Below are 144,179 nucleotides of genomic sequence, written 5' to 3'. Positions count from 1 at the left end.
GGGGAGGTTGTGGTAGGTCATACAAAGAGATGAAGAATTTTTTTAGTCGAAAAGAAAGTGGTGAAAAAGTATTCTGGAGGTCGTGGGTTCGGATCCCACCCGGCGGGCATTTTTTCACCACTTTCTTTTTCAACTAAAAAAATTCTTCATCTCTTTCTATGACCCACCACAACCTCCCCTTTGCTTTCCGAGGTTCTTGACTGCCAACCCTTATTTTCTGTCTTATTTTCACGGAGCCCCTCATTTCCCATTTTCTGATTCGCTATATATATATATATATATATATATATATATATATATATATATATATATATATATATATATATATATATATATATATATATATATATATATATATATATATATTGTCACGTCCGGGACAGATTTATATGCAGAACATTGGCTCTTGAGGAGGAGGGAAAACTGGTGCGCCGATTGTCCAAACCGTTGAGAGGTCCCAGCTTCTTTCTTCTCTTCCTCGAACGTACCCGTTCTTCTTCTTAAGCTTGGAGGATGGAGTTACTAGATTAGCTTAACTACATTCCACATGCGTGACACTTCCCCAGTCGCAGACGAAGCCCTCTGGGCGAGTCACTGTGCAGTACGGGAGTTATAGCGTTTCAAGCCTGCCACGCGCACAACCTGTGTTTTCTTGCATGGTCGTCCACTTGTGGCTACACGTGATACCAGGTACGCAACTTCACTCACGCGTTTCAGGGCAATGAAGGGACCAACGTAATGGGGAAGGAGTTTTTTTGAACAGTCCACGTTTACGCTGGGGGGTCCAGAGGCACACAAAGTCACCAGGGGCGTAAGCGTTTTTTATCAAGAATGTGCTTTCAAGAATGTTTTTATCAAGAATGTGCTTTCATTCCCCCTCCCCACCTTTCCCACCCGTACTTTGTCACCCTTTCTATATGTTTTGATTTCTCACTCCTAATAAATCAGTTGTTAGTTTGCGCTCGTGCTGTCCACGTCGTCCGTTTGTATTCCTTTCAAGTGTGTCCCTAGTAACCTCAAGCGCAGTTTTCAAACATGCAGAACCAACTTGCCCTATTCATCACCTTACTGACGTTTATTTCTTGTACAACGGGCTTTTACGTTCCTCCTATTCCTCCACTCAACCGGATATGTTTCTGTATCGATGCCATCGTGGCAGCAAGACAACGTACTAGGCTCTGCACCTGCGGCTTGGCGAACGGCTTGACGTCACCGGTAATCTCAGCAATCTTTGGAGGAATTACGCCAACAGAGAGCACCGCACGGAGACTCTCCAAAATTCTTCGCCAAGAAAGCTGGAGGCAAGTGCGCCTTTTTAAAGACCACAAAGCCACTACTTGTGCGAGCTCATTAAACACAGGAGCGTGCATGGGTATGACCAAGTATTTTGCAGAGCTAGCTGAAGATAAGGCTGAACGACTATGGAAGACAACCTTTGCCCGTTTGCCTCGCAAGCACAGGAGTGCAGGAACCTCGAACATCGAAGCAAAGAAAACCGAAGCGCCCATAAACCTCTCTGGTCATCGGATACCACCTGGAATTGAAGTGACTCTTAACAAGGGTCCTAAATTTGCCTTACAACCAAGACTGAATGCAGCGGAGTATGTAGGACTGGTGCGCACCGTCACCAATAGAATTCCGGAAGAAGCTATGTTGGCAGGCATCATGGAAGGACTCAAAGGCATTGACGCAAAAAGAAGGTCGCCAAAAATACGAAAAACAGCCGAAATGAAATCAGTGGTCACCTACTGCAGGAAGCACGACCTAAACTTACTTCTCTAAGACAAAACGGGGGTGTTTGTAATCACTAGTAAGGGCATGTACAACGAAAACGCAATAGAGGCCCTCAATAAGCACTTCGTGGAAGATAAGCAGATGAGCCGGAAGGTCCTGAAGAAGCATCGCTCCGAGGCGGAACGACTGTGCAACAAAATAGGACTCGAGAGATTGGCGACGAGTATTAAGAAGAGTGACCGAGACAGCTTGCGCCCGTTTTTCAGTGTAAAGACCCACAAGGAAGGTACCCCGTTCAGGCTTATTGTGGAAGGCCGTTCGACATGGCAGAACAACTTGGCGAGCTTCATCCAGGCCCATCTAAAAACGCTTCCCATTAACGACCCTTTCATCATCACAAACTCTGACAGTGTCGTTGAATTCCTCAAAACGGACTGCTGCTCTTCATTTTTTTCAGTGGATGTCAGGGACCTTTACTACAATATTCCACAAAAACTGGCTCTCAGAGCTGTTGAGGACTGCATCGATATATGTGGAACTGTAAAATTCCAAAGTCAGTGCGGAATTAGCGTGGCGAACTTCATGAAGCTTTTGGAAGTGTACCTCCGTTCACTGTATGTAGACTACCAAGGCGCAGTCTACAGAAAAGTCGATGGGATATGCATCGAGTCGTGCTTGGCGCCTACACTATTAGATATGTTCTTGGCAGTAGGAAATAGGAGCCTTGAACAGAAGTTCCGAGGGACTACCGTAGTGAAATGCTTTAGGCATGTAGATGACTATCTGGTATGTTTAGCACAGCAGCATGACAGTGCTGAAGTAGATAAGATATTTAGGGACGCGCACGAGGTAGATGTTTCAGATGTTTAGGGACGCTCACGAAGGTCTAGAATTCACTCATGAAGTCCCGAACGAGGGCACAATACAGTACCTGGACCTAAGCATCAAGGCAGAGAAAAGCCATACTTGCTACATGTACCGAACCAGAGGCGAGAAGTAGTAGTAGTAAAGTTTTTATTTGGGGAAGGGAGGGCTAAAGCCACTTGGTGGGGAAAATGGGATATGAAGGAGGGGATTACACAGGTTTCTTCAGTTCCAAGCACTTTTTCTTCTATTCACTGACTGTTCGGAGGCTTCGCCGGGGTCGTCCTTCGTCAGACTACTCGCGACAGACCACTTTTGGTTGCAAATTTGCCTATTTCGTGTAATAAAGACTTATCTAGTGCGGTATGTGCTTCTTGGTGTATGGTGTTTAGATCAATGTGTCGAATGTTGTCTGAACGATGTGCATCGAAGAATGGGCATACACATACTAAGTGGTGAAGGTCTGCTTTGGTGTTCGTGTTACAGTAGGGACAATGTGGGGGTGAGGGTGTTGTGGGGCCCTTTGTCCACTTCTGAATGATATGTGGGGTGTAAGCTGCATTGGCGCAAATCTTGTTGATGAATACTTCTTCGGCTCTTGTTAATGAGGGCATGTTAGCAAGGTAACCAGATGGTGTCACTTGTTCGTACTGACATTTCTTGCGCCTCTTGAGTCGCTGGATGAGTAGGGCAGGTGAAGTAGCCGAGGTATAAACCAGCGGAGGGGTAACGTTAAGACTCTCCTGCGCCGCTGCGTGAGCGGCCTGGTTTCCTGGGCTGGCCTCTTCATGACCCGGTGTCCAGTCGATTCGGATGTTCACTTTCTGGCTCTTTAGTAGTTCCTTAAGCAGTAATATGGAGTTAACAAGTGGGTTGAGTGAAAGGGGTTTTCGTAGTTCTCGGATTGCTGCGAATGAATCTGTCAAAATGCGCACGTTGTGCGGTGGTTTAAAGTCGATTTCGTAGCAGATGTGGTTAATCGCGCTGTTTATGGCGTGTAGTTCTCCTTTTAATGCGGTTCCATCGTTTTGGTTGAAAGATATCTGCCCGTTAAAAGATGAATTTTCGGGGCATGTCCATGCTGCACCGATATGTGTGGGAGTCACGCTTGCATCCGTGAAGATATCAATTTCATTTGGCAGTTTAGACGCCATCAGGTAGTGAATACGTTGAGATCGGGTTGCTGGAAGAGCCCGTGGGATTGGCTTGCTGAGGTGGCTTTCGATGTTGTTTGATATCGACCAGGGTGCAAGGGGGATGGGTAGCTCAATTGGTGGTGCGGGTTTTTGTTCGTCCCATGCCGTGAGGAGCAATCCTTGGCGGGTGAGACCTCGTTTGCGGTCTGCTTGGTCTTTTGTTTCTTTCATCACAAAAGACCAAGCAAGGACTGCTTCGTTACGAGTCGGCACACACCAAGTTAGTGAAGAGAGGCATCGCAAATGCGTGCATGATGCAAGCGCTCAAACGGTCCTGTGCGCACAGGTGCGAGGAAAGCTTTAAACTCCAGGTAGAACGTCTACAAGCAAGCGGCTACCCAGACAGCACGCTAGTATCAGTTGCAGAAAAAATTTTGAACAACATGAAAAGAAAGAAACAGCCAGAACCCAGGAGCCATGAAAGAAAAACGTTGTTGTTCCGTATGTACACAGGGCCTCACATAAATTAAAGAAGATAGGCGCGCGCCATGATGTCAATGTGGGGTTTTCCGCAGCAGTCAAACTTAAAGGGATGGGCCCAAAAGTAAATGCTTTACCGGATGCCACCAAAAAAGCCAGAAAACCAAGAATGAAAATAAGTTCGTCGACTGTCAAGTAGGGGTAGTGTGCAACATTCCGCTAGACTGCGGCAGAGCATACGTGGGCCAGACCGGGAGAGGTCTCAATGAGAGGCTTAGAGAGCACCGGTACGCATGTGAGCAAACGGCCCCCTCAGGCAATTTGGCGACCCACTGCAAAAAATGTGAGTGCAGCTGCGGAAGCTGTCCCGCGTAACACGACAGCTTGATTCGTGGTGGTTCAAGGCGCGGCCAGTGTGCGTGGTGTCGATCGTACACTTGGCGCGATACGACGCAGACCGGGGAACCAGTATCGACTTCCATGGCCAGTTCTACGTCGCCCCATCGAAACGTGCGGCGTATGAGTGGTTCCAAACCGTTTTTTTCTTCCCGAAATCAACGTCCAAACGTGTGCGCTATCCATGTCGTCGTTGCTAGATGCGCTTTCAACTGTCAGTGCCTTTACACTCGCTGCCCGCCTTCCAACCTTTGCATCAGTTGCAGCACTGCAGCATTTCTTTGCCAAATGACCGTGTCGCCCACAGCGATAGCAGCGTGCGTTAGCCGCAGCGGCAGGCGTTATTGTCGGGCTTCGTGCTTCCACATCGGCTGCAGTCATGTGACGCGCCTCGTTTACCTCGAGAGGGTGAGCGATGATGGGCTTGCATTTTTAGCACAGTCAGCGGTTCTGCACTCATATCTTTCGCATCGCTGTCGGTTGCCTCGGCTGCAATGGCCATTGTTTCAGCCTCCTCGAGGGTTAAATCTTTCTTTGCCAGTAACTGCTTGCGCAAGTTAGTTGAGCGTACGCCGCAAACAATCCGGTCCCTCAACATCCGGTCTAGCGCACTTCCAAAGTTGCAATTGTCTGCTATGCGCCGTATTTCGACTAGGAACGCGTGCACCGACTCCCCTTCTTGTTGGCACCGGGTGAAAAACTTGTAGCTTTCTGCTATCTCGCGACGCTTGGGATCGTAGTAGTCATTTAAGGCTGCGACCGCTTCGGCGTAAGTAAGGGAATTCGGCGTCCGAGGTGCAATTAGCCCCGCTAGCACTTGCACAGTCTGCGTGTTGAGTGCTGCCACCAGAAGTGCTCTCTGCCTTTTGGAGTCAGTAATAGCATTTGCTTCAGAATACGCTTCAGCCCGAATAAGGTACGGTTTCTACTTATCTCTTGTGTCGTCGAAGACCGGGAGCTGGAGGCTGGTTACGGTCGTCGGTACTTGTTGCGGCAGGCCGTCGGTTTCAACTTTCAGGGCAGCATGGGCGGTTTCTGGACTCGTCGCCACTGTATACATAGTAACACAGGCGCGCGCAGCGCAGCAGCATGGATGACGGTCGGGCAGTCAACGACAGCGTTTATTGTCAGAAGCGTGATTATATGCGTTGGCATCAAGAGAGGGTAAGGGAGGGGGAGAGAGGGAGAATGAATGAGAGGGAGAAAGGAGCGTCATTTCCCCAGCAGATGACGAACACCTCGGCCCATGCAGCGAAGCGGAGGCATGCACCGAGGTGACACCGGGGGTGGAAGCAACGAAAGGCAACAGCTACTCCCACGTGTTGCAAGATAGGACACCAAACCCAGTCGATAACCCGGGTACCAGTAAAGACCGGCAAGTGGCAGATGGTAGCGTGGTAATCATTGCGGGTGACTCTAACATGAAGAGGAGCAGCGCTGCCATAGTGGAAAGGGTAAAGGGGGATAAGCGTGTGAAGGTGGGGTGTTTCCCAGGTCAAACGATGCAGACGGTGATGACTGCAGCGAAGGGGCAGCTGGCCTTGTCTAGTAAAGCCAGAAACCTTGTGGTGATTGCCGCGCGGCTTAACGATGTTCTAAAGGGAGAGGAGGAAAAACTTGGCCAGGAGATAGCGAAGGGGGTAAAGGACCTGCGGGCGACGGCCCCAAATGTGCGCATTGCAGTCTGCACCGTGCCGGAGGTGATGAAGCAGGGCGTGCACACCGAACGGGTAGTACTCGCTGCTAACAGCGAGATCGTGAGGTGCGGCAGGGAACTTGGGCTGGAAGTGATATACGTGAACAGGGTAGTGGGCAGCATCGGACATAGGCAAGCTTTTCAGTGGGACGGGATTCACTTCAGCCGTAGGCTAGGAAACAAGGTGGGGTGGCGCTTAGGTGGGAGAGCGGTAGCTTTTTTAGGGGGTCCCGAGCAGCTAAGGAAGGCAAACTAGGAGACAAAGGGGAAGCAAGAGACACATGCACACTCAACGCTGGGAGGCAGCCAGGCCTAGAGCTAAACGGAGAACGACGTAACTGAGAGCGTTGAGAGAACCCATTTAAGTGGAAACAATGGAGCAAACAATTTGTAAAAGACAAAAACAGACCCCATAAGCGGAAAAGGAAAAACAAATGCAATAAATATTTAATCAGCTACATAAATATGCAGGGAGGCAGAAAGCCAGATAAGTGGGTGGAAATTCAAAAGCAACTTGAACGGGAAGGAATAGACGTGTACGCGTTAGCCGAAACTCACCTCAGGGACCTAGAAGCCCCACCTATCATAGACAATTATGTCTGGGAAGGTTGCAACAGGACCACAGGCATGAAGAAAGGGGGAGGTTTTGGCATGCTTATTAAACAAGGAACCGACTGGCAGAGAGTGCATCAAAACTGTACAGAGCATCTATGGGTTAGAGGCACCATAGAGTGGAAAAATACATGGTTAGGAGTAGTGTAACTGTGAACCGGAAGTAGTGCTAGGGAGGAAAATGAGGAAATGGTAAACTGTTTGAGAAGATATATGAACGAGTTCAAATATTCTGGCGAAATAATCATAGTTGGGGATATGAATGCCCATATATAGAAGGTTTGGATGGATACACAGACAACAACGGTTCTCTAGTGATAGATCTATGTCAAGAAAACCGGCTTGTAATAGTAAACACGGAAAGCAAGTGTGACGGACAAATAACGTGGGAAAGCGGTAACATACAGTCCAGCATAGACTACAGTTTAGTATCCGAGACAGTATACGGAAGGCTGCGGGAAATGAGGATAGATGAAAATGGAACAGACAGCTTAGGAAGCGACCACAAGCGCTTTAGCTTGCACTTTGGAGGCGCAAGCAGGACAAATGTAGAAATAGGAACAATAGGAGGAACTAATTTGAATAATGAGCACTTGATAATCGCTGATGAATTGGAAAATGAAATCAATAAATACCCAGGCAAAATTGGGATTACGACGAAATGATTGCGTTCATAAAGGGTAAGATGAATGAAGCAAAGCAACGAAACCGATGGAAAGGGAAGAGAAAGCCGAGAAGCTGGTGGAATAAGGAAATAAAAGAGGCTATTGACCAGCGAAGAAAGGCGTCGAGAGAACATAGAGAAGCAAAAAGAACTGGTATGGAACCGGAGGTAGTGAAGGAGAAGTGGGAGGTCTACCGTGAGAAAAAACTAGAAGTGCAGAAAATGGTGCAAACAAAGATCAAGCAGAAAAGCGAACAATGGATGGCAGAAATACGGAAAAAGGACAAAAGCGCATCCAAGAAGTTTTGGAACCATGTAAAATCACTAAGCTCAAAAAACGATAACCATCAAAAATTCCTGATTGATGAAGAGGGGGAACATTTAGAAGGAGAGCACGCGTTGGCGCATATTCATCGAGTGATTAGTGAGAAGTTTAGGACAATAGTGGTAGGGAAACCTGCACCGATGACACCAGCGCCACAAAAGACTGCGGAAAAGGAAATAAGTTTGAGCAACCTTGATTGGAAAAAAGCAGAGCAAAAGGTTTCCCCCCAGACAGCAGTGGGCCCGGACGGAATACCAATGCAACTGATAAACCTACTTGGACCTAAAAGTAAGGATTCGTTTATGAGGGCAATAGATAAGGTGATAGAAACCAAACAAATACCAGAGGACTGGTTAGAAAGTAGGATGAATTTAGTATATAAAGGCAGAGGAGACAAAGCCAGTATTGAAGACCACTCACAGTAACGTCAGTAGTGTATAGATTCGTAATGCAGGCGATAAAATCAGAAATTCAAGCATGGATGGAAGAAAATGAAATACTTGGGGAACTGCAGAATGGATTTAGACAAGACAGGCGACTGGATGACAATCTGTTCGTGATAACGCAGTGCATTGAAATTGCGAAAGCACAGAATAGACCACTATGGATTACGTTCTTGGACATTAAAGGGGCATATGACAACGTAAACAGAGAACGGCTGTGGAGGATGCTGAAACTCCAGGGATTAGATGACGAGCTAGTACAGTTCCTTATAGCAATCTATAAAGACAATAGAGAGCACCTTACTTGGGAAGGACAGAAATGCGCCCAGCAGGTCAACATCCATCGGGGACTGAAACAGGGATGCCCTTTGAGCCCAATACTGTTCATGCTTTACATGGCAGGATTAGAAAAGAAAATGGAAGAAAGTCAAGTAGGGTTTAGCCTAACCCATATGCTGCAAGGCGAAGTGGTACAACAGCATATTCCGGGAATGTTATACGCAGACGACATTGTTCTTTTAGCTGATAACCAAACCGATATGCAGCGGCTAATAAATATTTGCGGCCAGGAAGCCCCTGACCTCGGATTAAATTTCAGTGCAGAAAAATCAGGAATAATGGTTTTCAATGACGCTACCACCGACGTAGTGTCTATCCAGCAAGGCGAATTACCTAGAGTGAAGGAATATAAATATTTGGGAGTGTGGATAAACGAAGGGGATAACTACTTAAGTACTCACGAGGAGCAACTTAAGTTTAAGGGAAAGCGAAACGCAGCTATAATGAATCATAGAGCTCTGTGGGGGTATAAAAAATATGAAGTAGTAAGAGGAATGTGGAAAGGAGTAATGGTTCCGGGTCTCACGTTTGCGAATGCTGTACTCTGCTTAAAATCAGACGTTCTATCAGGCCTTGAAGTAAACCAGAGAACGGTAGGACGTTTGGCCTTAGGCGCGCATGGAAAAACAACTAACGAAGCAGTTCAGGGAGATATGGGCTGGGCGTCGTTTGAAGTTAGAGAAGCTCAGAGTAAAATATGCTTTGAGATGAGGTTGAGGGCAATGGATCAACGAAGGTGGGCAACTAAGGTTTTTAGGTACCTATACTTGAAAAGCGTGGACACGCAGTGGTTAAGAAAGACTAGAAGGCTAACGATGAAATACGGAAAGAACAGTGGGGAATCCAAAACAGCCAAGGTAACCAAAAAAGAGGCAAGGCAGATTGAAACGAATGAATGGAGGGAAAAAATGGAAGCTAAAACGTCGTTAGAGATGTACAGGGCTGAGAAGATGAACATCAGAAAGGAAAATTTCTACGATAATTCCCAGGGCAGTGCTTTGCTTTTTTAGGCTAGAGCAGGTTGCCTGCGAACTAAGAGTTTTGTGGGGAAGTATTCACAAAATGATGGGGTATGCGTGGTCTGCGGAAAAGAAACAGAAACTATGCGGCACATCGTGTTAGAATGTGAGGGTATCCATCCAAATCTACATGAAGGGAATATTGGGCTTTCAGAAGCCCTAGGATTTAAGGGTATCACAGAGGAAGTTACCTTCAAGGCTGTCGAGGGGACGAAAAGAAGATTAGAATGCTGGTGGACGAAAAGCAGAGAGGGGAATATTGCCTAGGACAGTTACCACCTGTAACAGGAAAAAAAATTGTGTCATAAGCTTTTTGTGCCTGCCCTAAGCAGCGCTAGTATTAAACCAAAAGTGTAAAACATATGTGTATTAGTCCTTTTTGGTAAGATGACATGTCATCACCCCGATACAAAGGGGAAACCAATAGAAATCATCATCATCATCATCATCAACAGGGCCATAAAGAAAAGGTGCGCGCGCAGCTGGTTTTGCTGGCCGGTACAAAACGAACGAATACACCATTGTGTTATTTGGAAGATGGCTACTGCCGAAGCTTTCCACATCAGCAAACCACGACGAGGATGTCACCAGGGAGGCAGAAATCATTGTCACATCCAAAGCACTCGATGTTCTTCCACGGACGAATGTGGCGCTGCGTGTTTAGGATGCGTAATCCGGCATCGCTAGCGATGTTGAGAAGACGGCTCCCCCGAGGTGTGGTTTTTCTGCTGCCCCAAGCCGGGTGATGTGCATTGAAATCACACGTAAGAACATGTGCTGATAACGTGTTGACCAATTTGGAGTGCAGACGCTTGGCGTCAAAGTTCGCTCGTGGTGGTATACGTAGCCTGTGATGACCGTAAATTTCACGTCATTGGGTTTCACCGTGGCCGCGACGTACTCATTAGAAGAGTCCGAGGGCACACTGTTGTTATATATGTATCATCACTAGCGCCCCCTGGGTACCGGTTCTTTTGTCAATAAAGACAGGCCTATTGTCGGCAGAGACACACACGATGGCGGCCTGTTAAAACCCAACTTTTGAGCTGTCCGGTGTCCCTCATTCAATCAGCAACAATCAGTATATAACATGGTGTCAGAAGTTAAAATTTCGCAACGCAGCAACTCTACAAAGCAACTACAGTAGAGCAACGAGGAAATCGTGATGGCATTTCCCCTGATCCAACCGCCGCAGCCGTTCTAGCCGGGCAGCAATCCCGCCGAAACGTGGTCGGAATGGAAGACGGCTTACGAACTCTACGAAGCAGCGTGTGAGTACACAACAAAGCCACCAGCAACAAGGAGAGCACTACTACTACACGTTATCGGCCCCGCTGCACGGAAAATCGTCGACACCTTCAGCTTTACAGCCCCAGCAAGCGGTGAGCCAATTACCGACATCGTCGCTGCCATTTTTGCGAAGTTTGATGAAAAGTACCTGCCGTACAAAAACGTTACGCAGGCGGCAGCTGTTTTCAACTGCATGTACCAAAAGGAAAATCAGCCAGTTGACGACTTCATAGCTGAGCTGCAGTGCTAGTCGAGAAAGTGCGATTTTGGCGACCAGCACGACCGCCTTCTAGGCGACAGGATTATCATCGGAATCCGCGACGCAGCTCTGCGAGAACGCCTGTTTCGGGAGAGGGACTTGACTCTAGAGAAGATCATCACGACATGCAGAGTGGCTGAGATCTCGAAACAGCACGTGTCTTCCCTGGCGACGACTCTTGACAAACAAGAAGTGGTGGTCGACAACCTGAACTGCGGAAGGCAGCCACATCGACAGCAGAACATGCAACAGCCGAAAAGACAGCCCCGGTTTCAACAAAGAAGCAACCAGCCTCAACATTCAGAAGCCAAGCCCCAGAAACGTTGTGGTAGGTGTGGAACCACCCACCGGCCCCGACAGTGCCCTGCATATGGCACAACCTGCTACCCTGTGGGAAGTTCGGGCATTTTCAAAACGTTTGCCGACAGAAACAGCGAGCAGCACCGCGGCACGTCCGAATGTTAGATATGGAAGAAGATGTAGCTGTTCAAGATTTTGGACTGGGCAGCCTGACTGTAAACGACATCACAGAAGAGTCGCACTCGGACTGGCTTGAGACTGTCAACGTCAGCGGCAACCCAGTGACGTTCAAGCTGGACACGGGATCCGATGTCAACATTCTCCCAGAGCAACTTGTGTCCAAATGGAAGCCCCATCCAGCGGTCAAGAAAACTAAAGCAAAGGTCACGACCTACCTGGGAGAGCAACTCGACATCGAGAATGAGTGCCAGTTCCTTTGCACTGTGAAGAACACCCAATCCAACCTCAAGTTTTTGCTTGTAAAAGGAAATTTCAAGCCTATACTTGGAGCATCTGCGTGTACAGCCTTAGACCTGTTGCATCGAGTGAGGCTCGTCGAGGCAACGAAGAAGGCCCCTCACCCTGCATCAGATTTTGAAGACGTCCTTCAAGAATTTCCAGATGTATTCAAGGGCATCGGTAGACTACCAGGAGAATACAGCATTCACCTCAAGCCTGACGTAAAGCCTACAGTGACTGCCCCTCGCCGAGTGCCAAGTGTTCTTGAAGAGACTGTTAAGGCTGAGCTTGCACAAATGGAACACAATGGCATCATCATGGCTGTGACAGAACCAACAGATTGGGTCCATCCCATCGTCATCATCACAAAGAAGGATGGAACTGTGCGAATCTGTCCGGATGAAAGAAACTTGAACGCAGCAGTCAAGCGGCACCACTACCGCATCCCAGTTCCAGAAGAACTCTTTGCACAACTATCTGGGTGCACTGTGTTCTCGGTGCTTGATGCAAAGAGCGCCTTTTGGCAGATAGCTCTTGATGAAGAGAGTTCGTACCTGTGCACATTCGCCACGCCTTGGGGTCGCTACAGATTCCTGAGAGTACCTTTTGGCCTCAGCACAGCCCCAGAGCTTTTTCAACAAGCCATCGACAGAGTCTTTGAGCGTCAAACAATCGTGATGCCGTACTTCGACGACATCTTGGTAGCTTCCAGAACATCGAGTGAGCACACAACCCATCTGCGAAAGGTGCTTATGACAGCACGCAACAACAACCTCAAGCTGAACAAAGACAAGCTCAAGCTGGGATTGTCTTCAGTAACCTACCTTAGACACCAGCTTACCCAAGACGGCATTGCCCCTGACCCCGAGAAGGTAAAGGCAATCAATGCCATACAACCACCAACTGAAAAGGCAGAGCTCCTTCGATTCCTTGGGATGGCAACATACCTAATGAAGTTCGTTCCAAACTTTTCATCAAAGACGCAACCTTTGCGTGAGCTCCTGAAGTCTGACGTCGCGTGGCATTGGACCCGTGAGATGTCAGATGCATTCAACGAAATCAAAGGCAGCCTGACAACTGCACCAGTGCTGCACTACTTCGATCCAGCTCAACCAATTGTCATATCGACCGATGCTAGCTCGTATGGAATTGGCAGCGTCCTTCTCCAGAACGGATACCCAGTGGCATACGCATAAGCAGCACTGACGCCAGCACAGCAGCGCTATGCGCAAATTGAAAAGGAACTGTTGGCCGTAGTGTTTGCTTGTGAACAGTTTTACTACTACATCTGTGGTCGCAGCATCGTTGTTGAGACAGACCACAAACCCCTCATTGGATTACACAAAAAAGACTTACACAAGGTTTCCCCCAGACTTCAGAGATTGCTTCTTCGCATTCAGCGTTTCACTCTGAAGTTGGTTCATATACCTGGAAAACTTTTGGCAGTTGCCGACGCACTCTCTCGCACGCCTGACCCAGCACAGAACATCAGCACAGCTGATGAAGAACATGGTGTCCTGGTCTGCACCTTGGTTCGAGCATCCACGGCAAAGCTGGCTGAAATCCAAGCTAGCACGGCAGCAGATGACGTCCTGAAGCGTGTAATGACCTACATCGAGCACGGTTGGCCAAACAAGATCTCGAAGGTTCACCCGTCGGTCAAGCCCTTCTACTCAAGAAGAAGTGAACTCTACGTAACAGATGGCTTCGTCTGTTATGGTGAACGACTAGTAGTTCCACAAGCATGCCAGAAGGATGTCCTCCCAAGACTCCACATGACCCATCGTGGCATCGTTGCATGCAAGAACCTGGCCTCTCAAAGTGTCTTCTGGCCCAAGTTAAACCAAGACATCGAGGAGCTGATCAGCGGCTGTGAAGTTTGCCAACGTCATCAAAGAGCAAATCAGAAAGAACCACTTCTTGACCGAGACCTACCAACACGTCCATGGGAGAAAGTGGCCATGGATTTCTTCCACCACAGCGGCACCACTTATTTGCTTGTAGTCGATTACTACTCAAAGTTTGTGGAAGTTGAGAAAATGCCGACTACAACAGCATCTGCTCTTATAGCTGTGCTCAAGGATCTGTATGCACGTCACAGCATACCAAATGAAGTCGTGAGTGATCAAGGCCCTCCATTTGACTCTGCGGAGTACAGAAGTTTCAACAAGGAATGGGACATTGTCCACAATCCAAGTTCACCACTCTTTCCAGGGTCCAATGGACAGGCAGAGAGGACAATACAAACCATCAAGGCCACAATGACCAAGGCACTCTCTGAAGGAAAGGACTTGGCACTAGTACTGATGACCTATAGAGCAACCCCAAGTAACGGCCTTCCATCCCCAGCAGAAATGCTGATGGGAAGAAGGATAAGGACTCTAATACCAGCCTCCCCAAGCCCCTTGCTACCACACTATCCACACAAGTCATTCTCCAAGCAGCTTCAAGCTAGGCAGCGTGCACAACATAAGCATGGGGATCAGCATGCGCAAGAGCTGCCTCCTATGCACAAGAAACAGCCAGTATGGCTCTGGCATGGGAAAAGTTGGAGACAAGCAGTTGTGACCCAAGTGGGTCCAGCACCACGGAGATACAAGGTGACATCATCTGATGGCCAGAGCTACGCACGCAACCGCCATCACCTCCGGATAAGAACAAGCTCAGGAGAGCCCAAGGCCGAGCGGAACCAGGAAGTAGACTCGAGAAACCCCCAACTGACGGCCGAGGACTACTATCCTCTAGACTTTTCGCTCATTTCCAGTGACTCCCCCAGTCAGTCAAACCCAAGAGACTTGCCACTGCAAGCACAGCAGCGCCAGACTCGTTCAGGAAGATCTGTGAGAGTTCAGTCAAGATTTTTGTACTAAGATCCTGTCAGTCATTAACTGTTTATGTTTTTATTACTTGTGTGGTGGCATGTTATATATGTATCATCACTAGCGCCCTCTGGGTGCCGGTTCTTTTGTCAATAAAGACAGGCCTAGCGTCGGCAGAGACACACACGATGGCGGCCTGTTAAAACCCAACTTTTGAGCTGTCCGGTGTCCCTCATTCAATCAGCAACAATCAGTATATAACAACTGTGAACAACAAATGTCAGATCATTTCGAATTGCCAACAGGACTCTGCTTCGGTCCCTGACACTCACGGATTCCAAGAGCGAATAGGCATAAATCCGAATCTGAGCGCGCAGGTTAGATTCAGATATTGCAATTACTGGGAAACGGTGCTTGTTGAGAAATTGCCGGAGATCAGATAGTCATGAATTTAGTCCGCAGGCACTCCATTGAAATATGGTAGCCTGATTCCGGATACTTTGTAGCCGCATTGTAGTGCCAGTGCTCAATGCCATTGCTGCATGAAAGGAGCAACTCATCAAGTAATGTTAAGATGGCACGCACCACTGGAGACGTGAAAGGAGCCAAGAGAGACCGTACAGCATTCAATAGCACTTGCCATGAGGAGCTTGAGGAGCATGAGGCTTGAGGTGCCGGCTTGTTGGTGTTCGACGAGGACCGTTGCACGCCAGCCGTAGTGGTGCTGAAGTCTGCGGAGCAGAATCCACGCAAGGAGCAGATGAGGTGATTAAGGCTCCACTATTGTCTGAACGCTGAGACGGAAGCGGTGGGAAGTCGGCGAAATCATCGACTGCAGCCACCTTGGGTTGTTGATCACGTTCACGGATAGAAATAATCACTGCAAGAAGGCGGGAATGCCTTCGGCGATGTGCGTTTGTTTTGGCGATAAGCTCGTTCTTTGTAAGCTGGCTTTCCCACATTGCTATTGACCGAGCGCGCGCGGGCGCAATAAAATCTCGGTTCCTAGCCATAGCTGCTACTACAATAATAATAATCAATCAATCAATCAATCAATCAATGTTTATTATAGTGCCCAGGAACAGCGGAGGCCTTCGTGCTGGAGCACTCAGAGGGGAAAATCCAGCACTGTAGTACATCAACAATTTGCTAATAAACACTCAGTGAGCAAAAAAAAAGAAAGAAAGACCTACAAAAAACGGCAAAGAAGATTAGAAATAAAACAGTGCAATCCAACCGACTTTACACAATCAAGTCGGGCTGGCGCACAGAAAAGGTATAAGACAGCAATGAAATGCATCAACAGCTGGCAAAAGAACAGTGAGTGAGAGAAAATTAAAAGGAAACTACAACTTCAAAGAAGAATAAAAATACCATAGTGTAATTTTAGGCAACATTACACAATCAATAGAAACTGTAATGTCTGGTCAATTGCAAGAAGACATCTTACAATAAGCGTAACTATACGGAAGGGTGAGTGAAAAGAAGAAAGTTTTTACAACATTCGGGAAGCGTACATTTTCAGTTTCAAATGGACGCATGGAGTGAATATGGCAACTTTTAATGATAAAAACGGCAGAAAAAGAAAAATTCTACGATAATTACAGTCGCAGTATCAGCACAATACACGAATAACCAGAAACAAGAACAAGCTCGGTGAAGTAAATGCACACGTCAGGACGATAAGTGAAGAAAAAGAGCACTGCCAAGATGAACCTAGTGTGTCAGAGCTGACAACCCGGCCAAAAACTCCCGAAGAGGACGCTGAAAGATATCGAGCTTCTCGGAGTGAACATTATGCAGATGCTGCATCCTTTGAAGAGGAGAACGTGTGCTGAGAGCTCCAGCTGCTTTAAAAGGGTGGGCGAGCCTTGTAGCTTTTTGTGGAACGCGAAAACTGATTTATTCAAGTAGTTCCGGGCATAAAATAATACCATGAAGCAATTTGTACATGAAAAGAAGGTCTGAGTGGGTCCGCCGGGAACTTAGAGAAACAGTTATAGGGATAGGCTCCGAAGGAAAACGATGCCTAAATATTGATGAAAATTTGGTTTGTACACGCTCTATACGTTGACAGTTGGAGCTACAGGTTCCATTCCAAACGACAGAAGCATATTCTAGTTGCGGAATACAAAGCGTTCTGAATAGTTTTAGGAATGAAGAAGGAAACCGGAATTCTCGAGAAAACCTGCATACAGCCCCGAGAGAGCGTAGCGCCCGCCTAGTAAGTTGAGTGACATGAGGTGAGAAAGTTAAGGCACTGTCGAAAAGCACGCCGAGGTCTCTGAGCTCTTCAACTCTAGACAAGTAACCGCCGTTAATACTGTAGCAAAATAAAGTGCAGTTCGTTTTCCTGCTATAAGACATGACCTTTGTTTTTCTAGAGTTAAGATTTAATCTATTGTCTGAGCACCACTTGGAAAATTAGGATATATCTTGCTCCAGGGCAATGCAGTCATTAATGGACTCAATCCGTCTGAATATTTTAATGTCGTCAGGGTAAAGAAGGAAAGAAGACATCTTAATGGCGGCTGACGCATCATTAACAAAAATGGAGAACAGGAGAGGCCCCAACACGGAGCCTTGAGGCACACCGCTTGTTGATCTGTACAGAGCAGACGTCTGCCCGTTCACGCTAACGAAACTGAACCGGTTATCTAGATAACTACCCAACAATGCCACGAGTGGTGTATCAATTCCTACCTGTAAAAGCTTTTTAAGTAACAGCGTGTGGCAGACAACGTCAAATGCTTTGCTCAGATCACAGTAGACAACGTCGAGCTGGCCCCTCTCAGAAATGGCTGCCGAGGCCTGCTCCATGAAGCAGGAGAGATCAGTTGTTGTCGACCTTCCTGATATAAAGCCGTGCTGTTTACTTACAAGAAGATTCTGTACAGAACTTGACAGTAATTTGTACAGCGCTGTCTCAAACAGCTTGGAACAAGCACAAAGGAGAGAAACTGCTCTGTAGTTTGTTGCATCCGATTTGGAGCCTGACTTGAAAATAGGACGCACTCGAGAAATTTTCCACGCGAGAGGGAACACGTTTGTGTTTAGACATTGGTTAAATATCACCGTCAAAACAGGTACAAAAATGCTGCCGTATGTTTTGAGAATAGCTGGAGGTATTCCGTCAGCTCCACACGACAATGACGGTTTCATGCGCTTTAGGCTCTCCAAAACCAACTGCTCGTCCAAAAGCACTAAGCTAGAGCCTTGTACGCGATTTAACAATATGTTCAATAATAATAATAATAATAATAATAATAATAATAATAATAATAATAATAATAATAATAATAATAGTAATAATCAATCAATCATGTTTATTTACGTGCCCAGGAACAGCCAGAGGCCTGGGTGCTGGCGCACGGATAGTTACATGAAAACAAAATACACGAAACATATTGCAAGAAACAAACAAGCGACAAGACACGCACAAATTGAAGTAGTGAAAATGACAGAAATAAAGCACAGGCGGAGCCTGGGTACAGGTAAAAAGAAAAAAGAAGATACCTTTGTGGCTCAGCTTATTGTAAAGACCACACAACAAGCGGAGAACTAAGTTTGACAGTAAAACAACAAAAACAATGACAAGAGTATAGAGACAAATGATAAGGTCAAGCATGATAAGTAACCAGTTTCAAAAACAGGCAACTATCAATTGGTTAAACAGAACCGCAGAGAAATCAAATTCCAGCAATGAAAAAAAACAAAAACGAACGACAGAGATATCATATATATTTAACATACTGTATTCAACAGCGCAGTACGGTAAATTGTAAAGGAACTTTGAAAGATGTCAAGGCATTCAGAGAAGCGGTTGTAACAATTCTGTATTCTGCGCACAGGAGAATGATTGGAGTTGCGCCGTAGCGGTCAAGAAAGGGCAATGCGACCTGGGGCGGTATTCTCGTAACTGTCCCTTTTGAAAACGTCCCTTTTGCGTCCCTTTCATCGTGACGTACTTCCGGTTAAGCAGTAGGCCTTTGATTCGAATACCGTAACTGTTCTTGCAAACGCATATTAAAGAACTGAAACCGTATCTGAGTATCTTTTATGTGTTTATTGTTCCGCGAGCGAACCAACAATAAGGCGACGAAAAATCGCCTGCCCCAAATCGTCTGCTCCGAGTAGCCACGGCTCATAGCTCCGCCGTGCTTGCACGGCGTCACGTCCGGGTGTTCGCTTTTAGCCAATCAGGGCTCGCTCAAAAGGGACACTTTTGAAAGGGACACAAAAGGGACAAAACCCGGGAATACCGCCCCTGGTGGGCCTTTGTGGAACACTAAACTCTAAACAGTTAAGCAGGTCTGCGCAAGAAAGGTCACCATGACCAATTTTGTGAAGAAATGTAAGATCTGCACGCATACGTCTGCAGTTCAACGGCGTAGCCAGGGGGGTGGGGGGGCTAACCGTGCTCAAGCCCCCCCCCCAGAAATTTTTCGTACGTCGCCTGTGAACAAAGGGGCATAACCTTCGGACGTGCTACTATTAAAAACATTCGCGACTGAATGCCTGTCCTGTCGCATTGGTGCTTACACAAAACGAAGCGCCCAGGTCAGGATAATGCGCAGGGGTGCAGCTACAAAAGTGATGGCGCCTTCGGGTAAGCTCAACCCACGGGACGCCAAAGGAGTGCGTTGTGTCTTTTTGTGTGTGGCATGTCACCACACAGAGACTGAGCCGTTCTCAGCAGAGTAGATTGACTCGTCACAGTATGGCCGGGGAAGCATGGAGTGCGCAAAAGAAAAGGGACCGCCGGTCATTGATGGGTGAAGACTGGTGATGAAGGCCCGAAAGGGAGAAGACGATCTTTGTATGCGTACGCAGAACCACGTGTAAGCGGTGGTGGTTCTGAAGAAGACGATGGTTCTGCGTATTGGGCGAAACGTCTGCTTTAGCTGGATGACTGTCGGAGGAGGGAGGGGGGGGGGGGGGGGGGGGCTTTGTGGGTGAGGCGCACAGCAAAGTATGCTTCTGCACGTCACCCCTTCATTCTTTTTTCACGTTTCTGTGGAGCCCGGGAGGGTGTTGGCGTGGGATAATTGTATGGTCTCAGCTTGCGCGCACTGCATGTCCTGTCCTGAAAGCGGTGTTCCAGACAGACATTTTCTCCTCCGCGATTAGGCAGATTCGTTCGGCGGTATTTTTCGCTAACCTAGGAAACTGGGGAACGCCCACTTGACAAAAAGGGCGCGCTGCCCCCAAAGCGGGTTTACATGAATGCGAAAGCAGCGTATCGCATTGGTTCGGCGAATCCGGCGCGGCTTTATTGTAAGCGCGAAGGCGCGACAGTCACCAGCCCTACCACGGGCAGACGGCGATCGCAACAGTAACCAATACCCGGTGGCCATCTTCGACCTCGGTCACAACTAAAGCCCCTCCATTGCGTCCACGGCCGCTTTTAAATTTCTTAGGCTCGCGATGTCACTCGTCGATGTTGTCGGCGCCGTCCACACGCTCTCTGCGCATGCGCGTCTCTCCCCCGTACCCTCCTCCCTCTCAACAACAGGTGCGGCGATGCGGGAGGAGCGCGTGTACCCCGTGCGCTCCGTCGCTCTCAACAACAGCTGCGGCGGTGCGGGGGGAGCGCGTCTGTGCGCGCACGCGTCGTAGCTACCCGTGCGCTGCGTCGCGCTCAACAGTAACGGCGGCAGGGCGTGTACACGTGATAACGGCGTGGTGGGTGCGTGGAAAGTTCGCGCGCTTGTGTACGGAAGTGTGCGCATGCGCGTCTCTCCCCCATACTCCTCTCCCTCGAACGCGGGTGGTGTGTATATAAGCGGCGGAGCGCGCGTTCGGAATTCAGTCAAGGGCGTCTTTGCTTGGCTTTCGCTTGACTTGACGCTTTGCTTGACGGCACCAAGCAATAAAGACAGACTTTAACTTTACACTCCTTGCCTTCGCTTCTCCTTCATTCAATAAATAAGAATAAAGACGAAATAACAATTAAGCATTCCTAAACCATACCCAATTACGCAACATTCACGCGATACCCCCACCACTCTGCGACGCATTTACTCGAGTTCCCCCCGTGGGAAGATGCGGGCGGGTTTTTTTTTTGCCAGGGCGGTGGCTGCCCAGAGCTGTGTATATTCAGGGGCCTGAGTCACAACAACGCCGACGTGAGAGAACGGTGCAAGGGCAGAAGCGACCTGGCTTTGAGAAGCTCACACTCGAAGTGCCATGCAACACACAAAAGAGGCCGCAATTGTAAGTCATTTTCTTCCCTTGACCCCTGAGTTATGCTTGCGTGATCACTGTATCTTTTAATATTTAAATAATTGTTTCCTAATATTTACATGACGTCACAGTACCTTTATGTCTGCGAGCCGAAGAAAATTATATCTCCTTTTATGTCTAATGCAATTTTTGCGTTTGAATTGGTTGTTGAAGGAGCGCCAGCTATGAACCGGGTAGGTACCTTTGAAAGAGGGAAAACGTAAATTCTACTCATATAAATACTTAACTATCCTATGATGCACGAAGTTGACGAGGGTTACTCAAAGCGTATCGGGACAGCGTTAAGTTCATTAAGAGTTACCGCTGTCCATGAAGTACATGAGGAGGAGGAGGAAGTAACTTTATTGTGTCCAGAGGAAAGGCCTAGTTATGGCCGGTGTGCTTCAGACGACGGCCAGGATGCCTTGGCTCCTAGCGGCGTCTTCGGCCCTCTGGACGGCCCAACGCTGGATGACAGGGTCCTCGCTAAGCAGCACGGTCTCCCACTGCTCCTTGGTGTGAATAATAAATGTTCCCTCTGTATTGCTGAAGTCTTTTCTTTGTATAGCAGGGCATTCCCAAAGCATGTGTGCCAAACTTGCAAGCTGAGGGCAGTGCTTACATTTACCGTCACGAATTTCTGGGTGGAAGTGCCTGTAGAGGCCTGGGCTGGGATATGTATTGGTCTGAAGACGCCTCCATGCAACTTCTTGTTTTTTGGTCAGCGAGGGGTTGGCTGCAGGGTACTTCCGTCTTTCGCCTCTGTATTGGTCGAGCACGTCCCGGTAGGTGCACAGGCGATCCTTGGTGTTGTCGGCAGGGTGTAGGGCTGATTGCAGGGGCTCTCGGTAGGTGAATGCTCGAGCAGCCTCGTTGGCCCGTTCGTTGCCCTCCAGGCCCGCGTGTGCGGGCGTCCATATTAAAGTGGTTCGGGTGTCTACGTTCTTGTCCTGCTGGGCAAGGACTCGCAGTGCCGCACTGGAGATTCTCCCCTTTGTGAAGTTGCGGATTGCAGGTTGAGAGTCGCTGACAATTTTCTTCGCTCGGGTTGTGGCTAGGGCTAACGCTATGGCTAGTTCTTCACCTTCTTCGGGGTGTCGTGTTCGGATGGAGCAGGCGGTGAGAACCTTTCCTTCCTGGTCGGTGACAACTGAGACCATAGCCCTTCGCTGTTCGTATGAGGCAGTGTCCGTGTAGACGACTTGAGGTTCTCCTTGAAGCTGTCTCCCTAGCGCTAGGGCTCGCATATCTCTTCGCTTTTCGTTGTAGACTGGATGCATGTTCTTGGGGAGGAGAGGAATGTAGATGCCTTTGCGTAGTTCGGCTGGAACAGTGTGTTTTTCTCCGAAAGATCTCTCGTACATGAAGAATTAAAAATATATTTCTGTTCGCTGCAGCTTTAGTAGTTTGCTTCATCTACATTTACGCAACTCAATATGAGGTAGCCGCTGTCGCATGGTGTGCCCGTTATCGGAACGTTGCCGCGTTTTATACCGACGGGCGCATTCACTGCTACACCCAATTTTAAAATCATCATAGCAGTGTGCGCAAGTGAAGGACCCTCGTACTGGTGGCGAAGAAACCAACGTGCCTTTCTAGTAGAATTTTCCTTCAGCTCTTTCTGGCCTTTTTTTTTAAGTTTTGTGGGCTCAAGAGTATCGTTCTTTCAATGCTCATTCGATTTGGCATGATCAACGAATGTAGTAATTTAAAAAAAAATAGGCTTCAGACCACAGGCCCTCTCAAGAACACCAGTACACTTCCGCCCCCCGCCCCACATACGGGTGCGCGCTGAAGTGATTTGGCCCGGATCCACTACTGTTATACGTCCTAAAATATCGCATGAAGTAAATTTCGAGCATTACTTAAGTAACCGAAATGACCGAGGAATTATCACTGTAAACAACTTTGCAATTTTTTGCCAATGCATTGTGTCGTAGCCTGAAACCATGCTTCAAATTAAAATCAAATCAAATCAAATGAAATCAAATCATTTTTGTGAACATCATGGTCGCTGTATCACCTTAACTGTGGCAATACTGTCCGTTTCATGCTGAAATACGGTAGTCTGTGGCATTTATGCACGAGGGACCATGCCATTACGCATGTTTTCTTGGTGCTGCGGGCAACAAAATGCTGACTTGTGTCGAGCATCGACCCAAGCCTGAAGGTCATGTGCAGCTTCCCACTGCACCCTGTTTTCTGGTGGACCAAGGATCGTCCCAAGATAATAATATATTTCAATTTTCCGAGTCGCTAACAAAACCGCAAAATTCCTGTGCGTCCTCCAATGCTGTTTTATCGTTTACCTTTAAAACCGGTGTGTGCTCGGCTCAACCATGGCAGCGCATGCGTCCACTAAACAGTATGCCCTTTCATTAACGTTTGAAACCAGAATGGTAGGACCTCATTATAATTCTTTCCTGAGATCTCACGACAAAATTCCAAATGCAGCAAGGTTTTGCTCGACTTGCATGCCTAACCGCAAGAGTATGGTCAAACAACGCCGTCTTCGCGTTATTGTTTGTTCTTGATAAATTTAAAGTTCGTTATTTCATTGAACTTTGCAGTGATTTGCTCTACCTCACCCAGGAGTGGTACTTACACCTAAAGGAGATTGCCGCCCCACAAAAGTTATTCAATAGTACACTACTTCAGGCAGACTGTAGGGCATTTACGCACGAAGCATTCAAAACTTGACAGAGAATAATGCAAGTATTTCAGAACACCAAGGCCGAGCTTTTTACAGCAGAGTCGACATTTGGGCGTACCGAAACGTTAACCAGATTGGCGATGTTACAAAGCACCAGCTTCTCACATCTGCCTGGCGTCCTTAGAAGCTATGAGGTGCATTGCGTCACAGAATCAAAACAGAAGCCGAAATTTCAACTGACATGGCTTGACAGTACCGATGGCTGAATCCGCCTCTTTCACAAACTCACTGCGCATGCGCAATCCCCTAGCGGCCAAGTCCCTAAGCAGTCCGGTAGGGGCAGCAGACGACATTCCCCACAGCTCCCGCACAAGCGGGAAGGGGTCGTGGTTGTATTTACATCGTTTGATTTTTCGTGTGTGCTCGTTGTGCGCGGAACAATGCCCACAACTTGTGCTGCGTTCCGCTGTAACTCGGAGTGCCCGAAAAGGGAACGGTGTCGGCTTCTATCGCTTCCCGTCGGCCGCACGCGATCGGCTACGGCGGCTTGCGTCGCTCGCGTCGGCTCGGGTGATGGGAACTTTGGGCTTAGCATCCTGGAGGATATTTGATCGCCGCAATATGTGCAACTGCGAATGACAATCCGCAACACAACTTTTCACTGCACTATCATCCCCTTTCTCGCATGAGGAACTCTATTTAAGCTATAACTGCCGTTTGAGCGATCGGTGACCGAGACATCTGCGTAGCCTGTTTCGATGCTTCCGCGCAGGTATCGCCATCTCTGGGCCGCTCGGCGCACCGCGCGCCGCGGCGACCGGTCAGCGTAGGCTTGCATCGCGGCAGATGTCTGATCGCCGCTTTTAAAATAAGCCCTGACAACAATCCTTAGCACAATTTTTCACCACACTAACACCTACTTTCTCGCATGTGGAACTTCTTTTTAGCAATCAGATTGATTCAGAAGAGCAGCGACAAGCGCGGTTGCTACCGTGGTCTGCGCCGGTTCGAGCCGCTGAGTGTGCCGAGCTGTCAGGCGCGGCCGGCATGTGCGCGGACTGTTTCCGAAGGCAGAAAACGCTTCACCATTGCTTGCAAGGCATTTTGCGAACTGCCGGCCTTTGTTGAGCTGGCGATCGCACTTCATGCCAGACGACTCCAAGTACTGCTCGCTCTGCCACTCGGACGGCACACGGATCTGTCCGAGATTTCTCTGCCAGCCCTCATTCAGTGATAAGAAGCCGCCTGGTATTATGTGATGACCAGGGGCTGTCATCTTAAGGCGTTATAACACGAACACAGAATAAAAACTTCGGCTGCTCCTCGCCGTAATGTGGGATTGCCGTGCATACAACGAGAACGCAGCCGGAGGAAACGCCGGCAAGCCCTACCGCCTCAACTTCCGCTAGGCACGCTAGGTGGCAGCACACCGCAATGAAAAAGGCGGATTATTCCGCTTTGCGTGAGGGCTAATCCTACCATGTTCGTGTAATTTTCGCCGTTAACAGCGCAGTTCTCGCGCGTGATGTCTGTGTAACGCTTCTTGTATGCATAATTCATAGCCTGTCGTTTGTTTTCTTAAGATAAAACCTGCGCTACATATAACGTAAGTGCATAGACTCGGTGTATTCTGCACAAACGTTTTCTCATTGGCCTTACACTGGAAGATTCTGTACGGGCGCAGAAGGTTTATAGGCAAAACAATTTCTGCATTTAAACATCAACTAAATAAAAAGATCTCATTTTTACGGCCTACGTAATTTTATTGCGGATGTCGCAGACACCATACTGCACATGTTAAAATAAAGCAAGTAATCACGTGAAACTGTGACCATTTAGTGCAATGCCTGCCCAATGTGCCCGTGCGTGCAATGTACGTCCCGTATCACGGGCGCAGATTTGCACCACGCGGTCTGCGGATTTTCGCCCAGTTTACAACTTCACCTGGCACAAATACAATCAAAATCAACACCAATACCATCAGAGAACCTTAAAGGGCCTAGCTATTTGAAGACAAAATACAACCTAGTTCAATTTGGTAGAACTAGCCTTTGGTAACTCGCACCGCTTCATTCCAATCACAGACGTTTTTTTCAACCGAAGCAATGCAACAAATGTCGGAAATTTTCAAATTGTGCGCTGCAGTGAAGTAATATGGGCAGGAGTGATGTATATAGGCCAGCACTAAAACGTAGTTATGAGTATGTTAACTGCACGTTGGAATTCAAATGATAAGATCAATGGAGGCCCCTCTACAATCGCGCAATCATGTTCCTTGGCGGTGACTTAGGTCGTTGGGCCAATCGTACATACAAAATCCTGTGATGGCATCGCCGTTACGAATTTATGGTGCAGCGTTAGCTTGCTGTTTTGTTGCGTGTCTCAGTGACAAAATGCACCGAGCGTCTGAAGCGTGAAATCTGTTTTGCGTTTCCGAAACTAGTGGCGGTAAAACAAGGTGGTCGGGCGAACTGAGAGGCCGCTCGCTTTCCTTGTTTGCTCTTATACTTCACTTAATTACGCTCTTGCATTATATATTCCCAGTTCGCACTTAATCGGCTAGAATGAGGGTCAGCAACGTTTTGAATTGTAGGGCCGAGTTGCTGGACGGCAAATCGGGTAGGAGGGGGAGGAGGCAATTGAACGCAAAAAAAAAAAGAAATAGCGAAGTGCCAATAATATTTGACAATAATCTGGTGAAATGTTAAGATGGGGGACAATTCAACTGGAAGCGACCAATTCTCTGTTCTTGTCTCGCTGCTTAACTTCATTTGAGGACAAAACTGGCGTGACGGCGTTCAGATTGTTAGCGACGACCCCTGCACTAGAAGATAACCAACAGGGTCAGTGATGATCGTATGTAAATATTCCGGGCCGCGCGCCGTGTATGCGGCTGTTATGTTATGCAAATATAGAAGTGCACATCTTTGCAGGCAGCGGACGTGCGATTTGGTGCTTGTTTTGCGTCTTTTAATAGCGTTAATTTGTTTATTTGACGCTATACATGTACGTAGAGTTCCTGTAATGCTCCCGTAGGGAGCATATACACGACCTCTACATGTACCCTGCCGTTCGTAAATCGTGCGGCGTAAAACGTTACGCAAGAATCATACAAAACAAAATTTCCACTCGTTTTCATGGCGGTGCCAGGCCAGCAGTGTCAGCTGAGTCGGCTGCGCAATTCTTGCGTTCGCCTGCATGCTCCCGCTGAAGCAACCTTTTGCAGTTACCAGCAGCGTTCCGTGTTTATGCTACTCGTGAACTTTCCTTTGTCGACCACACGCAAGATGAAAGAACGGTAATGGTCGTCAGGAAGTTATATATCACCCGACCTGGCTATACTGTCCCACGCCGCGACGACCGTGACAGCTCGCTCAAAAGAAAGCCGATAAATCGGCTTGTTTTAGCGGATATTATTTTGTTTAGCCTCTGCAATAGGGAGGCGAAGCTAAAGTTTGCCGGGCGAGGGCAGCGCTGCACTCTTCCCACCGCGGGAGTACGCGGTGGCTGCCGCCGCTTCGGCACGTGCTTTTTTCGCCGCGCGCGTGCTGCATTTTTCGCGCTGGGAAGAGGGCTGGGTAAAATTTTCTTTTGACTTATGAAACTATACGCGTCAGCACATGTCGAGCAAGTTCGGTTTAAACGTACAGTAGTTACTGATACTGAGTTCCTTTCTGTCGACGTTTGTCATGTCGTCTGCTACAGACCCGCCGCTCGACCGGCAGACTGCCCCGACGATTTTAAAGGGGCCCTGAAAGGCGTTTTGAGCACCCTAAATTGACTAGCGCAATCGTTAGATTGGGTCGTCAACATCATCTGTGCCAAGTATTACTCTTTTACGCGCAGCGGAAAGCTTACCCTTTTGTTGCAAAGTTTGTCGCTTTTTAAATGCAAAGCATTTCAGTAACTCACGATGTCACCCGCGTTGGCGTCCGTAGTCCGCACGCTCACTGCGCATGCGCGTCGAGTCGAGGCGAAAGCGAACACTCTCTCGCGAGGGGCATTGGATTGGATTCGAACACTCTCTCGCGAGGGGCATTGGATTGGATTCGATTGGATTGGCTTGGATTGGATTGTCTTGGCTTGGATTGGATTTGGATTGGATTAAAGTGGATTGTGTTGGATTGTGTTGCGTCATAGCCGCGGCAGACGCGCTTGGGCCGGCGCATGTGCAGTACTCTCTCTTCCGCGGTTTCCTCTCCTTCGGGCGCGCTGCGCATATAACCGGTGTGCCGTTCTCCGGCCAAGCAAGCAACATTCGCGGTTGGCTCAAACACCTAGAGTCCACGCCGCTTTACAAGTACGCCAACGTCGTCGACTGGGACCGGCTTACGCAGTCCCCTCAACGTATATAAGCCGCGGAGCGCGCGTTCGTAATTCAGTCAAGGGCGTCTTTGCTTGGCTTTCGCTTGACGTGACGCTTTGCTTGACTCGAGTAGATGCGACGCATTTACTCGAGTTCCCCCCGTGGGAAGATGCGGGCGGCTTTTTGGATAAACAGTGCGCTGTACATCCAAGGGAGCGAGCGCAGGATCCTCCCCGTGCGGCTGCGAGTTCGCCGCCGATAAAGAGTCGCGTGCCGCCGATAGCAAAGTTCTGCAGCAACGTACACCGCGAAAGGGCAAGGCCAGACCGCCGCACACATGCGGCAAGATTTTTCGTTCGCTTTTCCAGCCTTGAGTGGAGAGCGGGATTCATGGTGTCAACAAAGCTTGCCCGTAGCAGACGGCTGTGTGAGCAGCGCAATAGCGGAAGTACGTCACCGCCGAGGAGCGCAGCATCATGGGAGGGAAGGCTCTCTCGCCGTCAACAGCGGAGAGTAAGTTGAAAGGAGGAGGAAACGCGGCGCGACGATAATACGCGGTTTTTGATTTACGATTTCTCAGCTAATACTCATCGCTTCAACAAAATTTTTGCGGGAGGAGATTGCTAATACATTTCTTTATTTGGTTACACGTACAACCACGCATCGGCGGAAGGTATTTCAGGACCCCTTTAAGGGGGGAAACACGTTGTTCGGCGGTCGCCGGCTGCTGTCCTTTCGTCTGCAAGGCGACAGCTGTTCAGCTTGTCACAGAGTACTTTTATCTTGTTTGTTCCTCCATTCGCGTGCTCGCGCTTCGGACATCCGGATTTTCTGGACTGCGGCTTGCAAGTCCTTGCAAGTCTGGACTGCGGCTTGCAACTGCTGGAGCAACACTGCGGCTTGCAAGAAATGCAAGATGAACGTAATTGATTATGGTAATAGGTTATTTCTTACTCTTGAAACAATCAGCTGCATCTTATAAAAACGCATTACAAAGGCACATGCTAATTAAGGGGTGCGCTGACAGCGCCGCATTTCCATTTTACTTGTCCTTGAAGGAATTTTTGTTCGCAATGTTTGTCACCCGCTTGGAGTACAAGTATGGGTTAGAGTGACAGTTCGCGGAAACAACAGAACAGTTTGTGGCGTATAACTTTTAACTACTATTAATATACAGAATTTGGTGTATACCTCTTAATTACCAGTATTTGTAAATGTGGGGAAAAAAACGAACAACGCAGCAATCCCGACCAGAACACAAGTCACAATGACAAGACGGACCAGAGCTACTACAGCCAGGTAAATCGCTAGAAACAATTTTTTTTTTCACCCATGCAAAATGTCAACCTATTGTGTTATATATGGACGGCATCGAACGGCGCCAGCTAAACAACTCCGAAGTTCATTTATTATAGCGGAAAACAATCATTGGCAGCATGCATTAAAAAAAGTGTAGAGGGGAGGACTCGTTAGAACACTATAGTTCGCATTTTCAAAGCCGGGTAATGTAAACTGAAAGCACACAGATACAAACAAAAATGTGCCAACGTATTTCCCCTTTCGAACCGCAGTGATCCATGCTTACCGTCTATCCTGATGATGATGATGATGATGTCCTCAATTTTTTTGGCACGTACCCACAAGGGGGGATTGGCCAGGGCTAAATCGGTTAAAAACGTGGGGACTTCAATATACATATTTCCGGAAAGAGGCTGTAAAAGGAAACTTAATTGTTAATGAAACCCGAATTACCCATTAATCAGCACCGCTTAGCAATTCAAACGACCTGAGGCAGAAAGAAAATTTTGAATGCAATTATATATATCCCTTCTTGCAAACCCCAGCTTTGATGCGCCAATAGATAATATAAGTGTTATCGATAAAGTCAACCCCAACCTCTCAATCGGCTCCTTCAAAAACAGTTGTCTAGCTGTTGAGAAACGGCGACAGTCGAGGAAAAAATGGTCGATTGTTTCGGGGACCTGGCACCGCACACATAGTTCTGTAGGTGAAAGTTCTGATCTGAACAGATAGAAATTAAGCATCGGTACCCTGCAGCGCAGCTCGGTGAAGGTCACCTCGCATTGCCGAGAGCCACAAAAATGAACATTCCACCCGTACTTTAAATGTTGGAACTCTTCAAATGATAAGAGTGAATCGGAACGGGTGGCGTCTAAATGCCAATATCGTCTTAGTCTCGCAGATGCAAATAGAGCCAGATTAGGAATTCCGAATTGAATGGGAGCTGTGACGGCGAGATTAGCTAAATGGTCCGTCTATCCTTTTGGTGCGCTTTCGCGGGAATATCCTCTTCTTTCGCCTTGTTACTGTAGTGGCAGCTGACCATGCAACAATATGGGGGGTTTGCTTCGCTTTCAGTTTCATCTTTTCGTTCCGGGGGAGTGAGGAGTGTTCCCGCCACCCTTTGTACGTGCTGGCTTAAGTGGCTCGCGCAGCCGGCGGTCGCTTTGTTCGCATTCGTGAGTAGGGGGCTGGATGCCTCAGGCGGTGCGGGAGACAGCGTCCACCCCGAGCTGCACGCCGTGCCCTTGCCAGACGCGGAGGAGCGGGCCGGGGGGCGGCGCTGAAAAGCCGTTCACCAGACGCAGTCGTTTCGCGATGACTGAGATGGTTAGACCAGCCAAGGGTCGCCCACAAGAGCACTCTTTATCCCGTGAAACCGCCGGGGCGCTCGGCCGTTCGACTGGCACGTAGCAGACGACGCGGGTCTAGCAGACGACAAGACAAGCACCGGCAAAAATGGACACAGTAGCTACTCTACGTGTAAACCGAACTTGCTGGACACGTGCTAATGTGTATGCTTTCATAAGTCGAAAGAAAATTTTACCTGGACCTCACCGTAGCGCGATAAATGCACCACGCGCGCAGCGAAAAAAGCACGTGCCGAAGCGGCGGCAGCCCCCGCGTACTCCCGCGGAGGGTAGAGAGAGAGAGAGAATAACCTTTATTTCGTTCCAGCATGCGGGATTCCCACCGGCCGCGCAGGGCGCGGGGTTCACCCTATCTAGCAACCACCTTTACCTCGGAGGGTAGAGTTCCTGCATATAGCTCCCGCAGGGAGCTGTATATAGCTCTCTGCGGGAGCTATATACAGGAACTCTAGCGGAGGGGAGAGTGCAGCGCCACCCGGCGATCGTATGCAGTCACTATGCAGTCATTTAAACGCCCCACAAAGCGATTAAACTAAGTACAACCAACTTTCACTCTGGCTTGTAATTGAAAACGCATGGAGGGCGGCGGGGGTCGTCTGCTTTTGTACCACCCAGAGGCGTCGGCCACTAGGCCGCGATGAGGAGCGTGGACACGCGGTGGAGACAGAGGACCAGATCTCAGCTGACCAAGCGGTACGGAAAGTCGGTTGGGGAAAGCGGGGTTTACACAACAGTTAAAAAGCAGGTAAAGGCAGCAGAGACAACGAAGTGGGCACAGAGAATGGAAGCGAAAAAAACCCTGGAGAATTATAGGGCAGAGAAACGGGAAATTAAGAAGGAGGGATTCTATGGCAATACGAGAGGCAGTGCGTTGCTCTTCGATGCACGGGCAGGGTGCCTGAGAACCCGGGCATACACGGGTAGCTACAGGCAGAAGGATGAAACGTGTGCATGCTGCGGCAGTGATCGGGAAACTATAGACCATATTGTCAGGAGCTGCACAGAGATACGGCCACTGCGGGGTGAGGGGGAAACGACGCTGGCGGTGAGGGGGAACCTCGACTTCAAGGCCATAGACGTGACGAAGAGGCGACTGGAGTGGTGGTGGAAGAAAAGTAGGGAAGGGATGGGTACGCAGGCAGAGTAATCATACGGATGAGAATTTAGAACAGCGAGGGGAGAAAAAAAGGGGTGGGGGCGATGAGTTCAAAACAGAAAAGAGGGAGAGATGGGAGGGAGCAGGCAAATCTATAGGTTAGCTGGGAGAGGGCAAGTAAACGTAATAAAACAGGCAAGTCGGTTGCTGAAAACCGACGCCCCGATTCAAAGGGAAAGCCACTAATCATCATCATCCCTCCAGCGCCGCGAGGTCGACATGTAGGTGGCGGCAGCGTCGCGCTGCTAGTGTGGATGCTCCGCTGAGCGGCCCGGGAGAATGCACACTGTGGGCGCGCTTCGTGCCTTTTTCGCGCCGTATGTGCGCACGAAAGACGCAGACAAAAGTTGTATGCTGTAGTTCGGTTTCTTGCAACGCTCAATTTAAATCATGGAAGCGGCAATAAGATTTTAAAAGTACGCCAAAAAAGCGGCGACCAATCGGGAATCTCGGAACGGCCGCAATAATGATGAACTTGTACGCCGCGACTCATAGCAAGCTCGATCTTAGAAGACTATGGTTTTGAGCCTTCAATGAAATCATAAATAGAAACACACCAGGAAGCCTCTCTCTGGAATTCAGTTTACAAGTTTCAATGACCTTCGCTGGTAGCATGACGCATTATTGCCTTTCTGGGATGTCCTGAAATGGTAACACCATCTTAACTGCCCCGACATTTTTTCTAACAGCTTGCAATATTTTTGTGCGTTCGGAAGGCAACATACAACTACTGAATTTTAACCAGCGCAGAGATATAAATGCAACCGTTCTAACAAGTCTTTTGCGCGCAGCTTTAGTTAAATGAAATTTTAGTGACTCTGAAGGCAGGTTTGATGAATAACGGTGTCGGATCAGTTATTTAGTGCTTTAGCCGCAAGTGACAAGCTTGCGAATCGAATTGCTAACGCGCACAGTACAATCAACATCTCATGTTTAGCTATGGCTTGCAAAGTGACAAGCAGGTTTACAGGGTGTAAACCAAGCTTCTGGGACCTCACAGTGAGCACAGATTTTCTGTTACAGCTGCACTGTTGATAATTTGCGTTCCTTTTTTGTGACAAGTGTGTGGCGCCCCCCATCCCTGATATTCGTTGGCCGCTAAGTTCAGTGGCCCCACCAGGCTCGGTGGGCAACCTTGTGTGTGGCCGGGCAATAACTCCCTTGCTGCGTTCCAATTCGCAGACAGCTTGGTAGACAGTCTACAAAGCAGTCTAACTAGACGTCTAAAGGAATGAAATTGGAACGGCGCCGCGGTCGCAAACGCAACACCAGCGCAGACATGAGCGCAGACGACAGCGTCGTAGCAGACATGTTGAGGTGAGCAAGCCGCAAGTTTCGTAACTAATATTACCATGGTTATTACAAACGTTACGTAATTTAAAAACTAGAAAAGTCACCTTCATGACTAGTAAATTTTACTAAATATTTAAATAAAGGAACAAGTGCTTTTGGTTCAACATAAAAACGCAAAAAGGTGGCGCTGGCGTCGCTTTTCAGTTTAGACAGGATGGTAGCCTGCATCGTTGCTGACTTCAATGCTGTCTCCTCAAAGCAGTCTTCGTTGACTGCTTCGTTCGAATTGGAACGGGACTTAACATGGCGTACTGTCCGCGAAGACGGCAACGAAGCTGTCTAAACGGGAAATTGGAACGCACCCCCTGTTCTGTGGCAATAAACACCGCCGAGCACGGCTGCTCGGGGGTCAGTCACCGTCACCACCAGCACGCTGCATGTCGTCGCTCGGCAGGAGGGTACCCCTACCCTCCCAGGTTCACGAACGCGGGTCTAAATCGTGACACTGGCGACGAGGGAAGAAGCCCGCGGAGCGGCCGAAGCCACCGTGAACGCCGCCACCGAGAACGCCGAGACACCGCCCCCTCAAGCCAGCCGCCATTACGCCATGCCGCTGTACGGGAGGCTCGAGCCGTTCGAGGGTGAAGGGTCCGCCTGGCCGGTCTACGAGGAACAAGTCGGCGTGTTTTTCCGGGCGAACGACACACCCGAGGCGAAACAGCGCGACATCTTCCTGGCCAGCTGCGGGACCCGCGTCTTCGCTATCCTGCTCGACCTGCTCAAGCCGGCCACGCCGCACGACAAGTCGCTGGGTGAGCTGCTCGTTACACTACGCTCGGACTACAGCCCGGCTCCGTCGACGTTAATGGAGCGTTTTCGCTTCAATAACCGGAGCCGCCGAGACGGGGAGACGCTCGGGCAGTTCGTCGCAGCGCTGCGAGGGTTGGCGAGCGGCTGCGCCTTCGGGGAGCAGCTCGACTCGCAGCTCCGGGACCGTTTCGTCTGCGGCATCAACGACCCCGCCATGCAGACGCGACTCCTGGAGCTTCCCGACCCCTCGCTGGACGACGCCGTGAAGGCAGCGCTGGCGATGGAGGCTGCGGCCAAGGACTGGACTGGACTGGAAAGGACTTTATTAAAACAAACCCTGCAGTAGGCAGGAGCCGGGTTACGGCTCCGCCTCGACGTGGCCTGGCGTCGCGTCTTCTTCTGCGACCCTACTCGTCACAAGCCCGTTTTACGGAGCCCGTGCCTTTCGAGCGCGGCGAAGACCTGCTGGATGGCCCATGACTGGTCTGTCTTGCTTGTAGATTCGATGGCTCTCTGGAGTTCCTCCGGATACTCTTCGAAGTGCGCGCCGTCTGGGTCGGCGGCACAGTCCCACATGATGTGCCACCGGTTGGCCGGTCCTTTCTTACACACACTGCACTGATCACTCGGGTACTCGTCCGGGTACATTTGGTGTAAGGAGGCCGGCGACGTTGTCGACGCTGTTTGGAGTCTTCTTAGATGTATCGCCTCCTCGCGGCCCAGTTCCCGGTGGGGCGGCGGGTACGCTCGTCTGGCCAGACGTAGGGCCTTCAGTGTTTCTCCGTAGCCCCTGGCTCTGTCTTTGGTTTCCGTCCACCACTCCCACTCGGGACGAGTGCCCACGTTGGGAGCGCGGTGAGTGATAGCGCGCGCTTCCCTGTGGGCCGTCTCGTTGTGGTTCGGCGCGTACGGTGAGCAGTTTCCTGCGTGCGCAGGGATCCATCTGACCTCCACTCGTCTTCCGTCTCGAACTCCCGATCTTTCTATAATTCTAGCCGCCTTGCCGCTCACTCGACCTCTTTCCAGGTTGCGGACGGCCTCTTGTGAGTCGCTCAGGATTGTGTCGCAACCTCCCTCAGACATCGCCAGGGCTATGGCGATCTCCTCGGCCTCGGTGGCGTTCTCGCACTTCGCGCTCGCCGATTTGGAAATGCGCCCTGTGCGTGCATTCACAGTCACCAACGCGTATCTTCCTTGCCCGTACTCCGCCGCGTCAACGTACCTAGTCCGCGTGTCCCCGCAGTACTGTTCGACGAGAAACTTTGCTCTCGCCCGTCTTCTCTCTTGGTTGTGCTCCGGGTGCACGTTCCTCGGGATGGGGCTCACCCGGACCTTCTCGCGCACGTTCTCGTCGAGTTCCTGGAGGTGTCTTCCTGTGACCCGGTAGCCGTAGCCCAGGGTCTCGAGGATGCTTCTACCCGTCTTAGTCTCCGCCAGCCGCTCTCGCTGCGCTTCCAGTTGCGCCTCGATGATCTCGTCCACCGTGTTGTGGACGCCCAACTGCAACAGCCTCTCGGTGTTCGTAGACTCGCGCAGTCCGAGTGCCCTCTTGTACAATCTACGGATCATGGCGTCGATCTTATTCTTGTCGGTCTGCGTCCACGTGTGGTACGCCGCCGTGTACGCCACGTGGCTGATCGCGAAGGACTGGACCAACCTTGTGAGCCCTTCTTCACGCATGCCCGCCTTCTTGGTTGACACTCGCTGGATCAGACGCAGGGTACTCGCCGTCTTGGTTGCCAGCTTCTTCAGCAGGTTGTCTTTGCTGCCATTGCTGCTGATCAGCATGCCCAGCACTCTGATCTCCGAAACCTCGGGAATTCTCTGGCCCATCTTCGTGATCAGCTCCATGCGATCACACTCCCTCGGGGGCGGCGGCTGCCATCCCGCCTTTCGAGGCGAGTATACCAAGAGCTCGGACTTGGACGGCGAACACTGCAGACCCGTTCCGTCTAGTCGTTCTTCGATGGCCGAGATCGCCTTCTGCAACCTCATCTCTATACCAGCATCCGTGCCGCCGGTCGTCCACAGGGTAAGGTCGTCTGCGTAGATCGTGTATCTCACGCCCTTGACGCTCGACACCGCTTCGGCGACCTGTATCATCACGATGTTAAACAGAAACGGTGAGATCACAGAGCCTTGAGGCGTGCCCACGCTGCCGACGCGTCGCTCCGGTAACTTGATCTCCCCCGCGTGCAAGGCGATCTTGCGGTCCGATAGAAAGTTTCGGATGTATTCATAGCTTCTCTTTCCCATGTTTAGCCGCGACGCCTGCGCCAGGATGGCCGAGTGCTTCACCCGGTCAAAGGCGCTCTGAAGGTCGAGGCCCAGGATCACCTTGCTGTCCTTCGTCTCGTTCTCGATTATCTCCTTCTTCAACTGCAACATCGCGTCTTGAGTGCTCAGGCCCCTCCGGAACCCGATCATCGAGTCCGGATACAGTCCCTCCTGTTCTAGGTAATTTTGCCATCGTTTCACCAACACGTGCTCGAGGACCTTCCCCACGCACGATGTCAGCGAAATGGGCCTCAGGTTCTCAATGTTCAGCGGCTTGCCTGGTTTCGGAATCAGCACCGTCTTCGCCTTTTTCCATTGGTCCGGCAGCTTTCCGCTTCGCCAACACTGGTTGTAGTACCGAGTCAGCGCCTCGATCGACGGGTCGTCCAGGTTCTTCAGCGCCTTGTTAGAGACCCCGTCGGGTCCCGCCGCTGACCTGGTGTTCAGTTCCTGCAGGGCGGTCACGACCTCGGCCGTCGCGATGTCTCGGTCTAACTTGTCGTTGGGAGTTCCCGCATACTCCGGGTGCTGCTCGGTCTTTGTCTCCGGCAGGTATTTGTCACTTAGACGCTTGATCAGCTCGTCCCTGCCGAGGCTCTTCTCGGCCTCGTGCATGACGCGAGCCATGCGGTTCTGTTGGTATGATTTGGTCGTGGTTTCGTCGAGCAAGTGTCTGATTAGGGACCAGGCCCTGCCCTGGTGAAGGCTGCCGTCGATGCGGCTGCACACCTCGTCCCACTGCTGTCTACTGAGCAACGCACTGTGTTTCGCGATTGCCCGGTTAAGTTCTGCCATCTTCTTCCTCAGTTTTCTGTTCCACCGCTGCTTCTTCCAGCGTTCCTTGATCGACGTCTTTGCTTCGAGCAGATGCGCCAGCTTGCTATCGACGCATGTGATGTCCTCGGTGGTCTCGATCTTCTTGGTCGCTCTTCTGATTTCTTCCTTCAGCCCCGCCGTCCACTGTTCTATAACGGCGATGTCTTGCGCCACAGTGCCGTCCGTTCTCTGTTTCCGGAAGGCGTCCCAATCCGTCCACTTGTGCTCGATCTTGCGACCTCCGCTGCCGATCAACTCGACCTCCAAGATGTAATGGTCGCTTCCCAGGTCTTCACCGGTGTTGCGCCACGTCACCTCTCCTCCGTTCTTGACAAAGGTTAGATCCGGCGTGGTGTCCCGTTGAAGCGAGGTGAGGCCTGTTCGCGTGGGTTGCTTGGGATTCGTGATGAGCGTGTACCCCTGCTCCGTCGCGTCGTGCATGAGGTCTTTCCCTTTGGCCGTGTCTTTCTTGTAGCCCCACGAGTGATGCGGAGCGTTGAAGTCACCCCCCACTACCAGTGTTTCTCTCTTGGCTTGGTTGCTAGCCGCTCTTAGAAGGGTCTTGAATTTCTGGCCGTAGTCTTTCGGATTGCTGTACACGTTCACCGCGAACATCCCTTGCTTGCATCCCCTGCCAGGTACGATCTCGACGCACACGTGCTCGCACTTGTCCTTCTTGCCCTTGTTCAGCTGGTGCTCCACGGCGGCCAGACCCTTCCTAACAAAGGTACACACCCCGCGCCGACCGGACGTGTCGGCGTAGGCCCTGTACCCTGGCAGGGTCGGGTCCTTTACCACCGTTTCTTGTACCATGATAACATCCGGCTTCTTTGACGCCCCCCTTACATGTTGCTGAAGCATCGCTTTCTTGTTGCCGAAGCTTTGGCAGTTCCACTGCCAGATCGTGAGCGACTCCGTCGCCGCTCTCGACCTCACTGCGCAATGGGACCGCCTTGGCATGGTTGTTGCGCTGGTGGTTGCTGCACTTGCTCTTGGAGATACGGGTGATTAACGAACTGCGCTGCAAATACCGGACTTCGGCCAAGGACGCGGGCGAGCTAGCGCGTACAGCCGGCTCACCGTCGGCGGAGGCGGCGGTGAACAAGATGGCGGCACGGCATGGCAGGTGCAGTCGCTGCGGTGGTGACCACCCCCCCCTCCCAGTGCCAGTTCGCGCAAGCGGAGTGCTTTGCGTGCGGAAGAACTGGGCACATTGCTCGGGCGTGCCGAGGGGGGACGACGGCGGACGGACGGAAGCAGCAGCCGGCGTCGAGCACATGTTCCGCGCCAGCCCACGGCCAAGGAAGTCGGCGCAAGGGTAAGCGGCGGCGGCGTGCGGCAGCAGCTTCGGGTGCAGCGGCTAGGCTTCACGTCGTGGCCAAAGACCCGCAGATTTTCGACATGTGGCACGCGGCCACAGTGCAGCCGGCGGGGCCACCATAGTGGCTGACCGTCGAAGTCTGCGGGCGCCCCATCTCCATGGAGCTGGACAGACGGGCCAGTGTGTCGGTCATGGCCGGAAAAGCCTTCAAGCGCACCTTCCCTGGCGTGGCCGTCGAGGCGTCGGGCGTCATGCTGCGCAGCTACTCCGGACAGCTCGCCCAAGTCGAGGGTCAAGCCCAGGTCAGCGTCCGCCTTGGCGACAGGGAGGCCACCCTTCCCCTGTACCTGTGCAAGGGGCCGTCACCGACGCTGCTGGGCCGGAACTGGATCCAGGCGTTGGGCGTGAGGCTGCCGGAGTACCAGGAAGCAGTGCATGCAGTGGCAGACGTCCCCGGCCTCCTGACTAAGTTCGAGGCCCTGTTCCAGCCTGAGGTGGGGACATTCACCCACATGCGGGAAGCATTCATGTGCCAGAGGGAGCACTGCCCCGCCAAGCCCGACTGCATGGACGGCGTCATCGAGCAGCTGCTGCACCGGCGAGAGGCCGGCACCAACGGCGGCGGGGTGCTGGGCGCCAACGGCCGCCTGCTGCACCTGGTGGTGCTGGGTGCCAGGGCCAGCGCCCAGCAGGTGGCGCAGGCTATGCGGCAGGCGCTCCCGCAGGGTTTCCGGCTCGACGACAAGGCCCAGTACGCGCTGGATTTCAGGATCATCGACGGCGACGTGGGCCTGCCGCACAACTCGTTCCGCACGGAGCCCCTGCCCCACAGCTGCCTGTGCGTGTACGCCAGCCAGCTGGGACTGGAGTACATCCGCGAGAGCCCAGAGAAGACCCTGCTGGCCAACCTGGAGCAGGAGGACCGGCTGCCCTCCCACGGCCTGCCCCTGGTCATGGTGTTTGCGGGCCAGGGGGACTTCATGTGCGAGGAGGGCATCAACCGGGCCAAGAGCCTGCAGTGCCCCTTCGTGGACGACGGCGGCGACCTGGACCCCGTGCGGCTGGAGCAGGCGCTGTGCGCGCTGGTGGAGAGCATCGAGCGGCGGGCGGGCCGGCTGCACATCTACCAGGCGCTGCCCGCGGTCGCGGGGCCCCGGCCGGACCTGCGGCTGATGCTGTGCATGCTGTGCGGGGACCCGTACGCGCCCGAGCAGGTGCTGGCGCACCCGGGGTGCCTGGCCACGGGCCCGCTGCACTGCCTCAGCCTGGACTCCTTCAAGGGGAGCCAGCTTCACCGACCGCTGCCAGCACAGCACCAGGGGCTGGTGCTACTCGCGCCACTGTGGCGCCACGCGCAAGTCCTTCGACACCGGGAAGGCTGACAGCTGGTGCGAGAGTGACTCAGGTGGCACCCAATGCTGCCACACCTGCATCGACACCTGTGCCCAGGCGGCGGAGTGCGAGACTACGGAGACCGCCAGACCGTTACGCGCCGGGGGGACAAGTGTTGTTTTGTGTTTGCGTAGGACAAAGAAACTTGGGGGTGAGGGGTGTGACAAGTGTGTGGCGCCCCCCATCCCTGATATTCGTTGGCCGCTAAGTTCAGTGGCCCCACCTAGCCTCGGTGGGCAACCTTGTGTGTGGCTGGGCAATAAACACCGCCGAGCACGGCTGCTCGGGGGTCAGTCACCGTCACCACCAGCACGCTGCATGTCGTCTCTCGGCAGGAGGGTACCCCTACCCTCCCAGGTTCACGAACGCGGGTCTAAATCGTGACTTTTAAAATCTAACAGGTGCCTAGAACAGCGAGATGTGTTTGCATTCTTGCGTAGTGTCGCTGACGAACCATAAAGATGGCAAATGAAGTTGCCCTGTTGCAGATGTAGTAAAACGTTTCTTTTTATTTATCGTTACGCTACTTTGTGTTGTAAACTGATCCTCGTTTTTGTCTTGGCATTTAATTCTTGAGGTTTTTTTTTTGGAGGGGGCGGGGGGAGAGGGTACAGCCAACGTTCCAAGCGCAGCGAGAAGAGAATGCGTATAACGCGAAAAGCCGAACGTTGGTTATCAGCATTACTTGCAATTTAAAGTGGGCTAGGCGTCGTGTTCCGTAGCGGTGAAAAAGCAGTATTTTCAAAACTGATTAACCCCTATTTTGGCCCGAGACTGTCCAGGAATTGCGGCTCGCCTTTTTCAAAATTGTATTGAATGCGAGCATTGTGGAAAAAAAAAATCCAGCGAGTCGAGGCCCACACCCTCCATGATGTGGGAAACAACGTGCATTTTTCGCAATTTGTCCTCCTTCTTTAAACTTAGGTCCACCTTAAGAGACGTGACCATATTAGGCATTTAGTTATGTTGAGTGAAAAACGTTTCTGGGCAAGGTGATTCATGTCGGGATTTGGAAATGGGATATATAAAAAGGACACACGAAATGCCACAGAACAGGCGCAAACTCACAACTGCCTAATTTTACCGGGAAATCCCCCCGAAATACGCTTGCGCGTCCACAAAAAGGTATCTTAAATATTATGTAAAATTCTACTTTGCACTGCCGACACAGTATAAGCACCGTCTGTCCGAAAATGGTACTTATTTTCGAAAAGGTACGGGAAGAATTCTATCACGCAGGCGCTTGCGGGTGTAAAATACGTCCCCTGCAACGTATGGGCGATAGCGTTTTTTATTTTTGTTTTATTTCTTCTTTCTATAAGGACACAGCGTGATTTTACAAGGGTGTACCTAGAATATACTGTATATTCTAGGCACTATGAGGGCGTGGACACGCGTGTGCACGGGTCTTGTCGCTTTTAGGCGCTTCATGTAGTAAACTTTTATCCTTGAACTAACCACCACGTCAACTTCAAAAAAAAGGAAAAAAACATCCCCCTCGCGAGGGGCACGATCAAATGAAGAGCATTTCTGCGGGGGGGGGGGGGGGGGCGCGCCTGCAAGTCGTATGGATGACGTATTGGTTGTTGTTGTTGTAATTGTTGTCTTCCAGCGTAGACATTGTCGATGAAGTCGATGGTGAAACGTGCCGTGAACCCCCTGCCGCGGCTATGACGCAACGTGGCGCGGCTATGACGCAACACAATCCACTTTAATCTAATCCAAATCCAAGCCAATCCAATCGAATCCAATCCAATGCCCCTCGCGAGAGAGTGTTATAGCGCCGAAATCGCCACCACGCGAACGCGTGATGCTGACGTCACGATCACGCCACAGATGTTAGCGACCGCAGCGCGCGCGAACGACATATGTGGTTTAAGCGCGAACCGACCGCGGCGAGAGAGCGCGATGCGAGCGCCCCACCTGTTCTTGCGCGCGAACCTAACGCGGCGAGAGAGGGTGTTGCGCACGTCCCCACCTGTTGTGCACCCGAACCGAACGCGGCGAGAGAGGGCGCTGCGAGCGGAGAGAAGGTAGGGTATCTCGATGCGCGCCCGCTCCGCTGAGGGTGAGGACAACCGCGTCGTCTGCTAGCGCGACCGACATTTTCTTGCATCCGCTAGGCGCGGGGCGCGCGTTTGCTGCGTGACGCGCCTGACGCGCCTTGATAGTGCTGGTCTCGCTAACAGTGTGGGCTTGATTTGGCTTTACTTTTGATATACATTCTTTTTCTAGGGTAGATGAACAAAAGAGTAAGATTTTGGTGAAGGATTCTCTATATTGAGGTGATTAGCGAAGGTATGGTGAATGCCTTTCTTTTTTTACGATAGTTGACACGGCGGGAAACTTCTCGCCGTCGTGTCATACCGGCGCCGTGAACTTGCTGTCGTTGCGTTTACATATAAACATAGCAGAAAGTAGGCGGAGTACACGAAGGAAGTGAACTGCTACATATTCAAGTGCGAATGTCCTGCACGCTTACAGCCACTGAAACTATTATTCGGTACTTACATATATAGGAATGCCTGGCGGCAACCTGTGTCATGCATGCACTGTGCAATCTGAACGTGATTGATTGATTGGTGAGGTTTAACGCGCCTACGCTACATTGGCGATGAGGCGCCGTAGTGGAGGGCTACGGAATAATTTTGACCACCTAGGAATCTTTAACATGCGCCGAAATCTCGAACAAACTCGCGTTTTGTATTTTCGTCTCCATCAGAAAAGCGGCCGCCGCGGCCGAGAATCAAACCAGCGTCCTTGGGCTGCAATCTAAACATAAAGGCTTACACGAATGTAGGAATAATCATTTAATACCTTGAAGCAAAAATACACTATGTACAAAGTGGTGAACGACATCCTCCACTGCTGATACATAATACATTAAGCACAAAATGATACACTGCAGTTATAATACAGGTAATGATGATTACGCTCGAATTTTCTCGAACTTGCTTTTTGAGGTTTTGAATTGCGTTTTTAGCATGTGTGTGATGTTCTTGAAGTACAGTGTATCTTCTTTCCAGGTCTGCCAGCTGCTTTTTCAACTCAGCACAATCCCTTTGTGTCTCACTAGCTGTGAGAGTTTCATTTGCCGAGTTTGGAATTCCGACATTCAAAGCTTCGATACCTGGGCTGTTGAGTTGGAGGTTTTCCGATGGCGTCTCTTGTGATACCGTGTGAGTTGACTCGGGGAGCATTTCCGCTGTATGATGATGCGTGAAGTTCTTCAGCGGGGTTGTCTACCTCTTCATTGTTGGATGTGGGCTCAGGCTGCGTTCTGTCTCCGGGTGGCTTTCGCTGCTTTGAACCGATTTCTTAAGTAATGTACGCACTTATACGAAAACACGCAGTGAATGAAATGATAAATGCCGACCTCTGATTGGGAAAGGCGTTGGCACGGCATTTGGCTTCAGCTCCTTCCATCCATCTGCCCGGTTTTGTTCAAAACAGGATCCTTCAAAGTGAGCCTGCACGATAAATTGGCAATATAGGTGCCTTTTCCTCCCGAGAAACGAGAATACATGACGTGAAATCAAGCAAATCGAACAAACTGGCATCCACGCGTATCGGCTCACATCCTCACATGATTCACAAAATAGAGGTGAATTGGCACATTTCTTTTCACCTCCACGCGCTACTTTTATGGCATGATAAGCGACAATAAATGTCTTAAATATTATAATTTTTGCGCACAACAAGATTTATAACAGACCTTAAGTTGAGACAACATGGAGAAACACGAGCATAACGCGTCGCATGCAGTTTTACGCTTTGGGATATATCATTCACACTGCCAAAAAATGGGCTTTTGGTGAAGTAAGCGTGATGCGCCGGGATGACGCTTCGGGACTAAGAAAGGTCGCACACCTTTTTACAACGAGCGCCTTATTTTGTGATACAAAGTGAAATGACTGAAGATGCAAAGCGCCACACGTTTTATATCTGCCCCCCGCTTTGAGAGGCCACGTCCGTTTGCATCAATCAAAATATAAAAAGGCCGCAAAAGCATGATGAAACCTCCAACATAAACACGGAAAACCGTGCGTCTGGTATCAAGAAACAGCCACACAGACAAGATCACAATAGCCCCAAATGGATTTGGCACTTCTGAGAAGCCGGGTTCTTACACTGCATGTGCAGGAGTGCTTCGTCGGCTGCCACTTGTCCCGCTTGATCTTCACCGTCCACAGAAGCCGCCTTTTTGGGCCTCTAGGAAACGAAAACATGCTCCAGAGATTTTTAGCGCGGTTAGAACACAAGAGAACGCAGCACCCAGGCATTCTGCAAAGAGACTGTGAAGAACGCCGCTTTTCGCGCGCCTAGCCACCTAGCGCGGGAGTCGGCGGGGGCGGGATGCAAGAAAATGGCGGCGGCGCCTCCCGAGAACCGGTCTTGGCGGCGGCGACCCCTTCAAAGAGTGGCGCCACCCTCCGCGGAGCGGGCGCGCATCGAGGCACCCTAAGAGAAGGCGAGGAGGACGCGGGGGAGAGGGCGCACCTCTGGCCGACGGTTGAATGAGTCAAGGATATAAGGCACGTTCGTAACCTTCCGTTCTGTGTCGGCTTTGTGGCTCAGTTGGTAGAGTACCGTGCACCTTGCGTTCCGCCCGCAGAGTCATAGGATCGAAACCTGGCACCGGCAAGTATTAGTTTTTTATATAGTGTAGGGGGAGCGATGCGGACGCGGACTACGGACGCCAACGCGGGTGACATCGTGAGTTACTGAAATGCTCTGCATTTAAAAGCACCCTTTGACGTTCCCGAAACGTCAGACGACTGCACTCATCAATAAGAAAAGTTCAATGCGTCGAAGCAACGTTTACAACACGTACGTTTCACACTCAAGCGGTGACCACGGCGAAGATGTTTCCTGGAATTAAACCAGCGCATTGAACCGCAATGGCCGCTGATTATTGCGTCTCTAGAGGAATGTGGAAGTAGAGGTAACTATGCCATTGCTTACTGCCAAAGTACACATATTGGTTGTTTTATCGTGTGCAGCACGCATCTTGCGCCGCCCGCAACGTGAACGAGCAGACGACGCGAGAGCGCCATCCACACTCACGGCCGGACTGGAGGAGTGGCGAGCGCGCACTTTGCGCGCCCGCCGCTCCTGGCAACGTTACGACCTATCTAGTAACGTTGGCTCCTGGTGCCACACTAGGAGCGGTTCGTCCCGCCGCCGCCAGGGGCCGACTGTGTTCGATCTCGGGCATAGAGCTGGGGGGCACTCGGGCCGATGTTCTGTGTAGGTGCCTGCGACGTCGCCGGGAGAACAATAGGAGGGCTCCGTTGCTCGAGTTGCGGAGAGCGGCCGCTCACTTTGGTGGGGGCGCCACTTACGTAGAGTGCCGGGGCCATCGGCGCGCCGATTGCGAGCGCGCAGAAGTGCCGGCGTGCACCCGTTAACGCACCGTTATAGAGCTCTCTTGCTTGCAGGTTGCGTGCTTTCTAACAATATCTCTACTGGTGGAAATACAGGAAGTTGTACAGCCTTTATTCAAAGGGTTCAAGGGGTGCCAAACGTAAGAGTAATATTTAATGAACACCAACATCATGCGTAGCAGCACGACGTCTTCACAGACTGCGGTGGGCACTGTGCGGAGTTGGCTTACGATTACCACGACCCAAAAAAGTACTATAAAAGAAGGAAAATAAAATGCTTAAGTGCATATAAACGTGCTGTTACAAACAGCATCGCATTTTTTTGTTGGAGAAGCCCGTGATGGATCGCGTGACGCACGTTTTTTTTTTTTCTCGAGCGTGCGGCATGCTAAGTGAAACAAATGAAACAGGCAGGAAAGCATATGTTAAGTTGAAATGGGGTGCAACCCAGTGGGCAGAAAACAAGATACTGATTGATTGATTGTATGGTTTAACGCGCCGACGCAACGCAGGCAATGAGACACGATGAGGCGCGCTGTAGTGGAGGGCTCCGGATTAATTTTGACCACCTGGGGATCTTTAACGTGCGCTGAAATCTCGTACACACGGTCGTTTTTTGCTTTTCGCCTCCACCAGAAAACCGGCCGGGAATCGAGCCCGCGACATCGTGCACGTGCTAAGCAGCGCAAAAGACCAGGCAATTAACTCATTCAGTGGAAACCAAAAAGCACTCAAACATTTTATTCTCAAGAACAAGAGACAACAAATAAAGGCTGCTTTTTAAAGCTTTACATACTTTCTGCAAAAGGGGTTTTTTGAAAATGATTTATACACGTCATTTTTGTCGGTGGCTGCACAGGTATAGTTCACAAGTAGTGGCCTGAAAAATTTCAGGCAGATCAGCTGTGCTAGCTCCTTGTGGTGCAGCTGTTCACTGTGGGGGCAGCTGAGGAGGCCAGAATCAACAATGGCAAGTATAGCCGCTTCCCGAAGTGTCCTCAATGGCTGCAGCTTCGGCTCGTCTTTCAGGGCAGTTTCTATGAACAGGCGCAGGACATGTCCAAGACATAGACGAGATATCATAAGGGTACAGCAGTCCGCCTCTGTCTTGGTTCCGTGTTAATTGCCCAGCAAACCATAAAACATCTTGTGGATGTCCATTCAATGTAACTTCCCTGATATCCAATGTGCAGAGGATATCCGTGAACGTCCACGTTATGTCCACAGGATATTCAGGCGATGTCCCTATTGCCTCGGAATAGACATCCACAAATACTTTCGTCTGGATATCCATAGGATGTCCTTAAAATTCATGGAAACTTTCTGTGGACATTTCACAGATATCCCGACGACATCATGTAATGTCCATTTGATGCCCTGTTGAGGCATTCTCAGGACCTTATACTATTATTATATAACTATTTATATATTATTATTAGTGACATGAAATCATCCCCAATTTTTATTCCAAAGAAAAATGGTATTTATTTCAAAATCATTTCAATATCCACCAGATGAACCTTGCTGGAAGTCCAAGGCCTAGAAAACATTTTAAAAAAGCACCAGTTAAACGCTTGTTAAATGGCTATTATTGAAACAGCTGCTTACACCATTCTGCCTATTGAAAGAGTGACAGGTTAAAAGAAAATTGCAATCAACCGGGCGGGTCAAATACTTTACATACAAATTCACCATCAACAGGCGTGCATATATGAATCGTTTCTTAACTGTGCAGCTAAAATGAGACATGAGAAAAACACAGCAAAGATTTCAGCAAATAATGTGATTCAACTTGAAGCCGTGAAAACGTAAGCAGAGAATAAATTTTAAATGTAATAAACCCACAAAAGAAGAAACAGGCCGGAAAAGCAAAAGCAAATTTAGTTTCTAAAAAATGCAAAAGAAGGCACGTGCTTTGATTCATGTTAACGTGTTCTGTAAATTTGCTTCTGAGAAGTTGGGCCACCAGTTGAAATCTTGCGTTTGATCCAGAAAGCTTGTTTCTTCAGCAGAAAGAGCGGCAGCAAACTTCGCAGCAGCGGCAGCAGAATATACATTTGAATAAAGGGAAAAGGAACGAAATGCTAGGTACCCTTCTTGGAATGGCAGAATCTGGAGAAAACGCTAGTTGTCCTGCAAGAAAATGTCGTATTTCTTGGTTAGCTTCAGCTTACTGCTGACAATATGATAGTTTCTTACCTGCTACTTGAGACGTTGATCAAGGGGCTGGGATGAAGTTTTTGGGATGTATTCACTGGCAGTCGATCTCAGAAGGAAAACTGGAAGAAAATACCAAGCAGTAATTTGGAGCCGCGAGCAGCATCACAATCGCAAAGAAGAAATACCTTGAACAGAGATTGATGGTAATTATTGAAGTAGAAGTATATGGCCGGGTCCTTGAAGTGAAGCCGATCAGTGATCTGAGAACCGTGTGGTGCAGCCGAAGACAGGAACCGAACACCATCCGAACACCAACCGTCGATTTCCCGTCTCTCGAGACGCGAATTCCTTCGAGCAGCTCAGTATGAGACAATTGTGGTCACAACAGCCGAGCAAAGAGCGAGTGAGCGACTGAAAAGCGCGGGAACCACGGGAACCCAGCTCCCCGTCGGAGAGGGCGAGGATGTTTTCTTCCGGTCCTCCTCCGCCGCCGCCGCCGCCGCTTTTGTCAGACGATACGCCAAGCAAGTAGGGAGAAGCTGGGAGGGAGTATGCGGCGCGCTCGGGGGGATGGGGGGCGAATGCACGGCACTTGCTTCGCGCTCTCTCCGAGACCCCGGCATACAAACCCGCCCCTCCACCCCCCCTCCTCGCCCTTTCCATAGCAAGTGGGAAAAAACGCGGCCGAGCTTTCTCGCGCAAACCCTGCCGCAGCCCAAAACGAAGAATCTGACGCCACGCGCGCGCCTTCCCCCCGAGCACAGCTTTTGAAGCTCCTTTCATGGCGGCCGAGCTCGTGTGGGCCAGTCAAAATGCAAAAAGGAAAAGTGCGCCCGGGGCTGACGGCATCACATACCAGGCTATCGGAAACGTAGCCGAGAGGCAGCGCTCGCGCCACCTTGACTTTGCAACTTCTACTGGTCTTTCGGCACCCTCCCTGCTCAATTTGGCCTCCAACTTGTTTCTCCCATTCTAAAAAAGAACAAATCTCGCAAACTTTTCTCCTCTTTTCGTCCTATTTCACTCACGAGCGCTGCCTCCAAAATTCTCTAATCCATTGCGCTCGCACGCCTCGAATTACCATGGAGCTTTTCTTTCCTACATTTTTCTTCCTTCATGCGAATTACCAGTATGCGCGAATCTGCAACTTGAACCCTGAGCAGCAGACAGGTTTTTGCCGCCAGCACAGTGCCATCCCAGGTGAAAATATGTTTTTTTTTTCTAGCTGGATTATTGAACCAGAAATTTTCTCCTACTAGAAATATTCTAGCAAGAAATAGCAGAATTTCTAACTAGAAATTCAGTTTCTAGTTTATTTCTAGCTGGATTGAGATTTACTTCCAGCTAGCATATGTCAGTTAAGCGAAGAAAAAAACCCCGCAAGCTGGAAATAAGCTTCTCTAGCTAAACTAAGAATTTTTCTAGGTAGAAGCTGTCGATTTCAGCTAGAATCTAATAACCGAGTCAGAAATGAAGCTGGAATAAATGATTTCTTGCTAGAAATGCGCTTTCCATTTTCACGGGGGATCGGATGGATTCAATTGCTGACCTTGTCTCTGCACTAGAAAACGCGAAGGCTACCAAAAACAGCGGCCTTTGTCGTCCTTCTGGACATTCGCAAAGCCTTCGACTGCTCACCCCACGAGGCTATTCACGATGCAGTAAAACGCTGCAAAATTACTCGGCCGTCACCCTCATCTCCCCCGACGTTACAAGACTGGACGAGACACGCCACTCAATCGCGCAAGAACTAAACAAGCAACACCAAGACGGTGGGTTGCATCATGCAATGCACCTGCTCGCATCCAAAGCATCAAATTTGGGTGACAAGAGTCCTGCCTACTCAGTGGGCTCCATACTGGTTCGGCACTGCAGGCTGCGTACGAGTGCTCGTAGAAAATGAGAAATGAAAAAATCAACAGTCCCGCTTGTTCTTCATCCACATAAATCAAGCAGTCTAAAATATAGAATTCAATTCCCGAATCAAACAGAAAGGCAACCAGATTTCGCTCAAATTCCAAATCAAATAACTACCCGCTCTTTATTTAAAATATCAGTTAGAAACAGGCCAGAAAATATTTCGAAGCTTAAGGAAAGACGGGGATGAGGGGTGATTTGAACTAAGACACACTTTGTGTGGCTGGGGCCCCATATGTACACTGCGCTATGAGTGCGAATTCTCAGTGTGAGAAAAAATGTAAATTAGTGGACATCCTAGCAATATCACATAATGATGTTATAATAACACACCTGCAGTGATATCGCATGGATGTCCGCAAGCAGATGATCTTGGGTGAAACATTGTATGGATATCACATGAATGTCCCAAAATGACATTGGATATTGTGACCATTTGTGGATATCCTATGGACTTTCGTGGTTTGCTGGGTGCTGGAGTGGCTGATCGGACCATGGATCCGTAGTCAGCAAACAGCAGCATCACATGTGCGACAGCTGCTGTTCGCTGACAGCTGCCTAACGAACATGTAACTGGTCATTGGAACGCAGTGATCTCCGCAAAGTGCCGAACAGAGATTCTATGGGATCACTGGAGTTCCTGGTGATGACAGGACTTCTTCCATCCACATCCCTCCGGCGTCCGAAACGAAAGAACCATGCACTAAAGGGTGCAGGAACTCAACATTGCACGTGGAGGAGAAGCAACGTGCGATTCTCCAAGAAAATAACTCGGTGCGGGAGCAGCACGCCAGCCCGCTCGGAGCGGCTAGTCGGCTAGTGCGGGAACAGAGATCGGCGGCGGCAGCGGGGCAGCGGCGGCGCGGCGCCAGCCCTACGTGACTAGCGCCGCCCCTCGGCGGCCGGTGGCAGTCGGCGAGCGGACCGCCGACGGTCGCTGGCGGCTCACCGGCAGGAGGCTATGTCTGTGTTTGCAGCAGTTTAAAAATGGCGCTGTCGATGCGAGTGGTAGAGTCGGCGGTAGCATACGTGGATGTTTCGTGAGCATATGGAGCGGCATCACGTTCGACGGGCGTCCTGATATGACACCGCCAGCGAATGCGTTGTGAACGGCGCAAAGTACTGGCATATCGGCCTGCCTGAAAGGGGACTGGTAAGAATTACCGTAGCTTGTCGCTCGCTGTGATGCATCTCTGGCGCAATTTCACGAAAGGCACTCGATGAAATCGCGACGCGAGATCAGAGCTATGTATTGTATTGTTTCTAGAGTCTGATTTACACAGTGACTGACAAATGCGTCGCTTCTTGGCGCCTGCGTTTGAGCGGATGGGAGCGTTCGGTGTCGTGAGAGTACCCACAATTTTCGTGGCGTATTCAGGGGATGCGGGAATTGCTGCGATCATTTCAAGCTTTGGCTCAGTCCCGTTAAAGCGATGGTGACAATTTTCGTTCCGCCGAAGCTCGAGCTTTGCCACGAGCACCGTTAAATGGGTCACGGCGCAATACGGTAAAACAACACGAGTGCCAAGAAGGGTAGCGAATTAGTTTCTGCCGGTCAGCTCAATTGCGGTCCTAAGTCGGACCCCAGTACAAGTTCGTCGGTACGCACTGGTTCACTCATTGGTGTGCACCACGTTTGTGCACGGTCATTCGCAAGGTGCCGTGCGGGAGGGCCGTGGCGGGCGACTCAGCTACATGGACGTACTACACGTGATGGTTGTTTGTCTGCGCTGCGGTTAATCAGTGGTGCTGATAGCAGCGGTTTCCCCAGCACTAGAATGATTGTTTCTTTTCAAGGAGACGCGTTTTTGAGAACATTGGTTCACCGCTCTCGCCTTTCAGCTGGATGCCCGTGGAGAGCCAGTTGCCGTGTATGGGCAGTTCGTGTTTCTGTGGTGCAGGTGCTGCTCCCGCCCACTAGGCCCCTTCTCCGTGCGCGTTCTCTCATCTCTCCTACTGGTCCGTCCTCGTGGGCTGCATTGCTTCTCTTGTGCTGTTCTCGGGCAGTCTGTGGGGCTGGAAGCAGTTGCTTGATGATGCACGAAATGACAGAAACACCTGGCAAAACTATCATTAGAAATGCTGTCTTCCTTCTTTAAGCTAAAGTAACAGAGAGGCTGCTTATGCAAAATAAAAGTGAAGATCATATCACTGTCATCGTTTTTTACCCTACAGAGCCTCTGGCGAGTATTGCATGGGGGGGGGGGGAAGGAGGGTTGCTAAGTAAAGCATTCACGAAGGCAGTGGTCAGTCAACGCAAGGCTGAACGATTAAAAAAAGTGAGGTTACAGTGCAATGATTTAAAAAAAAAGCTGTTCACAACACCTAAAACAAGCACGCCAGAAGTTAAGTAGAACGTACTGCTGGGCTAGTTGATGAGTAGTTCCCATGGTTTGATGTGCAACAAAAAACACGGATGGTGAACACCACGTTGACAGGACGTATTGCCTGTCCTATCTACTTTGTGCTCGCTGTTGGTGTTTTTCCATTGCATATCAAACCTTGGGAAAGGACGTTAAACGGGCCATGAAGACAAAATAAGGGTTTGTTTTATTTGGCGTTTCGTGTTTCATAGGGCTCCCAGCGCTTGTCTGGTCGAAAACGGTGCTTTATTCTCAGAGAAATACACATTCTAAGCTAAAATTTTGATTGTCCCGCTAAATTGTGTTTCGTGACGTCAGCGGTGATATATTCAGGGACGATGCATAAAGCAAATGTTAGTATGTTATCTAGGGCTGCTGCAAACTGCAAAATGTCTGTTTGTTGCCTTGTTTACCATCTGCTTTTATAGATGGCACGACGATACTGCTCCGAACAGCTGTTTGAACTTGCTTTATTTCTTACTGGATTTGTACCTGGCTTTTGTTACGGTTGATAGTAATTGTTTGCGAAAATTTGGGTGTGTTCAACAAACACAGTCACATAAATGGCGATGTCGCTTATGCCAATTGTCCAGTCTCGTGTCAGACAAGCTCAGTGCGCCCGATGGCTGTGCAGCTTTGGCCGGCATAGTGCGAGTTGTACGCACTGGTGCTTCCATATTTACGTGTTCGTTGGTAACTTACAGGGCACAAATAGCACTTGTTTGTGTGTCCTCCCCTTGCGTGCTCTTGGTCCAGTTTTTGCACTGTTATTCATCATGGATTGTGTCAGACAAGCACAACATGTCAAATGGCTTTGCAGCTATGGCTGTCGTGCGGTACGCACTGATGCTGCTATGTTTATGTGTTCATAACTTCCATTGTTTACCCACCATTCTTAGTGCTATAAAAAGAATGTACACTAAATTTAAGCGCAAAAAGCTCATTCTGCAAGCTTATAATCCCTTTTTAATTTGCCTTTGGTTTTGTTGGCCTCAGCCAATGGCAACGATTTGCCCATAAATAAGTCATAAGTTCAGTGCGGAAAAATAGATAGTATGTTGCATGCCCATTCTTTGTTTTCCTCATTATATAGCCTATTTGAGGGAAGTTTGCATCAAAAGTGGGGCCATTGTTACTCTAGCGAGGCAGTCTTTTGAATGAACCAAACTTGCATTTTGTCTTCATGGCCCCTTTAAGGTTGAAAGGTGTTTGGAGCAGCTCTTTTACTGGAGGGGATATTGAATTGGGAAGCGGATTTGAATCCTTATTCGTTAGCAGAAGAAATGATTTGCTAAAGCATTGGTTGAACCCTTTAGATGTTGGGCGCTTGTAAAATTGAGAAGTCTGTGCAAAGTTCTAGTTGGGGGAAGAAGTAGGCAGCCAAGTAAGTTAGCAAAATGGAACTACAATTTATGAAGCAGGCAGATGCGTGCTTTTTTTTAAATATGGGAAAGTGGAACTACAATTTATGAAGCAGGCAGAGGCATGCTTTTTTTTAAATATGGGAAAGTGGAACTACAATTTATGAAGCAGGCAGAGGCATGCTTTTTTTTAAATATGGGAAAGTGGAACTACAATTTATGAAGCAGGCAGATGCGTGCTTTTTTTTAAATATGGGAAAGTGGAACTACAATTTATGAAGCAGGCAGAGGCATGCTTTTTTTTAAATATGGGAAAGTGCTGTAAATTAAAACAAAATTGTTTGCAGAAACATCATCACAATAGTCAGTGATGACAAAAAGTCATTCTAGTTTTATGTACGTCCTCTGTTTTCCCAGTTTTGGTGTAGCCTGCAATTCATTCTCCAACCAGGTCTGATGCGAGTGGTCCAGTGTGCTAAAGCATTATAACTGATAACATTTTGTCAGATTGCTTTTGCTTTCAATTGTGGTCTTGTTGGCTACGAATTCATTAAAGGAGCACTGACACCAATTTTCGGCGTTATTATTGCACAGTTCTCTTCTTTCACTTAACAGAATACCCTGGCTGAAATATGAGCGGCCTGCGACGCAAAGAACATAGTTTAATTAGATCTTATTTATCGCGCTGACGGAGCAACGCGCGGAGCGGCACTCAGCAAATGGACATCAGCGTGACGTCATCCAGGGAGAGCCAAAAGAAGTGACGCGGCAGCGCTCGTCAAAAGCTCGTGACGTCACTTCGTGTGCGCGGCCCCACGAGCGGCGAGCGGGTGCAACACCCTCTCAAGCGGGTGCCGGTGACGTCCGCACAAAGCGGTGAGGTCAGGCAGGGAGTCTGTCATATGCGCCGTTCGGGATGAAAGCGCGGGAATTTGAAACAAACGATTTTCAGGCTGTTCAATGTAATTAACTATCGCGCGCGGAAGTATTTGAAGTGCTGTTTCAGGTTCGCCGGGCCATTAAGCATAGATAAAAGCAATAAAACTGTAACATAAAATTTTCGTGTCAGTGCTCCTTTAATCTACTTTTGGTTTGCCAAGCCTCTTTTAGTCACAACCACAACAAAATCAACATTTAGGGCATTGTTGAGGTTTGTGTATGATGCACAGTAAAGATCTCCAGTGTGCCCAAATTAATACAAAGTCCACTGCTGTGGTGCACTTTATACCCGAGGCGTAGCTTTTGGGTGTAAAACTGCCCATTTGACAATAAAATTTATTGCAATGGATATCATATTGACTTTGGCTTGAAACACTAGAAAACTGGCCCAAACACTTTTTGTAATGTTTCAAGCCTGGTATGTAGCAGTCTGTTTTGAAAAATTGAGAGACGCATCTGACTGGTTCTGCAGGTTATAAGAGACAATGGCCTTATGGCCAATCCCCATAACTGCGCATGTGACAATTGTGGGGGTATGTTGACATAGTAGCAGACTGGAAATTGGTGAATCAGTCGTGAGCTGATTCCCCAATGACCGCAGTTGTCTCTGGCCTATGCCTTTATGATCCCGTGCTAATGAGTCCTGTGATCCCTTGGAGTGGACGTGTGGGCATTGTGGGCAAGTACGTTGACCAGCAAAACGGGAATTGGAGAATCATTTGTGAGCCAGATCGTGAATGACCGCAGCTGTTATTGTCTCAGGCCAATCCCCTTATGATCCTGTGCGAATGATTCCCTCGTGGATGTGTGAGGATTGTGGGTATGTTGACCTAGCAGTAAAATGGGAATTGGTGTATCCAATTCCCATTGTATCCCCCACCACCGCTCCCTTCTTGCCTTCCTCCTAGAGGCGGGTGCCCATCTCTACCTGTAAATAGTTTTTATGCCAATGGGCATTCTATCGCAAAAAAAAAAATGGTGTATCAGTCGTGAGCCCAATTGCCCAGTAACCGCAGCTGTCATGGTCTGGCCAATCCCCTTATGATTCCATGCTAATTATCACCTTATGATATGAGTTGGCACCCTTGAGTTGGCACGTGGGAATTGTGGGTGGGTGTGTCGATGTCACAGCCAAACGGGAATTCGTGAATTGGCCACGAGGTTACTACTCATTGAGGGCAGTTGTTTTTGTCTGGCCAATCCCCCTTATGATTCCCTGCTAATGATCCCCTTATGATATGAGCTAATACCCTTGAGTGGGCATGTGGGAATTGGGGGTCAGTATGTTGATGCCACAGCAATATGGGAATTTGGGAATTGGCCAATAGGTGATTACCTAATGTTGGCAACTGTTATTGTCTGGCCAATCCCTTTATGATTTTGTGCTAACGATCCCCTTATGATGTAAGCTGGTTCCATTTAGTGGGCATGCGAGAATTGTGGGTGGGTGTGTCGATGTCACAGCCAAACGGGAATTCGTGAATTGGCCGTGAGGTGCACCTAAACAGATAGCGCTTTCCATTGGGCGAACAGGAGCACTTCTAACTGCACCCAAAGTGCTCTCGCGAGTTCTGGCCTCTTCCAGTGGTCGGGCAGGAGCAGGGGCGTTGTGTTTCATTGGTCGAGGAGAAGCACTTTTTTGGCGCCGAGAGCAGCCGAGAGCAGTTCTCGGTGCTCCGTCGCCAGCAGCGGAGTAACAGGGAACGCCGAGGAAGTCACATGACCTCTTTTACGTCATTTCTGGTTTTATCCCCGGGTGGCGGAGGAAACATGGCGGAATCCAGCAGCCGCGATAGTCGCTCAGTGCGTACGGCAGCAGCTAAGCGCGGCCGCCTGGACGATGCTGCTACTTTTAGATGATGAGAGCACCACAGATTCAAGCGCAAACTCATCATTGGACAGCAGCAGCGGCGACGACGACGATTTGACATTGCATGAGTTTATGTTCGAGCACCTGTTCACCCCGCCGGAGCAGCGACCGAAGGTAGAGTCGTATCTGGAAAAGACGGCGGATGCTGTTATCGTTCGCAGCTAATTTTTGGGAGATACGATGGTGACCCTATCATGGACATGAACATCCACTCGTCCACTCGACTTCTTCATCCGTCGCCATGCGGAAGGCAGACACTAAACCACCGGCACGTATCTGGCAAAACTGGCGAGGGGCAGCGTGCGGACAACACGAGCGCGCGAAATGCTCCGGGAAGCGAGCGCGGCAAAAGTTTGGTCACATGACTCTTGACATTACGCCCTCCCCCTCTTTTCACTGCTCCCGGAGCAGCGCGAATGTTTCATTCGCGGAACGAAAGCACACGTCCCCGTTACTCCCGTGTGCTGCTCTGGCTGCTCGCTCCACTTGCTCCTGTTCTCCCAATGGAATTCGCCAAGAGTGTTGTATGAGCAGGTGTCACTGCTGTTTTACTCCCATAAAACAGTGTGTCAGCCACCTGAGGCGGTCGGGGGTTGATTGCCTCACGCAATCAATGGTCACACTAATTTCTCCCTTTTGGTGAAGGCAGCCACCTGACGCAATCAGTCATCACTAATTTCTTCCTCTGGGTGAAGCAGCCCCCAGAGGGAGAAGTTAGTTCTCCCTGTGGGTGAAGGCAGCCGCCCTGACACAATAAGTCGTCATAATAATAATTGTATGTTGTGGGATACAAGCCATGGGCCTTCGTTGCATTGCATTGATCATTGAAGGTTTTGGAAGAGCTTGTGTAACGTCTTATACATTTTTGTGTTTTTTTACAGCGAAGCTGTGAGTTTCTCGTTGATCGGAAAATCTCGTGTCGTAAGCAAAACACCCAGGCAGGACCCAGCAGTTCTCACCCAAGACACCGAGCGCATGCGTCAGGCTAACCAGGCGTGCAGCACAGAGCCCAGTATTTGTATAAAGAAAAAAAACTACAAAACAAGAAGCGAAACCGCATTATGGATGATAAGGTGCGGGTGAACAATGGGAACCCCCCTCCTCCCCCACATGTGTTCTGGTAAAGATTAGGTTTGCAGCTGCTCTCGAAAGGGCAGTGGGGTTGACGTCATTCGAGGGCTACTGCATGCGTCAAGCTAGGCAGGACCCAGCAGTTCTCACCCAAGACACCGAGCGCATGCGTCAGGACCCAGTGTTTGCTACCAGAGAAGCCAAGTGCAAGCGACAAGCCCGCCGAGAAAACGAGGAACATTTCATACCCTCCTCCGTCACCATGTGTAGTGCTTTACAACAGCTGCGGGGGACATCCACTTTCACAGGGTGGGATGGCGTCCAGTTTTTTTACACATGGCACACCCCTTGGTACCTTTGTAAGTGGCTGGAGGTAGAATTAATCTTCAAACACTCTTGGCGCCGTACTGGGTGTTTTTAGCCTGTGGCAGACACAGTCCAGTACTATGCCGTGGTGTCGGGAACTCAGTCTTCTCCGAATCCACTTGAGTCGCTTCTCTTTTCTTTCGTCATTGCTCGGGATTTCATGAAAAGCCAACTGCGGAGCTTTTCTCAAGTTCGATTTACACAGCAGGGCACAGCACAATGGCCTGGTGACCCTCAAGACCATGAACAGGCACGGAGGCAAGGAACAAATGGTAGAAACATTGCTTGCGAATCGCAGAAGGCATGGACATCTGACACAAGTTGTTGCTCAGACAAAATCACTTACTCACAATCTCGGCCCATGCAGAAAGCTGTGCGAGGCAACGATGATGATGGGGAAATGCGAGCAAACGATGTATGGGAATCTGGTTCCCTCTTGTGGTCAATGCCGGCGTGTGATGACAAACCTTTCTGTGAGATTGGCCAGGCCCTGTAAATATAAAAGCCCCCTTCCCACTCTCTCCGAATAGAATGTGCACATAAAACGTGGTGCACCTAAATCGCGGTGTGGCAACAATGTGTTAGCAGGTAAAACTAGCAGACAATAGGTTTTCAGCCCACCCCGCTGTTCACCAATCTGCATTGTTTTTTTCACTCTCCTGCATTCTCTATGCTGCATCTTTGTGTCACCGGGTGTGGCGTACTTGTGCGGACAACCCCGAGGCACCGCTGCGCAGAGCCCATCGCAGTGCACATAGAACTGCGATCAGGAACGTGCGTGCCCAGTGGTGCGGTCGTACTTTCTTTGATTGTTTTCCCATTGCGTTGTTTGCATCTTCTCTCGGTTACCGTGATGGAGAGGCTTGGCCAGTTTGCCCTGTACGTGCGTTATTAGGGCAAAGTTGCTTTGCTCAAATTTTGCTACTCAAATTACCATGTTCAAATTACTCCTGCAGCCTTCCAGTGGTGTGATTGGGTCCTGTCGGCGCAATCCTTTTTGTTGTGCACCGTTTGGTTTGTCTTCAGTTTTTCTTCTTCTTTTCAGTTTCGACCCCACATACGTGAACTTAGTGTAAATGTGTTTTTACTTCTGCGGTTAGCACTCTTAACTTACTCCTGTAGGCCCTGGTATGCGTCTCCATTGAATGTTTCCAAGTGGAAGGCCACAATGGATTCGGTAGGTCCACCTTTAGTTGGCCAGAGCCAAAAAATTTAAGCCAAGATCAAATTGTGGTTGGGTGAATGTGTTATCATTGACACATCAATGGCCATCTGCACATAAATCCAACAGGCGACATTCGTGATATTATGTTCATTCAGAAACCCAAGTACTTTAGCAGCATTTAAAAAATTGTAACGTTTCACAATCATAATCTCTGATAGCATCAAGTTTCTTGGTGGGACTAGATGGCACATTGCAGAGGGGTAGGTCTGAAGGTAGGACAGGTCCTTACTCGGACTTGTTGGCAGAAGTGTCATAAGTTCGTATATGCTTGGAATGAACCAAAGACAGTTTGTATGATATTGTAACGTGGCGGCAGATGACACGAGTCATGTACCCGCCGCGGTGGCTCAGTGGCTAAGGCGTTGCGCTGCTGAGCACGAGGTCGCGGGTTTGATTCCCGGCCGCGGCGGCCGCTTTTCTGATGGAGGCGAAAAGCAAAAACGCCCGTGTGTACGAGTTTTCGGCGCACGATAAAGATCCCCAGGTGGTCAAAATTAATCCGGAGCCCTCCACTACGGCGCGCCTCATCGCCTGCGTTGCGTCGGCGCGTTAAACCCCAACAATCAATCAATCGACACGAGTCATGTAGCGATGAAGCGATGTGTTTTCATAATGGTGAAGAACTATTTGCATCAAGCCATAACCGAGCCCGGCCTGGCTGCGCCGTGCACACAGCTCTTCATCGTCATCCTTGATGGTGGGCCATCACCTCCCCGGTCGATGATGACCGTCCCGGTTGACACCGAGGCAAATTGGCGATTGAAGGCGGACGAGCGTTGAGATAAAAATGCAGTGACGAATCACTTGCTACCGCGGATGAGGATAACGGCATTGATGATGCCTGGCCCAGCAACAGCAATGGCGTCAGCCGTGACGAAGCACCGAAGGTCCCCGAGCCACGTCGGACGGAAGGGTGGGGGAACACATGTTCGGCTTGTCTCGGCACGGCTTGTTTCGTCTGGTCTTCATTCGGGTCTTTCAGGCTGGGGAACACGGGGCAGGGGACATCGTCTTGTTCTGGTCTCGACTGGGCTGGAGCGGCCCGGCGCGGCTTCGTTGTCCTTAGCGGCTGCGTCCATGCCGATGCGATGCGATGCTGGGGCCAGAATGGGGATGACGAACCCGCACACTCCACCAAATGTAGCGTGTGGATAAAACAAGAGGGTGCTTTTAATTGCTCAGCACACAGAGAGTCAAAATGGCGACACAGCTGGAGCAAGAGCACTGGCCAGAGACCTTTGTCCAGTCCAGTCTCGTGCTACCATTAGCCGGATTGACCACGTCACCACTGTAATAATAGACACCGCTTCACTACCCCCCTCTTCTGCAAGCATCGTCCTGATGCCGTGGTATATTACGAGGCGAGGATGGCTTCGGATCCGGATGACAACGATGCGGCGGCTCACTGTCCAAGTACATAGAGTCGTCAGCGAAGAGGTCACTTGCCTGGGGGGGGGGGTGGCTTTATTAGCAGGAACAGTCTCTGTCGTAATACGGCTTCATTCGTACGATGTGCATGACCTCGGTAGTTGACTTGCGCCGTGAGGAGTGCGTCCTACTACCCGGTGTGACTTCATAAATGACGTCACTACTGCGACGCACCACCTTGTAGGGCCCGAAGTACCGGTGAAGCAGTTTTTCGGATCGGCCCCGCTGGCGTACTGGCATCCACACCCACACCGCGTCTCTGGGGTTGTAGAACACAGTACGTTGGCGCTGATTGTAATGGCTTGCGTCGACACGCTGCTGATTTTCTATTCGTTGTCGTGCCAGCTGTCGAGCTTCCTCCGCCTTCTGTACAAAGTCGTCGACATCACGATTGTATTCGTCCTCTTGAACGGGTAGCGTAGAATCTAGTGTCGTGGTGACCGTGCGACCGTAAACCAATTGGAAGGGAGTCGGTCTTGTAGTTTTGAACTGCCGTGTTGTAGGCGAATGTTACGTACGCTATAATGTCATGCCATGTTTTGTGTTCGACGTCGACACACATGAAAAGCATGTCGGCGAGGGTTCTGTTTAATCTCTCGGTCAAGCCGTTGGTCTGCAGGTGGTAGGCTGTCATTCGCCTATTGGTTCTCTGAGTTAACCTCATGATAGACTGCATGAGATTGGCTGTAAAGGCTGTCCCTCTGTCTGTTATTACGACCTGCGGGGCTGTTCATTACCGACGCTGTTCATAAAGAACTCCACAACCTCAGCCGACGTTGCCTGCACTACAGACGCTGTCTCCGCATAGCGCGTCAGGTAGTCTGTTGCTACCACTATCCATCTATTTCGCTTTGTTGACGTCGGAAATGGGCCAAGAGGGTCCATACCGACTTGCTGGAATGGTGCTCTAGGTGGTTTTATCGGCTGCAGAAGCCCTGCCGGTTGCAAAGGTGGAGTCCTCCTTCTTTGGCACTCATGGCAGCTCCTGACGTACTGCTGGACCGTTTGCAAAAGTTTCGGCCAGAAGTACTTTTCACGAATCCTGGATACTGTACGGCTGATACCCAAATGGCCGGCTGAAGGTTCGTCGTGACAGGCATACAAGATTTCCGCACGCATGGCCAACGGCACAACGAGTAGAAACGCCTCCTTTGTGTTTCTGAAATTGCGTTTGTAAAGCACGCTGTTCCGGAGGCTGAAGGAGGCGATGTTGTGGATAAAAGCTGGCAGTATGCAAACCTCATGACATTCCAGATGCTGGATAATGAGTAGCAGCTCTGGGTCAGCTCGTTGCAGTTGGGCCATTTCGGACGTGCTGACGGCTCCAAGAAACGGTATATCCTCCTCTATTTCTTGGCCTGGTGAGTTGACAGGTGCTTGGGACAAGCAGTCGGCATCGTTGTGGATGCGTCCGGACTTGTAGACGACCTTCATGTCGTACTCCTGCGGCCGGAGGCTCCATCTAGCAAGGCGCCCAGATGGGTCCTTTAAGTTTGCCAGCCAGCACAACAGTGGTGGTCGTACGCTAGGACTCTTTCAGCACCGTCCTGCCACTGCACGAGAACTGCGCCGAGACCGACATTACTGGCGTCTGTGTGGACTTTGGTATCCGCATGTCCCGTCCCGTGACAATATCATGCTTTATACCCTTCCAGACAACCCGTACTGTGTTGAGTTAACTTTTGGAGACAGCAACAGAGGGCACGGCTGACGCACAATTTACCCTGCCGCTGCAGTCGTGTAGACAATGCATTACCAACACGGCCCCGTTTGCACCCTCTTGTGTTAATGTGCTGGTGGGGTTTAGGCAGACACAGTATGTGTGTGTCATGGCCCATCATTGCTTGGAGGGCTTTTGTGTGATGGTGTAATTGTGCAAGCATGCTCTTGTTCTTAGCCATGTGTAAGACCAGCTTATAACAGTCGGAGACAGGACACAATTAGAGGTTGTTAACTCTTTCGGGACCGCCGGAAAAAGTGATGAAAAAGGGAGGTCTCGGTGAAAATTTTTATTACATGAAGCAAAGATACCATCCTGCTTTAGCATATACCAAAATGCAGCTAATTATATGTTCTTTGACATACAATACCGTGTTTTACTTCAACACTGACGATAGCACCATGAAAAAATCAGAAAGTAAGAACTTCGCAAAAAAACTACTGAAAAAGATAGAAAAAATCGTAAATCTAAGAATAATTAAAAAGAATAAAATTATTTCATGATATACAAAATCTAACACAATGCTTTGTTTATTCATCACGAAAGTTTGATGCGGCTAGGTGTAACTGGTTTTTTGTTTTGTGTGTGATTTCTTTGGCACTAGGGCCATGGCTACGTCGTCGCCCAAGTACACGCCGGGCTCTCGGCTCGGCGAAAACTTGATCCGTTTCTGCGCTGGTGGCAGGAGATCACCACAATAGGTAGTTAACACCCTAGGGAACAGATATAAACTAGCCAGAACATATTTCGAGCGCACATACCTATTCCAGAGCCAATTGAAACCGAAACCAACACCCACCTTTGAGCGCGATTCATGTTCCAGGCTGATCGACACCCGAATCCTCACTTGAGCTGAAATGCGATCTCTAAAGTCGCATTTCGACTCTTCACTGCCACTCTCATCGTAAAAATCCACAGTAGAAGGCGAAGATATGCGAGACGAGACGACGCGGATCTCTTATCACGCTCGCGCGTGAGTATGTTTACATTCCGAACCACCGCCCGTCAGAATAAAATATCTGATGCGTTGCCGCCTGCCGATAAAAAAAGAAACTTCACAAAAGAGAAAACTCTAGTTTTCAAACTATCTCCTAGATGTCGTTAGGTGTTCCATCGAGCGAAAATTTTTATTCTGCACGCTCGCGAAACCATCGATCATATGTGACCGATGGCCTATAGGAGCGGTCCCGAAAGAGTTAATGTGCGCATCAGTTGTTTCAATGTGTCGTGCAATTGCAACCAACAGAGACAGTTGTGTGACATTTAATTCATGGTCTGGGTGCCACTGTTTCCCCCTCTGGGACCAGGAGCGCCATGACTGTCTGCATGTTGCGGGAATAATTTCCTCCAAAGAAATGCTCCCAGTGAAAAGCCGACGTTGTCGTGGTGAAACGTGTGGTGTGCGTGATGGAACACTCTGCCTGCCCAGGTGGGGCCATGCTGACGGCCTTCAAGAAGCTGGTGGGCGGGGAGGGGGGCTCCCCCCTGCGGCCCCCGTCGGGCATGCAGGCCATGGAGCAGAGCCTGCAGAAGCGCTTCGCCCGGGGGGTGCAGTACAACATGAAGATTGTGATCAAGGGCGACCGCAACGTGGGCAAGTCGTGCCTGCTGCTGCGCCTGCAGGGGCTGCCCTTCAAGGAGGAGTACCTGCCCACGGATGAGATCCAGGTGGCCAGCATCCAGTGGAGCTACAAGGCCACCGACGACGTCGTCAAGGTCGAGGTGTGGGACGTCGTTGACCGGGGCAAGAAGCGGCCCCCCATCCAGGGCCTCAAGCTGGACAACAGTGCGGTCGCCACGCCTCCTGGGGTGAGTGGCGCCTCTGCGGGTGGGCGAAGGGTGCGTGAGCGCAGCACTCTGTCCCTGCCCCGACAGGTGCCCGAGGAGGCTGCCCTGGATGCGGAGTTCATCGACGTCTACAAGGGCACCAACGGGGTACTCATGATGTTGGACATCACGAAGCAGTGGTGAGCAGCTCCTGGCCTCCACTAGAATGTGCAAAGCATTTGGGACTAGGGAACGAGCTGAGCACTTGGCATCCTAGAAACCAATGTGTGTGTGTGCATGCTGGCGGCCTCACCCTTGCTCTGTGTGCCACCCAGGACCTTTGACTATGTCCAGCGGGAGCTGCCCAAGGTTCCGGCCAACATTCCGGTCCTTGTTCTGGCCAACCACCTGGACATGAAGCACCACAGGAACATCACGGAGGACCAAGTGAAGTTCTACGTGGAATCAGTGGAGCGGTGGGTCTTGTCCCTTTAGCATGGTCTTCCCGGTGTGGCCAGTGGAGCGTGTCGCACATGAGGGCTCCCAACTATTGCCGGTGCAGCTGCTTAGCAGAGAGGGCTCGGCTGCTGTGCGGGCCCACAAGTGGGCAGCTACGCCCGAGATGACACAAGCCATTGCCCGATGCTTGGAGGCCCAGGCAGCCGGCCCCAGCGGGGCGTAACCTTTGCAGGGACACTGAAGGGAGCATATTTTGTCATTTCCAGAGGTTGTCACAGTCACAATCGCTAGGGTGTGCTTTCACGGCAATGACTACCAAATATCACTGCACACTGCAGTGGTCGTTGACGCAAGCACCAGGGATATTTCATTCACCTCCACCACTCAACAGCACCTGTGGTGCAGCTCACTGGTGGTGGTGCGGCAGCCAGTCAGAGTCTAGGGGTGGTTCAGGCAGTTCCGGCAGACTTCCAGCTGAGTGTCATCACCATTCGTCATCTCTGTTCCAGCAGTGCATCTCTCTGTAGGAAGCAATGGCAATCTTTGCCATTTGTAAAGTTCGTGGGTCATTCACTCTAAATGGATAAAGTGGTCGAAAGCATGAGGCATTTTCTGCAGCTGGAAATGCTCAGTGTACATTACAGCCATGGCATCTGCCCGTACGGCACACAGTGAGCGAGGGCAGCAGGGAGCTGTGTGCAATGCAGGTCCATAGCAGCTACTGCATGTCACCGCTCACCACGGTGGAGCCTGTGGAGAAAACAAAAGGAGATGCTGGTGTGCATCATCATCCGTGCTGCTCGGGACCACACAGCTGCTGGTATGCTCAGCCTCCAGTTCTCTGTGCAAACTAGCCATGCAGGGGCGGCATACAAGTCGGTTGCGAAAACCTCCCAAATGGAGGGCTGTGAATGTGTGCAACCTGGGGCACGCAGAGTGTGCATGTTGGCTGCTAGGAACAGATAGGCACGACGCACTGCCAAGCCTGCCACCTAGTGTGTCAAGTTCAGTTAGGCTGCATCCCAAGCCATGTGCAGATTCCAGGAAACAAAGAGCGGACAAATAACCTTAACACTGATATTGCTTAAATGAAGTGGCTCAGAGAAAAAAAAAAAAAAAAAAAAAAAGCCCGGGACAGTGGAACTAGTGATGAACTGCATCTTTGCAAGCCTACCTAACATCATGGCAGCGTGGAGGAGGTGCAGACGTCAACAAAGGTTCTGTTGGCTAGTGCTGCAGGGCTCTTCATTGGACATGGGGGCTGGCACACAACTTTCTTTTATCAGGCAAAGGTGCTCCAGTGTGCTCAGTCTGTTGGGTGTGTAGTGTGAGCGCACCACCCGAGAAAGGGCACACTGCCTGGAGACGAGCGTGCAGGCCTGAGACATAAACGCACTTCAAGGCTTGGCCTGGCTGCGTCCCGACGTGTTTTTTCTGTGCTTGGCTGGCCCGGCTGGCCACCAGTGTACATGATGCTGTGAAGATCATAACATTGGGGACCGCTAAGTGTACTGCACATTTTAAATATTGTGCTGCTATCATGAGCAAAAGAGAAATTAATACCTTCAGGCATGATTTCCTTCCATGCAAGTTTGTCAAATTGGCGATGAATCACGTGGGGTGTTGGGGTGATGAGTGTTCTTGAGTATTTGAGGTCTACTGGCTGTCTACACCAGCTTTAGGTGCTTTTGGTCTTGAAAAACTTGTCACCTTCCCATTTTTTAATGGTTTATGAAAATGGTTTGTCAGCTGAGTAAACAGGCAACCTCCGTCACCTGCTATCAATATTGGAAATTTCTGGCGCATAATTGCCAGTCATGTCTGCTGCACCACTGCACATCACAGTGACCGTCGCAAAGCTACGACGGTGGTGTGCATCAGTGGCCACCCCTTGACACAGACATCGCCGAGTGGTCATGTCACGTAGCGCCCTCCGAGGTGTGGTGAGCGGCGGCTGTTGCCCCTTGCAGGCCCCCAGGCAGTGCCCAGATCCGCTACGCAGAGTCCTCACTGCGCAATGGCTTCGGCCTCAAGTTCCTCTACAAGTGGTTCAACCTGCCCTTTCTGCAGCTACAGGTGGGCACCTCGCATGCCCCGCACAGCGGGAGGAGGGGGAAAAAAAAGGATGGTGGCAATTCTGCTCACCAGGCAGATCATTTCGTTTATTTTTGACCCTCTCTCTATTCGTCGTCGGCATTTCCGTCAACGCTCAGAGCTGGGGGAACTTTCTCCACACAACAACACCCCACCCACGGCTTAGTTCCTTTTCGCAGTCCTTGGCTGGCAAGCTTAATCATTTGTCAGCTAATAGCCTCCAACGTGACTGGCAGTGGTCTTGTTCTAAACTCAAGAAGGCCTTACTTCACAACACCCGCAAAATGATTTCTTCCTTGGATGGCGTGACGACAACTTGGACGCCTAGTTGTGCCAGTGTGAAATGCTTTCTCAGCCAATTAATTTACGAAATTCTTTTCCCCCAAACTGGCACTCGGCCAGTATTTTGCCCTTCACTTGAGCTGCTATGTGTCACTTACGCCCTGAACGCAGCAGTGAAGTGCCACTAAGTTCCAGCACTCATTCCGGAGTGTTGACACAGTGCGAAAAAACAAAGCAAGGATTAGGAACTAGTGAAAAGGAGTGATATGCGGTGGCTTTGTCAAGCAGGCATGGCCAGTAGCGATGGTAAGGCGCTTGTGCTCTTGTGCTTGCCAGGCTGTAATTTATGTTCGACCAGTCCCCGCCATACAGTCCAGCCCACTTATAACGAACACATCGGGAAATAAAAATCAGTTCGTTATATCCGTTTTTCGTTATACACCTGGGAATTAAAATGAAGGCAAAATAAAAATGGGTTAGTCCAGTGTGATGGAATAGTGTCTGGTCAAGTAAAAGCATGTTCGCAAAGATGAAACGTAGGTCACTGACCAAGTCAAACAAGCAGTTTGATGTTTCTGTACCCCTAGGGTACCTTGTTCACAATGAGAAATCTCCTTGGGAACAAGGTACCCATAGGGGTACGGAAACTTTTTAAACTGCTTTTTGACCTGTTCAGCGACCTACGTTTCATTGTTGCAAAAAAAAAAAAATGATTATAAAGGGGATACACAGCTACATGTGAATGTTGTACCGTTATTACCCGGCTCTTGTGCCTTTGTGGGCTTGGGTAAAGCAGCTGCCTCGCACAATTATTTGTCATACTAACTTCTTCCTCTGGGGGCTGCCCTCACCCAAAGGGAGCAATTAGTGTAGCGACTGATTGTGAAGCGGCTGACTTTACCCAAAGGAGGAATGAGTGCCTCCTTTGGTTGAAGTCAGCTGCCTCACGCAATAAGTTGCTACACTAATTTCTCCCTTTGGGTGAAGCAAGCCGCCTGATGCAGTCAGTCATCACAATAATTATTGCACACTGTGGGATACAAGCCGTTGGCCTTCGTTGCAGTGCATTGATAACTGAAGCTTTTGGAAGAGCATGTGCAGGATCTTACACATCTTCGTGCTTTTATTCATAGATGGCACACCCCTTGCTACCTTTGTAAGTGGCTGGAGGTAGAATTAATCTTCAAACACTCTTGGCGCCGTACTGGGTGTTTTTAGCCTGTGGCAGACACAGTCCAGTACTATGGCGTGGTGTCGGGAACTCAGTCTTCTCCGAATCCACTTGAGTCGCTTCTCTTTTCTTTTGTCATTGCTCGGGATTTCATGAAAAGCCAACTGCGGAGCTTTTCTCAAGTTCGATTTACACAGCAGGGCACAGCACAATGGCCTGGTGACCCTCAAGACCATGAACAGGCACGGAGGCAAGGAACAAATGGTAGAAACATTGCTTGCGAATCGCAGAAGGCATGGACATCCGACACAAGTTGTTGCTCAGACAAAATCACTTACTCACAATCTCGGTCCATGCAGAAAGCTGTGCGAGGCAACGATGATGCTGGGGAAATGCGAGCAAACGATGTATGGGAATCTGGTTCCCTCTTGTGGTCAATGCCGGCGTGTGACGACAGACCTTTCTGTGAGATTGGCCAGGCACTGTAAATATAAAAGCCCCCGTCCCATTCTCTCCGAATAGAATGTGCACATAAAACGTGGCGCACCTAAATCGCGGTGTGGCAACAGTGTGCTAGCAGGTAAAACTAGCAGACGATAGGTTTTCAGCCCACCCCGCTGTTCACCAATCTGCATTGTTTTTTTCACTCTCCTGCATTCTCTGTGATTCATCTTTGTGTCACCGGGTGTGTACTTGTGCGGACAACCCCGAGTCACCGCTGCGCAGAGCCCATCGCAGTGCACATAGAACTGCGATCAGGAACGTGCGTGCCCAGTGGTGCGGTCGTACTTTCTCTGATTGTTTTCCCATTGCGTTGTTTACATCTTCTCTCGGTTACCGTGATGGAGAGGCTTGGCCAGTTTGCCCTGTACGTGCGTTATTAGGGCAAAGTTGCTTTGCTCAAATTTTGCTGCTCAAATTACCATGTTCAAATTACTCCTGCAGCCTTCCAGTGGTGTGATTGGGTCCTGTCGGCGCAATCCTTTTCGTTGTGCACCGTTTGGTTTGTCTTGAGTTTTTCTTCTTTTTTTCAGTTTCAACCCCACATACGTGAACTTAGTGTAAATGTGTTTTTACTTCTGCAGTTAGCACTCTTAACTTACTCCTGTAGGCCCTGGTATGTGTCAGGATTGGCGGTGGTGTGGAAGATGAGTGTTGGCTTGGCATTCTGTAGGCCCCAGGTTCGAATGCCAGGCTGATTGTTTTTCCTTCACTTTTATTCTCCTTGTGTCGTTGGCCATTGTTGTAACCATCGGTCAGCCATGCTGGCGCCAGATTTTTGCGTGACGGGACGTTTAATGTTTGCACACTAAAAGAATTTCTGGCGGGGATGTTACTTGTGAGTTTGAAGCTATAGGGCGCTTTCATACTATGGTTTACTAGCACTGCACCACCAACTTGCCTACGTGTCAACTGTTGGGACAATCCAGGAAATTTAAAAATGAGCAGCAACAGCTCGGAACTGCTCCAGAGCATCTGTGTAAATAATTTTTATCGCGAGAGAGCAGTGTTGGGTTGCCCAGTAGAGGAGACGTGGGTGCACTAGGCACGTGTAGCGGTGGGCGTGGCGGTGGTGGTCAGCGGTGGGTGGTCGTGCAGCGGGAGAGCCTGCTGCAGCAGCTGGAGCGCAATGGCCAGGAGACGGGGGCCACCACCCAGGAGCTGGACCTGCTGCAGGAGTCCGAGGAGCAGAGCTACGACCTCTTTGTGGAGGCCCTCAACAGCCGGCGCAGGCAGCTGGCTGAGCAGCTCTCCTCGGCGCCCCCGCAGATGCCCAACGGGCTGCCCTCGAGCGCCACCAACTGTGAGTGGCTGCAGGGGATGATGTTGCCGCCCAAAGGGCGTCTTCTCAACGACCAACTTTCTCGGGATTGTTTGCGCTTTGAGGAGATGTTTTTTGGACTGAAACTGACAAATTGTGTACTAGTATATTACTACTGGGCGTTCAAAGTCGCTCGTCCCGCATGAAACAGCTTCCGACGCTACTGCTGTAGAAAGTGCCATGGTTAGTTGGCGGTGAGTGTTGCTATCAACTTGTCCTGGTCAAGCCAAACGTGCCGTCCCCAGTTGGCTGTAGCACTGGTTAATGCAAGAGTAGCGGGGCTGGCAAGCACAGCACCATCAAGTAAAGTTGAACTCGGGTATATTATTCAACAGTCTGAACATCCCCGTGGAAGTCCTGCACAAAAGTATAGCACTTTTGTACGCATCTATCCAACTGTCTTTCACCCTCGCATTCCACATATCGAATGCCTTTTCCTGATGGGGCTGTGGGCGATGATGATGATTTCTTACGCATCGCGATGCTTGGGTGGCCTTCAAAACCTGCTAGCTGCGCTAGCATGGGGATAGCCTTATGACTGGGGGAACGTAGGGAGGGATTGGGTGTGAAAGGCAAAGGGGGAGGGGAATCCAACCGGTGGCATTGTGACTCGGCGAGACCGGTGCGGTGGGCTACCTGCTTGCTTTGTTCGCGATGCCGTGTCTTCGAAGTAGTGGTCACAAAAAAATACAAGAATTTGGATTTAGTGAAGAAGGTGGACCTCAATCGAATGGCAGAGGCCAGTGAAAAGAAGTTGTCGCTTGCAGGAATTTCGAAATTCGAAATTTTTCTCAGCATGTTTGAGCATGGCAGCACAGCTGAAGTTAGGCGAAGGCAGCCCAGCCCAGCCGATCTGGACCGTGTTGTGTGCGTGTTCCTGCAGCTAATTCCGCAAAGCAGCTTTGTTGTGGTTCCAGACAAGAGGTGTTTGGACACAGAAGACGGTGGCATTGAGTGCCTCGAGAGTTAAGAGCCGTGAAAATCCACACTATATAAGCGGTACCACAGTAATTAAGAACAGAGGCACGGTCTTTATTTCTTCTTTTTTTTTTTTTACATCAGACACTGCTGCACGGTTTTACAAACTGCGAATGGGGCTTTAACTTTTGTTGTGTTTGTGTTTGAGGGTGCATGTCTGCCTTTCTTAGCTTCTAAAAGAATGGATGTCACAGGGAGGGAAAAAGCCCAGCTTTTGCCGGTGGGACAACATGATAAGAATGCAGACGTGATATATATATATATTTTTTTCAAACCACCTTGCATTCGCGATGCCGGTTCGTTGCGTATTAGGAACCTCCAGCGTCGTGGATTGCTATCTCGACATGTTTGAATAAGGGAAAAGGCGATTGCTTATCTGTACAAAGTTTAATAGAAACAACTTACCACGCGGGGGCTCGCTATCTCCCAAGGTGCACCAAGCAAGGGCAGCTGTGGCTGTCATGTGAGTGTAAACGGAACATGCAAACTAACGGGGATATATATATATTTTTTTCCTGTGTCCAAGTTAGAAGGAGGGAGCGTGCACTGAGTTGGAGGGCTGATGCCATCATTTCTTTTTCTTTCTTGCCATCCTCAAACAATGCTCCAGCTGCACCAATCAATCAGTGGACCCACCAAGAAACTACACTATAAACGGTATTGTGCTTTGGGCGACCGCGTCTTAAGCTTAATCAGTATGCGGAGTTCAACGGGAGGCATACCGGTGGTAACGAAAACTCGCGTTATATGCTGTCTTGCCACTATATAAGCAATTATGTTATAAATGGCAGGAGTGGAAGTGCTGCGCCATTCTGCTTTCCTGCACCACCCCGCTCTAAAAGGCAGGGTGGTGCAGGAAAGCGCTCGAGTTCATTGTTGGTAAATACTACAGGTACAAAAGATTAACTCCAGGAGACCCGCCCATCTAAGTCACTCACAAAAAGCAACATCCTTAAGCAATCTAACATTGTAACTTAAAGGAGCCATGAAGAGAAAATACAACTTCGTTTAATTTGAAAGAACCAGGAATCAGTATCTCACTCAGCTCCATTACAGCCACAAAAGATGTTTTTTAACGAAAAAAAAGCAAGAAGTATTTAAAAACTTTCAAATTTCGCGCCACGGTGACGTGTTATGAGCAAGAATGACGTCATACGTGCCAACAATAAAACATGATTTTCAGTGCCTTAAATGCGCGTTAGCATTCAAGTGATGCGGTCAAATGGAACTAGAGGCCCCATTACAGACGTCCAGTCATGTGCCGTCGCGACAGGTGAGTTAGGTGGCCGCCAATCACGCAAACAAGGTTCCGTGACGTCATAGAAAAGTTGTGGGAAATTGGCTAGGGGGTCGCGACTGCTTCGCACGTTTTCTTTAATATCTCCGTTATTTATTCGAAGATTGCGATGATATTGGTATCATTGTTATCGGGACTAAGCAGTCTTTCTAACAAACCCAACTTGTATTAAAGAAGAACAGCGCAAACGACGGGACAAAGCAAGGGGTTCACTCCACACAGCACTTGTGTTGTGTGATCCCCTTGCTTTCTCCTGTCGTTTGTGCTGTTTTTTTTTTTTTTTTCAAGTTACAATGTACCAGCCAGCCCTTCAACAAGCCCTTCTGCATTATTGATGGACTCCATAGCACAGTGTCACCACACTGAAAAATTGAGAGACAAAATGCAGACAAAATAGCGTATTTTCTCGCATAATGAACCCACTCGCATAATACCCCCCACCCTTTCTTCTTGAGATTGTACTTTCTTGATACCTTGCATAAGAAATGCAGTGGGAATAGCAAAGGCACTGTTCAATGTGTCTTTATTTCAGCATAGTTGCTGATGCCGTCGATGATTGCAGTAACTTGATATCTCGCCACAGTATGGGCACAAACACTACAAACGCATTCTAACAAAAAAAATTCTCAACAGTAGCCGTAGATGTGAGCGCAAATGCAAACGTGCAATTTAAAAATTGCTAGCTTGCGGAGCGCCTTCTAGGCGCTCCGGTGTCCACCCTTAGGTGAGACAAACTACGCCTGCTGGTGGTCTTTCCTTTCCTTGTTAATAAATTCATTCATTCATTCTTCTGCTGAACACAACACAAACCTTCTTATGTAAAGCGCTATGAAAGTGCTGCGGCGTGTGAACAAAGCACCAAACGTACTCTGCGCTCCTTCCCTTCCCTGTGCTGTTCCGCGACTTCACCATTACGCTCCATGGTTTTGTTGTTCAGCTCTGTTTCTACCTTTTTTAATGCTCCTGGTGTGTGTCGTATGATGGGCCAGTACATGAGCTGCACAACCGGTTTCAAACTGAAGGTGGTGGAGCATGCATTGAAGCATATGGAAACCACGCAGCTGGATGGCACTTCAGTATTGACCCAGTGTGTTTAGGCTACTGGTAAAAACATGAGGTTTAAGTGGTGAACAGGGATCGCTGTGTGTTTCATGCGTTCAATGAAAGCAACTTTATCGGTGTAGAAAAAGAAGTTTTGGAGTGTCTTGATGGCATGGAAAGCGATGTGTTGTGGGCCAACGATGAATGTGAAGCTGCAAGCGACTTCAGTGAGGAGGACAGCTCTGATAGCGAGTAGGGGGCCACCAACATGTTGGGAATAAAAAAGAAATTCGGTTAAGTAATTACCTATGTGTTTTCACTACTAAGGTATTGACAGCACTTCTCTTAGCATCTTTATTTTATTGAATGTCAACCTTTAAAAATTTGTTGCAATTTTTTCCCACACTATGAACCCACCACCCAAATTAGTGTTGAATTTACTGAAAAAAAAAGTAGGTTTAGTATGTGAGTAAATATGGTACAAGTTTGTTTTATTTGAAAGATTTGATGTTTTATAGTGCCCCCAGCGCTTGTCTGGCAGCAACGATGCTTTATTCACTGAGAAATTAATGAATTTAAGTCAAAATTTTGATTCTCCTGCCAAATCGTGTGTTTCATGATGTTTCTGATGTCGTAACAAGGACAAGTCTTCAGGCGAACTTTATGCGCTGTTTACTCTGCAGCAGTCTGCGGAACACCTTTTTTATTGTTAGTCCTCCTAGATGACACCACCATACTGAGCAAGGACCGCTGTCTACCTTTGCTTGCACCTGGCTTGTTTTTGTTGTGGTAGGTAGTAATTGTTTCCTGAAACATGGGGCATGCTCGACTAACAGAGTCACGTAAGACAGTGTTGCTTATGCTGATCGGCCAGTGTCGTGCGAGACAACCCCAAAGCGCCAGACTGCTGTGCAGCTATAACAAGCATAGTGCACACAGTACCAACAACAGTATGCACTGGCACTTCGTAACTACCATTGTTTACCCCACCATTCTTACCGTTATAAAATGAATATGCATTACATTAAGTGAAAATAGCTCGTTCTGCAAGCTTATAAGCCCTGTGTTGTGGAAGTAGAGGAGGCAGAAGATCAAAGTTGTTGTGAACCGCAAGAAACCAGGACGCCAGGGTAGGGCAGAACTGGAAACGAACTTCCACCTCCTTTTATTTACTAATGATGATAGTGTGCACGCCCCCATCTGCCTCCTCTACTTCCACAACACCCTGCCTAACTTGCATTCGCTTTTGCCAGCCTCAGCCGATCGCTGAGCTATGCACATTGCGTCATAGGTTGTCGTGCAGGAAAGGGGCTAGTAGGTCGCATGGCCATTCCCTTTTTTCCTAATTATGTAGCTTATGTGAGCGAAGTTAGCATTAAAAGTGGTGTCAGCATAATTTTAACGAGCAATCTTTCGAATAAACCCAACTTGTGTTTTGTGTGCATGGCCCCTTTAGTAACTCTTCAAAAGCTGTTATCTTCGAAGGGGTTAGAAGGGGTAATGTAGGTAAGAGTGGCCAAAAATGGTGAAAAATGAATTTGGAGTAACACTTTTCTGGGTCTCACTAGCACCTGCTTTCAATGTTTTAATGCTGAGTTTAATCGGAAAATGTTCTCAGCTTGCTTTTGAAAATGGTAAGGGTATTAGCAGAGGCCAAGCTTTGACTGCTATGACTCAATCTGTTCTTCCAAACGTCAAGACACTGCAAATGCGCATCCGCAAAACAAAAACACTAAAGCAAAAGCAGGATTTGTGATCTTAAGAAACTGTGTTGCTGCATCTGCTGCTGATGTGGAAAAAAAAAAAAAAAGAGGCAAGCCCCTGTTTTTGAGTGGCGTTGATGCTTGAAAGGTAGGTTGTACGTGTGGCTTGGTTTTGGCGCGCTTTCGTTACACTGGGGATTTTCACGGCTCCCATGGCTGACATTGCCAGTGGCCTCCATTGTGCACCCCTCCTCCGCCCAGTGGGGCTGAGCGGTGCCTGTTTCGCAGGTGCGCTGTCCTCGCTCGGAGAGGCGAGCCAGGCCAAAGCGGCGGCCCGCAGCGTCTCGGTGCCCAGCTCCCTGGCAGGAGCAGGAGGACCCAGCAGGCCAGCGGCATCCCCAGCAGCCAGGCCAGCGGCATCCCCAGCAGCCCCAGCATCTCAGCCACCGGTGGCCGCCGTGGCGCCCAGTGTGGGACCGGTGAGCATCGCACTGTGCTCGCGGGCACTTGCGTGCAGACAGTGTCGTCAAATGTTGTGCAGTTGGCCACTGCTTCTCGGCTGAGCTTCCCGAGCTGGCGTGTCGATGTAAAGGGGGAAGCCTCTGTGCAGTTGCTCTGTGATGCAAAACAGGCAAGCTTTCCTGCTGCCTCTACCCGTCTGGCTGATATTTGATTGTACGCAGAGCGTGGGTGACCTTTCAGTATTGGTGAATTTGGGCTGATTATCACAATTCCCTTAATGAAAAAAAAAACTGCAACGTTTGTATCACTTCCTGGTGTGGGGATAGTAAAGCCTCACAGGGTGGTGGTGCCGTCACCTTGCTCCACAATCTGTGGGTCCTTTTCTCAGTGTTGACATTGTATGGATTTTGTTTTTAACACCTGCACTGCGAATGTCCCCATAGGCATCAAAATCTTTTTTTCCCTAAGGGCATTTCATAATGTAAATCTACACAAAAGCATTGAGACCATTGGGTGGTTGCTTTAGAGCACTCTGGAGTGCTCCGGAAACTGGCAGCGCATTTGGGTGGTCGAAATCAAGTGCTCGAAGCACGTTCAGTTGTTTGTCTCGGAGCACCTGCGACTGCTGTGACTCCAAAGTGGAAGATGTCGAGGCGAGCGGCCACGTGACACTGGCCGCCGAGTGGGATGCCATGAACTTCTTGCTCTTCACACAAAGGGGGCGGCTGTGAAGGGGTGCAGGCACCCCTACCACTCTCCAAACGGAACTTCAAGCCACAAACAGAGTGACACGTGTGTGAAAGAAGCCACTGATGTGGCTGAAAATGGCAGCACAAACATTTATTCAGGTCCCTTATGAAGCTGGCTGCTCGTGCCGCGTACTGGCCTGAAAATGGTCCCCTGGGTGCACTTTGCCCCATTGGCTTGAGAAGCCCCTCCCACTGTTTTACCTCCCAGCCAGTGGCGCCTCTATGGCACTCGCTTGGGGAGCAGCGTCTCTCGCTTGTATTGGGAGTGGCCTCCACATCCGCGTGCTCTGAGCCACAGGATCAGAGCGATCACCCACATAGAGCAAAAGCAAGTGTGCGCTAATAATGGACATGCACGGTTGGCAAAATAACTTCTCTATTGAAGCAGTGTGACTGCCTTCAGCATTATTCTGGCATTTATAGCGACACAGAGCTGGACAAGTTGGTCATTTTTCTTATGGCCTTTTCTCAGAAGCAAAGGAACCTTGCAGGTTTTAAAAAAAGATCGTGTGCTGCCCATCACTACGAAGGGCACCCGAATTCTTCAAAACGAAACCGAAACCACCTTCTTCCGACTGTCTGCTGCCATCTGGCGTGTTTCCCCCCACCGGCAAACAACACTGGGACAAACCCTCGCCCTGCTGGGACTATGAACCCGGGTGTGGCAGCATGCACTTGAGACACAATGAGCTAAGGCATGGTTTCTCAAAGTGGGTTCCGCGGAACCTAGGGGTTCCGCAGGCCCCTCCTCAGGGTTCCGCGAACCACTGATAAATTTTCTCTGGTTCCGCAGTCACAAAGTCTTATATGGTGAACTTGAGGTGTGTTCGATCTAAGGAACCTCCATTACTCACGCCCGAGTGTCAGTAAGCACATCTCGGCACGTAACAGAAACGCGCGAGCTGCGCAATAAATCTCATCAGCAGCTTGTAGCCATCCAGACTCCGAAAACGGGCCACGTGGTTAAACTATTGCACTTAAATCTCGGCCTTATATTACCCCCATGCGCATTTCTCCTGTTTGGAGATAGGTGCCGCCTGCGTACGCATTCGCGTAAAGTCGACGGGAAAAAAAAAACTATACCCTTGCTTACTTTTGAATTTATTGCACGTTAATGTAGCATGAACGGAATGAAAACTGGCAGTAGTGGGGGGGGGGTTCCTTCCTTGGCACTTAACGGAACTTAGCAGGATTCCCTGGGACCAACATGCTTGAGAACCCCTGAGCTAAGGTGTGGCAGCTGGCCGCACACCACTGCCTTTTACGGCATGGACTTGTTGATTGTAACCACCTTGTGTATTCTAATTCAGTTCATAAAGTTTCGGTTTTAATCATCAGTTGGGTCGTCATCTACCAGGATAGCAGGCGTTCTTGGTGTGAGTCGAGGGCTGCCTGTGAGGCCTGCACAGATCGGCTGTGCGCATCATTTGGTGACGAAACCAAGGACTATGGCAGTTTGCAGCGGGGCATTTTCATGGGTCGATGTTGAGGAGCGAGGCCTCCTGTGGAGAAGGAGAAGGAAGAGTGGAGTTGGCCCAGTGGCAAAGGGGGACTCCGACAGCGCCTGCCTTCAGCCAGGCACAACCAGTAAATTGCAGGAACGCCTGTTCTATTGCCGGATGCATTGAACAACTAAATTGCTCTGGCTCGTTTACTCGTTTTTTATACTAGCCTTGTCGTTTTCAATGCGGCATAATTTCACGTATTCAAGTTCCTTGAAACAACAGTGTAATCAGCGCTTTTGAGCTTCAGAATACTTGGCAAACATTCAAAGTTTTCAGATAGTGCTTCTGAATTGAAAGTCGTATTGAATATTCTATTATTTGCTTTCATGCTTGAAATGTTCGCACACCCCTAATTGAGCGACGTCTTATCACAGGTCCTATTCGTTGCGAGCACATTGGTTTAAGGCACCTAGAAAGGGTGTTTGAGTACTTGAAACTTTTGGATGGCCAGGTGTATTTGGCTTCAAATCGAATGAATTTTCCTAGTAATTTGTATTTTGAAAACATGCACCAGTGTTCTCCGCTACCTTCAGCAGGCTTTCCTGCATTGCTCTGGTAACGTGCAGCAAAACGGCAAGAGCAAGGCGTTGTGAAGGGTTTGTTATCAAGACGCGAAAAGAAGCCTTTCTTTCTCCGTGCTTTTCTTTTTGTAAAACATGGTTAACTAGCGTTTTACAGTTCGAACCAACTAGCCCACATTTACTTATTGACAAGTTTTCTTTTTGTATTTTGATAATGTGGTCGAGCTCAAGGTGCACCAGGCAACACTCCCTACATAAAAAAGCCCAGCTGCATTCTGACGTAGTCCCCAAGTCCATGAATTGCTTAGTTGATGTCTTTTTTAAACATGTTATGTTCCTCTTCTTCCATTATGAAACATAAGAAGTATAGCAAACTTGTCTAGCTTCACACTCCGAGACACTGAGATAATGCTTTCTTGACAGGAAAGCGTTGACACTCGTGAAGCTGACCCTGCATGTGCGTTATCACCCACTTGGATTTGTTAACAGGCACTTGCATTAGGTCTCAATTTTGGTCTCAGCTCTTTGGTGCCTTCATATTAGTCTGGACATGCCCTTCCCTCTGAACTACTAGTCCTTAGAGAAACCTATGTTTCCAATTCTTGTATGTGCAGGGAGATCTTGCAACTCAAGTGCATTCTAAAAATAAAACTCACGGGTCGTTAGTACAGTAAAACCCCGGATTATACGACTTTCTCGCGACCAAGAAAAAGCGTCGTAAAATTCGGGAGTCGTAAAATCGGAACAATTACGCCTACAGATGCAGTTTCGCATTACAGATCGGCAAGAAACTTCAATGTAAACTACAGACAAATGCTTTGCAGGGCTGGGAAACCCGAATCGCTGAAAAAAAACGTAAATTGAAGAAGAATAATGCAGTGCAGTTGCCGATCCCGCTGTACTACAACCAGCTTTGTACCGCAGTCCAGTGCGGCAATTCCCGCGAGCAAGTGCAAGCAGGGGCACACACGATCGCGACCAACATCTGGGCGAGCCCAAGCCCCCCGTCAGTGCAACCTCGCTGACGATTCATTGCCCAACGGGAGAAGAAATGCACAGCTGCGCAACAAGAGGAGACGCCAGCGGGGAGAGGGGGAGAGCGATTGAGCACAGGGGCAGGCGGCTGCTGGAGGGGAGAGAACTGGAAAAGCTATGCGCGAGAGAACCGATTGAGCGGGCTCAAGGTCCGCGGAACAGGCCTGCCGCGGGACCTTGAGATTTGAGACCTTGATGATTTTTTGAACATGCAAGAAATCACTGTTTAGGTTTTGTTTTTTAACGAGAAATGTGTTTATCTTAGCTTGTCAGAATATATTCTCTCAATACTCTAATGCTGAAGCATTTGGGGTTGAGGTTACCACATGAGATGAAAGTTGACCCAGCATAAAATGTAATATCATAAATGAAGCTGAAAGCTGCAGTGTATCTTCTGTATGTTTGTTTTATGCCACAGAAAAATTTTGCAAACCCTTTTAAACGAGACCGGCTGTAGTCTTGCTAAGTGGGTCTCCGGAACACCTGTAAAAAATGCTTGAGAAACTACGAGAAAGCACGGCCGTGGGACTGAAAATAAATATGAATAAATCGAAAGGGATGATGAATAGAGTTCCTGTATGTAGCTCCCCTAGGCGAGCAGAGTTGCCTTTCCATCTTCAATCTTGGGTTCTAAAGTCGTGCTGGAAAGCCACCCATCACATGTGTAGGAGTCACCACTGGGCTGCCGCACCAGTGGCAGCGACAGTGGGGAGGACTCGGCGCATGCGCGTGCCAGTAGCTGCTAATCGGCTGCCTATCAGCTGCTTAGCAGTCAACTGCTTATCAGCCAAGCAGCGCCACTGCTGCACATGGCTGCCACCGCCACTGCAACCACTGCAGCTCAAAATTGGGTCTTCTGTATAGCACTAAAAGCGGGCTTTCCTGTTGTACGGTGGAACCCGCGGCATTTGGAAATCAGACACGCAGCTCTGGTGCTCCACGGTATACAGGAACTATAGAATAAACATGCCGAAAGTGCTCTCCTTAGCTTATGTAACGAAACACTAGAACAAGTAGAAGAGTATCTGTATCGCGAACTTGTTGTCAGAGCTGACCCCAACCACAAGAGAGAAATGCGGCGCAGAATAAGTATGGGCTGCAATACTTTTGGCAGACACTCTCAATTAATGAAAAGTAAGCTACCTCTATCCCTCAAAAGAAGGATATACAACCAATTTGTCCTGTCAGTGATGACATAGGGAGCGGAAACTTGGCACCTTACTAAACAACTAGAAAGCAAACTTAGGTCGGCTAAATGGGCCATGGAACGAGTAATGATTGGAGTTACACTAAGGGGCAGGAAATGAGCTACCTGGATCAAGGAGCAAACTCAAGTATGATATCATAGTTCAAGTAAAGAAAAAGAACTGGACTTGGGCAGGCCATGCAGTGAGACGAAATGGCAACTGGTGGACCAAGAGGGCAACAGAGTGGATACCGAGGGAGGGGTCTGGAAGAATGGGAAGGCCAATAACTCGATGGAGAGATGAAGTGAGGAAGTTCAGGGGCAAGAATGCACTCAGCAGTGCAGAACAGGAGCGGTTGGAGGTCAATGGGAGCGGCCTTCGTCCTGCTGTGGACCAAAGTAGGCTGAGGATGATGAACCATACTGAAAGGATGCCTGAAAAATTGTAAATTTCAGCTTTCTTATTAACAAGTGCTTAATATTAACTTTTATTTGAAAATATTTGCTTCGCTTCGCAACTATGTGAACAAAATCATCATTTGCTTTGTATTCCCTTTGAAACCAAAAATCACTAATCGCACACCCTTTCACACCTTGAAACATTCCGAGAGCAGAAGCGACCGAGTGAAAGAGCATTATCCGAGGCACGCTACGGCACAGTGGCTTTGCTGGCAACATCGTCGAGTGTTTAAAAACTCATTTCTTAGCTCTGCTGACATGAAAAGATGAATGCTGGCAAATAATGCAGCTCGCATTATTTGTACGCGAGAATATTGAAATACTTTTTAACAGCACAGTTTGAAATCACAACATTTTAGTGAGCGATTCCTGCGTCCTGGAGCGAAATATGAGCTCTAACAAGGGGGCTGTTTGAGAAAAAATTGCAACTCCTGCAGGAGCTGGTGGTGCCTGTGCTTGAATGCGAAGGCTTCAAATGCTGCTTTTGACATATTTTCATTAAAAGTAACATTTCAAATAAAAGTGTGACCAATAATAACCCGTAATACTTGCATCTATAGGTTTTCGGTATGCTGTAGTGAAGTTCGTGCTGGCTGAAAAGTCTTTAAATCACGTGGTGTGCCTAGACCATGACTAGAGTGCCAAAACAGGGGCTGAACTTCAGCTGATGGCTTATGGTGAGCTCTTGTAAGAAAACAAAACAAAAACACTGTACAAACAGAGAATGCATGGTCACAGTGCACCCACTCTGGCGCAGTTCCTCCATGTGCGTTGACAGCCTGGCCTCCTGCCGTTTTCTTGTCTTCTCTGTTTTTGTGCCACGGTCGTGTCAAACCAGCATTGCAACTGGAAAAGCACAGTAGGTAGGGAAGACCTGTTGGCGCATGCTGACTTTACAAAACAGCGTTCGAAGAGGACAAGAAAGTGGGACGAGACTGGCGCTGACTAACAACGAGTTTATTTCGCCATGGTGGAATATATATACTCTCGGAAGTGTGAGGCCCTGCTGAAGGAAATATGGCGGCTGTAAACCTGTGAGAGAATGCGAAGGGATGGAAAACCGGAAGTTGGCAGCCATCCCGTATGTTCATGGTGTCTCATACTGACTGAAGAAAGTAGCTGTGCTTGGCGCTCCTAACGTATTAAGTGGGCTGTGCAGCAGAGTGAACGGGAAAGGAACCTCCGTGAGGTTCTGCTTAAAGAAACACGGACAGCCATTCATTGAATGCAAATCCAGTGTTCTCTGTGACATCCCGCTGTGGTGCGGAAAGTCCGTAAAACACCCCGGGGGGGGTTGTTTGAACGGCCAGCTTCGGTAACGTACAGGCACATTAAAGAAAAGAACCGTATCGTATCTTGGGCGCCGAGCGCTCCTTGGGCCATGCAAGTGTATCGTATCTCAATCCGCAAGGAATTGTGTGTTCTAGATTCTACTTAAACAGTTTATCTGTTATCGGCAGAAAGACTCCCTTTTCCGGATGCTATTATGTACAACCATAAACTGAGGTTTACAGACCATGGGAGCGGTGGCCAAAGCTAGCCACTGTGCTGTCGAGCACGGCACTTGCTGTTGAGGCCGAATACAGAGCAGGCGCGGCCTATCAGTATATCACCCATGTCACTATCTCCCGCTTTTTCTCGATTGCCTCACGCTCCAATATACTGGCGCCATGTGAACCTCGGTGGCCTTTTGTAGGCTGCTGGTCAACACACTGCCTGTGGGAACGGCATGCTTGTGCATTTGGTGGTAGCACTGCTCTGCTGGTAGACTTGTCACCTTACTGCTTATCTCGTGTTTCTCCAAGGAAAGAAAATAAAAAGACGAAACACCGTCTTTTCCCTATTTTGTTTGTAGCTGTTAAATTTCTATAGTGTACTAGATTTCCAAGTGAACTTAAAGAAATTATTTGTACCAACCATACCTGCTATAATTTCTACAGATGCTGAATGTTTAGGTGCGTAGCATTCTGATGATTTAGGAAACTTGGTTTGTTGTATGCAGCATGCGCTTAATTTCGTAGTTTCTCGGGAACATCCAGCTTTGTAATTCTTGCAAGTGAACCCAGCCACACATATATTTAGTCCGCTCCCATGGTCCGTAAACTTAAGCTCATGGCTGTACAGTTGCAATAAATCGTGTTCATTTCTCCTCCGCACCGGCACAGAATGTTTGACATTGCTCAGTCAACGATGCAGTAACGGGTAGAAATCTCGCCCTCCGTTGTGCGCAGAAGTGCACAGCCAGATTTGCCCAGGCACATGGGCTTCGAAAGTGCAAAAAACAGGGCCAAAATATAAAGTGCCAAAATATTGTGTCGAGAATACATTGAAGCTGTATATACTTGGCTCGGAGACTGCAAAATGAATTATATCTGAAATAATTATTCGATGTTTGGCAAAGCTAGTGCCCTTGCACCTGGGATCAAGTAGTAGTAGCAGTATTAGTATTAGTAGAAGTATCCAAGCAGACGACTAGCATTCCGTCCTTGTTAGGTTACGTCCCTAGTCCAGGATTCCCAGGACCCTGGGCTTAATCTTTTTCTTGAAGGGGGTGGGGGCTACGCTGTGCATACATGAGACACAAGAAATTATGAAATAATAGTAATGGTATAAACTGCAAAAAAATATAAAGCATTCACCATTTGCATGCACCATGCAAATAAATATATCAGTGTAAATAAAATTCAATGGCACATGGAAACAATCACCAGCATGGTGTGATGACGTAAGTAAATATGCGCCAATTTTGTACATTGCCGCAAGTACATTGCCGCAAGGGGAGCAAGTGTATGCGCGAAGGGTGTTGCTTGGTTTTTTTCTTTCCGGTTACGCTCGTGTGCGGTAAGCATGCTGTTCACGCATATTCAACATCTTTCCCCCGTTTTATGGTGATTTTGTAATGATGCTCGGGGAACCTGGAACGATGCTGAGTGCTGAATATTCTTAGTTTCAGTCGGTCTCTCTTGATGAATCTCAACACCTTCACCATTAATAGTTGTCTTGATTGACAGTCCACTCAATGAACTGCGACTCAAAGTGCAGATTGCAAACCGCACTTGCGTTGTCGAGGTCTCTGTCGGCTCTTTTGATAAGTCATGACCATGCTTCATGTTCATCGGCGTCAGCCAGAACTCGAAACAGGGATCGTGCTTCTTAGCACGACCGATGGCCTCCACAAAACTCGTGTGGTCACGCTTGTCCTGCCGTCGTTCCGCCGTCCCCCTGGTTCACATCACCACTGCACCAGCACACGACAAGCCCACATTATTGGCCGTAGGCTCTAAAAAGGGGTTGAAATTTTAGCCACTCTGAGCCTACAACAAAGCATGTGAGCGCCACTGTAACGTATTGTTAGGCTGGCCGCTGTAGCTGCTGCAGCCGGCGTAGCATCCCTCTTGCTGGTGGTGCCCCTACCAGCCTGCCATGATTTTCATCGTGGCAATGACCCCTCTACTTCCATTGTTCGGCCCCGCGGACGACACACTTCCCAATTCTAGTAGACTATACACATGCATTGGGGACGAGATTTTTTTTTTGTTAGTACTTGTTGTCTTTATTTGAAAAACGACATGAAAGGGAAATTATAAGTTTATTAACAGTTTTTAGAAACATCGTTTAGAAACACCTTTTTAGAAGCACCTTGGGTTATTACTGAACTTTCTTCTCTAGTGACATGCCACTGCTGCCAAGGCTACTCATTTGGCTACTGAATGAGCTCCCAAACCTCAGTTAGGCGCTAATTATCATTCGCCTCAAATGTCATTGGGTATTCTCGTGTAGCGCTGACTCAGTGACATTAAGAGTGAATTACATTTGAATGACATTTGATCTGCCGTGTGACAGGGGTATTAGTCTGTCAGCATGGCATCTGTCGACTTGCTACAAAAAGAGCATGAATATCTCTATCAATGCTTGACTACCATCTTCGCGCATGTTCTCTCTGCGTAGAAATGAGTACGTTTCGAATCTCCTTATCTTTATCTTCATCTTCCCTTCTTTTTGTGTTTCTTTCTGTGGGTATATATTTTGCCACGGCAAAATGAACTCGTTAGTCAGTGCCTAGTCTGTCACTTCTGTCCTGTCCAAGTGCTGTTTTTTGTAACATCACCGTTTCCACCTTTCCACAGCCCTTGCTGCCTGAATAATGTCTTGTTTTAAGGGGGACATGGCTCTTACAGGAACTTTTTTTAGTTTTTAAGCAACTTCAGGGAAACTTGCCTGTCTTGCTGCTTTTTCCCCACTGATTTCAAATACAGTGGAATCTCGGTCATACGAATCTCAAGGGGCGGCAAAAATATTCGTATCACCCGAAAATTCGTATCATCAGAAAACGAGAAAAAATAGAAATGTGCTGCGCATGCGACAGGCGGCGGCAATATGGCGCTGCTGCTGGCGTTCCGAAATTGCCGCAATCACAATGAGGCGCGCGTCTCCCTATTGGCGCAAGTCGTGAGGCTCCTCCCAATGCAGTTAGTGGTAACCGAGGCAGAGGCTGGCCCCTGGGTGCTGGGCTGAATCGTCAGCGCAGGCGTCAAAAGAAAGCGCGCTCATCGCCGACGCGACGCGCGCACACGAACTCAAGCCTGAACCGCATGCCATTCGGGCGCGTCGGCGTTTGCGCGCGCGTTCTTTTGACGCCCGCGTCGACGATTTCGCCCCCACGTCAGATTTTACCTCGCTCGTAAAATGACGCGCGACGCGCGCGGCAGTGGGAGGAGCCTGCCGACTTGCGCCAACGGGGAGGCACGCTCTTCATGGCGGCAGTTTGAAAGCGCTCCGGACAGCCCGCTGGCTCCGCCGGAGATGTTTAGGCTTACCACGGTGGCGGATATTTGATAGGCGCTTTCCCTAGCCGCGCGGACGATGCTTTACAGTGTCGTTTTCGGACTCATCAGCTCCCTTACTTCATAAGCAACTTCTTTTGTTCTTTAAAGAGCTGTCAGAAGCGGTCGGTCGAGCCACCCGCCCTACTTTGCGGCCGTTGACGCCGCCATGTTGCCGCGGCTTACCGCGCCGCGCGCCGCATGCGGGTGGTATTCGCGGTGGCGTCAGCGCGCCTGTGGCTTGCGCGGCGCGTTTTCGTGAGCAGAAAACGCTCCATGCAGTTCACGCTTAATGATTTTGTGCCTGCGTGCGACCAAGGCCACACGGCCGCACAAACACTCCCGCCTCCCGTCCACGCCGCAGTCATCTGCTCGCGGCTCGCGTGTTCGTATCACCCGCACGGGGTGATAAATGCGAACGGATCATCCGAATCTTTTTACATTGCGTACAATGCATTGTGGCCGGGGAATTTTGAAAATTCGTATCACAACGAAATTCGTATCAACCGAATTCGTATCACCGAGATTCCACTGTATGCCATTATTTTTTGTGTAAATCAATTAGTTCCCAAGACAATTACAGATAATTAGTCATTTTTGCAGGAACAATAGAAAAAGCAGTGTTGGTCATAAAACTGTAATCTTTATATTTTCCAGTACTGCAAACCGTGGTGAATGCAATGAGGGAATCGGTTTTTTGATGCACCATTAGAACTAGTTCTACAGCTCATTAAACTTTGGTGTTTCAAATGGGCATTTGAAATGGTTCCTTGTCACTGGCACCACCACAGTTTAGTGAGCTGTAAAATTAGTCCCAAGCGGTGCGTCAAAAAACCGATTCCCTTATTGCATTCACCACGGTTCGTAGCATTAGAAAATATAAAGATTATATTTATGACTAACACTGTTTTGTCTATTGTTCCTCTAAAAGTACCCGCCGCGGTGGCTCAGTGGCTAAGGCAATGCGCTGCTGAGCACGAGGTCACGGGTTCGATTCCCGGCCGCGGCGGCCACTTTTCTGATGGAGGCGAAAAGCAAAAATGCCCATGTATACGAGATTTCGGTGCACGTTGAAGATCCCCAGGTGGTCAAAATTAATCCGGAGACCTCCACTACGGCGCGCCTCATTGCCTGCGTTGCGTCAGCGCGTTAAACCCTACAATCAATCAATCCTCTAAAAGTGGATGATTATTTGAGCACTAATTGACTGACTTAAAAAATAATGGCATATTTGAAGTCAGTGGGTAAAAGCAGCAAGACTGGCAAGTTTCACAGAGTTTGCTTAAAAATAAAAAGTTGTTTTAAGAGGAGTGTCCCCCCTTAATTGGAAACTCGTTTCTTGACTACATCTGGTGCTGCACACATTTCTTGATTGCGAATGCTAGCGGGGACAGCTTGACAGTAATGTTTGCATCTCCCAGGTCATTCCGACAAAGCAAGCCATCATGTCCAGGCTGTTCAGCAAGAAAGAAGGCATGGGTGAGTGCTTCCTTTTTGTTCAGTCACACCAGTGACCCGCTGCTGGCAGGGGGCTGGAGCTTCAAGGGTGGGGGGTCTCCTGGTGGCCAAAACACTTATTTGGAGCGTCTTTGTGCTAGAGTCAAGTTTTTCTTCTCGCCCCGTGGAGCAGTCTGAAGCAGTCGTGATATGCACACCAATTCCAAGATTGCTGTGCAATCAAACCGCCCCTGCGTGTATTACATGTGTGTGTGTGTTACATGTGTGTTACGAAATCAGCTATGCTTATCAGTCTCATCAGTCGTGTGGCCTTAGTCCTGTCCATCTGTCACTGTTTCCTTTATTGGGTGCGCTGTTAGAAGATATGGGGAGTCGACTCAAGCGAGCAAACAACCCCACTGAATCTGGCCGTCTGATGAGCGGCTTTCGCCGACCAGAGCGGTAAGAATGAGTCAGAGCCTTGAACGAATCAACAACATAAGGACTTATATTTGATCAGGCAAAACACTGTACAAGCACGAGGACATGTAAAGATCACGAGAGATAACTTAAAACGAATACAAATGTGGGAAACAGTTCAAATACAAAATGTATAACAGGGAACTTTGATAAGGAATATTACGAGGTAGGAAAGATAATTGAAAGAAAGACAGTTCGATGCATATGAGAGACAGAGTCCCACAATATTCACCGACCGGGCCGGATGATGCACCGCTGTCGGAGGCGATTCGGCTACCTGGGAAGCGTGGCTTCGTCGTAGGCCAGGCCGTCCAAGACGATCACGGTGATTCGAGGCCCGGGAGTACGTTGGAGTCCTCCAGGGTGCGGGTCGGCGATGGTGTGGTGCACAAACTGGCAGAAGCCGTTGTCACATCACGACGTCCAAACGTAGCTGGTTTGCTTAGGCGCAGCTTCTCTTTTTATAACTGTGCCGGCGCGGAGAGAGAGGGCACAACACACAACGCGCCTGCCGCCGTCGACCGAACAACTTCCCTCTTTCTCTCTTAGGGAATCATCGGCGCGTCTTAGCACTGGCAAAGCTACGCTCGTTCCCTCGAAAGCGTTTGAAGCTTCGGGCTTCGGCGAAAGCTGAGCGGCGGAGGTTTTATTTTTTGTATTTTCTTGACGGCGAGCCGGCAACTGGGCGGAGTTACCGCCGCCTCGTTCGAGAGAGCTCCAGGGTTTTTCCTGGGGCGAATAAAACCAAAGATGAAAGAATCGGACGACTGTAACAATAATTAGGCGCTGTACAGTAATATGAAAAAGCTATACGGTACTTTTAGACGTCGGACGCTCGAGTTTGTGACACCATCCATCACGGAAATGGACGTTGGAGCGTCGCCCTAGCAGAAGGTGTCATCAAGCACTAGTGGTGCCAGTATCAACAGGTGCTTTCACTTTGCACCACCGTCCAGCTTGGCTGTCACGCCGGGGGACATGTTTCCTTGGAACGTGTGTTCCTTCGGCTTCGCGTGCCTTTCTCGCGGAGACACCATAATACACAGTCCCATATTCGCCTTCATTGTTTAACATCTTCCTGCCCACGCCTATTCAAATCGACACTGTACTGTCGACGCTTTAAAATTCAAATTTTGACGTTTTCCCATTTGAATTTGGCCATTTCCAAGTGCACTCCAAGAGCTGGCACAATCTACTGAGTGGTAGAAACACTTACAAAATCTTTGATTCGTTTTTTTTTTTTTTTTTTTTTTTTTTTTTTTTTTTTTTTTTTTGCACTTCGCGATTTTTAAAGCATCACCGGGGTCATGGGATGAGCGCTCGGGTGATGGAAAGACTGTGTTGACATTGTGCGCTAGGGTGCCGCCGGAACGTTGCATTTTTAGCAACTTGGATGATTCTACACGTGACGTTTTGAATTACATTAGCAGCACTAACTCATTTCCGCACCAGAAGCAACAATGCATCAAACCGGCCCAGAACCTGATACCCCTGTTCAACGCAAGCCCCAGAAAATGCAAAAGTATCGAAGCTATAAATTGGGCTACGAACAAAAAAGAGTGGAGCAAAAACCAAGGTTCACTGCTTTGCATGTGTGGCCAACTTATGCTTTGAGGAACTGCTTTGCAGTGGCACAAAGCCCACTAGTGCTAACATATTTTTTTTTGTAAGTGAAGAAATTTTACAGTTAGGCATTTGATATTTGCAGTAGTTTTGCACTGATAGTATATGAACAAAATGTATATCTTAAAATTTTTGTATGTTATTCCTGTGTGGAGCAATATCGATGTTTTTGCTTGTTTTTATTTTTGTTCGAAAACTTTCGTGTACAGTTTTTTTTTTTTTTCCAAATTAGAATTCTTGTTTGAAACAATTACCAGTGCAAAGGGAATTTACTCTTCTACAATACGATACCATGCACTTATATGTTGCATATTTTTTTCGACCGGGAAAAAATTGTTTGCTAGACTACCCAAAATCACTGCTTTTCCCGGTGTGCAAGAGAGTGTTAAGCAAATCGTTGCATGTAAGGTATTACACTAAGTTACCCGCCGCGGTGGCTCAGTGGCTAAGGCGTTGCGCTGCTGAGCACGAGGTCGTGGGTTCAATTCCCGGCCGTGGCAGCCGCTTTTCCGATGGAGGCGAAAAGCAAAAACGCCCGTGTGTACGAGATTTCGGCGCACGTTAAAGATCCCCAGGTGGTCAAAATTAGTCCGGAGCCCTCCACTACGGCGCGCCTCATCGCCTGCGTTGCGTCGGCACGTTAAACCCTACAATCAATCAGTCAATTATTACACTAAGTTTCGAATGCTATTAAAGGAACACTGAAGTGAATTTGTCAAGCTTTTGTTTGTGTTTGAATTACATAGACTGGCTCAAATAGGCACACTTTTCATCGTTTATTCGGTCAATAAAGCAGTATTTAATTTATAAAGCCTGAAAGAAGAAAAAATACCACGCAACAACTAACAGCAGTGACGCGCTTACGAGATTTGATCTGATTCGACGATGTCCAAGATTGGAATTCAAACCAGTTTTGGTTTTGGTTCCATGAAACTGCTTGGCATCCAGCATTATCATTGGCTGGGCATTCTGAGTATCTTGAGAATTGGCATGCTGTGCTTCTGCCATGTTGTCGGCTGTAAATGCGTCAAATAAGCCTGCCAGCACGGCTTAGAATCGTCATGATCACTAGCCAAGGTGTATGCGGTAGTTGAACGCCCCCTGCGTCACCGGAGGTGCTCAAATGTGAGGCACTCTTCCCCCTCCTTTGTAGCTTGCCTGCCTTGCTCTTGTGTCGTGAGAGGCGTGTTTGCACCACTCCGAGAGTCAGCTGATTCGGCACTGTGCCTGCAAGCTGTCAGTGCTTAAGTCAATGCCACGCCAATGGGAACTTGCCAGTGCATCAGTGTCAGTCTGGACGAGATCTGCCAACTCGCTCGTAGAGCAATGAACGTTACAGCGCGAAATGGTGAATTCGGTATAGAAAACATTACCCCAACTCATGACCCCAAACATGGCAGTAAGTGTCCCCGAACATCCTACAAATACGTTTTCTGTAGCGACTGCATTCCTTAGGCAGAAAAGCGATCGCAAATGTCTGGTCATGCTGCTGACTGGTGTGCTAGTTCACCATGTGCTAAAAGTGCTTCCAGCACCTTGGTTTTGCACTGTACAATAAAAATTTTAGTTGATTTTAATTCCTTTGTACCTATATTAACTTCGGTGACTCTTCTCCAGACTTCAATTGGCCTTAGGTTTTTTTACTAGTGTACCAGTCAGTGAAGCATCGCGTGTGCTTTTGTGTGGGGCAACTTGCACTTCATAGACTGTACTAAGCTTGATACAGTTTGCAAACTAACAAACTAAAGGCACATTCTTCTAGGCACAAATCGTGTTGTGGCTTAGTTTCAACTGAGCGAACGAATTGTGACAACCCGCCACCAGCCGGCCAACTGACTCTGTCGGAGAGTCAGCGAGCCGTGCTGTAGTGCAGCCAAGCCAAGCCATCTCGTTTGAGCATCATACGAAACGTCATAGAAAATTGGCAAGGACGATGCAGAGAGGAGGACAGCACTTTCGAATTGATTTTTCTTTAAATAAAGTTGCATAAGCGCACCAAAAATAGTCAAATCATGGCCTAGGGACTGCAGACTAAAATTTGCTCAAGTAATCCTGCGATGTTTACAAGTCACTTCAGTGTCCCTTTAAATTGCATCAATGGCGATACCCAGATGAGTGGGGCGTGAAAGGCTGGATGTATGTACTTGTGTTACAATGAATGGGCTGGTGTGAAGAGAAAGTAAAACAATACTTGCGCGTGTTGCTTTTGTGCATGAGCTGGAATAGGGATTGAGCGGGCTGCTATTTTATAAAAATAAAGCTAACGTAAATAATTTTAAAAATTTATTTCTTCCTGGTCTGAGGCCTTGAAGTGAACCAGAGAACAGTAGGCCGTTTGGCCTTAGGCGTGCATGGAAAAACAACTTACGAAGCAGTGCAGGGAAATATGGGCTGGGCGTCGTTTGAAGTTCGAGAAGCACAGAGTAAAATATGCTTTGATAGAAGGTTGAGAGCAATGGATCAACGTAGGTTGGCAGCTAAGGTGTTTAGGTACCTATACTTGAAAAGCGTGGGCACGCAGTGGTTAAAGGAGCCATGAGGACAAAACACAAGTTCGGTTCATTCGAAAGATTGCCTTGATAGAATCATACTGACACCACCATTAACGCACACTTCGCTCAAATAAGCTACATAACTAGGAAAAAACGCAATGGCCATGCGACGCACTAGCTCATTTCCCGCAACAGAACCTATGATGTCACATGAGCTCAGCTGTGCGATTGGCTGAGGACGGAAAAAAGCAAACACCAATTAGGCACGGCTTATATGCTTTCTGAATGAACTATCTGCGCTTAAGTGTAATGCATATTCATTTTACAGCAGTAAGAATGGTGCGGTAAACAATGAAAGTTACAAAAACTCACGTAAGCATAGAAGTAGCGATGCACACTGATGTTGGTACTGGGCGCACTATGCTTGTTTTAGCTGCACAGCACTCCGCCGCTTTGAAGTTGTTTTACAGGACACTGGCCGATTGGCGTAAGCAGCATTGTCTTACGTGACCCTGTTTGTCGAGGATACCCCAGGTTTCATGAGACGATCACTTTTTACAGTAACAAAAACAAGCCAGGTGCAAATACGCTCAAAAACAAAGCAACGGCGGACAACGGTTCGTGGATGACTATAGCAGCGCCATCTGGGAGGGCTGACCGACAGCAAGGCCGCAAACCCGAATGATGCCGTGGAAGTTCGCTTGAATACACGCGCTTCTGACGTCATTGCTGACATCGCGAAAGCCTACGATTTGGCGGGAGAGTCAAAATTTTAACCTAAATTGGTCAATTTCTCAGTGATCACGGTATCATTTGCTGCCGGACAAGCGCTGGGGGCACTATAAAACGTGAAATCTTTCCAATAAAACAAACTTGTATTCTGTCCTAATGGCTTCTTTAAGGAAGACTAGAAGGCTAACGATGAAATACGGAAAGAACAGTGGAGAATACAAAACAGCCAAGGTAACCAAAAAAGAGGCAAGGCAGATAGAAACGGATAAATGGAGAGAAAAAATGGAAGCTAAAACGTCGTTAGAGATGTACAGGGCTGAGAAATTGGACATCAGAAAGGAAAATTTCTACAATAATTCCTAGGGCAATGCCCTGCTTTTTGAGGCTAGAGCAGGTTGCTTGCGAACTAAAAGCTTTATAAGGAAGTATTCACAAAATGATAGAGTATGCGTGGCCTGCGGAAAAGAAACAAACTATGCGATACATAATGTTAGAATGTGAGAGTATCCTTCTAAATCTACATGAAAGAAATATTCAGCTTCTAGAAACCCTTGGATTTAAGGGTAGCACAGAGAAAGTTAACTTCGAGGCTGTCGAAGAGGTTAGAATGCTGGTGGACGAAAAGCAGAAAAGGGAATATTGCCTAGGACAGCTATCACCTATAACAGAAAAAATACGTATTTTGTGCCTAATAAGTTTTCCATGCCTGCCCTAAGCAGAGCTAGTATTAAACCCAGGGTGTCTAGCGACCGGGAAAACCGGGAAAACAGGGAAAAGTCAGGGAATTTTGAGCCACCGGGAAAAGTCAGGAAATTGTCAGGGAATTTCTCAATCAGGTAGTACCAGTCAGGGAAAACCACTTCGGGGCCTCCCCACACAGTTTTAGAATAGGGTAAACCAGTGTTGGAGGCCCCCGAGAAGTTACCGAACGCAACAAGTTCGCGCGCGACGAAAGCGTGAACCGCATGAAACGTTTTTTGCAAGCGAAAACGCGCCGCGTACGCGCTGACGCCGCCGCGGAAACCACCCGAGCAGCAGGCGCCGGCAACATGGCGGCAGCATTGGCCGCGGAGTAGTGCGGTAGCTCCAACGACCGCTTTTAACCGCTTTTTAAAATGTTACTTAAGGGTCAAACGCACTTGCTTGTGCAGGAAAGGAGCCACTTCGGGCACGAAATCTTCGACGCGGCCGTGAAAATACCGCGCACGAATCGCGTGCAGAAACTCGCCGTGCGGTTGACGCAGCTCGCAGGTGGCTTAGGTTGCTGGGTGCACTTGCGCAGAGGGACGATGTAGTGGTGCCCAAATCGCATGCACAACATGCTTTTTTTTCAGCGAATTTTAAAAGGCAGCGCTTTTTGGGAGCTAATCTTGCAAGAACTTCTTTCTTGTGACATCAGGAGCCAGAGTTACATAATCAAAAAGGAACGTGACATTGTTTAGCGTGAACCGCATGGGGCATTTCTTGCTCACGAAAACGCGCCGCGCACGTCACAGGCGCGCTGACGCTGGCGCAGAACCACCCGCACCACCCGCACGCTGCGCGCGGTGCTGCCGGCGGCGGCAACATGGCGGAGGCTTCGACCGCGAAGTGGTGACGGGAGTTCGAGCGACCGCTTCCAAGTGCTCTCTAAAATGCCGCACAAAACACACACGAAGTTTTTTGTGAGGTAAAGGAGCTTATAATGTGGGCGAAAAACGGTACTATAAGACATCATCCGCGCCGCTAGTGAAAGCGCCCATGCAATACCTGCGGGGGTGGTAAGCCTAAACATCTCTGGCGGAGCCAGCCGGCTGTCTCGAGAGCTTCGAAACTGCCGCCATGAGGCGCGCGGCTCCCCATTGGTGCAAGTCGTCAGGCTCCTCCTACTGCCGCGCGCGACGCGCGTCATTTTCTGAGCGAGGCGGAATTCGCTGCCGCGTACGCGAATCGTCGACGCGGGCGTGAAAAAATCGCACATGCAACGCCGACGCGCCCGAATCGCGTGCAAAAACGCACCATACGGTTCACGTTGCATGTCGAGCCAGGACAATCAAGAAAAAAAGCAAAAGGTGCTCGCTGAAGCGCAACTTGAAGCTTCTATCCCGCAAGATAAAATAAACTCTCTGAAGCCGTAACTGAAGGCAAGCAAACCTCAAACTGAACTAACAAACTGGAGTTAATCAAAGTGCATTTTGCGAGTTAGGGCACTTGCAACAAATGTGCTTTTCCCTATGATAGAATGTGTTTTCCTATGCTTTTTATATGCTTCACAGACCATTTCCACAGAATGGTGCCGGTTGTATAGGTCAGGGAATTTCGTTTAAAATTGTCATGGAAAACATGGAAAAGTCAGGGAAATTGAATTAGGCAATTTGCTAGACACCCTGAAACCAAGAGTATTAAACATAGGTATATTAGTCCTTTTTGGTAAGAAGACACGTCATCACCCCGTTACAAAGGGGAAACCAATAGCAATCATCAGTCCTCATCATCTGAGTATATTTAAGTCTAAAAGGTGTACATTAAGGCAAGTGCATAGTTTTCTTACTTTTCACACTCGCTGGGTACCTAAGAAACTTGGTGCTAAATAAACTCAGACTAGATCAATCAAGTGCTGTTGTGTTCATTTCTAATGCGCTTATTTTGGCTATTGGGCTAGGAGCATGGAGACCTCGAAGGAGCCTGCACCCATAAATGCACCTGGTCACGACCGGATCACTCCGGCCTTTATGAATCCGGCTACAACTGTTTTTGTAGAAATGGAGTCCCAAGAGTCGGAGACCCATTTGGCCACCTCTCCAAACGTCGCGCGTCTCTTGCGTGCTGTCGTAAAAGAGCGCAATAAAGGTGTCATGGCGGACGGAAGTGACGCGAACGGAAGCGGCCCGAAAATCAAAACTTATCAGCAAGCTATCATTTTAAAAATTAGCAGCATATTTATCTCTTCCAAAGTAACTCTGTAATAATTTATAAGCTGCATTGTGTTTTTGCAACTTAGTTTGATGTTACTTTGAATTTATTTGGAACTGTAGCTACTGCGCAAGGCAAGAAGTGGCGCGCGGTTTTCGCAGGCTATTATCGTTGTTTCTGACTAGAAAAAGCTGCAAATTTTTTGGTTTAACGTCCCGAAGCGACATATGGGCTATGAGAAACGCTGTAGTGGTGGGCTTCGGATTCATTTAGACCATAGAGCTGTGTCTCTTAACGTGCGCTGGCCTCGCGCGGCCGCCACGAACCGGATTTATTGCATACATAAGGTGGATAAGACGCACCAACTAAAATTTCGAAAAAAAAACGCGACTTAACACCGGAAAATATGGTAGTACTACTGGAGAGGCGTCAATTCTCATCGATGGAGGCGAAAAGTGAAATGTGCTGAAAGAGGTGGTCAGGAGTTATATATATATTCCAATGGTGTTTAATTTGATCAGTTGTCCAAGCGAGAGGCGAGTAAGAGCAGTCTCTTCAAAAAACGGCGAAGCCAGAGATAACCTTGCAAGACGCACAGACAGGCACTGATGATGACTGTTGCAGGTCTGCAGCACATACCCGCGCGTAGATTCGCCATGGTTCCGCACATACCGTTCCCTGCTCCAATTGTTCATTACAGTATATATATATAGGGTTTGGAAATGAGGGGCTTGTTAGGAAATACAGAAAGAAATGCCGGCAGTCTACAATGCCAAAGAAGGCATAGGGGAATGGTTAGACTATTTTTTACCGTTAGTGACGTTACATTATTTTTTTTATTATTAATTACGTGAGAAAGAAAGAAGAACACGCGCCCAGAGTGGGGACCGAACCCACGCCTTTCGATTAGATCTCGAATGCCTTACCAATTTGGCTATCTGGGCGACTGTGTGCTCATTCGACTTTTCTCATTCGAACTTTCGACTTTTACAGCTGTCCATCAGATTATTTCGTATCGTCTGTTTTAATGACCAGACTATAATTATAAAGTAATGCGGAAGGTGCCTTGGGGGAACCCTTTGAGGGTCAAATTTTTTCGCCAAATGCGATCCCCAGGGTCGATTTTTTTTATTGTTGGTTTAAATTCTTCGGATGAATCTATTTCGAGAAAAAAATATCATAATTTTTTTAGGGTGACTATAAAGTCACAAAAAAATAGTTTGTGTTGTTACTGGTGTATTCATGAGTAACACAAGGAAAAGTCTAAATAAAAATGAGAGAGTAACAAGCTGGCACCTTTTGAGTGGATTGAAATCAGATAGACATCAGTTTCGCGGACGCAAAAAGCGGGAAACGCTCGGAGGACGATACCAAAACCAGCCGCTGTGCGCGCGCGGGCGCACACGGCTGGATGCGCGAGCGATAGGCGACACACCGCTCCTATAAAATACAAAAAAAAAGCAGAAAAGAGCCTCGTCAGTTTTGCAGGCGACCTTGGTCTGTGGCAGGCGCAAGAAGCGAGAGGTGCCCGGGCGATACCCAGCGTGCCCCCTCGTTACCGGATACGCAAGCGATAGCCGGCACGCCGCGGGAGTAAATCATAAAAAAGTAAAAAGAACCCCTCGTTACCGGATACGCAAGCGATAGCCGGCACGCCGCGGGAGTAAATCATAAAAAAGTAAAAAGAAGAGCCATCGGCGCAAGAAAAAAATTTGACGTATTTCCGAAGTGTGGCAGCACATGCCAAGCAAGAGAAGTTGGCGAAAAGGCGTGCTTTTTAAAGATACAAGCAATGTCGTACATGTACATCATTGACCATAGGCACGAGGAGGTCTGGTGTTGGATGCGTTCACCTATGCGCACTTTGTGCTCCTTAACCGGTCGACACTCCAACTCGTCGACGTGACCACCCGCGCAGCCCTTCGTACTCCCCTGACCTTTCTTGGTGGCTTGGAGCGCAGCCTGTGTCTTGGGATTGGGAGCCGGACTGCTGGGGCAGTGATCATTATCCCATCCGCATCGGCTTGGCTCCTATTGTAAAGCATCCGCACCGCCACCGCTGCTGTGTCGCAGACTGGGACTTGTTTCGGAGAGCTCTGAACACCTCAGTTCCTGAAGACCCATCTGATCCCCTGTATGTGCTACGTGCGGCTCTCCGGGATGCCACGCGGACTTCTTGGCTAGAAGAAAACAAGCCAACACCAGACCTACATCTCTTAAATTTGTGGGCTGCTTGCCGCCGAGCGGAACTGGCAGCCAATAGAGATCCTTCAAAGCCAGAATTGCGCACCTCGTTGCACCGCCTTACGGCTGCAGCTCGCCGCCATGACAAGTGTTTATCTCGGCAACGGTGGCTGGACTGGTGTGCCTCACTAGGGCCATCCTCTACCACTGCATCTATCTGGCGCACTTTTCGCCGTATGGAGCTCGGTGGACGCCCCCAAGAACCGGCTGCCAATGCGTGCCTCGCGTCTGGACGGACCCTGGGCCAGTTTGCTCCTCAAGTGGCCAAGGAGTTCTTCCCAAAGTACGACCAAGCTCCACCACCATTTGCCTGCTCACCTACTCTGCCCCCAGAGGCTGGTTTGCCTCCCAGTCAGGAAGACCTTGACGAGATTCAGGCACCATTCACCATGGCTGAGTTTCTGGCTGCAGTAGACAAGGCAAAGTTACGCACAGCACCAGGCCCAGACGGTGTGACTTACAAAGCGTTCAAGAACATCGACGGTCCAAGTCTACAGTGGCTACTCGACTGGCTGAACGCTACCTGGACCTCTGGTGACGTTCCGGTCGCCTTGAAGCACGCCGAAGTAGTGCCAATACCAAAACCTGGGAAGCCTCCTGACCATCTGAGTAACCTTCGCCCAATTGCACTAACATCGACCGTCTGTAAGCTCCTTGAACGGATGCTAGCAACGCGCCTTACATGGTGGCTGCTAGAACAATACGGATGGTACCAACAGGCTCAGATTGGGTTTCGTACGCACCTGGTTACAGAAGACGGCCTAGACCACCTCTCATCTATGGTGCTCTTAGGTGGCAGATCGAACAAAATCCGCACGATCCTTGCTATGGACGTCCAAAAGGCCTATGACAAAGTAAGCCACGCTGCAATAATCAGTATTCTACAGTGGCTCCTCCTTCCACCAGCAGTATGCCGTTTCGTAGCGTCTTTTCTTCAGAGCCACTCCTTCCCTATCTGCATTGCAAAAGAACGCGTGGGACACTTTGTTTCGAAGCGAGGCGTGCCTCAAGTCTCTGTGCTGTCCCCAGTGCTATTTAACGTGGCCATGCTGCCTTTGACATGGAAGCTGGCTGAAATACCGGACACTTTCTGCCTTGTATATGCAGACGATGTGACTGTGTGGTCTGTGCACAATCAACTGCACCGGCAACAAGCAGGTCTACAGACTGCCTTGGAAATTACTTCATGGTGGTGCTCAAACATTGGATTGAATCTGTCCCCTTCAAAGACTACCGTAAAATTCCGAGCAAGCGCCCCCCCTCAGCAAGGCGGAATTACCAGCAAAGTGAAGGGGGGGCGCTATCCCGGAACGGCACCGAAATTCAAGATGGCGGCGACAATTGTTTTTACGAAAAAAAAATGCAGTGCGCGTGGTTTTAAACTTTCATTAGGAAGATGAACTTTATTACGCAAAAGATGTTACTGTTAGTTACTTTGGAAACCATTGGAAAACTTAGCAGCAAAAAAAAAAGTTCGCAGCACTCTGCTGCCTCAGTCTTCGGGTGCCACGGCTTGATCTTACTGCCGTTCGTCACTTTCGAAACTATCGAAAGGCTCCTCAGAGTCTGTAGCAAAAAACAGTTCGGCGCACTCGTCTTCCAGTCCGCCCCGGTCTTCTAGCACCACGGCTCCGACATCTGCCAGCCCGCCGTGCAGGTCGCCGTCCTCGGAGCCATCGATTGCGTTTGCAATGCCACACCCCTTGAAGCAGCCAATGCCGCACCCCTTGAAGCAGCGCGCCACAAGGACCTGCTGCCGCGACGGCTTCTTAAAAGTTGCCTTTTGACGTCATTTCGCCATTGCAGGAAGTTCGCAGAAGTCCAGAAGGCACTTAGTGCCTCCGCAGATTCCTTGGGCGTCCTCTGGCTCTCGTTCATGGCGCGGCACATTGCAACGGCGAACCGCTGCTTCCAAACCTGCTTATGTATTGGCTGGAAGCTACAAAGGTACCTAACTGCATGCTGTTTGCTATTTTCACAGCTTCTTCAGACAGCAGCCGGTTGCTAACGGCGCGTTCCGTGCTTCTTTCGCGCTCTAAGAACTCGAACAGCGCATCGTCCACGTACTCGCTGAACACTGGGACGCCGTTGCTTAGCTTCCGTCGAAGTTTTGCTTTTCCGAAGTTTTGCTGCAGGAGATTGTCGAAATTCTTCACCTATTCACGTATGCGCTTTCGGTCGAGCTTGAACTGTCGAGATGTCTGGCGCACGTTTTTCCTTTTCGGTGCCATCGGATCACCTTGATTTTCTTTGCAACTGTGTAGGAATGCATGACCTACCACCGCCAAAACAAAGAAACAAATGGCATGTAGCGTTCGGTTGAAGCAGATTGGATTGGATTCTTAGACTGGCTCTAGTAAGCCAGTGTTGCCTGCACGTGGTGCGTGATAACTGCGCGGAGGGAGGGGGCGCTTTCCCGGAATGGCGCGAAAATTTGAAATTAGCACTGAAGTGGTGGGGGGGCGCTTGCACGGGTGGGGGCGCTTGCTCGGAATTTTACGGTACATTCATGTCAGTTACCAATCGTAGGGGCCGACGCCGGTTGTCGCAGACACCAATTTGCCTGTCCTTGAATGGGGAACCCCTGGATACCACTGCTCATATTCGTGTATTGGGGTTAGAAATAAGCGCAGCAGGTTCGGCAGCTTCGTGGGTCCGTTGCACTCGACAAAAAGCTGCCAGCATGCTTCACTTGTTCCACCGCATCAGCCAGAAGTCAGGGGGTGCCTGCTCTCGTGTCTTGCGTGTATTAGTGCGGGCAGTCTTTCAGCCTCGTATTGTCTACCAAGCCCAGTTCCAGCATCTCACTTTGCACGACTGGGATAGTTTGGAGACCGCAAACAGGGAAGCAATGCGAGTGATCACCGGCCTTCCTCGCATGACCTGCATTCTGACCCTGCAAGCTGAGGCACAAATTGACACATTGGACGAACTTGTACACCAGCGTCGATCGGCACGTCTTCTAAAAACTAAATCGATTCCTGCCGCCGCCGCACTAGTGCACTACTGTGACCCCGCATCACCTCTGGTACCGCGTTCAGCTGAGTCACCGCCATGGCACCGCCCACAGGCCACCGACAACCGGCCTCTCGGGCGTATAAAAAGTATTCGACCAGTGCATCAGACCAACCCACCTCTCCCTCTCAACACACCAGATGGCCTCCAAGCCCATGTTACAGAGGCACCACTTTCGTCGGTTTTGGCAGAGCTGGTCGCCATCCGTGACGGCTTGTGTGCCCTAGGCGCTCGTCTGTGTGTTGACCCACCGTCTTGCCTGATCATCTATACCGATTCAACACAGGCTACTCGCGAGATACGGCGTGTATACAGCACACTGGGCATTACAAGCGATGTGCACCGGATACTGCAATTGTTCCCGTGCCCTGTCCGCATCCTCTGGACCCACCGTAGCATGCCCACCCATGTCGAGGCCGACTTGGCTGCTCATCCTCCGCAAGTTATGTTCCCGCTCCCGCTTCTGCAGCTGTCCCTGCAGGACGCTCTTCTAATCAAGAAAAAGTCTCTTCGGCGCTCCGTGCGTGCCCTTCTTCCTCCGCGTGGGACTGACCTTCCTGGTGGCTTAACCCGCCATGAGGAGGTCACGCTCCGGAGAATTCACCTGGGCATTGCACTCACGCCTGCTGTTCGTCCAACATGGACTTCTGGCCTTGCGGTTACCTATGCGACCTGCCCCTACTGCCCTGTTTCCGCTTCGGAGGCGACGTTAGACCACCTCCTGTGGACATGTTCAGGACTCCAACCAGCCCGAATCTGGCACATGGTAGCTCCAGGACACCGACCAGGCCGCCCGCCCAATATTCATCGGTGGACGCATGGTCCTCTTTACAGGTGGCTCTTGGACTTTCTTGCTGAAACTGGCCTATACGGCATTCTGTAGTCCATGAAGCCGCTTGCCTCTCGGCACTTTTGCTTTTTTTTTTTGCTTTTTTTTTTTTTTCAAAGAAAGTGTTTGCCGATGCCGTACATGTACGGCTGTGACCCTCAAAGGGTTAATGCAAAATGGGGTCATCTGTGTCCACCCTGCTCTGACAGGTGTGCACCAAATGAAAGGAGAATAATCTCTCGAGTGCCTCTTATCGTCGCACCACTGAAAGCAGCATTGCTTGAGCTACTGCGCATGGCAGTCCGAGCCAAGCCAAGCCTGACAATTTTATGCTGTGTCCTGTACAACATGTACGCACAATCATATGTCCAAACTGCTTGATAGTCTTGCCTTGAGTCATTTTGTAATTAAGGGCAATAACTGCATAATTATACAATGTTTGTCTGGTAAAAGGCTAGACTAGGTAACAACTCAAAGAAGTTAGTCCTACGATAGGACAGCCCTCGACACTTATTCAACAGACACCTGCTCCGATCGCTTGTTTTTACTGCTTTGAAAAACATTTTTGCCGGCTGCTGGGCAATGTCCCCAGCTGCTGTAAACGCAAAGCTTAGCAGGTGAGAACGGACTGTAGCAGTAAGCCTTCCTCTTCTCAGCGTTTTGCCTGCAAAGACACGTGCTCATCATTTCACCCTCATCCTAGACGTATGAATGACCAGAGCAGTCGGTAAGAGTAGTAGCAGTACACCCACCCAAGCCAACCAGTGCCAAGTTTGTAATCGCATATGGGCATGGTTTTGTTCCCCTCTAATGGTGAACTGCCACCAACCGTCATAGTCAGTGTTTGGTTTTGTTTGCTTGCCTTGCCGGGGCAGTGGGCAGGGTGTCTGAGCTGCCCGCCCTTGCCAGTGTTGTGCCGAGGGAAGGTGGTGAGCCCCCTCCCCCTTCCCCCTGCGCAGTGGTGACGGCCGACGTGCACCCTCCGCCGCTGCCGCCGCCTGTCAACCCCCCTGTGCACAATGTGGATGACTTTGTGCCAGACGGTGATGCGAGCTTCAGCAGCTTCCTGGAAGATGCGGACGCTGCGGTGACGCCTGCCCAGCAGGAGGAGAGCGCAAGGTGGGGGGGCCCTTTTCTCGAGAAGGTTGCTGCAATCTAGGCAGGCTGGTCGACCTTTTGGCAGTTGAAGCGGAATCTGTCCAGTGAGCATGTGCAGAGAAGTGTTCACATTCTGGAAGTAATGTTTGCAGGGTTGAACAACTAAGAAAGCAGTTTTTAACAGCGAAACTGTTTAGCAAATCGTAATTTTTCGTGTCTCCGCAGTTAAAAATACCAAAGATTGCTGAGTGCACGCCCGTGAGCACACAAATGTGAGCGCGGGCCTCGCGGCGACCTCCCGGCAGTTGACAAAACCAAGAAAATGTCTAGCTCGCGTGTGTGTGCCTCGCGACGACCGCCCAGCGTCCCCTGCACACATTCGTCAAGCCAAGCATACCCACTAAGGAGATTGGCCAAGATTGCAGCGACCACCCGGCAGTTCACAAAACCAAGAAAATGCCTAGCGCTCATGTGCGTGCCTTGCGACGACCGTCCAGCGTCCCCGCCGCACGTTTGTCAAACCAAGCATACCCACCTAGGGAAATTGGCCAAGATTGGCCCCCCCCAAAAAAAGACTCCAGCGTTTGCTGTAATCGTGGCTACACTTGCTCGGAGTGAGAAGGACACGTAATAGCGTACGCCCCTCCAATGTGATGTCCAATGATTATCACTTATAAAATGCAAGCCCACGCTTACAGCAACAATGATGGAGTAAAGGTTGTTGGGGCAGCTAAGATGAAGCAAATCGGCTGCAATCGTGGACCTAACCTTCGTGATGGTCGTGAAGGTTGCGTACAGCTTCGGTAGCTTCAAGTCTTGTGCGTTAGTGTGAGCTTCCGTCATTTTTTCCTTTGTGTGACGCAGTGTTAAGGTTTGTTGTGTGCTTCTGGCTAGCAAACAGTACCAGTTGAATGCTGGAAGCCAACACGACGAGACAGGAGCCATTTAGGGAAGGGCCAAAGTCAGTCAATTTATTTTCACATAGCGGAGCTGTGTCTAAGTTGCCGGTTCTTGTATGCCGTATTTGCTCGCATGATCCTTGCACTACGTTCTGAAAAAAAAAATCGGTGTGCAATTAGGAAGTTAGTGGGTGCGATAATTATGGGGAGAAAAAAAATTTCAAGGAGTAAAAACGAGCTTAAATAAGATTTGAATAGGTATTATATATAACCAAGACACTTCCAAGCAGGACTTACCTTCATAATAAAAGCACAAGGTCGACATGGGCAGGAAGCACAAAACTTTATTGATTGCAACCAGATACCCCCCCCCTTCCCCTTTTCCCCCCCAATTCACCATTTCGCGTTTGGTAGTGGGTAACCCAAGTGTGAGCAGTCCTAGTCCGAGTCAGTGCTGCTGACATTACTGGTCGTTGTCTCGTCGTCACCTCGGGATTCCACGTCGGCTTCAGAGGCCTCGTCTCCATCCCACACCAGGTGGTCTTCAGTGGCACCCAGGGCATTCGTTTTTTTTTCGTCTTCTTGAAGCTCGTGACGGTGACGTCTGCAGCGATCGCCTTCCACGGTTCTGATATCCAGCTGCACAGCAGCTCCACCAACGATGTCCTTAACTCTTTCGGGACCGCCGGAAAAAGTGATGAAAAAGGGAGGTCTCGGTACAAATTTTTTAATACATAAAGCAAACGCACCATCCTGCCTTAGCATATACCAAAATGCAGCTAATTATATGTTCTTTGGCATACAATACCAAGTTTTACTTCAACACTGACGATAGAACAATGAAAAAATCTGAAAGTAAGAACTTTGTAAAAAAACTACGGAAAAAGATAGAAAAAAGCGTAAATATAAAAATATTAAAAAAAGAATAAAATTATTTCAGGATATACAAAATCTAACACAATTCTTTGTTTGTTCATCGCGAAAGTTTGATGCGGCTAGGTGTAACTGGTTTTTTGTTTTGTGTGTGATCTCTTTGGCACTAGGGCCATGGCTACGTCGTCGTCCAGGTACACGCCGGGCTCTCGTCTCGGCGAAAACTTGATCCGTTTCTGCGCTGATGGCAGGAGATCACCACCATAGGTAGTTAACACCTAGCGAACAGATATAAACTAGCGTGAGCATATTTCGAGTGCACATACCTACTCCAGAGCCAATTGAAACCGAAACCAACACCCACCTTTGAGCGCGATTTGATGTTCCAGGCTGATCGACACCCGAATCCTCACTTGAGCTGAAATCCAATCTCTAAAGCCGCATTCCGCCTCTTCACTGCCACACTCATCGTTAAAATCCACAGTAGAAGGCGAAAATATGCGAGACGAGACGAGGCGGATTTCTTATCGCGCTCGCGCGAGTATGACGCCATGTGTGTTTACATTTGAAACCACTGCCCGTCAGAATAAAATATCTGATGCGTTGCCGCCTGGCGATAAAAAAAGAAACTTCACAAAAGAGAAAACTCCAGTTTTCAAACAATCTCCTAGATGTCGCTAGGTGTTTCATCGAACGAAAATTTGTATTCTGCAGGCTCGCGAAACCATCGATCATATGTGATCGATGGCCTATGGAGTGGTCCCGAAAGAGTTAATTAGCTGACCGACGTCAGAGCGTGCTGGCCTTCGGCCATCCACTCTGCATACAGCCTTCGAACGTTATCTTTGAACAGCTTGTTCAAAGACACGTGCATAGGCTGCAGGACGTTAGGCCACCTGGAATGACAGCCAGCTCAGTGTGCAGCTCCTCTAACTTTGCGCGTCTTGTTGGTTGCCTTCAGTTCCTGGTGCTGCCGTCTCCAGTTGCGCACGCTGAAGTTGTTGATGCCGAAGTGCTTGCTTGCGGTGCGGTTGCCATGCTCTATGGCGATTTTGATAGCTTTCAGATTGAAAGCGGCTGTATTGGAGAAGAGATTTTTGAGTGGCGCTCCTATTAGCGCCAACGAGAAACTGAATACAGTCTACGCCCGTTACAACGGACCCTCTGAATCCGGAAAAAAACGTCCGCTGTAGCCGAAGTATGCAGTATCCGACAGGGGGGGGGGGGGGGGGGGGCTATGAACCCTACAGTGGGTACTTTGAACGATATTGCATGCATAGTACATACACTTCGTTCTTTCTACACGCCTGCAGCACCTCTGCACAGTGTTCGCGCGAGGGCAAAGAATCTCGTAAACACAGTTTCCAAAACGTAGCACCGGCACTTCGAAAAGGCCTAGCGCATGTGGTCAAGCGTGTAAAAACGCAAGATGAGCTGAGCAAATACGCAAGAATATAACTAGGCGCAATTATAAACCAGCTATAAAACATCAGTCGTGCCCATCAGCATTAGCTAGGCTCTTTTAAATCCCCTCACGACGAGGCAGGTTTTCCCGAAACCGTTCGTCAAACAAATCGGATCGCTGCCTGACGTTCCCTCAAGGCAGATTCCACATTTTTAGCGATTTTATTCTGGTCATTGAAACAGATGTAATGAAATAATCTGATGACGGCCAGCTGTAAAATCGAAAGTTAGACCAGTTGGACTGCGCACGGTTACCGGCAGATTGCACACAATGGATGGGGAACAACCCCTACTTGAGGCATTTCTTACCTTTTTCACCGAACGGAACGGGAACGATGCATGCGTGGGAATAATAAAAGTCGAACTTCACTGAACCCGAGTTTTTTATTACATAAAAAAACTTACGAGGGCAGACTCGCCTCCGAGTGCACCACTTCGAGTATTCGATTGCCCTGTTTTCAATCTCACCGGAGTCACGTTTATCGGCAGCGGCCTTGTTCTTGACGGTACAGCGGACACTGTGCTTAGACAGGCTTGTACTTCTGGCGATGTCAGCCTGTTTTTCCCCGTGTTCAACAGCGTTCATTACGCTTAATTTATCCGACAGTGAAATCAGCTACCCTGCCGCTCATGCCGCTGGTCGCACAAAAAAAAAGCCACTGGCTTGGCTTGGCTGCGCCAACGACCCGGCTGCCAGCAATGTTGCCAGACATAATAGTTTTCTTGCCAAAATAAACGAAAAAGCACACCGGGCGCCGGCCCCGCGGAAGTCCGCTATAAACGTTCAGTCGAAACAATTTTCGCCTAAAATTTAGTCTGTTGTAGCCGATAGTCTGCTCTAGCCGGGTCCGTTGTGAGCAGAGTGGACTCCATTTAAAATGCATGGGTACCAGACAAACCAACAGAAATGGTCTGTTGTAACCGAAAGTCCGTTGTTGCCGGATCCGCTGTAACGAGCGTAGACTGTAGAGGGGAAACAAAGCAGACAACACAGGCTTTTTCACATGGCCGAAGAGGTACCTTATATTTCTGCAGAACGATATTTAGCTGTTTATCTAATTCTAGGGAGTTTATTATATGTTGATCTGAAAGAATTACTGCAACTGTACACATTTCCCGAGAAGATTTTGCTGGCTGCTTTACAGCGTTTTGTCCGGACTAAAACCGCACTTACCTGACATTCTACCGTCTCTCTGCGAGGGAAGCCGCACTTGGTTATTCTTACCATGGCTATGAGAATCCGCACAACTGCTGCACCAGTGAAGTTACTAAATGAAGAAACAGAGGAGCGAATTATCCAACGTTTAGTTCTCGGCGTTCAAATTAAATTCCAGTTTGATAAGAAACTGTATTCGCGTCCATGTACTGGTTCACCGACTGGTGCAAAACTTGGTCTCCCACCCTGAACTTAGTCGCACCCACTAGCCGTTTAAGGCGGCAGAGTTATAATACTTTCACAGGCTTTCGCAGACTATATACGCACAAATACGTGCGACACTGACCTGGTTATGTACGCATGAAAAGAAGCTTCGCCAAGTTCGCTAATCTCGCGCGGCTTTAGGAGCCACCGAACTGCCCTAACGGCTGCCCGCTTCGCGTTCTGTTGTTCAGGAGAGGGAAACAATAAGAGCAGTGACCTCCGGCATTTTTGTGTGTTTGTGTTGATTCCGACAGTCCAATAAGCGCAAAGTGCTGGGGAAAGAAAAGGGAGGGCGGGGGGTGGAGGCGGCGGCCAGCTCTTTTCTTTGTATCGTTCCCTGCCTCAACGTCAACTTGTCTTTCTTTGTAGGCATTTATTTGCAGACAGAGCCACGGTCGCGTGATTGTTTAGACCAATGAGCATTGGTGTTGCGGCGACAGCTTCTGTTTGAAACGTACTGGTTTTCTCGACGTGCTAAGGCTGCGCGGAAGGTGTTGGCTTATCGCCCCTTGAGTTAGCTGGCCTGTGTCGCTGTGCAGTGTGTCTTATAGAGTTATGAAACTGTATGGTATGTCCATCTCGCGGTTTGCCTTGCTTGTGCTTGGTCCCTGTGCTTGGTCCATCACTGTCTGCGTGTCAGCTCGCCCGTCTGATATGCCCTGCTGGCTCTCCGTGCGACGATGTCTAATGACCATTGGATACCGAGTCACACAACAGAGTGTGTGGTACATGTAGGGCTGCCTATTTTGTGTGGATTACGGGTCGTCGTCCGCGCTGGAAGTGTTTTGCGTTGCTACCTGTAAGTATCGTGGTCCTGACTGTGGCGCAACAGGTGCAAAATTAAAAAGAAATCGTTCCGTGTTATAGTGCTATGCTCGTTCTTTTTTTGTTTTTTTTTTTTGTTCGTTCGCGAATGCTCGTTCTTTTTCTTTTTTTTTTTTTTTTTTTTTTTTTCGTTCGCGAAGCCGTATCCTGGCATTTCTTCATCAGCGCTTTCATCTTGGAAACATCAGCTTGTTTTAAGAGGAGCCTGTGGCTTGAGCGTTGCAGGTGACGAGCGCTAACATTACTTGTACGCATTTTTAATGGAATGAACGCGTTTTTAGACCACTGTCGCGTGCGTTGTTTTGAAGCGAAGGTTGCTAGCGAACAAAATATTTTGAGAGCAGATTTAGCATGTTCAAGTTACATTTCGGCATAGCGTGCACTGTGGGGTATCTATCGTCGTCGCAAGCGGGGCCTTATAAATTGCCGCACTGACTCACGACTCAGTTCTTAGGTATGGAGCTTACTATGTATGCACAGGGTTCATCAAAAGTGACGTAGAGCCAAACTTCTTTTTTGACCAGTAAGGAGGAACGTTCAATGCGAATTCTCGAAAAACTTGCAACTTTCGGCGGCTTATCGTGTTCACCCGAGCAGGTAGTCCGACGGAACAGCTGTTCTCTTAAGTCATTCTCTTTTCACTGCCGCGAATGATTGTAAAGCCTTTTGGGTCGGCTTTTCATGTCTGCGGTGATTTCTGTGCTTTTATTATAATTTCCGTCCGAGATGCGCCTGAAACACTTTGCGCTGAGGTGTACTACAGACCAAGTCCAACGTTCCCTCAAAATTTTAGCTTTGATATTCAGAGCTTGCGTTGGGTTTCCGGCTGCGGAAAGTGATGCAGGTTAACGCCTCATGTGTATTTCATTGATTTCCACTGCCCCACTGCGCATAATTTCGCCGTACATCAAAGGAATCATGTTTGACAGACTAGTGCCCTATAGAAACCTATGTATTTTTGTCACTTGTTTCCCCTCTATACCCCGCAGGGGGCACCTTGTGTACTCAAGGTGTTTTGGTGAGCAGCGCCACCACGGTCCCGAGCTCCGCAGGGGTGCCTACTGCCGTAGGCACTTGGTGTCTTGCAACACCACGGACCCGAGCACATGTGGGTTGGACCCACCCACGTCCCGGCTGTGCGTGGCTTTGCCGTGTCCGGGGAAAAGGGGAACCTGGTGGCTGAGCCAAAGTTGGGGTTGTTTTGGACCTTTACGGCCCCCCAGCAGCGGCAACATGCCACTTCGGCCCCCGCTTCTCGCAGACGGTACCCCCGATCTGACCCGCCCGGGGGGAATCAGCCAGTCGCCTTTTCCTGTCCTCCTCTCAGCTCTTTCTTGTTCCTATTTCCTTTCCTAACACTGTCCTGTCATCTCATTTCTTCCTTATTTCTAAGCTTTTCCAGGCGGCGAGGGTTAATCCTGTGCAAAGATGTCACTCTCGATCCCGAGCATAGGATTATAGTGGCAAGGTACGGCTAGCGTGTTAAGTCACGTTCCCTTGTTGGGCTCGGTGGTGGGGCGGCCGGCCTTACTACCGAGTGTACACCATGTATTTATGGCTTCTTTTTCCACCCTAAGAAAAATTGATCGGTCCCTGAAAAGGGGCCGCACCGAAGTACCTAGCATCAGAGCAGCTCCACCTGTCGAAACCTTTAACAAATACCTTGTGGTACACTCCGAAGAAGAGAATGCACCCCTAGCAAAAAAAAAAAAAAAAACGGTGTTCCTCATTGCAAAATACCTCGAGAACATCGTTGGGAAAGGCTACCATGCAAAAAAACTTGCCTCAGGTTACCTGCTGGTAGAAGTACAAAGAAAAAACCAAAGTGAAAACCTCCTGAAACAGGACACCCTGGCTCAACTAAAAGTGACGGTCACGCCACATCGTAGCCTAAACACAACCCAAGGCGTCTTCTCTGAATGAGAACTACTTCATGAGAATGAAGACGATCTCCTCGAAGGGCTCAAAGACCAAGGCGTAACAGCTGTGCGGAGGATAACTATACGTCGCGCAGGTGAGGAAATCAGAACTAAGCACACTGTTCATCATTCAAAAAAGAAAAAGAAATAATCCAACTGAAAGTCACTGAGAACCTGACGTTCCCACAAGCACCCCTGAAGCATGCCTTGCTATCGGGCAAAAGTTACGCAGACGCAGCTCGCCGGGGTGTGGGGCGTCGTCTGGTAGATGCGGGCACCCAGTACAGCGAGGCTGACCTGGTCCCGTCGCAGCCCCCCACTCAGCAGCAGAAAGTCGCTACCGTGGCTTCTGCTGCTGCACTCCGACCTAGTGCTGGGCGAAAGGCCGCCAGCACGACTCCTGTCCAGGTCAGCAATGTTGACCTGGCCTCGTCTCAGGCACCTGTGCAACAGCAGAAGGCTGCTCCTGTGGCTACTGCTGTTCCAGCTGTGCCCAGTGCTGCGGCTACGGCCTCTAGCACAAAGTCTGGTTCTGACAATCATTCAACTTCAGAAACCGCGGCTGAGGCCATGGATGTCTCTCCAAGTACGTCTGCTCCTGAGGCATCACAGGAACGCCGCGATGCCACAGGTCATGGCAAACCGACCACACCAAAGGCCAGTAAAGTCGCTGCCCCTGGAAATGACCCCACAACCTAAGTGAACCTGCTCAGAAGGGCCCCGAAACACGGCCTGATAAAAAGAGGGGAAAAAACATGATCCAGAACATGGTCCTTTTTTCTCTTTTGCTGATTTTCATGGCTGCTGAAAGTGTTATGTACTGGAATTTTAGGGGGTTGTTAAAGGAGTACTGACACGAAATTTCTCGCTTTCAGTTTTTATGCTGTAAAGAATACCTATTGGCCTAGTAATTACGAAAATCGAACCGAAAGCCGTCAGCCGCCAACACAGAATTAATTATAGCACGTTTATTGCAACCAATTTCAAATTTGGTCGCCGCGGGAAAATGGCCATTCGAAGGCCAGCCTGCAAGCGGGCAGCCTTACGTCACGGTCTCACCCGTGACGTCAGGGACGTTTTCTTTCCTCCATGCGTTCGCCGCATCGTCTGCTACGATTGCACATGGTCCGCGACTCGCCCACGCAGTCGACATGTCGTCTGAATCTTCAGACTCGGATGAGTCACTGCCACCCGACAGACAGAACAACTTTATTTGGCCAGGCGATTAGGCCGGCGATGTCTTTGCCGTCGTCCGTTTTTTAATATCACTGCGGCTCGAACGGCGCAGACCGTGATAGCAACAGCTTGTCGCCACTCTTCTAATCGATCTGATTGCGAAAAATAAGCTCTACATGCGAGAAACTAGATGTTAGTGTGTTGAAAATTGTGCTAGGAGTTGTTATCAGCGCTGAATTTAAAAGTGGCGTTCAGATATTTGCCGCGATGGTAAGCCTACGCTGACCGACAGCGGAGGTTCGGCGCTCCGACCCAGCACTGCCGGCACACCGGTGCGGCGAGCGGCCGAAAGATGGCGCCACCTGCGCTCTAGAATCAAAACAGGCCGCGGCAGATGTCTTGGTCACCGATCGCAGAAACGGAAATTATTGCCAAAATAAAGCTTCATATGCGAAAAAGGGGATGATAGTGTAGTGAAAAGTTGTGTAAGGGATGGTCATTCGCAGTTATACTATAGTGTACTAGAATTCTAGTACACTATAGTTGTACAGATACCAGCGATCAAATAGTCTAAGTTGGGATACTAAGTTCCCAACACCCAAGGTGACCCGTGCAACCCCGAGCCCGCTGGCTTGGGCGACAGTTCTTGCTGCCGCCGGCGTGCACGAACTCCACGAAGTCCACATTTAGCGCTGCATGTCGTCGCGTGGAAAATAATGCATCTTGGCGTCGTCGTCGATTTGCTCGGGCAGGCTTCCACGAGCAGTACTTCGCATACCGCGAGCTTGCCATAGCACAACTTGGGCGAGCTCGGCGACGCGCACCGCCGCGTCGCCGCGGTGCTTGTCGACATCGCGCACCACGCCGTTTTCGGCACCAGTGCCAAACACCATGCGCCGGCAACGAACTGAAGAGCAAAGACGTCGAACACGCAACGTTTACAAGCATTGCTCACACAGCTACGCCCACGTCTCCTGCCCAAACGAATACCACCGACAACAGCAGCTCAGGATATTGTTTCCGGTTCTGAAAACGACTATATGACGTCACCCTGAACCGGCCAGACACGTAGGCCAATGTTTCGTCACGCCGAAAGCGATTGCGCTAGTGCTGCTGATTTGTGGAAGCTCGCGGCCTGGACAATCAAAATCGATTTTAGATGTGATTCCGGCCTCGGATCGCTGCAAAAGTTTCTGTGAGGCGTCTGTACAAACTACTGAAGCCAATTATATCATTTTTTAGGTATCAAAATTTGGTGTCAGTACTCCTTTAAGAAATCTAGACAATATTTATGAAATCCTCACCAATCACAAACCACAAATACTGTCTCTCCAAGAAACACACCTGTGCCCATCACAGACAAACTTCCTAACACAGTACATTGTTTACCGTAAGGACAGACAAAATTGCATCCAGCCGTCTGGTGGTGTGGCAGTAGTACTCCAAAAATCTGTGGCTTGTCAGTACCTCCAGCTACAGACGTCACTCGAAGCTGTAGCTGTCAGAGCCATAGTTTTTGGCAAACTAGTGACAGTTTGCTGTCTCTACATTTCACCCGACTATCGCCTTTCGAACATCGAATTTGAAAACCTAATCAATGAATTACCTCAACCTTACATCATAACCGGTGATTTTAATGCTCACAACCCCATCTGGGGATCTGTGCGAGCCGATGCTTGAGGGCGGCTCATTGAAAGGTTTGTCACGACATCCGGATGTTGCATCCTTAATAAGAAACGCCCCACATATTACAACTCCACATACCACACATACTCAGCAATAGACCTTGCAATTGGCTCTGCAATCTTACTGCCTATGCTTGAATGGAGTGTATTTAACAACCCGTATGGCAGTGATCATTTTCCTGCAAAACTAACGGCTGTAAACAATGACTCTCAAGGCACAGAACCACTTCGAACATTTAAATTACAAGCAGCTGACTGGAAAACATACAAAAACATCCAGGCTACCCCCTACAACAATATGCCATTTAGATGTTGAAGCAGCAAGTTCACTGATTACAGCCCACATTCTTGACTCTGCTCAGAAAAGCATTCCAGAGACTACTTTTAAAACTCTCCCAAAACCCAGACCATGGCGGAATGAGGACTGTGCGCGTGCACGGTCTGAACAGAACAAGGCGTGGGCACTTTTATGCCGCTATCCCACGGCCGACAACCTTCTCAAGTTTAAGCAGCCAAAAGCTAAAGGGAAGCGTACGCGACGTATGGCAAAAAACGAAAGTTGGACCAGGTTTATATCATCTATAAACTCTTATACAGATTCTAGGAACGTCTAGACTATAATAAAGAAGCTAAAAGGATACAAGAGTCATCCTATTCCCCTAGTAAGTAGTGTGGGTAACTCAGTAAAAGTTCAAGCAGATGCTCTTGGGAAACACTTTGAACATGTATTCAGTTCTTCACATTATACACAAACCCCGCAGGGGGCACCTTGTGTACTCAAGGTGTTTTGGTGAGTAGCGCCACCACGGTCCCGAGCCCCGCAGGGGTGCCTACTGCCATAGGCACTTGGTGTCTTGCAACACCACGGACCCGAGCACATGTGGGTTGGACCCACCCACGTCCCGGCTGTGCGTGGCTTTGCCGTGTCCGGGGAAAAGGGGAACCTGGTGGCTGAGCCAAAGTTGGGGTTGTTTTGGACCTTTACGGCCCCCCAGCAGCGGCAACACGCCACTTCGGCCCCTGCTTCTCGCAGACGGTGCCCCCGGTCTGACCCGCCCGGGGGGAATCAGCCAGTCGCCTTTTCCTGTCCTCCTCTCAGCTCTTTCTCTTTCCTATTTCCTTCCTAACGCTGTCCCGTCATCTCATTTCTTCCTTATTTCTAAGTTTTTCCAGGCGGCGAGGGTTAATCCTGTGCAAAGACGTCACCCTCGATCCCGAGCATAGGATTATAGTGGCATGGTACGGCTAGCGTGTTAAGTCACGTTCCCTTGTTGGGCTCAGTGGTGGGCGGCCGGCCTTGCTACCGAATGTACACCATGTATTTATGGCTTCTTTTTCCATCCCAAGAAAAACTGATCGGTCCCTGAAAAGGGGCCGCACCGAAGTACTTAGCATCAGAGCAGCTCCACCTGTCGAAACCTTTAACAAATACCTTGTGGTACACTCTGAAGAAAATGCACCCCTAGCAAAAAAATCGGTGTTCCTCATTGCAAAATGCCTCGAGAACATCGTTGGGAAAGACTACCATGCAAAAAAACTTGCCTCAGGTGACCTGCTGGTAGAAGTACAAAGAAAAAACCAAAGTGAAAACCTCCTGAAACAGGACACCCTGGCTCAACTAAAAGTGACGGTCACGCCACATCGTAGCCTAAACACAACCCAAGGCGTCATCTCTGAACGAGAACTACTTCATGAGAATGAAGACGATCTCCTCGAAGGGTTCAAAGACCAAGGCGTAACAGCTGTGCGGAGGATAACTATACGTCGCGCAGGGGAGGAATTCCGAACTAAACACATTGTTTTGACTTTCAACCGTCCAACACTTCCCGAATCGGTCCACGCTGCATTTATTTCCTGTCCAGTGCGTCCATACATACCTAATCCGCGAAGGTGTTTCAAGTGCCAGAAGTATGGCTATGGAACTCTGTCGTGCCGTGGCCGATCCATCTGTGCTCACTGCGCAAGCACTGACCACACCAGTGACGATTGTAACAAGCAACAAGTGAAATGCCCAAACTGCAGTGGACCACACTCTGCCTTCTCACGTGCATGTCCATCATTCAAAAAAGAAAAAGAAATAATCCAACTGAAAGTCACTGAGAACCTAACGTTCCCACAAGCACGCCTGAAGCATGCCTTGCTATCGGGCAAAAGTTACGCAGACGCAGCTCGCCCGGTGGTGGGGCGTCGTCTGGTAGATGCGGGCACCCAGTACAGCGAGGCTGACCTGGTCCCGTCGCAGCCCCCCACTCAGCAGCAGAAAGTCGCTACCGTGGCTTCTGCTGCTGCACTCCGACCTAGTGCTGGGCGAAAGGCCGCCAGCACGACTCCTGTCCAGGTCAGCGATGTTGACCTGGCCTCGTCTCAGGCACCTGTGCAACAGCAGAAGACTGCTCCTGTGGCTACTGCTGTTCCAGCTGTGCCCAGTGCTGCGGCCACGGCCTCTAGCACAAAGTCTGGTTCTGACAATCTTTCAACTTCAGAAACCGCGGTTGAGGCCATGGATGTCTCTCCAAGTACGTCTGCTCCTGAGGCATCACAGGAGCGCCGCGGTGCCACAGGTCGTGGCAAACCGACCAAACCAAAGGCCAGTAAAGTCGCTTCCCCTGGAAATGACCCCAAAACCTAAGTGAACCTGCTCAGAAGGGCCCCGAAACACGGCCTGCTAAAAAGAGGGAAAAAACATGATCCAGAACATGATCCTTTTTTCTCTTTTGCTCATTTTCATGGCTGCTGAAAGTGTTATGTACTGGAATTGTAGGTGGTTGTTAAGAAATCTAGACGATATTTATGACATCCTCACCAATCACAAACCACAAATACTGTGTCTCCAAGAAACACACCTGCGCCCATCACAGACAAACTTCCTAACACAGTACATTGTTTACCGTAAGGACAGACAAAATTGCATCCAGCCGTCTGGTGGTGTGGCAATAGTACTCCAAAAATCTGTGGCTTGTCAGTACCTCCAGCTACAGACGTCACTCGAAGCTGTAGCTGTCAGAGCCATAGTTTTTGGCAAACTAGTGACAGTTTGCTCTCTCTACATTTCACCCGACTATCGTCGTCGTTCAGTTGCGTCTTACATCTGCTGGGTTAGTACAATATTTTTAGCGGGTCTTCATAATCTCAGAATAAACGCCCCCCGATGGGGAATAAGCGATCGCTATGTATGCGGTGGCGTGCGATTATCTGCGCCATCTATTCTGGCTGCGCACGGGTGTTTAAATTCCGCGCGTGCAGGCATTCCTCCTGCATTGTAGGACAGGCATACGACAGACGTCGTTGCGAAAAAAACGACGCCTCTGGGGAGAGCGAAGAAGGGAAGAGCCATGTACAGAGGCACAGCGACGAGAGGGCAAATGAAGGAGGAAGAGAGCAAAGGGAAAGCTGGGCGGCCGGCGGCGCGTGGACATTATCGGCCCGAGCAAAAGAATTTTTCTGGGCCACAGTCGGCGCTCCTCTTTATATCTTGCTCCGTGGTCACACCTCTCAAAGGACCTACAAGTTCCTCTTGCTGAAGTTTACTGCACCTCCATTCATGAGTTGGTTTCTCCGTGGGACATTTGCCCAATTCAGTGTGACATGTCTTTCAGAGAACTGCAAAAGAAAAATGTGCCAAACTTTGTTATTACTCAGCACTTTCTGTCACTCAGGGACAAATACAAGGCAGCTGAATTCTACACAGGTGCCTCGAAGACTTCTGCAGCGATGTCTTGTGCTGCGATTGGCCCCATATTCACTTTGTCCAAAACAATGAACAGGAACACTAGTATATTTACTGCAGAGGCATATGGTATCCTGCTAGCTTTGAACCACATTCTCCAAAACGAAATTAAGAGCTCAGTTATATACACAGACTCACTGAGTGTTGTTACTAAGCTTTCATCTCTGAAGGCTAGTAAAAACCCAACTTTTAATGCTGTTCTAAGAGCTCTGTACTCGGCTTATAGTCTCAAGCTTGCTGTCACAGTGTGCTGGCTTCCGGGCCACTGTGGCATTGCTGGAAATGAAGCCGCTGACCAAAGTGCTGCAGCTGCTGCTCTTCGTGAAAGCATAGATATTAAGCTGGTTCCATATCAAGACCTCAAACCTTATGTGAGGAGGAAGCTGCGAGAGCACTGGCAACAACAGTGGGATAAAGAAATGAGCAACAAATTACATGTCATTAAACCTAAAATTGAAAAACCTCCCTCTGAGAAACATGCTAGATCAATAGAAGTGGCCTTATGCAGACTTAGAATCGGCCACACACACATCACACATTCATACCTGTTGACTGACACAAACAAGCCACGGTGCCATCGATGTGGAGGGCAGCTATCTGTCCTTCATGTGCTTATTGAATGCAAGATGTGCAACATTGAAAGGAAACGTCACTTTAATGAAGTTTACACATATAATATTCCCGTGCACCCTTCATTATTTCTTGCAGACCATCCCATGTTCTCTTACAAAAAAGTTTTTAGCTACCTTGCAGACGTAGATTTTTTAAAACACATATCTTATTGCCCATAACCTCACCTGTGCTCATGACGTGTTGCAAAACAGTGGCAGGACCTGATGCTTTACACCTTAGGTGCCTGCACTCACTGTGTTTTAATGTGACCCTATATAGGCACCCTTTCTCTTAGTATATACTCATTATGTTTTAACATGGCCCTATACACCATTTCTCTTAGAAAATTTTTAATTTAATGCCTTTATTACAAATCTTTCTCATCTCATTCACGGTCGTCATGGCGCTCTTTGCCTTTGTCAGCCTTGCGCCATTAAACCTGAAATCATCATCATCATCCCCTCTATAGAAATTTGACTGTGGCACCCCCTAAATTAAGCGGCGCCACCTGTAGGACGATGTCCTCGCGAATAGCTGGCGTACCACCCCTTGGCGAAGCAGCACCAAAACCAGCACAGAACAAAGCAATGAAAAACTCGAAATGGCGGAAAGCGGGCTCTCGACAACTGATTAGACGGACTGCTGCTCCTCCAACAAAGGGACGACTGCGGGCTGCGCGAATGCCATCTAGTAGCGCGTGCACAAAGCTGGCTCAACGACAGTGTGAGTAGTGTTTGAGAGATGGTGCTAGGCTGCCATGCGTCTGGTGCGCCTCTGCATACACCGTGCTCTCTGCCAAACGGAGGGGTGGCGAGCACGTGCATCATGCAGGTTTCGCGAGCAGATGACTTTTTCCATTGCAATTTTGGGGGTGCACTGCAAGGATTATGTGAGGAAACAAAAAATCCAAGTTTTGGCAGCTCAGATTAGGGGTGCGAGCATTACGCGACTGTGTGAATTATGCGAGGAAATGCGGTATACGGCATGCACCAAGTCTCTGTGCAGTGCGCATTATAAGCACCTACCTGATATGTCGAAGCAGCAACTTGCCTCCAATGTGAAAGCTTCTTTTTAATGCTAATATTGTAATGCGTGAGTAATAATGAATTGCTTAATTTTAGGGGTGTGCGAATATCAATTTTTTTAATTTCGAAGCGAATTCGAATAATAAAAACAAAGTTCGAATCGAATCGAATATTTTTCGAATATTTTTCGAATACGAATACTTATTGTTTTTTGTAAAATTAAAGTTTTCACCATCTAGAGACACAAAAACTGCAACTTTATTGCACAACAAATCACACAAAGTAAAATCAGGAATTACACAATACCATTGCACTCAACAGGTTAAGGTCTGCACTCACTTAAATGTTAACATGGAGAAAGGTTAATTGCTCGACATCTTCGGGGAGCAGTGACAACCTCCTGCTCGTCACGACTCCACCAGATACCGAAAGTAGCCGCCCACTTGAGACACTAGTAAGCTGGCATGCCCGAGCCCGTGCATATTGCCGCGCGCTGATACAGTAAAATCTCGATGATACTAATCTTGCGGGACCGCGAAAAATATTCGTATCATCCGAAATTCGTATGAACCAACACAGACCAAAAAATTCAGCGCTGAAAAAAGTTTTCGTTTATTTCTTCTCTTACTTTCGCGTGAAGAAATTCGTGATTTTTTCTGCTTTTTTTAACCCCCATGTCGCAAAGCAGTCCTTTCTGGAGCACGTAAAGCTCCGCGCTCGTCTCCTCACTCGCTGTGCCCAAGCTCGCTACACGCCGCAACAGTCAAGCATGAACCGCATGGTGCGTTTTTGCACGCGATTCGCTCGCCTCGGCTCTTCGAGCGCTGTATTTTCACGCCCGCATCGAATATTTCGCACCCGCGGTAGCGCCTACCTCGGTCAGAAAATGACGCACGACGGGCGCGGCAGAATGGAGGAGCCTGACTACTTGCGATGAGATCGAGACAGCCGGCTTGGCTCCGCCGGAGACGGTTAGGCTTAGCACCCCGGCAAATATTTTACGGGCGCTTTCTAGCGGCGCGGGTGATGTTTTATAGTACCGTTTTCGCATGCATTATCAGCTCCTTTACCGCACAAGCAACTGCGTGTCTCCCATGAGCCGCATTTTAAAGAGCGGTTAGAAACGGTCGCTCGAGCGCCCGCGACACTTCGCGGCTGGAGCCGACGCCAAGTTGACGCCGCAGGCCGCGCCGCGCGCACCGTGGGAGTGGTTTCCCGGCGGTGTCAGCGCGCGTTGGGCGTGCGCAGAGCGTTTTCGCGAGCAGAAAACACCGATACAGTCTGCGAAAGCACGTACCGTTCGCCGTGTATATGCTTCGCCACTTAGCTGCTGAGACACGCTCTGAATATTTTTTTTTTTTTTTTTTTAATTTTGGGTGGTTCGAATATTTCGAACCATAAAAGTGTTATTCGAATCGAATCGAATACCAAAAAATTCGAATCGAATATTCGAAGTTTCGAATATTCGCACACCCCTACTTAATTTATAACGACAACTTTGCCCCAGTCGTCGTTGGCACGAATTCCTGGCAGCCATATGGCCGCGCCCCTTGCGAGTCATAGAGTTTCATACAATAATAACTAGAGGGGAAACTGGCGCTAGTGTCAGCGCGAACACGGCGGCGGCGCTTACGCTTCAATGGGAATGATAGGTAGTTGTGGAACCGGATTGCGCAAGATCAAAACAAGCTTATGGCTGCGCAAAATGTGTTTTTTGCCAAAAAGAACTCTTATTGCCTGGTTCTCTGTTTACAAATTACATTGCAAACAAGAAAGTTAGTGACCGAAAACTGGTTTTATACGAACTAAAGCGGCGCGTTAAAGTCAAGGAGGTTTGTGGAGCAGGTTTGCCATTTTCCGCCAACTACAGCAGGACGTGGACTTCTTTAAAAACTATTTCTAAAAGTTTCGGCGCTGGTAGTTTGTAATACTAAGAAAAGTTTTGTGCTCATAAAAAAAAGAATTAGTGACATTCATCAAGCTGCGTTCCTATCAGCTGCCGGTACTGCTGGTCTACGCCGTAGGAGCCAGCGTTTGCACGAAAGATGTGGCTATTCCAAGCTATTTGCAACTGTCGTCAGCTCAACAATACATTGCTCTGCCGAATTAGCAGCGCTGCACCTGCCCGTATCTCCTAATTCGCAGACAACTTTGCTGCACAGAGCGCCATCATTTGTGTTTTAGTGCTCGCTGTGCCGGCAATGGATTGATAACCCACCCAATTCGCAACTCTGGTTATAAAACATTCCAGTCAGGGCGGCGTCAGTGCACGCGCGGCATGCACTTCAAGGAGAAACGTATTTTTGATCGCTTCTTTCAACACCCCGCGTAGGCAAATGCATTTATGTAAATCGAAAACGAAAACGAAACTATCTGCACAATCGAATCCATAGTAACTTCCGCAAGCCATCGAGCGCCAATCCGAATCCAGAACTACCCATCACGCCCATTGAGTTGGACGATCACAGCGCCAGATTCCTCTCTAGTTGTTATTGTATGAAACTCTATGTTGCGAGTGGATCGTCCCCAACAACAGCCCCTGCCTTGTTCGCAGTGAGGACGACAGCTTGGGTGGTGGCAATCCCCTGGTCAGGGGCTTCCAGGATGATGTGGACCCCGAGGATGTCCGGCCGGCGGCGGCTCCTGACCTCGGCGGCCGCCGCCAAGAGTGGCCAGCTGCGCAGCTTGACACTGTCGCCGCCGCCGCCGCTGGGGATGCACCAGGTATGGCAGCAGGCAGTCAGGGCCTCTTGGATGTCCTCATCACCAGCAGGGGTGTTCTACGTGAGAGCTGGTGCTGTGAGGCTTGACCTTTCTCTCGGTTGGATCGGTAAAAACTGGCTTTTTTTACGAGCAAGTGCCAAAACTATGAAGGGCGTTCACCATCCGCCAACCAGAGAACCAAACACAGAGAGTTCCGTCAAAAGAGGGACTACAACTGCCACTAGCATTCTGCCCCACAGGCATTCATCCCACTGCGTCTTTCCTTGTGGAAGCTGCAGCTTAGGCTCCACATTGCTTCCTTTGGTCGCAATAATTTTTCTTCAGCTCCTCACGATCTTGACGAGGCCCTCGCTTTTTGGTGCCATTCGATAATGGCGAGATATTTGTTATTCTTCCTTTGTCATCATGATTGTCCTCATTGTTTGTGATTTTGTTGGTGCGTGAGTGGTCCTTATAGCAGAGTTCAGTGGTGGCATAGTTTTGGGGCTGAGCCGTCATTGTTCCTTCATCGCACATGTGCTTCGTTTTGCGTTGTTCACTGGGCCCTCCGCAAATATTGTAAAGAACTTACCATGACGGCAGCCGTTTCTCATTGGAAAATTCCGGCACTTTTGTACTGCGCTCAGCAGATGTGCAAAACAATGAGTCGGGCTAGCTTCCAGCCCTGTGATATCGTTCATGGCGCTCCTTTTCTTTGTGCTCTTTTTTTTTCTCTCCTGGTCACGCCCTGTGGAACGCGTCGCTGCCAAAGGCCATTTAAGATGCCACAAATGCCAGACAATGCAAACTTTTTTTCACTTTGCGGATGATTTAATGCTCTTGCACCAATGGGCAAAACCAGCTTTGGTGGTAATGTTTTGTGTCAGTTTTGGACGGCTCCAAGTGCATTCTTAGGTGCATCATGTGCAGCTGTGCTCTACTATCATCAGCGGCATTTTCCTTGCACGTACTAGTTCACTTGTAATTGTGCTTATTTCTGAACTGAAGCTGGGCAAGTTGGAAGACTTTGTCAAAACAAACATGTTTCCTTGTTTTGTTTTTCTAAGTAATGTGCAGCTTTGTGTTTAATTTTTAGCCTTACTATTCAGTGTCTTTATGAACAAGAGAGAGAATAAAATAACAGCATGATTATTAGTTTTGTTGTACACAGCCATTTCAAAGCCCTTTCAATACATTGTCTGTCGAGTGGTGCACTGTCTATAAATAGGTGGCATCTGTGAGCAAGTACTTGACTGTCAGTTGAAAGTTTCCATATTACGTAGGTGCTAAAATTGTTGTTGTCTTATTTCAAGTGCATAGCTTAAAACAAATAACTAAAACATAGCACTCGTGGTAAACCAGGGATACAAAGTACAAATGTGGCGGACATTTGTTTATGGCTTTTTTGAATTGGACGCAAAAATTCTACTGTGCTCTTGTTTTCCACATGAAATTTTATGTGAGCAAGAATGTCTTGTGTACCTCTAGTATTCGTTGCACGTGAGTAACCATCGACTTGTGCAGATCATCTGGCTTTTAGCTTGCAAAGGCTGAGTCTCGGGTACCGTATTTTCCGGTGTATAAGTCGCGTTTCTTTCGGAAATTTTCGTTAATGCGTCTTATCCACCGGTGCGATTTATGTATGGAATAAATCCTGTTCGTGGCGGCCGCACTCGAAAAGATGCCTGTGTGCTGCGTGATGTCAGCGCACGTTAAGAGACACAGCTCTATGGTCTAAATGAATCCGAAGCCCACCGCTATGGCGTTTCTCATAGCCCATATGTCGCTTTGGGACGTTAAAGCAAACAATTCGCAGCTTTTTCCAGTCAAAAACATGATAATGGCCACGTGCAGTAACTACAATTCAGAATAAATTCAAAGTAACATCAAATTGGGTTGCAAAAACAAAATGCAGCTTATAAATATTATAGAGTGTTACTCTGAAGGAGGTAAATGTGCTGCTAATTTTGAAAATGACAGCTTGCTGATAAGTTTCAATTTTCGGGCCGCTTCCGTTTGCGTCACTTTCATCCGCCATGACACCTTTATTGCGCTGATTTACGAAGACAGGACGCATGACGCACGCAATATTTGGAGAGATGGCCAAATGGGTCTCCGACTCTTGGAACTCCATTTCTACAAAAAACAGTTGTAGCTGGGTTCATAAAGGCCGGACTGATCCTGCCCGCGAGTGGTGACAATGTTGGCGAAGAAGACACCAGTGAGTCGGATGACGACAGCGATGCACTGGTGGACCTCCCACTTGAAGTTGCTGAATTGTTTGTTAGCGAGTCGCAGGAAGAAGGCTTCGTTGGTTTTGCCTGAACGCCGAACATGCCATCTGTATGTATCAATAAACCATTTTTGAGATGTTAGTGCTTTCTAGACTTTGGTCAGTATATGCACGTGTCGAGTACTGCTTACGGGGGGATGCGTTGAGACACAGTGGCTGCTGCAACCGTGCACCTTCGCTGCACTTTCCAATGAACTGATCCTCTGTGAGTTTACCTGATTAAAAAGTGCGTCTTGTACACCGGTGCGTCTTATACATCGTTGCAACTTGTATACATTTTTTTCCGGAAAAACTTGTTTTGAGGGGGGTGTGACTTATACAAAGGTGCGACTTATACCGTATTTACTAGCATAATGAACCCACTCGCGTAATGAACCCTCCCCCCACTTTTCTTGTTGAGAATTTGCTTTTTTGTTACTGAATAAAAAATGCAGCGGGAATAGGTTTTTATTTTAAGCATGGTTGCTGATGCTGTAGGCGATCACAGTAACTTGATATCGCACTACAGTACGCGCAGAAATGCTAAAAATGCATTCCAAGAAAAAAAAATCTCATCAGTAGCCGGAGACGTAAGCGCGAATGCTGTGGCTTACAATTTAAAAATTGCGCGTTTGCGGTGCGCCACCTGTTGAATGCAAAACAAATCTTGCGCCACAAAAACGTCGCGGCGTGCGAACAAAGCACCAAACGTACTCCGCACTCCTTGCCTGCTCTTTGATGTTTAGGCTGGTTCCGCCGGCGTGCGAACAAAGCACTAAACGTACTCCGCACTCCTGTGCTCTTGCTGTTACTCGATTTCGCCATTACATGATTACGCTCCGTGGTTTTGTTGTTCAGCTGCGTTCCAACCTTTTTTTGTGGTCCTGCTGCGAGGCATTTTAAACTAGGGTGGTGGAGCATGCGTTGCACATGGAAATGGCGCAGCTGTGTGGCACTTCAGTGGTAATTCAGTGCGTGTAGGCTACGGGCCAAAACGAGAGGTTTTCGGGCGATGAATAGGTGTCGGAATGTGTTTCGTGGTCCCAAAGGAAGTTTGCCAATGTCGGAAAAGAAATTTTGGAGTGCCTTGACGGCACGGAAGACGGTGCCGACAACGAAAGTGCGGCCGCAAGCGACTTCAGTGAGGAGGGAAGCTCCATGGCGAAGGGGGACGATGGAGAGTTGCGAATGAAATATAAATTTCATTACATAATTACCTACGTGTTTTTACGAAAATGGTAAGGCTTTGACAGCGGTTCTCTTAGCAACTTTATTGTATCAAATTTCAACGTTAAAAAATCTCTGGCAATTTTTTTCCCGCATAATGAACCCTCCCCCCAAATTCATTCCGAATTTTCCGGAAAAAAATTGGGTTCATTACACGAGTAAATACGGTAAACCGGAAAATAGGGTACTCGCTGCACTGCACTACGCTGCAGTTGTTCGAAATGGCACTGTCTCGATGGAGCTGCATGCCCCCCCGTGCCCCCGTGTGAGGCTTTGTAAGGGGACATTCACTCAGTGACCCTGAAGCACAAAGCAAGAATAAGTTGAAATACAGTGTAGACCATTTATAACGTAACCGCTTATAGTGCGGGACCGGATGTAACGCGGGTTTTTGTGACTACCGGTTTGCCTCCCATAGAACTCAATGCATAAGCATACCGCTTAAGATGCAGTTGGCCGAAGCACAATACCGTTTATAGTGCGGTTTCTCGGCGGGTCTGCTGATCGACCGGCGCAGCTGGGGCATCGTTTTAGGGTAGCAAAAGAAAAAAAGAAATGATGAAATCGGCCATCTGACGCAGCGCGCATCCCTTGCTCTCCTCTAACTTCGACACAGAAAAAAAAAATAGGCACCCTTTAGTTCGCGTGTACGTGATAACCACAGCTGTCCTTGCTTGATGCACTTCGGAAGATAGCGACCGACTCCCCGTCCGCGCGTGGCAAGTTGTTTCTATTAATCGTGAACCGCATCGCCCGTTTTCGCACACGAATTGTGCACATCAGCGTTGCGCGTGCGTTTTTTTTCATGCTCGCCTCGCGGTGGCTTCTTCGCGTGGCAGTGGGAGGAGCCTGACGACTCGCACCAATGGAAAGACGCGCACCTAATGGCGGGAGATTCGAAGCGCTCCGATCCGGCTAGCCGCGCCAGAGGTGTTTAGGCTAAAGTCCCTAGATCAGATGAAGGCTTACCACCGCGGTATTTTTTGATGGGCACTTTCACAAGCAGCGTGTGTGGTCACATCATCAGCTCTTTTCTTGCATGAGCATCTTCGCTTGCACCTCGTGCGGCATTTCAGCGAGCGGTTAGAAGTGGTCGCTGGAGCTGCCTGCACCGCTTCGCGGCCAGTGCCGACGCCATGTTGCCGCCTCTTACCGCGCCGCACACATTACGCCAGTTGAATCCGCGCCGACGTCGCCGCGCTTGCGGCGTGCGCTGCACGTTTTCGCGAGAAATCGCTCCATGCGGTTCACGCTTTAGAAGGTTGTGCAGATAAGCCACCGCTCTCCAAACAAGCGAGCTGCGCGAAGATTTCCACCTCCAGTACGTTGCGCTGATAAGCAGCTGCCTTCGGCATCGTGAACACAAGGTGGGGTAAAAAAAAAAAAATCCGCTGGCCTTTCTTATCATGTCCTGCGGCATCTTCATAGATGCAGAAAACGCAGCCATGGTCTTTCGAAACACAAACACAACGGAAGTTAAAGCCGCACTCGCCATTTGTAAGACCGCGCTTTTGCAATGTGTGAGACCCTGCAGCAGCCGCTGATGTTAAAAATAATACGAAATAAGGACCCTGCCTTCGTTTTTAGGTGCTGTGCGTTTGGGTGATAAAAAATTTAGGATGACTTGAGCGGTAGGTGGCAATTTGGCTGAATTCGCGCACGTTTTGGTTATAGTGCGGATTTTTGCGGCTCCCGCGACATACTACGTTATAAGCGGTCTACACTGTATAGGTCGACCCCCTTACCTTGCGGCTGAGAAATGGGAAGCAAATTGGGGACGCATCATTTTATTGAGGCTATAAGCACTCGTTTTGTCTAAGGTTACTAAGTAGAGCCGTCTGACATCTTGTTGGACGACTGCTTCTGTCTGGCTGTCTCCCAAACAGCAAGTCGTCCATGGTGCAGTCCTGAGAATTGCTTATGGAGCACTTCTTATGGAACGCTCGCAAGACCATGTCCACGAAGCGAGTGCCAAGCATGGGACACCCATGTGCGGACTGTCGCGAGAGCCGGTCTGGGCAGGCGGTCAGCAGGCGTTTTGGGGTTGTTGCCGGGCATTCATTCGTAGACACGACACACAGTGCTCGGGCACAAAAGTTGTCACCTTGTCCTTCAATTCCAGGAGCACAGTGCGGCACCCACAAAACAAGGTCTTTTGCATGTTGCGTACCGAGAGCTGCCCTTTCAGCTTATGCCAGTGGCAGGCACTCTTTTTGGTGACACTTGACTGGTACACAAGGCAAGGTAAATGTGCCTTGTTGTACAGCAGTATGTTTTGGGGCTGCATTCCTTCCTTGGTAAGGTGCCCTTTTTGTGCGAATAAAGAGCAGTTTGATAACTTTTGGTACGTTTGTTATCCAAATGCAGTAGCCGACCTTTTTTTCGGTCTCCAAAAAATTCGCACTTGCTGGAGATTTCAGATTTTTCCTAGAAACTGCCATAGGAGTTTCTGTCCCATAGGAGTAATGACTCACGGATTTTTTGGACTGCTGTTTTATTCGAATTATTTTCCCTTCCCCTTCATATCCGAAAAATCGGTCAGCTACTGTAAATACGTCACTCCTTTTTCTAAAATTACATTATATGGTCAATGAGGCAGATAATATTTTTCTTGCCCTTTTGGGGTGTGTTGGGGCAGATTTTGCCACAATGAATTTCCGGTTTAACAAAAATTTTTCGCATGTCCCGTCAATTTCGTTGTAGTGGGATTCCACCACGTTGGTGTAAGGCAACCGTAAAAACAAAATACGAACAAAAATTCAAAACTCTGCTTTTCGCCAATAACAGTGGTGCAACCTCAAATAAATCTGGGTGTGTTCAGATGACAGCCAAAGTGGTGCATTTTTGACCATTGTTGACCATAACAACGAAATAATGGAACTAAGTTTTCTAAAAGAGTGACTGTGGCATCGATGTAAGAAAGACCAATCTAACCTGTCTTTAAAAGAAGAATTAAGGCAGTTGAGAAATAAGCTCGCCGCTGAGTTACGAATGGCAAAAGATTGGTACTACAAAAAAGGCTCGCGGGATGGCGAACGCAGACGACGGGAGCATTGTTTGGGGTCGTACAGCACTGCGGTCTTTGCGCGCTACGTCCCATCAGCGATAAATTTCACTTCACTTCATAACGAAGAAAACTACATCCACTGCAGAAACTCTGGCCATGGTATTTGTTTTTCTTGGAGAGCCTTTCAGTTTGATCATATGCAAATGTCGTTTCAAATCGCGCGCCATCAGCCGCAAAGGGTTCGCACAACATCCGACAGATGGCGGCGAGTGTACTGGCCAGTAGGAAGACTTATTGAAACATCCCCCTCGCGAGGGGCACGATCAAATGCAGAGCATTTCCGGGGGCGCACGACGTTAAGTAGTTTGCGTTACGGTAATGCTGTTGCACTTGTGGCAACTGCTGACGAGAGAGCGCTCGTCAGCAGTAATTTGAATGAGTCAAGGATGTAAGGCGCGTCCGTAGCCTCCAATTCTGTGTTGGCTTTGTGGCGCAGTGGTTAGAGCACAATGTACATAATTAAATAAATGTAGGAAAGGCCCGAGGAAAACCTGGAACATAGTAAACTCATTATGCGGGAGAACAAAAAAAAGCAGTATCGACGAGACTATTACAACCAACTTTCAAGGCATTGAAATGCATACGTTAGCAAATAATTTCAATACGTGTTTCGCTAATGCCACTGTTAAATTGCGAAGTAGAAATTCACCAGTACCGATTTCGAATTCAACTGTGCAATCTAACATGCACTCAGCATACATGTATGATTTAACTGAGCTGGAAATATTTTCCGCACTGAGAACTTTCTCCTTGACGAGATCTGCAGGACACGATCGGATCCGCGTTAGGGATATTTTTATCAGTTTTCAAAAATTGAAGAAGTGACTTCATTACATTTTGTCAAGCATTTTAAGTACGGGGGTGATTCTATCACAAATGAAAGTATCCTTAATAAGACCTGTCTACAAAGGTGGGCTGAAGCAACAGTATGATAATTATAGGCCCATTGCAATACTACCTGCCGTGTCGTGTTTGCTGGAAAAAATTATTTGCAAAAGGATGACTTCATTTAGTGAAAAGTACAAGCTTCTATCAAATACCCAATATGGATTTTGCTTTGCCCTCGTTGGCCTTGCGCCATAAAACACCAAACATCATCATCAATATGGATTTTGCGAGGGTAAAAGTACAACCACACTACTTGAAGACCTTTCAGACTATGTAAATGAGGGAATCGATAATAATAAAGTTGTAGTCAGTCTTTTTTTAGATTTGCAAAAGGCATTCGATACAATAGACCATACTGTGTTAATAAATAAGTTATCTTGTTTAGAATTTCGCGGGGTATATGCAGAACTATTTTTAAGCTACTTCCAGGAACGATATCAGATGGTAAGGATTAATGACACTTATAGTGACTTGTTACCATTGAAGTATGGTGTTCCACAAGGGTCAATTTTAGGACCTTTATTGTTTGATTTTTACCTAAACGATTTGGCTCAGTTATCTTTACATTCTAAAATATTCCAGTATGCAGATGATACGGCACTTTTATTGGTTAGTGAGAGTTACATGGATGGAATTGAATTAATGCAAGAAGACATCTTTAAATTAATTACATGGTTTCACAGTAACTTTATCTTTATTAATCATGATAAAACGCAATTTACTTGTTTTCACAGCCCATACAGAAAAATTGATTCTTTGCTTGAACTTTTTCTTCATGGATGTCCTTGCAACAATTGTACATGACAATCCCTCAATTACCTCACGAAAGTAAAATATTCAGGTCTTTTCCTCGATGACAAATTTTCATTTATCCATCATATAGAGCACGTTGCGCGAAAACCAAGAGCAGTTTGTGGTGTTATTTATAAATTAAGAACGGTTTGTGATGTCCGTCTATGAAAGATGCTGTACAAATCTTTGGGTGAATCGATATTGAGGTACAGGATAACGATTTATGAGTGGGCTTCAAAAGAGAAATTAAATATTTTAAATACCATTGTTCGTAAAATAGCAAGAAACGTTGTTTATGGATCAACATGCAGTACGGCAGCCATCGGAGATATACTGTGTAGTCACTCTATGCTGACAGTGCAAAAACTTCTGGTGGCTACATTGCTCACAGAACACCTTTTTTTAAATAAATACAAAATAAAGAACAAGAAAACTCGGGACCTCCGTCATCTAGAACCTTTTATCAGAGCTAGAGTTTACACAGGCTATGGTAAAAGAACACAAGCCTTCTATATATTTTTATATTTTAATAAATTTCTTACAGACTCTTCAGTGCCTTCAGCTAGCAAACTGAAAAAGCGTATAAATGATTGGGTGCAATCAAACATAGAGTAGTGTGTATGGTTACTCTGTAATGTTATTTCAACTGTGGTGTATAGAATTGCCTGTTCTTTTATGTGTGCTCTTTCTTGGTTGACACTCATGAAAATCATGGTATTAGTCATTCACTTCTCCTATATGCTTAGTTATGTGTGTGTTTTTCTTCGTTATGTATGTGCTTTACTGCTGTTATTTTTATTTTTATGTGCACAGTTTATGCACAGTTTTGTTATTCAATTGCAACGTCAGTTACTTTCTGTCTATTGTTATAAGCTGATTGGGTGATTGATGTTTGTGTGATCACTGGGCTGCTCTGTCCGCACACAAGCTCCTTCGAGTGCTTCTGCGGGAAGGCAAGAAAATATATTGTATCATAAGCGAAATAAACTCAAACTTCAAACTTCAAACCATGACCATTTTTTAGATGAAACTTTCATATTGTGTAGACCACTGTATCGTGACCAAGGAGCTGGCATTATTTCGCCATGAACGATCTCGTGGCCAATTCGTCGCACGGCCATTTCATTCAATGCTTTTGCGGGTCCGTATTATATATGGGTCCGTATTATATGCAGGTTTTTACAGTATTTAGTTCCAGTTCAGGTTGAGTGGGCTCAAAAAATAATTGTTCTGGCAAAAATACCAGTTCTTGGGTTCCAGTTTTGGGTTCAACACCCTGGTTTAGACATTTCCGAAGGTTGGTGCGGAGAAATATTCTTGGCATGAAATGATGGTTGCTGTTCTGTGGGCGACTGGTGCTTGCCAAGGTGCAATAGAGCACCATTAGACGGGAGTGGCCAATTTGTGAATGCCTTGTATGCAGTGAGCCTGAGCCGTGTCTCTCTCTCTCTCTCTCTCTCTCTTTCTCTCTCTCTTTTTCTCTCTCTCCTTCAGAGCCTTCGGAAGATGCCTACCTGTCCAGGGAAGAGGTACGTGAAGGAGCCGTTTTCCCCAAGGGGCCCCACGTGGGGATCCCACGCTTGTGCGGACAAGTATCTGTCTCCAGCCCTGTAAAAAGCTGGCTTTTCGAGCGGGTTATTGTATTACATCCCTACAACATGCATAAGCAGCTTTCTTTTGTTGTGTGGCGCTGAAGCTGTGTATCTTATATTTATTGTTTTGCTCAGTTGAACCTCGTTATAACGAACTCTGACATAGCGAATGATCAGCTATAGCCAACTAAATACAAGCTTTGGTTGGTCGCGCTTCATTTCAATGACGCCTATTCTTTCACAACGGAACTAAAACTGTGAGAGCCGTGCACGATATCGGGTATAACGAAGAAATGTTTGACCATGAGGCTGAGAAGCTACTTGGAAAAACCCCCTGGCGTCCGACACTGCAGAAGTAAGAGTGTAAAGGCCCTTTTGTTCGTGGACACTGTAGGAAACTTCATCCTGCTCAGTGCTGTGAGCAGGCACCAGACAATGATCACATCCTTCCTCATATAAGAGCTCGGGCCTGTTCTGTCAAGTGAACTTTGTTTTGTTGTAATTTCGCACGCTCAGGTTCTGGTTCATTGAGCGCTTCAAATGCAACAAGGAGAAAGGCAAGGGTTACCTTGTGTATAGTGGGTTCGAAGCCTTAAAAAATGCATATTTGTATCAAGGATTTTTGCGTAAGCCAGATTGTCGATTTGTTAGAGCCGATTGTTACCTCTACTGTTACAGTGAATATTAGATATAACAAACTAATTTGCTGTCCCAATACTGCTTCGTTACAACGAGGTTCGGCTGTGTTTCTTTCCATACCTTCACATCCATGCCTGATAAGTGCCTTGGTACAGCCCCCCTGCCAATTGTCTAAAACTTTCTATAAAAAGTACACATTTTGGGCGTGTTGTGAGCGTTGTTGGAAATTAATACATGTAATTTTAAAAGCAGTAAAAAGCATAAAAGAAAAACTTACCCGAAAGGTACCATTCAAGGTAGTATTGCAGGGCCTTTGGCGTTCTACCCACCGTCCTGGCTGCCATGAAAAGGCTGCCATGGCCTTGAGTGTTTGGCCATCTTACCTGGCTAGCCAGCTGGAGCACAGGCCCCATGGAAAAGGGACGAGCTGCCAAGGCCTGTTCCGATGAGTGCTTTAATGGAACAAGGTCATGATGGTCTCTCCTGCACCAAAATGGCTACTAGTTTCACTGCGTGTTTAGAGTCCATGGCGAGATATCGGTCCTGTTTGCAGGCAACATCATTGATGTCTATAGAAGCAATTGGTGTCCGAGACATTGCTGCTTCTGCTTCCACCAATGATAATGATGCTTCTTATGGCGTCAAAGCGTAGAACCTTCTGCGGAGACGGGAATCCTTGAACTGATGATTTCAGCACTGCTTCTTGGTCTAAAACACTTTGTTCACGAGCAGGCCTTTTTGTTCCTCACAGAAGTTCGCTTTCTTCGTTTGATCTCCCGCTCCATAGACTTTTTTTAAATCAAAGGTACTACTTCTCTTTGTCTTCTGCTATGCTTTAATCTCTCGGCTGTTCTTGCACTGTTCGCGACTTGATATATCCTCTACATCTTGACCCACCGCATCAACTGGTGCAGCTTGAATCTTGAATGTGCCACTTTGTGAAAGAAACTGGTCCTAAATTTCTTTTTGTTCGGTGTGGTTGCTCCTTTTCTGCCTTTCTGGTGACATCTCAGGGATTTCATGCAGTCGACTAATTCAGGGAATCTAAGCAGGTGAGAAGCCTGCTTCGTTTTCCCGCTCTCTCTTCAGATGTCTCGTTGATTTCTTCATGCCAGTTCTCGTGGTCGGGCACTTTAAGCGTAGTTTTAACCGGTCAAGTGAATGCAGTATTTGTTGCTCTGGATGTGCGATCACTAACGTTCAACTCGTCAACGTTGTTTTCTGGCCGCGCATGCCTCCCTGCAGTCGCGGTCACTGCAGCTGCTTCTGAGCAGTCACTGTACGTCAGATAGCACTTGGTGTCTTCGGCGCAGAAACCAAGACAGCTGTTTTCTGTTGGAGGTATGTCTTGCCAATTCATTTCCCGTCTGCACTACTCTTCGTGTTGTTCGGTTACCAGATTATTCCTTCTATTCGCAATTTCCGTATTATTAGTATTTCTGTCATCATCTTTCCGGTGCTGTCCAAGCTCTCACCGAATTCGGGCTTTGACGAACACAATGCGAGCTTGCCGGTTAGTGCTGGAGTCGGTTATTTTCATTTCCAGTTTCACTTCTGCAGATATTACCGTGGCTTCAAAATCAAATGCGTCAACAATCTTTGCTTCAAGGTTGTCAATGTCAACAGCGTTTTCAACTGCTCGGTTGATCTGGGCCAAGCAATCATTTTGTTCTGTCAGAGTCTTTAAAAATTTGGTCAGCTACTGTATTGGTGGTTGCACGATGAGGAGAAGGTCTTTGACCTTGCCTATCAATTGCGTTAGTTGCTCCCGGACAATCCCCTGTCTTTCGTATGGGGCCTCCGTGGTCCAGCGTCACAGGCATCGATGGAGATGGGGATCAAACCCATGGGGCAAAGGTCGACGGGATCATTCCGGCAGGTATGCAGCCGCGAAGGCGCATCTTGTGTCGGCAAAGATGCAGCATGAATTGGTCCGGTTCGTTTCTTCGTCTTCTTGAGCCGATCCGAAGTTTTCCCAACGGGTTCAATCAAACAGTGGCTTTGCACAGGTGAGAAGGCGGTTAAAATTAAGCCAAAATATGCTTGGAGCGGCTTACCTCTGGAGGTCCTTTGGTTTCGGGTTTCGGCACCAAAATGTGCAAAAATGGACAAGCCGCCAAGACCTGTTCCGATGCATGCTTTAATGGAACAGGGTTGAGATAATGGTGGTGGTGGTGGTGGTGGTGGTGGTGGTGGTGGTGGTGGTGGTGGTGGTGGTGGTGATGATGATGATGATGATGATGATGATAATGATAGGCACGAGGGAGGCAAGGCGTCATCTTTTTTAACTGGCCCCAAAGCCGCATTGGCACTGTGCAGTTGCCTCATGGTGCATTGCTGTGGAGGATTCTGCTGGCTTTCGGGAAGGCGGTGCCAACCAGGGCTCTGCAATTGCGCCATCCTCTCAGGCTTGCACTGTGCACTGGCGTGGCTGTTGCCAGGCAGTTGCGCAGTGGCCGCTCACTTGCCCTACGGTGCAGGAAGCGAAGCTCCGCGCGCCACCTGCGCAGCAGGAAAGGCTTTCCACGGTGGTTCGGTTCGGGGTCCTTGTTGCTGGGGCAATTAACCCTAGCGACGTGTACAAAGCAAGGCATGCCCTCCTCCTCAGGATTCACACACCTGTGAAAGCATGCCATTCACTAGTTCGACACAACCTGCCACATTCACCCCACAAGTTGTCAGGAGATTACCCTGGCAGTTCTTCCGTAAACAATCTTGTTGTTCCAAAATGTGGGGTTGTTCCGTAAACACTCATGTAATTTGAGGGCTCATAACATACCTAATCTTCACCCTCGATGTTTGAAAAAATTGGTAGACCTTTGGGAGGAGATAAGACTCAAACTAACGGGATGCTATCGTAATTGGGACCAAATGAAATGCAGTTGCTTTCAAATTTCAGTTTAGCACAAGCAAAAAAAAAAATGACTAGGGTTAGCATTTCATCATAGTTTACATATATAATGCGGCATGCTTTAGGGAATTGGCATTGCAACTTGCTTTACAGCCGTTTTCGCCAAAATGGCCCCATGTTTTTCATTTGTTTTAAAACTTTATTTCCTAAATATGTGTCGTAAGGTATGAAAAGAAACTTTATAGGATGCTTTATTGGACGAGTTGGTTCGTGGTCTTCATGAAAATAAAAGCAGAGTGCAAAGTGGAGACGGGGACAAAGGGGGCACATCCCCGTCCCTTTTGCGCTCGGTTTTTATTTTAATGAAGGGAAACCTTGCACGTGGTAGGGTGTGGTGGCATACGAACGAGGCCAGAGCTGTTTTGCAGCACCAGTGTTGCTGTGGAGGCACTCATTGTGCCTTTGCCAGACCACGTGTGCTGCTCTGCATGGGAAGCACGTCCATCAAGCACAGGGGGCAGAGCAGGCTGTGAGCCGACGTCTCGAATGCAGATCAGCCGGGAGGACCCGGACGGGACGTCTTCCCCAGCGGCGCCGACCGAGCCGGCCTACTGGCACATGCCCAGTGAGGATCTCAGCTTTCTCGAGAAGCGGTACACGGGTTCGCAGCCAGGTGAGTTTCCCCGGGAGGCCAGCATGGGCTCCTACATCTGGGCTGTGCACTCGTATGAATTTGGGCGCTGCTCTGGGGCACACTTTTTCGTCTCCTGTGCATGGGAATGGCTGTCGGTGATAGCAGGGGCCTACACGAGCAAAGCTGTAAAGGGAGTCCCTTCCATTCACCAGGGAGAGCAGGCATCGTAATGTGCAATTAGAACCACTGTTGATTTGAGAGCGGAACTTTTTTTCACTTGAGGAGATCTCCACAGAGTGCCACCGTTTGATGTCTGTGAGCAGGCTCGACCTGGAAGCTGGGCGGTGCACCTGTCCAGGTTGGTGGCGCACCCGAGGAGGACAACACTCCCGTCCCCAAGCACAAGAAGCACAGGCACAAGAAGGTGGGATGGGCTCTCTTTCGTGTCTTAGAACGGGGAGCAAGTGGGCTGGTTGGTGCATGTTTAAAAATGTACGAAACAGTGCTAACGGACAGGACGTAGATTAGACGACAAACACGCGGCGCTGACTAACAACCAGGTTTTATTGCTTGCTTATATACACATCTACACAGCAATGGAAAGGGAAAAAGGAAAATACAGATAGCAAGGGAGGAGAAAAATACACAAGTTATTGTCACATGGTCATCGATAAGTAAGGCCCAGTTACACATTTGAAAGATACGCAATTTCATTTTCATACAGAAGCACGGAAGGTTTGCTTACACATTTATCGCCCCTCTGACTAATGCAAAAGGCTCCAAAAATTTCACGTGTACGTTTGTTTGCATATCTTCGAATAATACGACACTCATCAAACATTGGCTGGCACTTACACTGGCGACAGTGTGCAGCTAGGTGACCGCCGACATTCGATTTTAGTGAATTTGCATGCTCCTGGAGCCGTAGATTAATACATCTTCCCGTCTGACCCACATAGCTTCGTTTGCAGTCCAGGGGAATTTCGTAAATGACATTCTGATGGCAGCCTACGTACTTCGTTTTGTGGTTAATCTTACATGGGTTGTGCTTTCTGCCTACCTTATTTACCATCGCACAGAGCTTGCTTAGCTTGTTGGGCGCGGACATAAGAACTTTTGCGCCCCCTCTTTCGGCAATCTTCTTAACTTTGTGCGATACCTGATGCACGTAAGGAATGACGGTTGTACGGCGTTTTGCGTGCTCATTTTCATCGTTAGGTAACGGCTTGTTCTCTTTTTGTTTCCGGAGATCCCGTAACAGGGATTCTGCAATGCTGGATAAAAACGGAGGCTGATAGCCCGCTGCTTCTAGTCTGCCCATTTGGGCGTCAAAACTTTGTTGGGCTGAGTGCTCGCACGACCTGGTTAATGCCGATTTCAAACATGAACTGGCCACCCCTCTTTTTACTATCTTTGAGTGGGCCGAAGTAAAAGGCAAGAGAGCCTTTTGCGAGCGGGGTGCAAGACGCCAGCATACATGCTCAGGGCTGAACTTGATTGTGAGGTCTAAAAACGTAAAACATTTTTATCGGGTAGTTCCTTCGTTAAGTTCAGGCACTTTAGTTCTTGCTGAAACACCTCAAAAATTATATCAACGGAATTTCTTTCCTGGTGTTCATCAGTCAATTTATACAGAACAAGGTAGTCATCCACGTACCGGTACACTTTAGTCATCTTTGTCGGCTTTAAAGCGGCCATCAGGCTTCTGTCATAGCGAGCTAAAAGCATATCACTTAAAATTGGGCGAGAGATGAACCTATGCAGATACCCTCCTTCTGAATGAACATGTTCCCTGAATGAACAAAGTTTTGACGCCCAAATGGGCAGACTAGAAGCAGCGGGCTATCAGCCTCCATTTTTATCCAGCATTGCAGAATCCCTGTTACGGGATCTCCGGAAACAAAAAGAGGACAAGCCGTTACCTAACAAAGAAAATGAGCACGCAAAACGCCGTACAACCGTCATTCCTTACGTGCATCAGGTATCGCACAAAGTTAAGAAGATTGCCGAAAGAGGGGGCGCAAAAGTTCTTATGTCCGCGCCCAACAAGCTAAGCAAGCTCTGTGCGATGGTAAATAAGGTAGGCAGAAAGCACAACCCATGTAAGATTAACCACAAAACGAAGTACGTAGGCTGCCGTCAGAATGTCGTTTACGAAATTTCCCTGGACTGCAAACGAAGCTATGTGGGTCAGACGGGAAGATGTATTAATCTACGGCTCCAGGAGCATGCAAATTCACTAAAATCGAATGTCGGCGGTCACCTAGCTGCACACTGTCGCCAGTGTAAGTGCCAGCCAATGTTTGATGAGTGTCGTATTATTCGAAGATATGCAAACAAACGTACACGTGAAATTTTTGAAGCCTTTTGCATTAGTCAGAGGGGCGATAAATGTGTAAGCAAACCTTCCGTGCTTCTGTATGAAAATGAAATCGCGTATCTTTCAAATGTGTAACTGGGCCTTACTTATCGATGACCATGTGACAATAACTTGTGTATTTTCCTCCTCCATTGCTATCTGTATTTTCCTTTTTCTCTTTCCATTGCTGTGTAGATGTGTATATAAGCAAGCAATAAAACCTGGTTGTTAGTCAGCGCCGCGTGTTTGTCGTCTAATCTACGTCCTGTCCTTTAGCACTGTTTCTTACATTCTCTTTCGTGGCCTTGAGGCCCCATGCGCTTCCCTGCTGCGGGTGGTCCTTTTCCCCTTGGCAGCAGCTGTGAAGCGTATTGAAACAGGCTCTCAACACAGACAGACCACACGAGCTGGGAGCATTGAAGGGCTTGGGCACTACTCGGCCACCTGTTTTGGCGGGCATGGCATTGCCGGTGCTTGCTTTGTTCAGCCAAGAGAAACCACCCTGGTTACCACAGGCATTATCACTCATTGCCTAAATTTCTACTTACGCAGACGAATGTGTTTCTGGTGAAGGGTTTCCACCAAGCACGAGGTGCCAAACATTAGCACGGGCCGACTGGCCGGCCACCTATTTGGGGGGGGGGCAGACGACTGGCCGGTGGTTTAACGTGCCGAATTACACACCTGGGTTGAGGTGCACCAAAGTGGATGGCTACGCATTAATTTTAACCACCCGAGGATCATTAACATGTGCCAAAATTGCGCGTGCATGCGTGTGTGGTGATGGGTACATTTCATCACCACATCTTTTCACAATCATCATGGACTGCAAGTGAATATATACATGTGTGTGTGTGTGTGTGTGTGCGTGTGTGTGTGTGCGCGTGTGTGCGTGCGTGTGTGCGTGCGTGCGTGTGTAGCGAATCACAAATGGGAAAATGAGGGGCTCGGTGAATTAAGACAGAATAAGGGCTGGCAGTCAAGAAAACCTTGGAAAGCAAAGGGGGAATGCGATAGGTGATAGAAACAGATGAAGAATTTTTTGAGTCAGAAAGAAAGTGGTGAAAAAATGCCTGCCGGGTGGGATCCGCACCCACGACCTCCAGAATAGCAGGCTGGTGCGATGACCACTACGCTACCGGCGGGGCTGTTTCCCCACCACTTTCTCGGGTATTTATGGTATTTTTTGTTCCTTGCACTTCGGGGTGGCAGCCAGTGCCACTCGGACTACTCGGGGTGAAGGGGGCCTTCTTTTCAACCCCCGGGCCGTGACTCGAGTGTCTACGACATGTCGAGAGTGGTCGACCAGCGTTGAACCCTTTTAAGCTACCTTTGGCACCAAGACTGCCAGAACAGAGGCCCTCGCTAAGCATGTAGCAAATCACAAATGGGAAAATGAGGAGCTCGCTGAATTAAGACAGAATAAGGGCTGGCAGTCAAGAAAACCAAGTCAAGATATATATATATATATATATATATATATATATATATATATATATATATATATATATATATATATATATATATATATATATATATATATATATATGTATATATATAAGACAGAAATAAGAATTGGCAGTCAAGAAGACCTCGGAAAGCAAAGGGGAGGATGTAGTAGCTCAAGATAAAGAATAAATAGAAGATCCCCTTAAAAGAAAAAGATAAAAAGAAGATTAAAAGAAGGTCCCCTTCACCCCGAGTAGTCCGAGTGGCGCTGGCTACCACCCGCAAGCGCAGGAAACAAAAACACCAGAACATAAATATACCCCAGAAAGTGGAGGCTAAAGTAGCCCCGCCGGTAGCGTAGTGGTTATCGCACCAGACCGGTATTCTGGAGGTCGTGGGTTCGGATCCCACCTGGCGGGCATTTTTTCTCCACTTTCTTATTTTCCAAATTCTTTATCTTGAGCTACTACATCCTCCCCTTTGCTTTCCGAGGTCTTCTTGACTGCCAATTCTTATTTCTGTCTTATTTTCAACGAGCCCCTCATTTCCTATTCTGATTCACTTCATATATATATATATATATATATATATATATATATATTATACACACACCCGCACACACACACACACACACACACACACACGAAAATGTGAAAACAAAGAGTGCAATCTTATTTAGCCGATTATAAATGTTTATTGCTACTACATCACAATTGTATGGTTAAGCTTCACTAATTACAGTAGAATCTCGATGATACGATTCTGGGTGATACGAATTTCGGGATGATACGAATTTCTGAAAAGTCCCGGCAAAATTGCATTGTTTGCAATGGGGAAAATTTCGGCTGTTACGAACGGACCTGCGCGGCCCGGCGGATGATACGAACGAGCCGGCGAGGCGCCCGACTGCCGAACAAGCAAGTGACGGCTCTCTCTCCCCATTTGTCACTATTATTTCTCCAGAAATGGCTGGGCTGTTGTTTTCTGCTCACGAAAACGCGCCCCGCACGCCCCATGCGCGCCGCGAAACCTCTCGCATGCTGCGCGCGCCGCGGCCGGCGGCGGCAACATGGCGGCGGCTTCGGTGGCGAAGTGGCTCGGCCGCTTGAGCGACTGCTCCTAGCCGCTCTTTAAAATGCCGCTTAAGGCAGGCACGAAGTTTCTTGTGCAGTAAAGGAGCTGATAACGGTGGCGAAAACGGTACTATAAAACACCATCCGCGCCGCTAGTGAAAGCGCCCATAAAATATCTGCCGGAGTGCTAAGCCTAAACATCTCGGGCGGAGCCAGCGGGCTGTGTCGCGCGTTTCGCAAGTCGTCAGCGTCTTTTTCTGACCGAGGTAGGAGATACCGCGGGCGCGAAATCGTCAATGCGGCCGTGAAAATACAGCGCGCGCAAAGCCGAGGCGTGCGAATCGCGTGCAAAAACTCAACATGCGGTTCACGCTTGACTGTTGTGGCGTGTAGCGAGCTTGGATACCGGGAGTGAGGAGACACGCGCAAAGCTAGGCGAAGCGTTACGCGCTCCAGAAAGGACTGCTTTGTGACGTGGGGGTTAAAAAAAAAGCAGAAAAAATCACGGATTTGTTCACGCCAAAGTAAGAAAAGAAATAAACGAAAACTTTTTTTCAGCGCTCAATTTTTTGGTCTGTGTTGGTTCATACGAATTTCGGATGATACGAATATTTTTCGCGGTCCCGCGAGATTCGTATCATCGAGATTCTACTGTATTTTTGTGCAGACATCGGATGTCACAGGGTTGGCGCTCTTGGGTACTCGTCAAAAAATTATTCCACATTAAAAAAGTATGCCAGCTCTTTCACTCAGACATTGCTTTGCAGGACATATGAAAGCTGTAGCCAGACGGCGCATTACGTGTACAAGCAGTTCGCCTCTGCTTGGGTACAGGTAGAAAATAAAGAAAGCTAAACAGCCCAACTACGTGAGCAGTTCAACATCGTGAAAGTGGCCTGCCAAAAAGGCAAAAGGTGCCGTTTCATCGTGCGGCAATGGCCTAACCTTCTTATCGTCGCACTCTATGGAAGCATGTAACCCAATTCCTAGAGATGTCGTGCAATCAGTACAGCTTATCTAGGGGATACTGTTGAAGTGAATGACAACCAACTTTCTTGATTCTCCGGCATACATCTGGCGCACATGTATAAGTCCAGCGTGCCGTGCAGTAGCACAGCTAAACTCGGATTGTGTTAGCGCCTGTTAAGGTTGCCTTCTGATTACAAAAGATGGAGCCACGACACACAGAAGGAAAGTTAATTCATGTCGTTGTCGAGATGTAAAGTTTTCAGAATGCGTAGCGCTAAAACTACGGGCTTCAGAGTAACTCTGCTAGCGTGTATATGTATAATCAGAAGAGCCAAAGGGCTTTTGCAAACAGAATTTTGATATCAGGCGATATTTTTTAATGCGGCATGTAGAAACACCGGCACCTCGAAAACCTATGTTTTTGCTCATACTTCTTACTGGTTTGTAAAATATCGATGCCCTTGATAAAAAAATTTGTCTGCAAAATTACCTACATGTTTGACTGTGTTTGACATGTTTGACAACTACTCGTATCAGGCTAGGCCAAATATCTAAAAGTGTTCATGTATTCTCTACGAGAGCCTGGCACTGCTGAACCCTCTTAAAGGAGCCATGAAGAGAAAACACAAGTTTGGTTCATTCAAAAGGTTGTCTCGTTAGAATCATACTGACACCACTTTTAACGTAAACTTCGCTCAAATAAGCTACATAATTAGCAAAAACGGGAATGGTCATGCGACCCACCAGCTCATTTCCCGCAACAGAACCTGTGATGTCACATGGGCTAAGCTCTGCGATTGGCGGAGGCTGGCAGAAGCAGACGCAAATTAGCTAGAACTTACAAACTAGACGAACGAGCGATTTGCGCTTAAATTTAGGGCACATTCTTTACAAAGCAATAGGAATGATGGGACAAACAGTGGAAGTTACGAAAGCACATGTAAACATAGAAGTACTGATGCGTTCTGCTGTTCGTACTGCGCACAGCATGCTTGGTTTAGCTGCACAGCACTATGGGGCTTGGGGTTGTCTCAGACGACACTGGCCGATTGACGCAAGCAACGGTGTCTTACGTGACCCCATTTGTCGAGCGAGCACTGTTTCAGGGAACGAATATTTTCTCCCAGAACAAAAACAAGCCAGGTTTAAATGCGGGCAAAAACAAACCAAACGCTTTCCACGGTATGGTGGCGCCATCTAGGTTACGGAACGTAAAGAAACACGGGAACAAACCAACACCGCTGTACAGCTGGTGGAGACAACCTTTGAACGGTCCCGTGCCGCCGCAATTGGGCCAACGGGCTCAACGCGTTATTCTTTTCGTTTCCCACGAGACCTAGCAACGCGAAACAGACAATATGATTCAAACTTCTTCAGTAAACCGCGTTGCGGCGATAATTTTAGCGCGGTTTTGACACAATGACTTGCTTCGGCGGCGAGCGAGCTACCGAACATGGCGGCGCCAGCGTTACGTGTCTCTACCCTGTACGGCGGATGCGTGAATGAAGGTACTCTAGGCTGCAGAGAGGTCGGTTCCCGTGATGTCACTTGGGACCACGAAAACGCACGATTGAGCGGGAAAGTCAAAATTTTAACCTAAATTGTTTAATTTCTCAGTGAATAAAGCACCGTTTGTATCCGGACAAGCGCTGGGGGCACTATAAAACACGAAATCTTTCGAATAAAACCAACTTGCATTTTCTCTTCATGGCTCCTTTAAGGTCCTTGTAGGAAGAAGCTCCACAATATGGCTGCCCGGGAATAAAGCCGTAACCGAGGACGCGCCAACAAACAAACAGCACCCTGACCAGTTGTTTATGACGATGTTTATCTGCAGTGGGCGGGGTGGACAGTGTATTAGAACTGGGACATTAGGGTGAAGTGGGCTGTCGTAAGTTGCTGGTTGTAGCAAAACGTCGGGACTCCTGGGACGCAGTGAGCCGGGCAACATGGCAGGAAAGAGGCGTTGTTGATGGCATGATTAGTGTAGTACTTGTTGGTAGCGGTTTCCGATGAAAGCAGCAATGTGTGAATCGTGGGGACATAGATTGAAGTGCATCATCCCAGTCACAATGGTCAGCTGAAAGGGGCATGACAAGTGTCTTGGTCATCGTTCTGCTACGGCATTCAGTTGAGCTGGCTGTCCACTGTCAAAAACACAATCCTCGTGAGTCTCTGTTCTCTTGTCCTTCTGCTGTTTCTTTATAAGTGTTAGGCAAAGAACAAATTTAGGGAAATTGATTCAAATGAAGCCTTGCAGAAACAGATAGCCATTAAAAAAATGAAATGGGAATCACACCTGTTGCCTTGGTTTTAGCGCTGAATATTTAGAAGTTTTTCTTACATTTGCAAACGTACTCTAGGAGTGTGCTTGCAAATAGGGCAGAGCTTGAACTTTATGGAAAATTAGGTAAACTTGTGTAGTTTCCTTTGAAAAATTAACAAAAAAACTCTCGAGGCACTTATCTGCAACAAAACGGATAATTGGGCGAGTTGGTGGGTATTTATGTTGGAGTGATACAACGAAGGACATTGAAGAATGCACGAGACAGACGCCTACTCGTTGTGATTCAGCGCCCGTTTTTGTGCATTCTTCTATGTCCTTTGTCCGTTTGCACTGCAATACTTTAACCCGAACTTATCCGCAAAGATGGAGTGAATAAAGAAGACCTCATGCAAGAGCAATGCAGCTTGTGCCTCAAACAGAGGTACGAATAACCCACATTGTGTCGGTTTGCTTGACCCATTCGTGTCCCAACCGCGATGTGCGCCACTGGTGCAGGAGGACACCGAGCGGAGGCACCGCAAGGACAGGGCCAAGGAGAAGTCCTCCAGCAAGGACAAGGATGAGCCCGGGGGGGACAGGGGCGAGCGCAAGAAGTCGCACCACCACCGCAAGCAGCGCAAGCCGGTCGAGGAGAGCTCATCAGACGCTGAGCGGCTGGAGGCATTCCTTGGAGCGGCCGACGAAGCCGGCGTGGAGCGTGCCCTGGAGGCCTACGAGTCGTTGTGATGTGCCTGCCGCCATTTCCGCGCAAGGCCTTCTTTCGGGCGAAAAACTTCCCCCGCTGTGCGAGTGCACAGGCAGGGAGGAGCCAGTGCCAACAGCCTCCGGCCGATTCCTTGGGGTAATGGCACCGCTGTGTGTGCTGGCATGTGCCGGCCGTGCCCCGTTCTATGAAACACTGGCCTCCTAATTGCACCGTTGCGGCGTAATCAGGCGCAGGCACGGTGGTGTTCGGTCGTAAGCCAGATGTGCGCAAGACTACCACCACTGACTGGCCAGCAGAAAGTGCTGAACTTGTTCTTTGTGCTCGTATATCCAAAAGTCGATGTGGAATTAGCGGACAAGGTTACGCGGTTGAGGTACTTTGGAGAATTCAGAGCCTTCTGGGGTGGCGCTTGTCTGGCCAAGCTGTCTGCGTCAGCTGTGAAAAGCTTCAAGGAAACAAAAGCCAAGAATAGTGCTGTACTTAAATGGGAGATGCATTGCTACCCAGTGAGCCAACCAAAGCATGGTGTATTGGGACTCTGTCTGCCCTCGGAAATGCAGCATGTGAATTGAGTAATGCTGTTGGGAAGACGTGTGGGACGAAGCGAGGGAAGTGGGGTGCCGCCACCCCTGTGCAGCAGATCTAATCGTGTGTGGCATCAAAGGCTTCCATTTCTCCATGGAAAGGAGTCTGGTCAGGTTTAAGAAATCTCCACATTTGTTGAACAACTGCCTTTGTTATTGTTTCGCGATCTCTGGTGGGCTTGCTGAGGCAGCGTATGGGACAATCCCTGCTCCAAGAGGCCTAGCTGCATTGGTGTGTGCTAGCGAAAACGTGTGGTGACTTGGCTTTTAAGGTCACTTATTTAGTTCTGAAATTATTAACAATGTTATGTAACGCGGTTTAGCTGCTCTACCAATTCTTTTTTACCTTTGTTTTAGTGCAGTTTGCTTTGCCTTGCTTGTTGCAAGTTGGAATGCATGCACCTGTATTTATTTTGAATCGTAATTGCCACACTTTAGGGTGGCATAGAAGCGAAATGCTTCTCGAAATATGCATCCAGTCCTGGTTATATATGTTGACACTATTAAAAAGATAATTTGAACGCTTCAAAGGGCCATTTATGGCAAATAGTGCGAGCTTTATTTCATACAGCCTTCTTTTCATTGCAGTTTGTTTGAAGCTAACAATTCTAAAGGAGGCTGCACTGATGTGAGCCCGTGTTTTTTCTGTGAGAACTATGTAGGTGTTACTGCAGGGCTGCACTATTCAATACCTGCATCCCAA

The 144,179-nt window shown here is 48.7% G+C and overlaps 1 protein-coding gene and 1 pseudogene across 3 annotated transcripts; one reads left to right on the top strand and one right to left on the bottom strand.

Moving 5' to 3' along the window:
- Positions 1–4,058: 4,058 nt before the first annotated feature.
- On the bottom strand, positions 4,059–5,692 carry LOC144175583 (uncharacterized; annotated as a pseudogene).
- Positions 5,693–50,135: 44,443 nt separating this feature from the next.
- Positions 50,136–143,047, top strand: LOC144176982 (rab-like protein 6). 3 transcript variants are annotated; one of them, XM_077705244.1, is made up of 14 exons: positions 50,136–50,373; positions 62,993–63,372; positions 63,439–63,530; positions 63,666–63,806; positions 65,760–65,865; positions 68,936–69,140; positions 74,439–74,656; positions 86,339–86,396; positions 101,621–101,780; positions 119,939–120,108; positions 129,828–129,862; positions 133,968–134,088; positions 134,373–134,473; positions 142,682–143,047. In XM_077705244.1, the coding sequence occupies exons 2-14, from the start codon at positions 63,001–63,003 to the stop codon at positions 142,910–142,912; spliced, it is 2,010 nt and encodes a 669-aa protein (XP_077561370.1). In that variant the 5' UTR covers positions 50,136–50,373; positions 62,993–63,000; the 3' UTR covers positions 142,913–143,047. The 3 variants fall into 3 exon arrangements, with proteins under 3 accessions (XP_077561370.1, XP_077561368.1, XP_077561369.1); XM_077705242.1 differs by lacking the exon at positions 50,136–50,373 and adding an exon at positions 51,055–51,152; XM_077705243.1 differs by lacking the exon at positions 50,136–50,373 and adding an exon at positions 51,056–51,152 and having other exon boundaries at positions 74,466–74,656.
- The last annotated feature ends 1,132 nt before the right edge of the window (positions 143,048–144,179 follow it).

Source organism: Haemaphysalis longicornis, unplaced genomic scaffold, assembly GCF_048455015.1.
Source record: "Haemaphysalis longicornis isolate Haplotype H1 unplaced genomic scaffold, Haemaphysalis longicornis Haplotype H1 scaffold_1, whole genome shotgun sequence".
NCBI classification, from domain to species: Eukaryota; Metazoa; Arthropoda; class Arachnida; order Ixodida; family Ixodidae; genus Haemaphysalis; species Haemaphysalis longicornis.
This window is presented reverse-complemented; position numbering and strand designations above follow the sequence as displayed.

Bases quoted from the DNA above. Each gene is read 5' to 3' on its own strand.
- LOC144176982 (XM_077705244.1), top strand. From the start codon at position 63,001: ATGCTGACGGCCTTCAAGAAGCTGGTGGGCGGGGAGGGGGGCTCCCCC. The intron at 65,866-68,935 runs GTGGGCACCTCG...GTGGTCGTGCAG, and splicing joins TGCCCTTTCTGCAGCTACAG to CGGGAGAGCCTGCTGCAGCA. The intron at 101,781-119,938 runs GTGGGGGGGCCC...CCTTGTTCGCAG, and splicing joins CAGCAGGAGGAGAGCGCAAG to TGAGGACGACAGCTTGGGTG.